We start from the raw sequence: 136,956 nt of genomic DNA, 5'->3' as shown, positions 1-136,956 counted from the left end.
CAGACTGATGAGTGTCCAAGGAGAGGCGGGAGTGGGGCACAGGGTTAGAAAGGACCAGAGAACAAGTTCTCCCCACCCCACCCCCCCAAACCAAAGCTGAGTCCAAATCCCAGCTGTTGCCACAGCCGTGTGTGGTCTCAGTCACGTGCTTTCCCTTCAGTTCATTTGGCTTCTCTTAGGTCAGAGGAGCATGTATGGGAAGTGGCCCAAGCTCCCGATATCATCAGCTGTCCCTTAGCCCCTCACCCTGTCCCGTTAAAACGACAGGCCCCCAGGCCCTGCTCTGGTTTGACGGATGTGCCCAGAGCACGTCACACTTTCTCTGGGTGGGGGTGTGTGGCAGAAACAGGGGGACCCCTGAACTATGGCAGCCCTTCCAACCCTACTCCTTTTCTCCCCTCCCCCCCATTTCCAGTTTATTTCGGGAGGGTGTGAAAGTTAAAACAAATACACTCATCCTGACACCACATACCAGAGAGAACCTCAACCCGTTCCCCCAAAAAAGCCAACGCAGGCACACATTGAGGTTTCTTAAATACATGGTCCGCTGCCCTCCTCCCCACCCTTTCCACTCTGGGCAACACAGCACCTGACCGGCCAGCGCATGTTCCACTTGCACGTATTTTAAGAACTAGAGTGTCCAACAGACCAAATTCCAGAGTTGTTTTTCAACTTCTTTGCCCGCAGAAATCGGGCCCTCTGTGGCCTGACCAGCATCCTCCCCTATCCCCGGGTGCCAACTCACTGGCGGGAAGATGGTCAGATTGGTTTTGCTCCTGGGAGGGCCTTCCCTGCTGAGGACTGTCGTCTCCTTAGAAACCCCCTCCTCCTGGCCCAGGTTTGGTAGGTCCCCACTGACAGGGCGCTCAGGCCAGACTGAGGGGAGTCTGAAGCTCGGTCCCTCGGCTGTGCTCCGTGGACAGTCTGTGCGGGGCCCACAGCAGCTGTGGGTACAGAGAACAGTGGCCACCTTTCAGCCTCTGGGAAGACAGGTGTGGGGGTGTCCGGTCTGGTCTGAGGAGGGAATGGTGGACCCCATTCTCAAGAGTATCTCAATCTTGTCTGGTGACACATGGGAGCACGGCTTACCACTGGGCTTGGGGCAGCCCCCCACAGACCTGGACCCTCAGCCTTGGTTGGAGGATATGGTGGTCCTTAGGCAAAGGGGAGGAGATGGTGCCACATCTCGGCTTGTGAAAGGTGAGAGGCAGAATGTACCTGGTCTGTAAAGCCAGGGACCTACCTCCCTGGGGGAGTAAGGGTCAGAGCTTGAGAAGCAGGGAAACACTGGGGCCCAGCAAGGCGGCAGAGGGAGAGGGAGGCGGACAGGAGGCGTCAGTCCTCACCTCACCCATTTTGGGTCCTCTGACCCCAACCTCTCCATCCAGAGAGAGGTAAAAATGGTCTTTTTAAATTTAGCTATTGAGGAGCTAATGGCGACACCTGGATGGCCAGGGGCAAATTTCCCGGATCTTCTGAATAAAGGGTGGTTTGGGGGTGTGGGCATATGTGTTTATAATAAACCAGAGAAGCGGAAGACTGCTGAGCCAGCCAGGGAGCTAGGTGTCAAAGATAAGCACATTAAAGGGGTGAAAACAGATTTTATTCCGTAACCACTGACAGTGGGGGGAAGAGCTGAGCTTCTTTCGACCTGCGCAGAGGTGACTGGGTTTTTCGAGGGAGGAGGGAAGGGCGAGTGGTGGGGTGGCTGGGGCGGGGTGGTGTCCAGTGGTCAGAGAAGTGCAAAATGAAAGGATTGGCCAGGGTAAATGCAATTAGGCCAGGGTTGCCTGCTAGCTGTCGATGATCAAAGTCCAGATTATATCCTCCCACAGAGACTGGGAGCCAGGCCCTGTCCTTCCCTACGATCACATTTCAAAGGAATGGCTTTCAGATCCTTGAGAAAGACACTCCTGCATTGCAGGAGATACAGATATACCTCAAGGGGATAGAGGAAGGAGCCATAATTGTAAGCCCTTTTAGGGAAATGCTCTAAGAAAGGCAAATGGAGGCCTATCAGCAGGTGTTTGCCAGAGCAAACACTGGATTCTTCGACAGGCACTTTAAAGAGGGGCTGGGGTCATCCTAGGGACTTTGAGGGATCCAGCCCTATGCTTCTAGAAGCTGTGCTAGAATTCGGTGCACGGGGCTCAATACATTTATTAGATGCTGGGTTCTGCTGTTCTTATGAGCACCTCACATCCCCTCCTTGAGATCAGGGTGAGGGCCTGGTCCCTCTGAAGCTGGAGCGGGTGTTCACGGAGGCGGAAGGAAGCCAACAGGCCAGCACTCACCTCCCTGCTTTGCCTGAGGGCATGTGTCTAAGACGGATGGCCTGGCGTCTCCCTCCCCCACACTCTGCAGCAGAAGAAAGGTAAGCCATGGGAGCAGTGGTGGCCACCCACAGCTCCTGACCAATGCCATGGTACAAAATCCTCAGTGTTGGGGCATCTGGGTGGCTCAGTTGTTAAGCGTCTGCCTTCAGCTCAGGTCATGATCCCAGGATCCTGGGATCGAGCCCCACATCAGGCTCCCTGCTCAGCGGGAAGCCTGCTTCTCCCTCTCCCACTCCCCTTGCCTGTGCTCCCTCTCTCACTGTGTCTCTCTCTGTCGAAAAAATAAATAAAATCTTTTTTTAAAATCCTCAGTGTACAGTGTACAGAAAGGACTCCCTCCTTACACAGTAGGGAGCTGGAAGCATCTTCAGCAACCGCAGGTAAGTCCCAACCATTGTCACTTTGCCCCATGATACCAGGACCCTGAGTATGCTGGGTCCTCCTGGTTCCCAATAGGAGGGGGCCTCTCAAAATGCTGGGTGGGTCGAGTCATGGGAAAGGTGTAGGTGGAAGAGGAAATCGGAAGATCAGGCAGGAGCAGGAAAGGGAGGGAATGGGACTGAGAGTTGACTTCTGTTAGCCCAGGACCAAGATGGTGAAATTCTTCAAGCATCCTCAAGAGGGCGCCTGGGTCTCTTGAAAGGACCAATTCAGGCACAACCTGAACTCACCCCGCGGAAGGCTGTACCCACTGTCCGCTCAGAGCATAGCCCCCCCCCCCAAGAATCTGGCAGTGGCCAGCGGCACGGGTCAGCAGTGATAAATGACTCGCCAGTGTAGAAAGAACGCGCTCTTGGCTAATGGCTGATCCCCACAACTGTCATGCATTAGAATGGGGTAAACGCAGTTGATGAAGTTCTAGAACCTAGGTGAGGTTTGGTGGGCTGAGGTCCGGAGCCGATGACCAAGAAAGAATTCTTGAGACATCTTTGGTGCAAAATGGTGGTTTATCAAAGCACGGGGACAGGGCCCGTGGGCAGGCAGAGATGCGGCCGCGCCGGGTTGTGAGGGGTGGTTGGTTATATATGCAGGAGTTGGGTAGGTGAGGACAAAGGGGTATTCAGAAGGGCTATTGGGGCAAAGAATACTATCAGGATATTGAAGGCTTAGTTACTATCAAGTAAAGACAATTGAGAGTCTCCTGGTGGAATGTTACATTCCTGCCATCAAGCATCCTTGTTAATGAGATTTAGGTTTAGAAGAAATTTAACTTTATTTACTTTTCCTTCTACCTCCACCTCCTTCGGTTTTTATGGAGGGGAGGGTGACATTAGGCTTGAGAAACTGAGTTCTGTGTCTTTGGAATTTGGGCTATTGATAAGGTAACTTCTTTGTTTGTAAATCTCAAGGACATTTGCAAACCAAGGGAGACTCCTGTCTTGTAGGATTGTGATCTTAGCAAGTTAACTATTTATCATTTTATGGCAGTCAGGGGTGCCTGAGGAATGCTACACCTATGGAGGGGAGCGGATGGAAGGGGGGGGGTGCAAGGCGCCAGCTCTTGCTTTGTCCTCAGCCAGCCTCCTGCTCCCTCATCACAGTGGTAAACACAGTGTAGAGCCGTCCTGCCCACATTCCCGCAGACTGCCGGTGCACTCGATCTCTGGCCTCCTAGGCTTTTCGGAAAACACAGAGTCAGGAAACCCCTTCTTTAGGAGACCCAGGTGTCGCCAACCACTCCTAGCCACTGCCCAGGTGGGCTGGGGGGAGCGGTCAGGCCCCCTTTGTTTCCTCCCTGCCAGGTAACTGCCGGCGGAGGACAGCTGGTGCAGGACCCCCTTTCCCCTCCCCATAGCCATGAGAAGGGAACTTTCCCCTGGGTCTCCACTAACACCCGTCCTGCTTCTGCAGCCCCCAGAACTATCACACACCGGAGCGGGAACCATGACTGTACTTCACGGGACTAGGATCCGAGGGGCTGAGGGAATGAGCTATGGACTTCTCACAGATAACATTCTGGGTACCTGGGACCCTGGAATTCCTAATCAGCTTCTAGATCTTTCCCAGGTACACCCTGTCAAGGATGGACTGTGCCCACCACTGCATTTACCCCATTCTAGTGCATGACAGATGTGGGGATCAGCCATTAGCCAAGAGCCCGTTCTTTCTACACTGGCGAGGAGCTCAAGGGAGTGTGAGAATCCTAAATTCCAACTAGCCTTTTCCGGTCATAATGAAGTTATATTCTGTGAAGGCTGGAAGACAGACCATATTTTAAGCTGTTAGGTCTGCTTGTCATCGTATTTAGTATACGATTTATGGGCCCATGTTCTACTCCCGTCCTGGGCCATCCAAATGTTAAGGACAGGCCTGTGTAGTGCTCCTGAATGGTATGGCAGGGAGAGTCCTCTTGTGGCCTCCTGGGAGGGATGAGATTTGGGATGCGATTGGGGACAAGAAGGAAGCTGGGCCAGGGCCAGCTTGTCTGGTGTGGGAAGGCGACTCACCAAGGACCCCTGGGGAGAGCTAGCGAAGGCAGGAGGTGGGGAAGACAAGTATCATTGGTCCTGTCTCCCTTCTCTGTCCTTCAGCACGGCATTCAGGCACAGGGTAGGCTCTCTCCTCCTAGCTGGGCCACCAGAGGCCACCACACTTCCCTTCTGCCACCTGCCAGGCAGGGTGGGCAGGGAAGAGCACTGGACTAAGAGCCAGGAGACCTGAGATCAGGGCCTGGCTCTGCAGTTTCTTCCCTTCCCATTTCCCCTTTGCAGAGTGAGCATCATAACAACAGCCCAGCTCCTTCTTGGGTTTTTCTCTCCTTTGTCAAAGGAGACCGTGGGACTCAGCATTGTCCCAGCAGTGGAGCACCAGGCAACTGTGGCTTGTGTCACCAGTGGCTCTGGGGCCCCCACTCCCAGAGCCCAACCCCCACCCCCTTGCAACGGCAGATGCTCCCTGAGAGAAGGGAGCAGAGTTGAGTGGGGGTGCACGGACTCCAGTTGCTGCACTAAGTTTCCCAATACTTTTGCCAAGAAAAGATGCAAAGCATCTCTCCAAATAGTGAGGGGGTTCACACATTGGTCAAGGGAGGGGGGCAAACCCCCAACTCTGTGGTGCCCTCACTGTCAGCCTCTAAGACAGAACGCAGCATCCTTTTGTCCTCGAGCTGATGGATCCCCTCCCCAGTTAGGGAGCCCCCCGGGGCCGTGGGAACTGCTGTCCCCCCAACTCACACGACCCGGGAAACCTGCCCAAACCGGCCAGACAGTCCTCAAGGCCGGGAAGCCAGGGCGGACAAAGGGGAAGGTCGAGGGGGCAGAAATGGGCAGGTGCTCCCGGGCATCCTATTGAGCGCGTGCGCTGGCACGGACACCGGGTGGCCGCGGCCGGCGGGTGGCCGGGGCGCGTGCTGGCCTCCGGCGTCGCGGGAGCCCTTGGGAACTAGAGCCGTGCCGCCCAGCCCGGCGATCGGCTGCAGCCCGCACCGTGGCCGCGGGGCGGAGCCCGAGGACCGGAGACGCCCGAGCACCTGGCCTCCGCCGCCGGGAAGGAGCGGGCGCACCGCGTCCTGGGTCGCCCCTGGCCGCAGCGCCGCAGGGGCCCCGGTTGCCCCAGAGCGGGGCTGCGGGGCTGCGGGGCTGCGGGGCTGCGGGGCTGCGGGGCTGCGGGGCTGCGGGGCTGCGGGGCTGCGGGGCTGCGGCGCTCGGGACCCGCGGGGTGGCGGGGAGGCCGTCCTCGGACCCTGTGGCCCGCGGCGGGGAAGCCTGGCTGGGACGCGGGACGGAGGGCGCGGGGAGCCCCGACTCCCGGGCAGGACCGAGGAGGGCGGAGGCGCCGCGCACACTAAAGCGGGTCCCCTCCCCGACACGGGCACACGGGGACCGCGTCTCCCAGACGACACGCCGGGCAGAGAGAGCTGGCACTGCAATCCTGGACGGCCTCCCTGGGCACAACACCCTCTACTCCTCGCCCCCTCCTCCATCTCAGTGGGTTTGGGGTGTGTCAGGGGGTGACTTCTCTGAAGAAGAGTGTCAGGACTCTGGGGAGGATGGAAAAGGGAGGAACGAAGGGCCGAGGAGGTACAAGGGGTGAGAACAAGAGGCGTGGAGGCGGGATGTCTGAGGCAGATTAATTTAGGGCCCCGTGTCTGGAAAGGAGATGGTGACCAAGTTCTTTTTCTAGGTTGCCGGTTTCACTTTGTAGTTCTTTTCTCTTCTTTTCTTTTTTCTTTTCTTTCTCTTCTCTTTTTTCTTTTATTTTTCTTTTGACTATTACAAAAGTTTATTTAAACTAAAACTTTGGGTAGAAAATGCACATGACCTGATTTTTATGTTGTGGTGGAACAGGTGTTATGGAGCGGGGACATGTGGAAGGAGTTGGTTTTTCTGCTGAATACACTCATGGTTTATGTTCCGTTCAAGGCTTCTAACGTGATAAGACTATTTCTTCGTATTCCCACCATTCCAATATTATTCTGCTGCTCACTAGCTCCCATCTCCCCACACTCATCTGGCACAGGATTTATAAAGGTATCAAACCCCCGACACCATTCAATGTTCATGATAATTTCTTGTCCATATATGTTTTCAACTCGGGAAGGGGAGCTTGGTTCATGGTGTTTATTTGGGAGCCCAAAGATGTCGCCAAAAGGAATTCATGGCGTCCGTCATGGTCTCCTTGTATTTCTTAAAAGGACTGCATAGGGGTTCCTGGGTGGTGCCCAGTGGGTTAAGTATCTGACTCTTGATTTCCGTGGAGGTCATGATCTCAGGTAGCTGGGGCTGGTTTCGGAGGGAGGCTTCACCCTGAGCGGGGAATCTGCTTGAGATTCTCTCTCTCCCTCTGCCCCTCCCCCTACCCCCCCATGTTATATATAGATAGGTAGATAAATAAATAAATAAAATCTTCTAAAAAAACACAAAACTCTGACAACATAGCACAAGTTTTTTTGTTTTACCATTTCTCACCCTTGTTAAAAGTAATGCATGTTCATTGTCAGACCATTAGAAAATAATGAAAAAGAGAAAAGCAAAAATACAAATAGTTCACCATCTCATATCCCAGGGACTATCTTTCTTTCTTTCTCTCTCTTTTTTTAAAAGATTTTATTTATTTATTTGACAGAGAGAGAGAGCGAGCACGCACAGCACAACCAGGGGGGAGGAGCAGAGGGAGAAAGAGAAGCAGACTCTCCACTGAGCGGAAGCCCACTGTGTTGGCCCCATCCCATGACCCCAGGATCATGATCCTAGCCAAATGCAGACCCTTAACCTACTGAACCACGTAAGCACCCTATCTGTTTCCTTTTTAAAGGTTTTAACATTTTTTATTTTTTATTTATTTATTTTTTTTAAAGATTTGTTTTTTAAGTACTCTCTATACCCAATGGGAGCTTGAACCCACAACCCCGATATCAAGAGTCGCGGACTTCACCAGCCAGCCAGGCGCCCCCAGGGACTTTGAATCGTTCACATTTTCTGCTATAAATATTACACGATCACACCATACATGGTTTTCCATCCTAGTCTTCAAAACATGATTTTTAAAGTATGTGGAGTATTCCATTGGAGAACAAGAGGCTTGGGTTTATATCCTTTAAAATATATCATAATAATATGGTAATCAAAGTCCTTGAATCTTTGTCCTCGTCTGACTTTTTAGGCTAAGTTACTAAAAATGGAATTATTAGATCTAATTCAGTGGTTTCAAGCTTGGCTGCACATTCCATTGCTCTGGGGAGTTTTACAGAAGGCCATGGGTGGGGTCTAGGCCTTGTGTGGGGTTTTGTGTTGTTTCATTTATTTTAAATTTTTTTGAGTAAGGAAGCTCACCACCGGGAGATCAAGAGTCACATGCTCTCCTGACAGCCACCCAGGTGCTCCTGGGTCTTACTATTTTGAAAATGTTCCTTCTCCAGGAGATTCCTGTGTGCAGTCCCAGTTTGCAGAGTAGGGATTTACGGGTAGAAACATTTATCTTAGTTTACTTTTATCCTGAAAGAAATATGTACTTCTAGAAAGATATTCAAACAGAAAGGAAGGAATAAAAGGCCTCAGACATAATACCTCAGACAAGATAACCAACCCAACCCACTTTCTCTCCTACTCCTAGGGGATCCCCGTTAGTTGTTTTGGGCTGGTGGCCCTGCCTTTTCGTGTGCATGTATATGTGTATAAATATACGTATATGTTTGAAAACAAATATGTATGTGATGGGTACACGGCAGATCAGGCAAATAACAGCACCCCCTTTAAACAAATAAGTAAAATAATATCTACTCATTATTAAAAACAAGTCAAACAATATAGTAGTTTAATATAATAGTGTACTCCAAAAAAAAAAAAATAGTTTCAGACAGCTGGCAATCTGAGTCCAGTACCACTGAAACTAAACCACAGTTCCCACCATTATCAGCATTGCATTTCGAACACTGGGTTTTGTGAAAAGATGGAATGAAGGGGTCCCACAAATGTTTTGGGGAGAGTGGCAAAGAGCAAACTGTTCTGCTTCCTGCATAAGCTAGCACTCACTTAGCTAGTGCTATAAACCGAATGTTTGGGGCGCCTGGGTGGCTCAGTGGGTTAAAGCCTCTGCCTTCAGCTCGGGTCCTGATCCCAAGGTCCTGGGATTGGGTCCCACATCGGGCTCTCTGCTTAGCGGGGAGCCTGCTTCCCCCCTCTCTCTCTGCCTGCCTCTCTGCCTACTTGTGATCTCTCTCTCTCTCTGTTAAATAAAATCTTTTTATAAAATAAAATAAACTGAATGTTTGTGCCCCTTTCACCAAAATTCATATGTTGAAACCCAATCCCCAGTGAGATGGGATTAGGAAGTGGGGGATGCCAGGCTGGTTCAGTTGGTGGAGAATGCAACTCTTGAGTTCAAGCCCCACATTGGGTTTAGAGATTACTTTAAAAAAAAAAAAAAAAAAAGCAAGTGTGGCCTTTGAGAGGTAATTAGGTCATGAGGGTAGAGTCCTCATAAATGGGATTAGTGCCCTTATAAAAGAAACCCCAAAGAGTTGGCTTCCCCATCCCCCAGTGAGAGCTCCCGGCAAGATGGCGGTCTGTGAACCAGGAAGTGGGCTCTCACCAGACACCAAGTCTGCTGCTGCCTTGATCCTGGACTTCGGAGCATCCAGAACGGGTGAGAATTAAACTTCTGTGGTTGAAGGGCGCCTGGGTGGCTCAGTGGGTTAAAGCCTCTACCTTCGGCTCAGGTCATGATCCCAGGGTCCTGGGATCGAGCCCCGAATGGTCTCTCTGCTCAGCAGGAAGCCTGCTTCCCCCTCTGTCTCTCTGCCTGCCTCTCTGCCTACTTGTGATCTCTGTCTGTCAAATAAACAAATAAGATCTTTAAAAAAAAAAAAAAAACCAATACCGCAATAAATATTCCTTGTTTGTGTTGTTGTTGTTTTTAAGATTTTATTTATTTATTTGACAGGAGAGAGAGCTCAAGTAGGCAGAGCAGCCATCAGAGGGAGAGAGAGAAGCAGGATTTCCACTGAGCTGGAGCCTGATGCAGGACTCGATCCCAGGACCCTGGGATCATGATTCAAGCCAAAAGTGGCTGCTTAACCGACTGAGCCACCCAAGTGCCCTGGTTTGTGCTTTTATATGGGATGGTTTCAAGATCCAGGTGTCAGGGTCAAAGAGCACTTCTCTCCATGAGTGAGTGAGTCCAGGGGGTGAAGCTCTAAAGCCTGAGGGCCCGGGCAGGAGTGAGCGCTGCTCAAGACCACAGCAAAACTCTCCATTGTCACCCCTCAGCCCACACCCCCCCAACCCCCAGCCTTGTAGAAATCAAGATGCTTCCCTATTGCCTGCCAGCCTTACCCTACTCAGGCTCAGACGCTTTAACAACGCTGACAATTAGTACACCACAGCAATTAAAGTAACATTCACAAAGCTTTAGTAATGCCTGAAACTTCCTGTGGAATATAAAATTTTACATCAGTATGACCACAGCAAGGAAAAGGGAATGCACTAAATAGAAAGAAATTATCTTAGAAGGCAGGATTTGTCATGGTTTTCAGTGGCGGAAACATGAAGGATTATTTTCTCCTCCTTGCATTTCCACATTTTTCTGTGCATGAAGAGGACCAGGTTATTTTTAAATGGTATGGTATAAATGAAAAGTTGGTGGGCGTCTTTTATAACGGAGGCTTCAGGCGATTACCAACCAGAGCCACAGATCAGTATTGGCATCACTAAGAATGGAACAACCTGACGGTATGTGACTTCCAAGGACATGAGATGTGAAGTACTTAGCACCGCCACTAAGCACCCCTGAAAGGTTCAATAGGAAACTTAAACCTGAATCTAATCAAGACTTTAGACCTAACTTTGTGTTCACAGGAAATACTGAGGATAAAGGAACAAGTTCAGTGCCATCGCAAAGGCACAAGACAGACAAATCCGGAATAGAGGACGTTGTACAGGATAACTGGGCTGTTTTCTTCAAAAAGGTAATAGTATGAAGAAGGGTGAGAGCAAGGAATGCTCTAGATTAAGAGAGCGTGGACTTGGGGTGCCTGGCTGACTCACCAAAGGAAAACGAGACGCTTGATCTCAGGGTTGTGAGTTTGAGCCCCATGCTGGGTGTAGAGATTACTTAAACAAGTAAACAAATACATAAAGAAATAAACTTTTAAAAAAGAATATCCAGGGGTGCCTGGGTGGCTCAGTCGTTAAGTGCCTGTCTTCGGTTCAGGTCATGATCCCAGGGTCCTGGGATTGAGCCCTGAGTGGGGCTCCCTGCTCAGCGGGGTGTCTGCTTTGCCCTCTCCCTCTGCCCCTCTTGGTCCCCCCACCCCCACCCCATGCTCTCTCTCGTTTACTCTCTTTCAAAAAAAAAAAAGTGTGTGGACTTAACCAGATCCAGATTCAAATGAGGCAACTGTATAAAAAGACATTCTTGGAACACTTGGAAAATCTGGAAAGCAATGGACTAGATGTCAGACAACACCAAAGAATATTATTATTATTATTATTTTAGGCATCATAACGGCAGTGTGGTTTTTTTTTTTTTTTTTAAAGATTTATTTATTTATTTATTTGACAGACAGAGATCACAAGTAGTCAGAGAGGCAGGCAGAGAGAGAGGGGGAAGCAGGCTCCCTGCCGAGCAGAGAGCCCGATGCGGGGCTTGATCCCAGGACCCTGAGATCATGACCTGAGCCGAAGGCAGAGGCTTTAACCCACTGAGCCACCCAGGTGCCCCCGGCAGTGTGGTTTTGAATAAAAAATCCATATGTTAGAAATGTAGAGTTGAAGAGATGTGAATTCTGGAGTTTCAAACACTTAATAACAAAAAAGAATAGATTAGGCAAGTGTGCCAAAAGCTTGATAATTGCTAATTTTGAGGGACGGGAATATGGAGTTTCCTTGTATTTCCTCTCTACATTGTCCGTTTTATATTTTCATAGAAAAATTAATAATTTACATAGCAGGTGAAGGTCACAAATAGCTGGTGGGCTTCTGGGAGTGACATTTCCAGGGGGAGCATCTTGCATGATGCAAACAAATGGCTTGTTTTCAAGTAGCTCTGATGAAAGTCCTCAACGGTCCCAGCAGTAAAAACAAGAATAATGATACCAAAGGAGCAATTTGGATCAAATAGTTTCATAAAATGAGAGAGCGACAAAGCAGTATTTCTAAATTCTATGATTCATCGTATTATTCCATATAATGCCTTTTAATAGAAAAGTGTAGTAAAACTAACTAGAGGTTATGAAAGAACTTTCAAAATTGCATAACAAGAGGCGCCTGGGTGGTTCAGTTGTTAAGCGCCTTGCCTTCAGCTCAGGTCATGATCCCAGGGTCCTCTCCCACTGCCCCCCTGCTTTTGTGTTCCCTCTCTCGCGCCGAGTCTCTGTCAAATAAATAAATAAAATCTTTAAAAAAAAAATAAAAATAAATAAATAAAATGCATATGGAATGTTTTCAGGTAGACTACCGAATGAGCTCGGGTACATACTTTTTCTCCCTGCCAAAGCACCAGTAAATAAAATGAAATACATTTAGTCAAAGTATAATTATCATGCAATAAAGTTTATCCTTTATGGAATGCAGTTCTTTTACTTTTTTTTTTAACAAATTTTAAGATTTTATTTATTTATTTGACAGAGAGAAATCACAAGTAGACGGAGAGGCAGGCAGAGAGAGAGGAAGGGAAGCAGGCTCCCTGCTGAGCAGAAAGCCCCATGCGGGACTTGATCCCAGGACCCTGAGATCATGACCCGAGCCAAAGGCAGCGGCTTAACCCACCGAGCCACCCAGGCGCCCCAGTTCTATAACTTTTGACAAATACATACAACGGGGAGACCACCACCACAATCACCTCCCAGAATTTGCTTTGTGTTGCCAACTCCTGCCCCTACCCCCAGCCCCCCACAATCATGGATAGGTTTGCCTAGTCCCCTAGTCCTGAATGGCCTATACGTGGGATGATATAATACTTAGCTTTTCAGTCTGGCTTCTTTCGCTTAACCATAATGCATTTGAGATTCTCGCGATTGTACATATCCACAGTTCACTTCCTTGTGTCACTGGGGAGTTTCCCCTTGTAAGGATGTACCGTAATTTATCTGTTCACCAGCTGAAGGACATTTGGCTTATTTCCAGTTCTTGGCAATTATGAATGAAGCTACAACAGACATCCTTGTACAGATTTTTGTGTGAACTTGAGTTTCCTCTTCGCTTGGATAAATACCGAAGAGAGGAGGGGCGCCTGGGTGCTCTGTTGGTGGAAGCATCTGACCCTTGATTTCATCTTGGAGTCATGAGATAGAGCCCTGCGTTGGCTCTGCCCTGAGCACGGAGCCTGCTTGAGACCATCTCTTTCCCTCTCCCTCTGCCGCTCCCCACATCTCTCTCTTAAGAAATCAATTAAAGGGGCGCCTGGGTGGTCCTGGGATCGAGCCCCACACCAGGCTCTCTGCTCAGCGGGGAGCCTGCTTCCTCCTCTCTCTGCCTACTTGTGATCTCTGTCTGTCAAATAAATAAATAAGTAAATCTTTAAATAAACAAATAAATAAATGTATGTATACATGTGTTTGTGTGTATATATCTTCATATATATATATTGAGGAGTGAAATTGCTGAACCTCATGCTAGGAGTACGCTTAACTTTACGAAAAAACTGTTAAGTGTATGTTTAACTTTATTAGAGACTGCCAAACTGGGACGCCTGGGTGGCTCAGTTGGTTTGACGACTGCCTTCGGCTCAGGTCATGATCCCCGAGTCCTGGAATCGAGTCCCGCATCAGGCTCCCAGCTCCACGGGGAGTCTGCTTCTCCCTCTGACCTTCTCCTCGCTCATGCTCTCTCTCACTGCCTCTCTCTCAAATAAATAAATAAAAATCTTTAAAAAATTAAAAAAAGAAAAGAAAAGAAAAGAAAAGAAACTGCCAAACCGTTTCCCGGAGTGGCTACCCAATCTCTCATGGTGAGATCTGTAACTGCTCCACATCCTCGTCCACCGTGGTCATAGTCGAGAATTTGGTTTTTATGTTTTTAGCTTTTTTTTTTTTTTTTTGAGATTTCTATTTATTTGTCAGAGAGAGAAAAAGCTTGAGAGGGGGTTGGGGGGAAGGGCAGAGGGAGATGCAGGCTGGGCTTTTGGCAATCCTTGCCTGGATTATCGCTTTAAAGTTCCCGTTAAAGCACTTCCGTTCTAATGCTGACTTTTAGGGCGATATTTTGTTTTATTTTTTCAAAGATTTCATTTATTTATTCGACAGAGAAAGCAGGAGCAAGCGGGAAGGAGGGGCAAAGGGAGAGGAAGAAGCAGGCGTCCTATTTTTAGCTATTTTAATAGACCTTGTGGCTTTAATTTGCATTTCACTAAAGAGCAATATCTTAGGATTTTTTCATGTGCTTGTTTACCATGAATAAATCTCCTTTGGGGAAGAAGCTATTGGAGTCTTTTGCCCATTTATTATTGTTTTTTTTTTTTTCTTATTACTGAGTTTTAAGACTTCTTCATATATTCTAGGTCCAAATCCTTTATTGGATACATGTTTTGCAAATATTGTCTCCCAAACTATGGCTTGTCCTTTTCTTCTCTTGAGAATGTTATCTGAACAGTGTAAGTTTTTTGTTTTTTAAGATTTTATTTATTCATTTCAAAGAGAGAGAGAGAGCACAAGCACGGGGAGCCGTACAGGGCGAGGGAGAAGCTGGACCCCACTGAGCAGGGAGCCCGATGTGGGGCTTGATCCCAGGACCTGAGGATGGTGATCTGAGCAGAAGGCAGATGCTTAGCCGAGTCACCCAGGCACCCCCAGTGTAAGTTTTTAAGTTTGATGGAATCCAGTTTTTTCTCTGAGGGATCATGATTTTGGTGTGGTGTTTAATAGATTTCTGCCTAACCTAAAGTCAAAAATATTGTCTCCTGTATTTTCTTCTAGACATTTTTATAGTTTAACGCTTAGGTCTGTGATCCATTTTGGACTAATCTTTATAGTAAATGTTATTTAGAAGGATTAAAAATAAGGAAAAATGAATCTTACTGTCATTTGAATTTTTATGATTTCCACCACTTCATTTTTTTTAGGCGGAGCCAAATTTCTGTCTGTTTTTGACATCCACAGCATTGTTTTTAAAAGACATTTACAGGGGCGCCTGGGTGGCTCAGAGGGTTAAGCCTCTGCCTTCGGCCCAGGTCTTGATCTCAGGGTCTTGGGATCAAGCCCCACATTGGGCTCTCTGCTCAGCAGGGAGCCTGCTTCCTCCTCTCTCTCTGCCTGCCTCTCTGCCTATTTGTGATCTCTCTCTGTCAAATAAATAAATAAAATCTTTAAAAAAAAAAGAAAGACATTACCAACATTAAAGACGAGCATAGTGATTGAGATGGGAGACAGGATCCATGACATTTTGGAAGCTGAAAACCAACAGTTAGTGATAGCCAACCCAAGAAAGCTGCCTGTGGACCTGGCAGGGGGAAAAGCCTGGGGTGACCCTGATTTTTACATGGTTCCCAAAGGCTCTGGCATGGAAGGTGCCAGGTACTTCTAGAAATGGGGTGAAAGAGAAGATTGGAAAAAATGGGGAGGGAGGATTATTTAAGAGAATATTTAAGAAACAGTTATATCCTCTGGGCACCTGCGGGGCAGTTAAGCGTCTGACTTCAGCTCAGGTCATAGTTCTAGGGTCCTGGGATGGAGCCCAGCATCAGGCTCCCCACTCAGCAGGGAGTCTGATTCTCCCTCTGCCCCTTCTCTACTGCTTGTGTGCTTGCTCTCTCTCTCTAGCAAAGATAAATGAAGTCATGGTTTTTTAAGATTTTATTTATTTATTTGACAGAGATCACAAGTAGAGGGGGTGGAAGCAGGCTCACTGCCGAGCAAAGAGCCCGATGCAGGGCTCAACCCCAGGACCCCAAGACCACAACCTGAGCCAAAGTCAGAGACTCAACCCACTGAGCCACCCAGGGATCCCTAAATAAAATGTTTAAAAAAAAAAAAAAAGAAACAGCTATATCCTCAGATTCTCTTCATACTCAACACGGCTTAACAACCTTCCCTTCCAATTCCCCAAAGAAAACTGGGAGCTTACTGTGTGGAGAGATTAGAATAAATGGTCTCTGAGCCGGCTGCTAGAGGCCAGATGTAGCAGAGGGCAGGACCTCCCTTCAAGAACCAGAAAGATAATCAGGACGCCTGGGTGGCTCAGTTGGTTGAGCGGCTGCCTCGACTCGGGTCATGATTCCAGCATCCTGGGATTGAGTCCCACATCCGGCTCTTTGCTCAGTGGGAAACCTGCTTCTCCCTCTGCCTCTGCCTGCCACTCTGTCTGCCTGTGCTCACTCTCTCCAACAAATAAAAAAAAAAAAAAAAAAAAAAAAAAAAAGAACCAGAAGGATAAGTGATGTTTACATGTTAGATGTTGAGACCTTCTTCTCAAACCTCTTCTTTCATTTAGTGCCCAGGGTCTGGCCATGAGGCTTCAGCCTCATGGGCGAGGGGTCAAAGGGTCCTTTTTAGAGACTCTGACTAGCTCATGAGGATAGACCCAAAAGGGTTCCCCACAAAAGATCCAGCCTGACCTCTACACAAGTCCGCTGTGGATAAACCCACTCATGAACTCAGCTCTTCCAATATGTGTTTAGTGCCCCATTCTCAAACAGAAGCAGACAAAAGAGTCACTCAGTCTGCAAACCTGGTGGCAAGACTTTTCCAAGCGTTAGCCCATCCCCAAATGTGGATTTTTGACCCTCATATGTTGGAGCTAGCGGAAAGCTTTCAGAAGAGATTTCTTCAGCGAAGATAAAATAGATTCATATCAAAGCACATCATCACAAAACACACAGGCTAGTGATCTGGAGAAGAACCTACAAGCTTCCTGGGAGAGAGCAAAAAAGAGTTCACAGGTGAAAGATCAAAAATCAGAGAGGCTTTGGACCCCTCAAGAGTAACACTGGATGTTAGAAGGCAATGAACCATAACGTCTCTGAGGGAAAATTATTTCTTTGAATTTTGTACCCAGAAAAACTCGTAATTTCGTGTGAACTGAATGAAAAACTTTTGGGATGTGCAAATTCCGAAAATACTTACCTGTCACATAGGCCTTCTCAGGAAGCTGCTGGGGCATATACTCTACCAAAATGAGGGCAAAAACCAAGAAAGAAAAGACACGGGACAGAGGAATCAGGACTCCAGCTCAAGAGAAAAGCAACAGGACTCGCTAGGGTGATGATGGGTGGCAGTGTGGACAGGAATCAGCCCAGATCAGAGCAAGAGGGAAGATTTAGTTCAGGAAAGATACTTCCATCAGACGAAATGGATGAAAATTCTCGATGTCTCCAAGAGTATTGAGAAGAGATTTAGATAATTGGCAAAGTGTTTGGGATTGGAGTAGTGATATATTCATAGAACAGGAAAACAAAAGCAATTACTAACTTCAAAGGAAAAAAAGAAAAGCTGTTTCAGGGCACCTGGCTGGCTCAGTTGGTGGAGCTTGTGACTATTGATCTCCGGGTTGGGAGTTTGATCTTCACATTGGGCACAGAGATTACTTGTAAAAATTTGTTCAGGAAAGTAATTCTATGAGTTTCAGTTATGAACAGGGTATTACATGGTCCCAATAATGTAAATATGGAATATTGATCTAGTGTATCACATTTCCAGCCATGTTTAGGATATAATTATATTGAGATTGTGTGGGGAAGCGAGCATATTCATGAGATAAGGATTGGAGATGAGGACAGTAAATCCTTATCTTCCATACTGGGAAGTAAATAGATCCTGTCTCCAGGCAACTGAGTGGCTCAGCTGGTTAAGCATCTGCCTTCTGTTCAGGTCATGATCTTGGAGTCCTGGGATAGTGTCCTACATCTGGCTACCTGCTCAACAGGGAGATGGCTTCCCTCTTTCCCTCTGCCCCTCCCCACTGTCATTCTTTCTCTCTCTTTCAAATGAGTAAATAAAAACTTTAAAAAATAAATAGATACTGTCTCCAATGTTCATACTTATGTGAATAAGTAGCTATATAAACATGTTATTTTGAGCTAAAGGAATTTCAAGGGAGGTTGCCTCGAGAACAACAGAGCTTTTCACAAGCCTTCCAGAATAACTGAGCTCTTTAAACTACCGTATGATGAGAGTTAGAAAGAAAAAATAAATTTTAAAAATTAAATGATGAAGAAGATTTATATTTATTGACCAGGAAGGAAGCATTTTTATGATTGACTCTTGAACAAGAAAAGCAAATTTCATAGTAATGTCAACCATATGATCCCATATTCATTATTTTAAAGTGAAAAGAAAAAAATCATGATCCCATGTATATGTTTCCATGTTTCTAGAAGCAAAAAGAATGGTCTGTAAGGATAACACTAAACTCTATAAACAGTGGTTGTCAGGGGGATGGAATAGAGTGGGAAGCGAGAGAAATTATTATAATCAGCTTTATGCCTTTTGCATTATTTGGCTTGTTATTACGAATATATACATATATTACTTCTGTAACAAAAAAGTTTAATGGCATGCTCTTTACAACTTGACAATGTGATTCTAAATGTTACTGGTAGTCTAGAAGAATAAACACAGGAGACCACTTAAGAAAAAAAATTGAGGGCGCCTGGGTGGCTCAATGGGTTAAGCCGCTGCCTTCAGCTCAGGTCACGATCTCAGGATCCTGGGATCAAGTCCCACATCGGGCTCTCTGCTCAGCAGGGAGCCTGCTAGCCTGCTTCCCTTCCTCTCTCTCTGCCTGCCTCTCTGCCTACTTGTGATCTCTCTCTGTCAAATAAATAAATAAAAATCTTTAAAAATTAAAAAAAAAAATTGAAACACAGTCCCCCCGCCCAACAATCAAATGTTTAATTTTCAGGACTTGTGCATGTGTGTGTGATGTTATCTTGCATTCTGTTTCAGTTATTTCCTGCTGTTTAACCAACTGCCCCAAACTATGGCTTCAAACAACTATTTGCTCGTGGTTCTGTACCCTTGGCAGGCTCGGTGGGAGCTCTCTGGGTCTTGCCGTTGGCCCATATAGCTGTATTCAGCTGGCCGGTCAGTTGGGCGGGGTAGTGATCAGCGGGGACAGTCAGGCTTCTCTCTCTCCGTGTAGCCTGGGGGACTTTCTGTTCCATCTCTACTTCATCTCCCCAGTGGGGGGTATCTGGACTTCTTAAATGGTGACTCAGGGCTGCCAAGAGCACAAACACAGAACACAAGATTGACACCCAGAGCTGGCACACTTCTGCCAAAGCGCACTGATTCAAGCAGGTCAGAGGCTAGCCCAGGGCCAGCGCGAAAGGGGGACTACCAAGGATGGGGACATCAGGAGCTCTGGTTCACTGGGGACTGCCCATGTGTCTCACTGCCAGTCAGCCTCCTGGAGGTACTAACTGTACTTCTAGACGCATCTCTTGTTTGCTCACTTAACTCTCAGGATGTGAGACCTTCCATTGGCAGCAAATGTGCTGCCAGGAGGGATGAGCTGGGAGTTCGTCTTCTGCACACGAGGACATCTAGATCCTGCCTTTTCCATCGTGGGGCTCACAGTCTGTTTCCACAGCTCTGCAGGTGGCACTCACGCGCGGGCCTCTCAGCAGCAGTGATAGGGGGGGGGGGACGGTGCTGCCTTCCCCCTCATCGCTGCTGCTCCCGGCTCCAGAGGCAGCACTGCCAGCTACCCTGACTCACGCTCCACCCAGAGCGGTCTTCTCCAAAAATGTGTGTAGTGAGCTGCTTCCTTAGGAAGGCTGATTTCCATATTTTAGAACTTCTTCAGCATTTCCAGTTTGCAGGCACTATCCCTGCACTCCTGCCTCTCTCCTGTCCTTCCCTGAGATTTGGTGTGAAAGGTGCAGAGGTGTGCCTCCTCTACGCTGCCAATGCAACTCCAATGCACATTTGCCATAACCTATGCGACAGTTTCTTCCATAAAGCCCTGGCCATGGGTACTCCTAGGACAGTCGTTTTCTCAGCCCTGCCTGGCCCAGCCTTGAATCCTGATCCCTCCTCCCACTGTCCTCCACCACCACCACCACTAACCCCCCCCCCCCAAACTTGCGAAGCTGACAGACACGTCTAAGAGGGTGGTGATACTGAGCAGAATATAAACTATGGGGTGGGAGGCAAGCAAGCAGCAAGTGCACTTCAGAAGGCAATAGACTAGAAATGTTATCAGCCTGGACAGTCCTCCCTTCTGCTCCTAACTACGTGTCCCGGTCAAGTTTCCAGTCCCTCTGGTGGTCAGGCAGGAATACCAGATCCCGGCTTCAACACAATGCAATCCACGGAGAAAACAGGTCCTTTACGTCTAGAATCTTCTGTCGGATCCCCTCCCCAGTTAGGGAGCCCCACCCACCTCACACGCCCGGGGAAACCTGACCCAAACCCGCCAGACAGTCTTCAAGGCCAGGAAACCCGGGCGGACAAAAGGGGAGGGCGAGGGGGCAGAAATGGGCAGGTGCTCCCGGACATCCCCTTGAGCACGTGCTCTGGCACGGACACCAGGTGGCCGCGGCTGGCGGGTGGTCCGGCGCGTGCGGGCCACCGGTGTCGCGAGAGCCCGGGGTGGGGGCGAAGGTACCAGAGCCGCGCCGCCCAGCCCGGCTATCGGCTGCAGCCCGCACGGTGGCCGCGGGGCGGAGCCCGAGGACCGGAGACGCCCGAGTGCGGGGCTTCCGCCGCGCGGAGGGAGCGGGCGCGCCGAGTCCTCGTTTGCCTCTGACCGCAGCGGCGCGGGAGCCCCGATTGCCCTGGCGGTGGGCTGCGGGGCTGGGGGGCTGCAGGGCTGCGGCGCTCGGGTCGCGCGGGATGGCGGGGCGGCCGTCCTCGGACCCTGTGGCCCGCGGCGGGGAAGCCCGGCTGCGACGCGGGACGGAGAGCACAGGGAACCTCGACTCCCGGGCGGGACCCCCGACTCCCGGGCGGGACCGAGGGGGCCGGAGGCTCTGCGCACACGACGGCGCGTCCCCTCCCCGACACCGGCACACGGGGACCGCGCCCCACCCAGACGGCACCCCCGGCAGAGAGAGCTGCCCACCGCACCCCGGCCACTGAGAGTTACTGACGGGACGGAAAAGGCACCTCGGGTCCCACACATTAAAGGACTGAGGGTCGAGAGGCGGTTGGATTGGGGGAGGGGGCACTTTGGAAGAAAAAGGCTGTGTGCACGCGCGGGGTAGGTCGGGGGGGGGCGGTGGGAGGTGTGGGAGGCACGAGCCACTGCCATCAGCATCTTACACCGTTTATACAGGGTCTGTCGACCCTTTCCAGGCTGAAATGCTCTTCGCATGTATTTGATTAAGTCGCTGCTGGCTTCTTTCTTGCAGATAAAAGCGATGCAAATCGATTGCAGAAAATTTGTGACAAGATTCAGAAAATTATAAGCTGCTCTTAATCTTACCACCCAGAGACAGTCATTGGTAAGCAAACTGTATTTAAATCCCTTTCCTGCTTTCAAGCTGTAACATGATCTCAAGATCACTTTCCCATATCATCAAATAATCGGTGAAGGCATGCTTTTTGAAGTTGTTCCCTATTTACGTGGAAGGCTATATGACCACTTGTTCAGCCGGAGTCTCTATTTGCTGGCCGGTGAGGCTGTCAATCTCTAAATAGAGTCTTGGAACCGCAGCCCAGGTCCTCCCACAGGGATCTGAGCCCACCGGGGAGCTTAGTCTTTTAAGCATGAGAACTAAGAGTAGGATCATTGAATGACTATACAAATGCTCTTTCTCAAATTTATTTGAATTCTAAAAGAAGTACCAGCTCCTTGGGAAATAAAAAAGCCAAAGAAAATACAAATTCCCTGTAGACAGCAACAACTCATCAAATAACATTAGGAAAGAAAGCAGAGTCAGAACTGAGAGCATCTTCCTGACTCACACTGTCCCCATATCTGCTTTCATGGTCATGGTGGTAAATCGAGGCCCACTCTCTGTGAGGGTCTAGAGGAAAGGCCCTCAGACCCTTGAACCTGGGGTGCTGGTGGGGAGACCCCAGAGTGGGTTAGTGCAGGTTGGATGGAAGCTATGATGCCAGTGCCATTAGGACCCATGGTTCTAGAGGACAGGGTGCTGTGCTTTGAGTGTCAGTGGTGGTAGTGGTGGGGCTTTCAACAGGGAAGTCTGGGTTTCTCATGTGCTCCGGGGTGTCGATCTGTGTCTGTGCAAGAAATGCCCATCCTCTCCCAACCCTCGTTGCATATAGGACTGGCCCCTCCCATAGCCCTTTCGCAGGGCCTGGCTTTGGACAGGTTCGGAGGTGAGCCTAGGAGGGTTCCCCGGATCTCACTCCTGGTGCCAGGACTGAGCCAGTGTCCTATGAAGCCCTCTCACCTGGCTCTGAGCATACCCTAACCTGTCCTTCTGGCCAGAAATCCTCTTAGAAGCTTATGTTGTATCTCCTTATCCACCATATTCTAGGTGCCCCTGCCTGGGCCTGGCTGTGCCCTGCCACTCAGGGCTTATGTTCTGGTGAGGTGCCAAGGTAGATAATGATACTGAAAGATGTTGAGGGGTGTGGGGAGAATTTGGCCTTGATTTTGTACTTTTTCTGTGTAAAATGGGGCAATAGTATTCACCAAGTAGATTGGTACAAGGATTAGAAATAAAAAGGCATGTGAGGTACTTTGGATCCTCCCAACTGTGTTCCTTCCCTTTCTGGAATGTCTTTCCACCTCCTACTTAAGGGACTTTGAGATGACGCCTATGACGCTGTTTGCAGAGATCTGAGTTTTTCACACTGCCTGTTGACAGTGGCGGGTCTGATGTAGTGGGCTCCCTCCTGCCCTTTAGCTCTGAAGGCAGAGTTGACATCCCCCAGGGAACCTCTAGGGTGGGGTTACCCCCCCCCCAACAAGGCAGGTGAAAGGGGAAGAGAGTACAAGTCTCAACTTGGCTAGTTCCTAATTAAGTTCTCAGGTGTTCATCATTATCACAACAATTACGTTCTTTCTTTCCTAATGTTATTTGATGAGTTGTTGCTGTCTACAGGGAATTTATATTTTTCTTACAATGATTAATTTAATTTCAAATAACTCTGACTTTTGGTTGTGTGATCTGCTGTTGCCTCATCATACACACATACACAGCTTAGGTGTGTCTCTCTCTCTCAGTGTCTACGGGAAAATCTTGAACCCTCTCTACAAAAGCTTCAACAGTGAGTGGCAACCCAGGGTAGTTAGACAAAGAGGGAAGGGGTAGGTATTTGGTGGTCTCTTTTGGCCCCTTAGGATGGCTTTTATATTTCCCAAGGAGCTGGTACTTCTTTTAGAATTCAAATAAATTTGAGAAAGAGCATTTGTATAGTCATTCAATGATCCTACTCTTAGTTCTCATGCTTAAAAGACTAAGCTCCCCGGTGGGCTCAGATCCCTGTGGGAGGACCTGGGCTGCGGTTCCAAGACACTATTTAGAGATTGACAGCCTCACCGGCCAGCAAATAGAGACTCCGGCTGAACAAGTGGTCATATAGCCTTCCACGTAAATAGGGAACAACTTCAAAAAGCATGCCTTCACCGATTATTTGATGATATGGGAAAGTGATCTTGAGATCATGTTACAGCTTGAAAGCAGGAAAGGGATTTAAATACAGTTTGCTTACCAATGACTGTCTCTGGGTGGTAAGATTAAGAGCAGCTTATAATTTTCTGAATCTTGTCACAAATTTTCTGCAATCGATTTGCATCGCTTTTATCTGCAAGAAAGAAGCCAGCAGCGACTTAATCAAATACATGCGAAGAGCATTTCAGCCTGGAAAGGGTCGACAGACCCTGTATAAACGGTGTAAGATGCTGATGGCAGTGGCTCGTGCCTCCCACACCTCCCACCGCCCCCCCCCCGACCTACCCCGCGCGTGCACACACAGCCTTTTTCTTCCAAAGTGCCCCCCTCCCCCAATCCAACCGCCTCTCGACCCTCAGTCCTTTAATGTGTGGGACCCGAGGTGCCTTTTCCGTCCCGTCAGTAACTCTCAGTGGCCGGGGTGCGGTGGGCAGCTCTCTCTGCCGGGGGTGGTGCCGTCTGGGTGGGGCGCGGTCCCCGTGTGCCCGTGTCGGGGAGGGGGGACGCGCCGTCGTGTGCGCAGAGCCTCCGGCCCCCTCGGTCCCGCCCGGGAGTCGGGGGTCCCGCCCGGGAGTCGAGGTTCCCTGTGCTCTCCGTCCCGCGTCGCAGCCGGGCTTCCCCGCCGCGGGCCACAGGGTCCGAGGACGGCCGCCCCGCCATCCCGCGCGACCCGAGCGCCGCAGCCCCGCAGCCCCCCAGCCCCGCAGCCCACCGCCAGGGCAATCGGGGGGGGGGGGGGCTGCGGCCAGAGGCTACCGAGGACGCGGCGCGCCCGTTCCTCCGGTCCTCGGGCTCCGCCCCGCGGCCACCGTGCCGGCTGCAGCGGATCGCCGGGCTGGGCGGCGCGCCTCTGGTTCCCCAGGGCTCCGGCGACGCCGGCGACCCGCACGGGTCCCAGCCACCGGGTGTCCATGCCAGCGCGCGCGCTCAAGGGGATGCCCGGGAGCACCTGCCTCCTCAACCTTCCTCGGGCTTCCTGGCCTTGAGGGCTGTCTGGCGGGTTTGGGTCAGGTTTCCCGGGGCGTGTGAGGTGGGGGAACAGCAGCTCCCAGGGCCCGGGGGGCTCCCTAACTGGTGAGGGGGTCCGTCAGCTCACGGACAGGAGGATGCTGCGTTCTGTCTCAGAGACTGACAGTGAGGGCACCACAGAGATGGGGGACCCCGCCATCGTTTGAGAGGGAACTTAAGTCTCTAGTCTTCTCTGTTCCGCCCCCAACTAAACTGTTTTTTTTAGGAACTATTTCTGAGTTCCACCTCTGGTTGGCAGGATTCCTGTTCCTCTCCTCCTTCTGAGAGGGATTCCATCTCCTGCAGGAACCAGACTGCCACTGCATTGCCTGAGCTGGGAGATGTTGTTATCCCTCCCCACTCCCCCACCCAGACTTACAGAGGAAGAGACAGGCTCAGGGAGGTGACAGTGGCCATGTGTGGAAGCTGGGTCTGTTCTAGAGCCCGGTGTCTTTTCCTCTGCCCCCCCCCCCCACTCGCTCTGTTCTGAGCAGCAGGGCTGCATCCTGGCCTTGCTGGCTGCTGGAAAGGTGGCCTTGGGCTGGATTGTGGGGAGGAAGGGAGAGGAGGAGAGAGTTTGGGCTAGACCTCCCTTCCCTAACCTCCACCTTCCCTTTGTGACCCAGGGGCAGTGATGTCTCTAGTCAGTCAGGAGTTCTGTACAGAATCAGGGCCTGGGCTTGTTCTCCCCACCTCAGCCATCACCCTCTCAGCGGGCAGACAGAAATCTCCATCTCACCACCTCTTCATCCCCTCCTTACAGCTCTCTCTGAGAAACCATAGATGAGGACCAGAGCTGGATACAGCTTACCCAGCTCAGACTCAGACACTCCGGTAGCTAGGGGAGGGGTAGGAGAAGAATCTGTGATGGTGTGTTAGGACCATTTGAGGACCCAGCGGGTCTGATTCCTCCAGGGGAGGGGCATCAGAGTGAGGGGACAAGCATATCTAGGCATGGAGACACCTGATGCTCTTTTTCCTAAATATCCAGTCAGTCCTCAGGAAAACAGGTTCAGGAACAGTGTCTAAGGTTGGGGATATCTAGGTCTCTGAGTAGTGAGTGTATTGGGGTGCACACAGCCTGAATTTGGAGGTTTCCATATGAGTCATTTCTCATGACTGGGTAGCACTGTCACCCATTGCCACCCACTTGTGGTCTGGGTCTGACTGACCTGCCTTGGAACAGATACTCCAGTAGAAGTAAATGAAGGCCTTAAGGCCCATGGGCTCTCCATTATGAAGTGGACTCTTTTGCGCAATTGGGTGCCCTCTTGTGGATACTTGAGAAATTTCACTCTCTTCCCCCCCCAACCCCCCATGCCGCGTAGTTCAGGGACCCTTTCTACCACCACCACCTCCACTACAGGCCTATCCAGGGGTCTCTTTATTAAGGGCAAAAAGTCTTCTGGTATCCCCAAATTGGATCTCCATGCATGAAATCCTAATATAGTCTGAACAAGCATTTGCATAGCACTTATTATAGACTTCACAAATAATAGCTCCTTTATTCCCTACAGCTAGCCTGTGAGGTAAGTAAGTACTATTATCATCCTTACTTTACAGATGAGGAAATTGTGGCCCAGAGAAGTTAAGTGGCTTACCTGAGGTCACACAGCCACTCTGGATTCTAGACTGTCGCCATGCTGCCTCTCACTGGTGTGGGAGGCCTCACAGAGCAATGCAGAGTCACACTCAGAAGACAGCTGTGTGTACACCAGAAAGAATTTCCCCAACTTCCCAGGCTTCTTCTCTGACTCCCCCAGAGCTCACCCCACACACCCCGGGGAGGAGTCTGTCCTACCACGTGAATAGAGGATTGGGAGATTTACAAGAACCCCTCTTTTGGGACCTTTTTGGTTCTTTCTACCACTGCTGGGTGGTAGAACGTGAGGGAGGAAGCAGGGCTGCTCAAAATTCAGAATCTCAGGGAGCATCAGAATTCCCTAAGACGATATGGTGCCATCACTAACTGAACCAGAAGCCAGTGTAGACACGGGCCAGTCAGGAGGCATCCACACTCTCTTTCCACTCTCGACCCTCTTGGCATGAACCGGGTCCTGGTGAATGATCACAGGACTTGCCTCTCTTCTGAAACTTGAAACATGGGGGTGTGTGGGCTCAGAAGAACTCCATTTCTACCATGTACAGATAAGGAAATGAAGCCTCTTCCTAAGACCTCCACTCACTCACCACATGTTAGCTGACAACCCACTGTGGGTGCTGGGAGACAGGGACACAGAACAGGGTGAAGAGCAGCTCTCTGCCTTTGAGGAACTCTGTCTAGCAAGCAAGAGACAAATGAGGAAACCATAATTGCAGTCAGGGTGCTGGTGTACAGGAAGCTGACTGCTACAGCAAAGGAGACTGGACCCTGTTTAGGCGGGGGCAGGGAGGCTGTGAAGGAGGTAGCCTTCGCGATTAGTCTTAGAGGGTAGATTGGGCTTCATGGAGGGGAGGGAGAGTACTCCTGGTTGAGGCTCCTTCATACATGCAACGTTCTGGAACAACAAGGCAAGTGCACGCAGTAGTGAGCTTTACCTGGCTCCCACAGAGGCTGCCTAGGAAGAGGACAGGACATTGGCTGGCAGTTGGGGTCAGCTGGCAAAAGCCTCACTTGCCAGGCTGAGAAGTTCCGACTCAACACAGTAAGTGCAGGCAAGGGCCGGTATTGTCCTCTCCAAAGAGCCTGGCTGAAGGGGTGTCCTGCCATGCTCAGAGGGGGTGAGGGTCAGGGAGACAGGCACTGGGGACGGTTCGTCCAGTCAGGTTTTCATTAAACTGTCATGGAGTTCTCTATTAGAACCCTTTCCCTTACAAGTGTTAAAAACCCACTCAAAGCAGTTTAAACAAAAAGGGAATTTGTTGGTTCGCATACCCGGGGGAGGTCCTGTGAGAGAAGGAGTGAGGAAAGGAGCCCAGGAGCCAACGGAGCTGGAACTCAGGAGTCAAGGCCATCAGAACTCCTTCCCTGCCCATGTCTTTTCTCCGCTCATCTCTGCCTGGCTGTGTTCTGCAGAGACTCCTTTCATGCGGAGGCACTGTTGGCTAAGCATCCGACTCTTGGTTTTGGCTCAGGTCGTGATCTCAGGGTCGTGAGATGCAGCCCCTTGTTGGGTTCCAGGTTCAACAGGGAGTCTGCTTGTCCCTCTTCCTCTCTCCCCCCCACCGCCCTTTCTCTCTCAAATTTATTTATGTATTTTAAGATTTTTTATTTTTTATTTATTTGACAGAGAGAGAGAAAGATCACAAGTAGGCAGAGAGGCAGGCAGAGAGAGAGGGGGAAGCAGGCTCCCTGCCAAGCAGAGAGCCTGATGTGGGGCTCGATCCCAGGACCCTGAGATCATGACCCAAGCCAAAGGCAGAGGCTTAACCCACTGAGCCACCCAGACGCCCCTCTCTCTCAAATTAAAAAAAAAAATAATAAAAAATTAGCCAAGGGAAGAAAGGAAGAAGGAAGTTAAAAAAAAAAAAAAAAGAGGACTATATAGAGGTATAGACCACACAGAAAAGGCAGGTTTCTGTCATGGACAAAAAGGCAAAACGTTTCGTGGTTCCTCGAAAGACGGACGCAGAAGAATGTTCTGTTCAGTGAGAGGAAGTGGCAAGTTCAGATGGCACGTTTGGTGGGGAGTGGGGGGGGGCAGCCATGGGTCAGTCGGGTCAGTAGATGACTGGATGCTTTGGATCCAGAGGTTGAAGGAAAAGATGAAGCTGCGGAGATCATTTGGATTCATCCCAGTGGATGGCAGCCGGAGCCAGGGGAGGAGGCGTCACCCAGCGAGAGTGAGAGGAGAGCTGCAGACGCACAGCTGGTGAACACCCACACGGGCTGAAGGGGTGAACACAGAGGGCACAGGAAGGAAGACGTCTGCGAAAGGAACAAGTGCAGGTTAGTAACACATTGTGAGCAGATGCTCTGTCCTCCGCAGATGCACTTGTCTCTCATTTGAAACCATCCAGGGGATGATTACAGATTATCTTCAAAGGAACAAACATCAGATTGTCATCAGACATCTCATCAGCAACCTCAGTGCAAGAAGACAGTGGTACAAAGCCTGCAGACGGCAAAGGGAATGGCAAGACTACTAGTTGTCCCCAGTCTCTGTTCCCCCAGAGGCAGGCCAACAGGAGGGCGGGTAGATGCTCCAGCACGCGTGTAATTCTACTTCAGAAATACAACTTTGGGGGGTTGCCTGAGTGGCTCAGTGGGTTAAAGCCTCTGCCTTCAGCTCAGGTCATGATCCCGGGGTCCTGGGATCGAGCCCCACGTCGGGCTCTCTGCTCGACAGGGAGCCTGCTTCCTCCTATCTCTGCCTGTCTCTCTGCCTGCTTGTGATCTCTGTCTGTCAAATACATAAATAAAATCTTTAAAAAAAAAAAAAAAGAAAGAAATACAACTTTGGGTTTTTAGCTGGTCACGTCGCCTTCCAGAACCGAGGGTACATTTCCCGCCTCCCTCGAAGCTAAGTGTGTCCATGTGACTAAGTTGTGGCTGTCCCTTTTTCCTTCTTCGGACCTTCTCCCATGCATCCTGCTACCTGGAAAGTTAATATGAGGCCATCGTCTTGGACCATGAGGACAAGGACCACAGCTTGCATGAGTCAGAGTAGAAAACTGGGAGACGCCTAGCCCCCAGAAGTCTTTTACATGAGAAAAAAATAAACTTCAGCTTGTTGGAGCCACCGCTATTTTGGGTCTCTTATTTATAGATAATCCTAACTGATATTAGGGGGACATTATACCCAGCCAAAATATCAGTCATAGATGGGAATAAAATAAAGTTATTTTTACACAGGTAACAATCCAAAAAGAAGTTAGGAAATAGACATTTAAATATGTTATTTATAATATATATGTTATAATGTATATTGTCTGGGAAACAGACAAAGGTCTCACTTAATAACCTTTTATTTTTTATTTGATGTTATAAAAAATGAGCACTTGTTTTTTGTTAAAAATTTTTAACATATATATGTTTATTTATACATATACATGTACATGTATATATGTATATTTAAACATATATATAAAATTTAAACATATATATATTTATTTGACAGAGAGAGAGACAGCGAGAGAGGGAACACAAGCAGGGGAATGGGAGAGGGAGAAGCAGGCTTCCAACTGAGCAGGGAGCCCGATGCAGGGCTCGATCCCAGGACCCTGGGGGTCATCATGACCTGCGAGGAAGGCAGACGCTTAACAACTGAGCCACCCAGGCACCCTAAACATATATTTTTTTTAAAGAGAATGAGGAAGGGAAAATAACAGAGGTTTACAGTCTAGAAAATACCACAAGCAGAAGGACAGGACCAGCAAGGACTCGCTTCCCTGGCAGTGAAATCAGGTGTCTCTTAGCAAGTCTGATTGCCCCTGATTTTGGCTGCTGTCTGGATTTATCTCATCCATTGTCCTCCATGGCCAGTTTAAGAGAATTCCCCTCTCGGGAGGTGTCCTGCTCAAGTGCCCCATTTCCTGCTGGCATAGTTAGAGTTGGAATTATCTCAGGGCTGAGCAATCAGAGGCCCCCATTTGCCAGGCTTGGGATTTCTCTAGTGATACAACTCCCTTAAATCCTAGTTGGCTGTCTGCCATTTCAATTCCTAGGGATGCCATGTGCAAGTAACCAATGCCAGAAATCTTGCCCAGTCATGAAACTTGATTCTGAGCCCGTCTCTTGTGGTTCGTCTCTTAGCAACAGGCTCTGACTATCCATCTAGGCCTTAAGTTAAGGTTCTTCCTTGGTGTATGGACTTCTGGGGTTTATAGCATCCAAGGATGTTTATAGCATCCCTTCTGGACTGAGATCTTGAATTTCCTTTGGGAACCATCCCTGCCCATCTCCATCCTTTTCCAAGAGATTTAATCTTGGATTGCTTTCTGCCCCCACATCTAGAGGTATGTCAATCAGTATGTTCCCATGGACCCAGCCGAAATTATCGTTCAGGGAGGGACACATGATCTACAGTAGCCCCAATCAGAATAAATCACAGGACTGACTTTTGCTGAAAATGCTGGGACTTTTCTTGCTCTTTCTTCATGATATTGAATAAGGAAGCTTGTAGCTGTAGGAGCTGCTGTCAGCCAAGACAGCTGTGGAGACTGTGAGTTAAGTTACCCAAAGTGGCATAAGAGGTATGAGGTAGGATAAGACAAAGATGGGGAAGATAGGGGGAAAAAAATAAACAGATTATGATTATGATTACAATGGATTGTTTGCTCTCCCTCCTCCTAATTTTAGCATAGAAATAAAATTCAACTTTTGCAATTACATGTAGTACAGAATTATCTCTCGGTGGTCTTAGATCACTGATCATGAAGAAACTAGATGATCTTTCTTAACAAAGCTAATTTTCCAGTCTCCTTTGATGGTCCAGTTTAAAAAAAGGTTTTTGTCATCTTGTAGCACCATACTGAAGACTGCCAGTTGTATATCGCATTCAATATCTGTTATTTTTCTATCAAATCCCCAGTGACTTCAATACCACTGGGCAGTATCCACTTTATGAGAGCCCAACAGTACAGTAAAAACGGTAGCCTAAATCCCACACAGGTCAGCAAACACCGAGTGGGGAGTCTAGACTTCCAACCTTGCCAGGCTATAAAGAGGTGACTGACTCTTCCGTTCTTCAGCCCACTGGACTGGTGTCAAGGCAAGGCTAAATATAAAGTCAGAAATTTCATCCCCACTGAGGGCAATCCCCACCCCCAACATACACAGTGTCAACAGGAATGATGTACAGAACCTGGACATTCACCTCCACCTGAAAGTAAGGAAGGGATTCCACCTCTTTCTTTGCCTGAGCAGTGTCAGAGGAAGCCAGATAAAACAGAAAGATTAAATAAGATCCAGCATATCAGAACATAATACCCAAATGTAGAAATTTCAGTCGAAAGTCACTTGTCCTATCAAGAACAAGGTAGTTGACAAACTTAATGGAAAAAGAAAATCGGAGTGCCTGGGTGGCTCAGTGGGTTAGGCCTCTGCCTTTGGCTGAGGTCATGATCTCAGGGTCCTGGGATTGAGCCCCACTTTGGGCTCTCTGCTCGGTCGGGAGCCTGCTTCCCCCCTCCCCCACCTGCCTCTCTGTCTACTTGTGATCTCTCTCTCTCTCACTCTCTCTCTGTAATAAATAAATAAATAAAATCTTTAAAAAAAAAAAGAAGAAAATCAATAGATGACAACACAGTTGACAGACATGTTACTATCATCCGACAAAGATTTTTTTTTAAGATTTTTATTTATTTATTTGACAGACAGAGATCACAAGTAGGCAGAGAGGCAGGCAGAGAGAGAGAGAGAGAGAGAGGGAAGCAGGCTCCCCGCTGAGCAGAGAGCCCAACTCGGGGCTCGATCCCAGGACCCCAGGATCATGACTCGAGCTGAAGGCAGAGGCTTTAGCCCACTGAGCCACCCAGGCACCCCGTCCGACAAAGATTTTAAAGCAGCCATGATAAAAAGAGCTCAACAAACACACTTGAGACAAATAAAAAAATACATAAGTTCATTAAAGAAATAGAAATGTTTATTTTCTCTCTTTTTTTATTTTTGAGAAAAAGAGGGAGGGAAGGAGGGGCAGAGGAAGAGAGAGAAAATTTTAATCAGGCTCTGCCCTCAGTGCTGAGCCTAATGTGGGGCTCAGCCTCACAGCCCTGAGATCCTGACCTAAGCTGAAATCAAGAGTCAGACACTCAACAAACTGAGCCACTTAGGCTCCCAAAGGAATAGTAAGTTTTAGCAAGAAATAGAAGATATTAAGAAGAACCAGATGGAAGTTTTAGAACTGAGAAGTATAATAACAGAAATTTTTAAAACTCAGTGAAGGCAGGGCACCTGGGTGGCTCAGTTGGTTAAGTGGCTGGTTACTGATTTCAGCTCAGGTCATGATCTCAGTCTCCTGGGATTGAGCACCATGTGGGGTTCTGCTTTTGATGGGGAGTCTGAGGATCCTTTCTCTCCTTTTGCTCCTCCTCCTGCTCACACATATTATTTCTCTAAAATATATATAAATAAATCTTTTTTAAAAATAAGGAAAAATTAGGGGTATCTGGGTGGCCCAGTAGGTTAAGCATCAGCCTTTGGCTCAGGTCATGACCTCAGGGTCCTGGGACTGAGCCCTGCACTGGGGTCCCTGCTCAGAGGGGGGGTCTGCTTCTTCCTCTGCCTCTCCCTCTGGCTGTGAGCTCTCTCTCTCTTTCACTTAATCTCTCTCTCAAATAAATTAATAAAATCATTTAAAAATAAGAAAAAGTTAAAACAACAACAACAACAACCCACAACTGAATGGATGCATTCAATAGCAAACTAGAAGGGATAGAGGAAAAATCAGTGAACTGAAAGATAGAGAAATAGAAATTATCCAGCTGTACAACAGAAAGAAAATAGACTAAAAACAAAAAACAAACAGAACCTCAGAGACCTGTGGGACTATAACAAAAGATCTAACACTCCTGTAATTGAAGTCTCACCAAAAGAGGAGTAAAAAGGCAGGAATAACTGAGGGACGCCTGCATGGCTCAGTTGGTTAAGCAGCTGCCTTCAGCTCAGGTCATGATCCCAGCATCCTGGGATCGAGTCCCACATCAGGCTCCTTGCTTGGCGGGGAGCCCGCTTCTCCCTCTGCCTCCATCTGCCAGTGCTCACGCGCACTCTCTCTCTCTCTCTGACAAATAAATAAATAAAATCTTAAAAAAAAAAAAAAAAGAAAGAATAACTGAAAATGTCCTAAATTTGGCAAAAGCCATACACCTACAGATTCAAGAAGCTGAGGGAACTCCAAATAGGGAAACTGAAAGGAATCCACACCATGACACGTCACAGTCAAACTTCTAAAAACTAGACAAAGAAAAAGTCTTGAAAGCAGCGAGAAGGAAATGACATCTTTCCTACAGGGGAAAAACAATTCAAATGGCAGCGGATTTCCCATCAGGAGCCATAAAGTCCAAAAGGAAATGTTACATTTTCCAAGTGCTGGAAAAAGATCTGTCAGCCCAGAAACTTATTAGTCAGCAAAAATATCCTTTAAGAATAAAGAGAAACTGGGCACCTGGGTGGCTCAGTGGGTTAAAGCCTCTGCCTTCAGCTCAGGTCATGATCCCAGGGTCCTGGGATCGAGCCCCACGTCGGGCTCTCTGCTCAGCAGGGAGCCTGCTTCTTCCTCTCTCTCTGCCTGCCTCTCAACCTACTTGTGATATCTGTCTGTCAAATAAATAAATAAATAAATCTAAAAAAAAAGAAGAATAAGGAGGAACTCAAAACATTCTCAGATTTAAAAAACTAAGAGAATTTGTTACCAGCAGACCTACCTAAAAAACACAACACAACAAACAAACAAACAAACAAAACACTAAGAGTTCTCTAAATAGAAAACTAAAAGAAGTAATTTTGGAACATCAAGAAGTAAGAAGATAATTTAAAAAATATGAATAAATTCAATAAGCTTTTCTTCTCTGCTTGAGTTTTCTAAATTATGTTTGATTGTTGAAGCAAAAATTATAACACTATCTGATGTGGTTTTAAACACACATAAAGGAGGGACACCTGTTGGCTCATTTGGTTAAGCATTCAACTCTTTTACTACTGGTCATGAAGGCCAGTGCAGGGCTTAATCCCAGGACCCTGAGATCATGACCTGAGCCAAAACCAAGAGCTGGCCACTCAACTGACTGAGCCACCCAGGTGCCCCTAAGCACCCAAGCACCCCCTAAGCACTCTTGATCTCAGCTCAGTTCTTCATTTCAGGGTTGTGAATTTAAGCCCTGTGTTGGGCTCCATGCTGGGTGTGGAGCCTACTTCAAATAAACAAACAAACAAGCAAACATAGAAGAAATGTTTCTGACAGTTATACTAAAAATGGGGAGAGTAAAAGGACATAAGGGTAGATAAGGTTTCCATATTTCATTCTAACTGGTAAAATAACACTGATTTTAAGACCATGAAAAGATAAACATAATGTGTGGACACCTGGGTGGCTCAGTCAGTTAAGCATCTGCCTTCAGATGAGGTCATGATCCCAGGGTCCTGAGATTGAGTACCACATCAGTCTTCTTGCTCAGCAAGGAGCCTGCTTCTCCCTCTGCCTGGCTCTCTCTCTGACAGATAAATAAATAAAATATTTTTTAAAAAAGATATACATAATGTATAATGTAATAATTAGAGCAACTACAAAAATAAACTATACAAACTGATATGCTTAAAAATACAATAGATGAGGTGGCTCAGTCAGTTAGGTGTCTGCCTTTGGCTCAGGTCATGATCTCTGGGTCCTGGGAATGAGCCCCACATCAGGCTTCCTGCTCGGTGGGGAGTCTGTTTCTCCCTCACCCTGTGCTCCTCTCCCTGCTCATTCTCTCTCTCAAATGAGTAAATAAAATCCTTAAAAAAATAGCTTATTAATGGGATTCCTGGGTGGCTCAGTTGGTTAAGCTGCTGTCTTCAACTCAGGTCATGATCCTGGGGTCCTGGGATCGAGTCCACATCGGGCTCCAAGCTTGGCAGGGAGCCTGCTTCTCTCTCCACCTCTGCCAGTCAATCTGCCTGCTTGTGTGCTTGTTTTCTCTCTCTGACAAATAAATAAATAAATAAATACTTTAAAAAAATAGTTTATTAAAAAAACCACTATAGAGAAATCAAAATGGAATTTTTTTTTAAAGATTTTGTTTATTTATTTGACAGACATAGATCACAAATAGGCAGAGAGAGGGGAGGGGGAGAAGGAGGCTCCCTGCTGAGCAGAGAGCCTAATGCGGGGCTCAATCACAGGACCCTGGAATCATGACCTGAGCCTAAGGCAGAGGATTTAACCCACTGAGCCACCTAGGCACCCCTCAAAATGGAATTCTAAAAATATTTTCAAGTAACCTCCAGGAAAGCAGAAAAAAGAAAATAGGAATGAAAAACAGAAAGAACAATCCTCCAACAAAAAATAAAATGGGAGATTTAATCCACAACATAGCAGTAATTATATTTTAAAAATGGCATAAATACACCAATTTAAAGACAGAGATTGGCAGGGTGGATGAAAAAAATATGACCCAACTATATACTGTCTACAAGAAATTCACTTAAGATATATTATTATTGGCAGGTTGAAAATAAAAGGGTGGAAAAATATAAATCATGCGAACATGAGGGGCACCTGGGTGGCTCGGTTGGTTGGGCGACTGCCTTTGGCTCAGGTTGTGATCCAAGAGTCCCAGGATGGAGTCCAACATTGGGCTCCTGGCTCCACTGGAGTCTGCTTCTCCCTCTGACCTTCTCCCTGCTCATGCTCTCTCTTACTCACTCTCTCTCTCAAATAAATAAATAAATAAAATCTCTTAAAAGTCATGCGAACATTAAAAGAAATCAGAAGTGGCTACTTTAATATCTTAAAATAGACTTCATTTTTAAAAAAGATTTTATTTATTGGGGCGCCTGGGTGGCTCAGTGGGCACCCAGATCATAGTCTCAGGGTCCTGGGATCGAGCCCCGCATCGGGCTATCTGCTCGGCAGGGAGTCTGCCTCCCCCTCTCTCTCTGCCTGCCTCTCTACCTGCTTGTGATCTGTCAAATAAATAAATAAATAAACTTTTTTAAAAATATATTTTATTTATTTATTTGACAAAGAGAGCATGAGAGCACAGTCAGAGGGAGTGGCAGAGGGAGAGGTAAAAGCAGGCCCCCTGCTGAGTGGGGATCTGGATGGGGGCTTGATCCTAGGATCCTGGGATCATGTCCTGAGACAAAGGCAGATGCTCAACCAACTGAGTCATCCAGGTACCCCAGAACTGGTTCTCTGAAAAGATAAATAAAATTAACAAAACTCTAGCAAGAGGAAAAAAAACCCCTCAAATTGTCAATATTAGGAACAAAACAGAGGATATCACTGTAGACAATGCAGACATTAAAAGTATAATACAGAATACTATGAATAACTCTACACACATAAATTTGATAACATAGGTAAACTGGACCAATTCCTAAAAAAAAAAAAAAAAACACTACAACTATCCCCATATAAAATAGGAAATTTAAACTGACCTACAACAATTAAGTTAAATGTATAAGATTAAAACGTCCAAAAATGAAATCTCCAAGCCAGATCATTTCACTGGACAATTCTATCAAAAATTCAAAGAATAATATAAATTTTGTACAATCTCTTCCAGAACATAGGAGGAAACATTTTTCAATTCATTTTAAGCAAATATATCAGTAATTACACTAAATTTAAATGGCCTACATACGTCAATTAAAAAACAGAGATTACTAAAAGAGACTGAAAAAATATGATCCATTTATATGCTGTCTCCTAGAGATTCATGTTAGATATAAGGACAGAAAGAGGTTGACATGAAAGGATGGAAAAAAACATTCCATGCAAATGGTAAGCAAAAGAGAGCTATATTATTGTCAAAGTAGATTTTAAACTGTTTTATAAGTTTATAAGAGACAAAGAACATTATATACTGATAAAAGTTTCATTGATGATAATAAATATATACACACAGAGGTGCCTGGGTGGTGGCTCAGCCATTAAATATCTGACTTTGGCTCAGATCATGATCCCAGGGTCCTAGGATGGAGCCCCGATTTAGGCTCCCTGCTCAGCCGGAAGCCTGCTTCTCCCTCTCCCACTTCCCTTGCTTGTGTTCCCTCCTCCACTGTCTCTCTCTCTCTGTCAAATAAGTAAAATATTTAAAAATAAATAAACATATGCACACCTAATAACAGAGCTCTCCAAATATATGAAGGAAAATTGACAGCAATAGTTCTCTGGGTAATGCTCAGGGGTTAAGGAGGTAGTGGTATCTGGAAAGGAGTGAATAGGTCTATAAAAGGGCATCATGAGGGATCCTTGTGGTCATGGAAATGTTCTGTCATTTGAACTGCATTAATGTTGATATTCAAGCTGTAATATTGTATTATAGTTTTGCCAGTGTGCCAGTTCAAGAACTGGGAGAAGAGTATATGAAATCTCTCTATGATTTCTTACAATGGCATATGAATCTATAATGATTTCAAAGTAAAGTATTTCCTTTTTAAAGTGTATTATTGGCATAGTAATAGGCAAATAGATGAACAAAAGGGAGAAAATATCTAGAAAGATATGTATGTATACCTTGGAATTTAACATATGATGATGATGACATTCAAGTGGGGAACTAGTGGACTAGTTAGGTAAATGTGAATAGGGACTTAATATGGGAACATATTGGGAATTACTGTTGATTTTGTTAGGTTTGATAATGACACTGTGACTATGTAAGGAAATGTCATTCTTTTTAAAGATTTTATTTTTAAATAATCTTTAACTGAATGTGGGGCTCAAACTTACAACCCTAAGACCAAGAGTTGCATGTTCTACCAACTGATCCAGACAGGTTCCCCCACACACACAAAATTCTTATTTGTAAGAGATGTAGACCACAATTTTTGGAGATGAAATATCACGAAGTCTTAATTAACTTTACAATACAACTAACTGGTGGTAGTCCTCACCACCAAGCTAGAAGCTTCACTTTCTCTCATCTTTAACTCTCTGATCAGGAATTGGCCATAAGAGATGCTTTACAAGCTTTTGCTACTCATAAGGAGCCTGCACTTTAATACTTCACTAAGACCTAGGAATGACAGGATCAACCATCTCACAGATCAGAAAATAATTTCCACAGGGGCAAAAGGAGGATGTGGTCTCTGTCTCCCCACCCTAACCCACTTCCACATCCTTTCACCTTGTTTCCTAATCATCTGATATTACTTTGGGATGAGCTGGATGTACATCCCCCAACTATAGGAACAGAATGGGCAGCATTTTCTTCATCCTTTTACTCACAATGATGTGATTCGCTTATTACGACTGGGATTGGATGTCTTAATCAAAGTTTCCTTAGTAGTCTCAGACTCCCACTCCAAACTAAAGGAAAACTGTTAACACGTGGTTGTGGCTCAGCCTACAAAGAGAGGAAGTTTAGTAGGAACTTAAGAGGAACTGGAACCAGGAAGTTCTTCCTCACTCACACTCTCGCTCTTGCTCTCACTCTCACTCCCTCCCTCTCTTCTATTTTATTAATTTTTCTCTTCGCACATCTTTTGCTCCTGTCCCCACACACTCATTCTCTGCATCTTCATATATTTGGCTGCCCGGTTGCACCACAGTTTATACAACCCAAACTCAAGTGATATCCCAAACTAATGACTCTTTTTTTAAAGCTTCTTTTTAAAAAATTATTTATTTATTTATTGGGGGGGGGTGGCGGCACTACAAGATCCGAAAGAAAATTCCAGGGAATTATCACCATCAAAGAGATTTTAAAAAATAAAAGAAATCCTTAGGAGAGATACAAAAATATAGGCCAGGATGAAGGGGAGGTAGATGAGATAATGTGGGGTTGAAAAGAAAACTAAAATTCAGTAGAAGAATTTAAACTCTCAATGAAGGCTCTAAAGAAAACCAAGTCAGTGTAGCAAAAGACCATTCTGATCTGGTGTGTTTAGATATGATTCTGCCACATATCTATGCCACAATTCCTCTTTCATCACAGAAGGATATTTGCCATAGGGGGCACCTGGCTGGCTCAGTTGGAAAAGCATGTGACTCTTGGGATGCCTGGGTGGCTCAGTGGGTTAAAGCCTCTGCCTTCAGCTTAGGTCACATCTCAGGGTCCTGGGATCGAGTCCCACATCGGGCTCTCTGATCGGTGGGGAGCCTGCTTCCCTTCCTCTCTCTCTGCTTGCCTCTCTGCCTGCCTCTCTGCCTACTTGTGATATCTGTCTGTCAAGTAAATAAATAAAAATCTTTAAAAAAGAGAAAAGAAAAGCATGTGACTCTTAATCTCAGCATAGTGAGTTCAAGCCTCACATTGGGTGTAGAGATTACTTAAATAAACAAAACTTTAAAAAAAAAGGATACTTGTCATATAAGGATATGAACATAGGCAGCTGTGTTTTCTTAGATATTTCCTGAAATAATTTTTGTGTCCCACTTTCCTACTTAGAAAAACCATTGGTAATTTAAGTAAAGTAACTCATACAAGCTGGGTTTGGCTGAGTCCGAGAAAAGATTAAACTAGTGCTTAATCTAGTTTTACATCTTAACCCTAGTAGTTACTTTTAAACCCAACTATTTTTAACTCCTGTTATTATTAGTTCTTATAAAACAACATTTAAGACATAGTTATAACCATTGACACTCACAAGGCATTCATATAAGTCATAAGTACAGGCATTTAAACTTCTGGATCACTGTCTCCTCAGAAATTAGTCTTCAGTCATCCCCAAGTTAATATTCCATTACTAAGATAAATTTGAAATTCTTTCTAGAGCACAGAATATAATTTTTATATATATATTTAAAAGATGAAAGGAAAGAAATAGAAAAAGAACAAAGGGTAGAGATCAAGCCAAAGAATTACATATGTCCCTGAAAAATAAATACTAACTGGATAAGAGGTAATCAGAGGAAAAATTAAACAAAATTTTCCTAAAATGGGGAGGGAGGAAGGCCAACTTCTGAAGGCTGAAAAATTTACAAGCTTTCTCATTCAAAATCAATGAAGAGTATTTCGTTTAAATTTTGTATATTGCTTGCAAACATAATAATATAGCGATTTTCTTAATATATGGAACCACAGAAAAAAAGGAGGAAAAAAGAAGCAGACAACAGATTTCAACAAATTTTTGGACTATAGGAAGCAGATAGAGGAGTAGTATCTGATTAAGAAAGATGGAACAACTTAAAATGTACACCCAGAAACGCCTACAATCAGAACTAGCAATAGGTGATTTATCACTAATTAACTCATAAGAAGCACAGGACTCGGGAGTGTCAGGCACAGTAGCAGGTGGAGTCAAGGCATGGTGCTGAAAATTCGTGGGTTGGCTAAACATCTGAAATTATGGTGCCCATGACCATTTCCTACCCTGAAGAAGCACATATGTCCTAAAAGAACAGTATTATTCTCTAAAGAAAATGAGAACAGACACGGGACTTGTGTATGCCAAAGACAGTGGCTAAGAAAGTGAGTCAAAGCTAAACACAAAAATTGTGTAAAAGAAAAAATTGGACCCCCAATTTCTCTTTTCACATCTCATTCTTAGAATGCTATCAGCTGGGGGCACCTGGGTGGCTCAGTGGGTTAAGCCTCTGCCTTCAGCTCAGGTCATGATCTCAGGGTCTTGGGATTGAGCCCCACATCAGGCTCTCTGCTCAGCGGGGAGCGGGCTTCCTCTTCTCTCTCTGCCTGCCTCTCTGCCTAGTTGTGATCTCTCTCTCTCTGTCAAATAAATAAATAAAATATTTAAAAAAAAAAGAAGAATGCTATCAGCCAGGTTGATAAGTTGAAAGAGAATTTAGGAGATGTGAATAATATCTTAGGAGAAAAGACTTCTGTACAGCAGTCTTAGGCTTCATGGCGAGGGCCTCAACCTAATAAACCAGCTCCCAGTGTAGTGGCAATAAATGTTTAACAACCAGCAATCTGGGAGGAAGTGTGCCCTCACTTGTAGCATTTGCTAATGTGCATCAAAATGTCCATGGACAATGTCAATCTACCAATAGGATGTCACTGAATGCAGAACTGGGAGACAGGTGCACATTTAGCTTTTGCAAGCTGGTGTTAGCCAGCTCCAGCCCACCATTGACAGTTCCCCCATCTGATCATCCTTTCATGTTATCTGAAGTGAAGTTCACTGTTGATTAATCCCTCCCCCCTAGACACATACAAGAGTCTTCATGTAAGCTCTAGTGCCTTGTTCATTTTAATAATAATATATGATAATTATATTATTATATTATTTAATTTATTATATTTATAAATTTATAATTTATTTGATTTATTATATTTTATTATATATTTAATTAATTATATATTTCTTCTTCTTCTCCTTCTTCTTCTTCTTCTTCTTCTTATTATTATTATTATTATTATTTTTATGTTTTTGTTCTGAAACATGAACAGTCAAGGATCACCAAATATTTGAGCAAGACCTCCAATACAAAAGAATCTAAATAAGCAGAAAAATAATTTGGAAAACAGAGATACTGAAAGAAGCAGAAGAAAAACTCCCTTTTCCAATGAATATACTTTGAGATATGAGAAGATCTTTCATCCATGAACATTTGGAGAGGGGCGCCTGGGTGGCTCAGTGGTTTAAAGCCTCTGCCTTCGGCTCAGGTCATGATCCCAGTGTTCTGGGATAGAGCCCCACATCAGGCTTTCTGCTCAGCAGGGAGCCTGCTTCCTCCTCTTTCTCTTGCTGCTTCTCTGCCTACTTGTGATCTCCGTCTGTCAAAAAAAAAAAAAGAAGAAGAAGAACATTTGGAGAACAAGAAAGAATTCTTGGAATTGAAGGCAAGATAAGAGAAATTTAAAAGTCAATAACAGAACCAAAAGAATCAGCAAAAGGTATCTACCGTGTGATTAAAAAGAGTTGCCTAGTTCAGTTGATAAAGCATGTGATTCTTAATCTCAGGGGCTTGAGTTCAAGCCCCATGTTGGGCATGGAGTCTATTAAAAAAAAAAAAAAAAAGACTTGAGGGAAAAAAGAATGAATGAATGAAAGGGAAACTTTCTATGAATGAAGAACAGAGTCTCTGAATTGATAGATCTCATTCAGTGCCCCCGAATTATAGATGGGGGAAAAGTATTTCAGACCAAGTCATATAATCAAAAATGTCCAAAATACTAGAGTTAAGGAGAGGATCCAAAAATATAACACAAAGAAACATTAATCACCATGATATCAGACTTTTTAAGTGCAATACTGAAAACTAAAATGGGGAAATGGACAAAGGAGAAATGCCTTGAAAATTCCACCCACCAAAAAAAAAAAAAAAAAAAATGATTTCCAACCAAAGTTTTATACCCAGTCAAGCTATGAATCAAATGTAGAAGTGAAATATAGACATTTTCGGACATGTTAAAAACTCAGAAATTTTACCTCCTGTGTACCAGAAAGCTCCTTCAGAAAAATAAAAGAATAGGGCCATCTGGGTGGCTCAGTTGGTTAAGTGACTACTTTCTGCACAGGTCATGGTCCTGGAGTCCCAGGATGGAGTCCTGCATCAGGCTCCCTGCTCAGCATGGAATCTGCTTCTCCCTCTGAACTTCCCTTCTCATGCTCTCTCTCTCTCTCATTCTCTCTCTCTCTCAGATAAAGAAATTTAAAAATCTTTTTAAAAAATAAAGAAAATAAAAGAACAAACAAATAAAAATATATGTATTCCAGGACACAGGAGATACAACACAAGAGAGACATGAAGGGAATCCCCAGATTGATGGTGAAGGAAAAAATCCTAGGATAATGGCTAGTCAATACATCCCATGGCTATCATCTAGCAGAAAAATTATTTCCCCTCTTCTTGTTTATGTGCTGGTTTTGACCAATAGAATGTGGTAAGAGTGATGCAGTTTCAGTTCCAGACCTACCCTTGGAGGCCTGGAAGCTTCACTCTCACTCTTTTGGAGCCCTGAGCCAAGAAGTTTGACTACAGTGCTAGAGGGGTAAGTCCAGTCATAATTTGGTGTTCTCCATCTGTTCAATTAAACAAAAGGAGGAAGTGGAAGAAAGTTTCCCCAAGTTAGTCTTACTAACTTAAAACTAACAACTTACTAACTTCAAACTCAAACGTGACCCTAGAAAGACCACCAAGTATGCAAGAAAACAAATCCACTATGAGTGATAGTCAGAAAAATCAACATATTAGAGAACACTCCTACCACACCCTCCACAAATATCCTTCATTATTATCTGGAATTGTCAAATACAAATACAAAATCATTATGTAAAGAATTTTTACAGAAATAAAGAATGCACTTATAAGGGAAAACATGCAACAGGAAATCATCAGGATCATATAATTTGCAAAAATAGAACTCATAGAAATGTAAAGCATGGGGCACTGGCTGACTCAGTCAGAAGAGCATGCAACTCTTGATCTCAGGGTTGTGAGTTTAAGACCCACATTGGATGTAGAGATTACTTAAAAATAATAAAAAAAATTAAAAACTAAAAAATAAGTGTGAAGCATAACATTAAAAAAACTTAATGGAGATATACAAAATAACGATGAGAAATACCTTGTAAACTATGAAAAGAAATTTCAAGTGAGTGGGCTAATCAGCATATTAGATACCATTGAAAGTAGAATTAAACAAAGAGATATATCTCAAGAATTTATTCAGGAGGCGCCTGAGTGTCTTAGCAGGTTAAAACCTCTGTCTTTGGCTCAGGTCATGACCCCAGAATTCTGGGATCGAGCCCCACATAGGGCTCTCTGCTCAGTGGGGAGCCTGCTTCCCCCCCTCTCTCTCTACCTGCCTCTCTGCCTACTTGTGATCTCTGTCTGTTAAATGAATAAATAAAATCTTTAAAAAAATAAGAATCTATTCAGAATGCAGTGGAGAGGCAAGAAGAAAAAACCTAAGAGAGTTGTGAGACATGAATAATAAGAGAATGAGAATGTCTGACATCCATCTGATTGGAGTCCCAAAAGGTTAAATTGGAGAGAATGGAAAGAAGTAATGTTTAAAGATGGGGTGCCTGGGTGGCTCAGTGGGTTAAGAGTCTGCCTTTGGGTTGGGTCATGGTCTCAGGGTCCTGGGATCAAGCCCCACATTAAGCTTTCTGCTCAGTGGGGAGCCTGCTTCCCCCTCTCTCTCTCTGCCTATCTCTCTGCCTACTCATGATCTCTCTCTCTGTGTCAAATAAATAAAATCTTTAAAAAAAAAAAAGAAAATAAAGAAATAATGATTGGGAAATTTCAGAATTAATGAAAACCATGAATACACAGATTCAGGAAGCAAAACATATCCCAAATATAATCAAGAACAAATAAATTCATACCTTGTCACATCATAACAAATCTGTTGCACATCAAATATATCTAGATCTGGAAAGCAGAAATAAAAAAACAGATGACCTACAAAAGAATGATAATTAGAGTAGCAGCAGATTTCACAACAACAGAAGCCAGAAAATGGTGGAATAGCTTCTATAAAATAAGACAAAACTACTATCCACTTAAAATTTTTTGCTCAGCAAAATACTATCCAATAACAAGGGGAAAAATAATAATTTTTGTAAGAAACAAGCTTACAAGGAATTTACAAAGAGACCATCTCATAAAAAGTTACAAAATATTTAGTTTAAGATGTAGGAAAGTGATCCCAGAAAAAAACAGAGGTAGAAATTCAAAAAGGAATAGTGAACAAAGAGAATGATGCTATAAAGTTAAAGCCAAGCAACTACTAACAAAGTAATACAGGAGTATAACTTGTGGGGATTAAAGAAGAACTGAAGGGGTGCCCGACTGGCTCAGTCAGTAGAACATGCAGCTATTGATCTCAAGGTCGTGAGTTTGAGTCCCGTGATGGGCATAGAGTTTACTTTAAAAATATAGAGAGTGGTGCTCCTGGGTGGCTCAGTGGGTTGAGACTCTGCCTTCGGTTCAGATCATGATCTCAGGGTCCTGGGATGGAGCCCCGCATCGGGGTCTCTGCTCAGTGGGGAGCTTGCCCCCCCCTCTGCCTACCTATGCCTACTTGTGATCTCTGTTTGTCAAATAAATACATAAAATCTTTTAAAATATCTGTATATATATTTTAATATTTTGTATTTTACCTTTTGAGTAAACGGTACATTGAATATTGGACAAGTAATAGTAATGAACCTTCATGAGTCAAATAACAAAGTATCAAAACATATGCCCCCCACACTTCTGGAAAAAGTGAAGTGTGTAAGGACAATTCCCTTCACTTATAGCTAATGAAGGGAACCAAAACCATTTAAAGACAGTGGGGAATGGGGTGCCAGGTGGGCTGGCCCAGTTGGAAGAGCACAGAACTCTTTTTTTTTTTTAATTTAAGATTTTATTTATTTATTTGGCAGAGAGAGAGAGAGAGATCACAAGTAGGCAGAGAGAGAGGGAGGGGAAGCAGGCTCCCTGCTGAGCAGAGAGCCTGATGTGGGGCTCTATCCCAGGACCCCAGGATCATGACCTGAGCCGAAGGCAGTGGTTTTACCCACTGAGCCACCCAGGCACCCCAAGCATGGAATTCTTGATCTCAGGGTCAGACTCGAACTCATTCGAGCCCCACTTGGGTATTGGGTATAGAGATGACTAAAGATAAGTAAATAAATAAACTTAAAAAATAAAAAATAAAACAGAGGGAGAGAGGAGTGCTGTGATTACAGACAACAGTTCCCAAGGTCTAATTTAAAACCAATACTTATAACCCTAGAGAGTGACCGCCAAAGGCCAAAGGCTTGGGGCTGGGAGGAATTACTGCATTCACAGAGCGCAGCCAGGGGGTATAGCTCAGTGGAAGAGCATTTGACTGCACAGAGCGCAGCTTAACAGAACTCCTAATGTTTACAACATATGAGCTTCCAAATCCAGGGAGGGTGGAACCAAATATGGCTTCCTATCTTTTCCTTCTTCTGACTTGAAAGTGATGAAAATGGCCTCTGGAGAGAGACCAAGAAAGGAGGGGTTGTGAACTGTGATAGAAATGAAGTTTTCCAAGCTCCAGCAGAAGTTAGAAAATACCCCAGGGCCCATGAGGACAAGCCCCCCTTAGAATGGGGTATGCCCTGAACTGGCCCGAGGCAAAGGGAGTAATTCCAACCTCTCAAGAGGGGAGGGAGTGACAAACAAACCAAAAACCCCAACTTATCTCTGAGTTCTGCGATCCCTTTGCTCACCTGAGAGTTTTTCATTATTGGACGGTTTGCTTGTTGAGGTTTTTATTTTTGTATTATTCAATCCTGTAAACTAAAATTCTATAGTTTTCCTGAAGAAAAAGCATTTTCAGGGGCACCCACCTGGCCCAGTCAGTGGAGCACGCAACTCTTGATTTTGGGGTTGGGAGTTCCAGCCCCACATTGGGTGTAGAGATTACTTAAAAATAAAATCTTTAAAAAAAAAAAAGTATTTTCCATATGACCATATGATTCCAATGTTATAAAAACATATTTCTGTCTATCTATTTAACCCATTTAACATTTAGTGATAATTTTGGATGGGTGGTAAGATTTGGGAAAATTTATTGCTGTCTTTTTATTGCCTGGCTTAACGTTCTTTAAGAGAAGCAGGTGTCATTTTAAAAACATAATTTAGCAGCCGCGTAAAAAGAGAGAAAAACAGAGCTAGAGAATTATAGCAACAATCACGTACAGGCTGAGGGCTTACTGTTTACCAGGCGCTGTTCTAAACCCTTTATAGACATTAGTTTGAATCACGAAATTGTCAATATTAGGCTGTTCTTGACCGACGGAAACAGCAATTTCATAGGGTTCAACTTGTATTTACTCCTCTAACTTTTGAACACCCCTAAGATGAAGATGGAAAACCAAAGCTGCTACACATGTAAAGAGAAATCAAGGCTCTTCTTCCTCGCAGAATCCCCAGTTCCCTCACCCCCAGGGCCGGGTCTTCTGATCTTGCCGTCCATTGCCTCCTCCACAGGTCAGGTGCTACCCAGACAGAGGGATCGCTCTCTGTCCCCAAGATGCCTTACGAGGTGGAATCAGCCATCAGCCTGAGTGCCAAAGGTAGCACGTGTGTCCTTGCTTTGACTCTGTCTGTCCCCGGAATGAAGCCACTCAGGATTTCTAGGCAGCTCCCATTCTTGGAAACTTCTGCTGCAGCCGGGGATGGATGGTGTTCTCACAATTCCCAGTGGAGCCCCCAACCATGTCCCCTTTCAGGGCACTGAAGCAGGACACATTCTACAGTTTCACGTTTATTTTCAGAAAGTGATGAAAACAAAAGAAATAGATCCAGACACCACTCTCTGTACAATAAATAGCCTCCCCGTTCAAAAAGGAAAAAAAAAAAGAAAAAGAAAGAAAGAAAGAAAGCGTGCGCGCACACAACTAATCCCCACCGCAAGACTTTGCTCCTTGAGGTGTGCACCAACCCCGCCCCCCTTTCCAGCCTCTTCCTCAGGACCCCACTGTCTCCGAGCAGATGGGGCCCAGGCCAGCTGCCCCAAAGTCATCTGAGTCCCCTCGCCGACACTGGCTGGCTGGCTGTCATTAAACCCTCAGCATCTTTATTTTCACACACCTGACCCCTCACCCCACCCCCCCACAGAAGCGAGGAAGCTCCTTTGTGTCCAAGACTTTCTTGTTCTGTTTTCTGTTCTCCAGCTGGGAACCCACAGCCAGAAGCAGCACCAGGTAAATGACCGTAGTTAGGGCAAAGGAGGGGGCAGGGAACACGTCTCTCAGGTTTCGCTTTGGGCCCAAAGCAGCAAGTGAACCCCAGAAGCCTACTTGGCACCCCTCTTCCTCAACCAACTACAAAAGGAGAAGGGACAGAGGGAGCTGGGGGCCTCCCAGTCCTGAGTCACCTGTCTGCGGTATTTGGTGTCTTCCAACCTGATGACATTGTTCCTGTCATGTCATCTGTTCAATTGGGAAAGTAGCTATAAAACTGACCTTCGGTTTCCTTATCAAAAGGAGAAGGGGCCCCAGCAGGGGAGGAGCTGTCACCACTGGAAGGATAGGGGGACACACGCCTCCTCTTAGAGTCTCCTTCACCCAGTCCTGAGTCACTGGACTCTGGCCGGATGGGGGTGATCTCAGTCCACACCGAAGGGGAGCCCTGGTCCTCTGGCCCCCGTCCCTCAGAAGCTCCAGGACCAGGTTCCATGGGCAGAGTCCGCATGGGGCGGAACCAGCTGCCTGGGCCCATCTTGGGAGGGTACTGGGGGGCCATCGGCCAGCCAGCTCCAGGCGCCAGGACATCCTGGCCTCGGTAGTAGGACATGGTGGGTCCAGGGGCGGAGGGCAGGAAGGCAGGCTTCATGCTGACTGCTCGAAACTCGGCCTCATAGCTGTGGTCCCGGGGGGCCCCCAACCAGTACGGCTGGGAAGCCACATCCTTGGCCTGCCCAGGAAGGTCGGGGTAGAAGCGGCTAGGAACGGGATACTGGTTCGGTAGGAGAGGAGAGTAGTGGTCTCCGCCGAGCAATTGACAGTTGGGTCCGGGCGGGGAGGGCACGCTCGTGTCAACAGATGCATACATGCTAAAAAAAAAAAAAAGGCAAGAAAACAGTGGTCACGAACAGAACCCATTGTCTGCGAGCCTGCCTGCTGCCTGCTCCTCCCTGGACCTTCTTTCCCTGGCCTCACTGCCCTCCAAGCATTTGTCCCATCTCTTCCCACCCGCTCCCACCCCCAGGAGCAGAGAGGAGACAGGCTCTGCGCATGTCTGGAGTCAGGCCTCCGGAGGGACCAAGAGGAGGCCCTTGGTGAGCTGAACCCAGCAGCACTTACGACTCAAAGTTCTCCCGGAATCCTTTGGCAAAAGGGTTGTTATCAATTTTCAGCTGAGTAATCTAGAGAGAGGGGAAATAGAGGCACCTGAGTCCCGAGTCTGGGGCTAGGGAACTCCTGAATTTCCCGCCGAGGAAGACGGTGAGCCCCACTCTCCCCCTCCTGCCCCACGCAGCTCGGGCAGGCCGAAGGCCCTCACCTCCGCATTCTGGTAGGCGGTCACGGCGATGAACTGGGTCTCTTGGAAGGTGAAAACGTGCGTGTTGGAAGCGCTGCAGGCTGCCTCCGGCTCCCCGTCGTTCACCTCGACGATGTGCAGCCGAGGTTGGTACTTATGGAGGGACTGGAGCACGATCATCTAAGAGAGAACCAGATGCTTGTGGGGGTCGACGGCTCCTCTACCCCCACCCTGGCTGACCGATGGCCAGGCTAGAAGCGACCCTGAGGCCATCATGTCCACTGCCCCGCCCTGCTACCATGCAACTTCCTCCAGGCGCTCTAGCTCCGGTCCCCAGCCTCTCTAGGGCATCAGCTCTGCCCTCTTACCCCCTGTCCTACCCCCCAGATGCGCATTGCGACTGGGGTATTAGTACAAGCAGGGTTTTTCAGGGAGGGGGCTCTGTTAACAGTATTGCTCAACTCAGAGAGATTCTGCATCCATTGCCCGGGGCCACTGGCACCAAATCTATGCCCAGCATGGTGCACAGGTGATGGCAGCTTGGGGCTCGGTGAAGAAACCCCCAGGGCTGGTTTGGCGCATGTCATCCCGGACGCGAGCCCACATCTGCCCGTGAGAGTCAGCCGCCTCCCACCTCATCTTCCCCCCCTGCCCAGGCGTGTGGAAAAGAACGAGTCAGAGAAGAAGGAAGGTGACTTTAACAGAACTGAATCAGCCAGGAGGGGTGGGGGTTGGCAAGGAGTCCCACCTGGGTCACATTGTTAGAGGCCCCTTTGTTGTTCGTGAGCTTTAGTTTCCCGAATGAAACTTCCTGGCGCATCCAGTGGGCCCCGGTATTGGGGGAGTCTGGGTGGACGTAGAGGCGGTTTCCTGTGGACAGTGAACCTCCTTGGCACGCAACCCCCTGGGGACCAGACCCCATAGTGATGTGGGGCTTCTTTTCCTGTTCTGAGGGGGATGTCAGAAAGGCTGCAGGGGGAAGGCCAGATGGGGCAGGGCAAGGGGAGGTGGGGGCAGAGGACTGAGCAGAAGGCACGCTAACGCAGAGCAGAGAAGGGAAGACAAACCCAACCGGAGTGAGAAGTGGGAGGGGATAAGGGTGGGATGGGGAACTCAGGTGTAGGGGGCAAGGGCTTGGGGGTTCCTCCTGGATCCACCAGGGGGCGCCCAGCCTCAGAGGAAAAGCGTGCCCACCGCTCTGCAGAGCGCTCCTACCTGGCATGCTGCCCTCAGCCTTTCCACACTGCACCCACTTGCCGCTCTGATACCGCCAGTGGTGCTGGTCCACCAAGACCACGTCCACGAACATCCGGTAATGGCTGGTGGGCTCCAGTCCCGCCACAGTAAATGACAAGAATGGGAACATCCGCCTGGGGAGAACAGAGAGACCCGCCGACATCCATCAGCTCCCCAACCTCGCAGACGCATCCTCGCAACCACCCCTATGCGGAGGCTTTCATTTCGGTGGTGTGCTGGCATCGGCTGGCAACCCACGAGACAGCCGACTGGAAATGACCAGGACGTGTGCCAGGCAATTGTTATGTACCGGCAATATTTTAAAATTAAATTATGTAAACTTACAATTAAGTATACTGCCTTATAAGCCAAGGTAATAACTACTCAAAAATCATCACTTCTCAGTTCCTTTACCATATTTCACTATTATCTCTGCTTTTGAAGTGACTTATAGCTCTTGTTCCTGAAAGATGGAAATACTAGACACCGCACGAATGCCCAACTCTTCCTGACTTTGCATTCAGTGACTCCGTGTGCACAGCTCAAAATCAGGCACCACAGGAGTCTTCACACCACGGAAATCAGCAAACACTATGAATCAGGGCTTTTTCAGTGTTTTTCGTCCCGAGGATCAGTTTCTAGACATTAGCTACACGGCACTGTCTCTAATCTTCGTTTGCTTCCTAGTGGGGAGCAAAGCCACAAGCCAGCCCCGCACAGGCACTTCCCAGTAGGCCCTCATGCCTCAGCTCCCCAAGCCCTGGGGTGGTCTCAGGCCCTGACACATCCTCTCCACTGCAGCCCTCATGGTGCTTACGCATTCCCGGCCCCGCGGTGCCCAGGCTTTCCCTGCCCCATCCTCCTGGGCCTGATGTCTATGGTATGGCCTGTCCCAGGCCTGAGCCTCAGAGAAGTACCTAAAATCCCAGCTGAAACTTTCCATCCACCTGAAAAAGAACTCTATTAAGCACAATTCTCATGCTCAAAGTCTTGCTTCCAGGGGAAAGCAGAGGAAGTCAAGGTTGGGATGCTGCATTATCCTCCCTTGTGCCAGAGTAATAGATCAAGAGAAAGAAATACTTCCCTACCCAACCATCTCTGCCACTTCCACCATCACCACTCCCACCTGTACCATCACTACAACCACCAGTGCACCAACACCCCCATCACCACCATCACTACAACCACTACCTCCACCAATATCCCCATCACCACCATTACTATGACCACCACCTGCACCAATATCCCCATCACCACCATCACTACAACCACACCTCCACCATCACTGCTCCCATCACCAAACTGTCACCTCCATTATCACCATCACTACAATGGTCCCCTCCACCATTACTGCCCCTACTACAACCACCACCTCTACCAGCACCAGGCTAATGGCCTAGCTTTTCTTTCTTAACCCAAACAGGAAGAGCAGAATTTGCAGGATGGCAGAATCAAACTCTCATCAGAATGACTTTGCATTCCCAGAGGCCTGGGAACACTTTTGGGTGCACCCTAGACTCCAGAAGATCCCAGAGCAACACCCTCGATAACGTTGGGAAGGTGTCTCCACCTTCCTGTCTTCTCCAGACTCTCCCATGCTGAGAAAAAAAAGGAGAGACTTACTGGCCCCATCCCCTTGCTGGCCTGGAGTAAGTGAAATCCCAAACCAAACCTCAGTTTCTTCACCCATAAATGGGAACAATAACTCCTAACCATTTTTCCTCTAAGAGCTGCGAGAAAGTTTGAAAGATGTGAAACTCAGCTCATCCGGTCCCTCCCCCACTATACCCTCTCGCTGGCCCAGAGCGATCAAAGCCCACTGGGTCTGCGGAAGGACCCCTCTGCCAGGGTCCTGAGCTCAGCCTCAGGCTCCAGGTCCCAGGGGCTCAGGGGGCAGCTGACTTGAGAAATCAAAGGTTAGGAAGGAGACCTTAAATATTTAAGGCTGAAACAATATTTTCAACACGTCTCTACCAACATCTCATCGTATGACAGCGGTCGGGCTGTCCACATTTTCTGTATTATAACCAGTTGTTGCCTAAACCTGCAGGTTTAAAGGAAGGGAAGGACTATATTCATTGTGTCTCTACTTAGAAGCATCCAGTTCGCCCGAAATGTAACACAGTATTTCCGATTTTATACTTGAAGGAACCAAGGAGCAGAGAGCCGAGCTGACAGCGCCCTGGTGAGAGGGCAGAGTCAGGGTCTGCCCGGCTGTGCGTCCATCTCTCCACCCCGCGTATCTCTGCTGGAGGGACATGAAGGAGATGCCGAAGAGGATGGGGGAACGGGAGAGGAGTAAGGAGGTCTCATTTCACCCTAAAAGTCTAGAATCACCACCAGCTGGAATCCCAAAATAGCCCCTGATTTACATGACACTTTGCTGGGAAGCAACAGGGTCTGGTGCCAACCTCAACTCTCTCCAAAAAGACCAGCCTGCCCTCAGAGGACAGGGCCCAAGACCCTAAATTCCTCCACTGCTCCATAGGACTAGCCCATCTCGAAATGATCTGCAGGGTCATCATACCCGTCCAACCTCGAACACTTTTTTTTTTTTTTTAAGATTTTATTTATTTATTTATTTGACAGAGAGAGACACAGCAAGAGACGGAACACAAACAGGGGGCGTGGGCGAGAGAGAAGCAGGCTTCCCGCTGAGCAGGGAGCCCAATGCAAGTCTCTATCCCAGGACCTCCAGGATCATGACCTAAGCCAAAGGCAAACACTTAAAAACTGAGCCACCTAGGTGCCCCTGAACACTTCTGATAGGTTCCAACTCACCATCTTGACAAACAAATTACAAGGAGGTAGTTTTGGGTCTGTCCTGTTGGCAGGATGTTTTAAAATTAATCTCTAGGGGCGCCTGGGTGGCTCACTGGGTTGAGGACTCTGCCTTCAGCTCAGGTCATGATCTCAGGGTCCTAGGATAGAGCCCTGCATTGAGCTCTCTGCCCAGCGGGGATCCTGCTTCCTCCTCCCTCTCTCTCTCTCTATATATATCTCTCTCTGCCTGGCTCTCTGCCTACTTGTGATCTCTGTCTGTCAAATAAATTTTAAAATCTTAAAAATAAATAAATAAATAAAATTAATCTCTAATGCTGATGAGTCTGTGGGGAAATGGGTCCTCTTACATTTTATTCGTTATTTGTGGGGGTATTAATTAGCAGCACCTTTTAGAACATTCCAGCAGTGCCTTGGACCCATGGAAACGCAAATGGTGCTCAGGCATCAAAGATCTCCTCCACCCACCAACCTCAGACCCAGCTTTGTGGAAATCGAACAGCCACTAGCAAAAGGGCCAACAAAAAGTAAAGCTGTTTTCACCTGCCCTGAGAGAAATGAAGCCAGTGAGTCCAAATTCAAGTGGCCCCTGCCCCACAACAAAAGAAAAAAATAAAAGAAAATTGTTTTAAAGATCTACAAAGTTTGGGATGCCTGGGTGGCTTGGTTGAGCAGCTGCCTTCGGAATCAGGTCATGATCCCAGCCTCCTGGGATCTAGTCCGGCATCGGCATCGGGCTCCTTGCTCAGCAGGGAGCCTGCTTTTCCCTCTGCCTCTGCCTGCCACTCTATCTGCCTGTGCTCACTCTCTGTCAAATAAATAAATAAAATCTTTTTTAAAAAAAATTAAAAATTAAAATAAAATAAAGATCTACAAAGTTCTAGGAGTCGGGATTGTAGGGAAGGCCACAATGGCTGTGAGACCAGTGATCCAAGATCTAGCGGCACTGAAATTGTTTCCTCCAATGCTAAATTCACACACACACACACACACACACACACACACGTACACACGCAAATTGAGCTACTTAACAACAGAACTACCCAAAGTTATCTTAATTATAATAATCAACTAATCACACCCAGAAAAGTGGGGACTGCCAGCCACGAATGCACTCCCACACACCCACACACGCAGACACCCGCCTCTCCCTTCCTCTGCTGAGAATGTCTACCATCAGCTAGTCCATGCCCACCAACACATTCACAGTACACACACAGTGCCACCCAGAAATACAGCACAAGTCCGCGGTGGGCACCCCAAATTTCCACAAACGCGCCAAATTTGAACTCCAACCTCTCCAGTTGGCCAGTCCAACATTTTACCTCACTTTCCCCTCCCCGCCCCACCTGAGTTGCCGGGATCAGTTGCTGGCGCTGGGAATCGCCACCCCCCGCCCGCGCCCCACCCTGTTGCTGCCCATGGAGGAGAGAGTGATGGTGTGACTTGTCCATACTGAGGGATGGGTCTAGGGTGGGTGGGAGAGGAAGGATCTGGGAGAGAGTGAGTCAGCCCAAGGCAAAAGGCCGTGGAGCTGTGGGTGGGCCTGGCTTGGGAGGATTTTTTCAAAAAGGAAGAAGGCCGTGGGTGATGTGGTGATGACGGGCAGGTCACTGGAACCCACGGAGGGACGGGCCAGCCCTCCACACAGGAGAGAAAGGGTGCTGTTCTCTGAGCCCAAGCCGTGCTCTTTAGAAGCCAGTAGCGTAAGGAAATGGCCGCCAAGTTCCCAGATCACTGGAGCCTGAGCTCAGTGCCCGGTGATGAGGGCTGGTAGGACTGAATGGGGGACAGTGTTTTCTGTCCCCTCTACCCCACCATGGGGACGCTGAGGTCTGATTCAAGGGAAGGCATCAAAGAAAATGGTGAGGGGCTACTGCACCTTTCCAACGGGGTCCCCATGGTGTCTGAAGCAGTTCCTCAGGATGGATGGAAAGCCTGAGGATAATCACACACTCACGTGCATGCACAGGCGATTACAAAGTGGTCAAGGAAATTTTTATGATATTTATGAATTTTTCCTCAGGTTTGTTAATGATATTGTGTTTACTTATCAAAAGCCATTTTTAGGGACACCTGGTGGCTCAGTCAGTTGAGCCTCCAACTCTTGATTTTGGCTCAGATCATAATCTTAGAGTCGTAAGATTGAGTCCCATTTCAAACACTGTGCTGGGCATGGAGCCTGCTTAGGATTCTCTCTCCCCCCCCCAACCCCCAGTAAATAAATACATAAACAAATAAATGAATAATTTTGATAATCATTTTAAGGGACACCTGGGTGGCTCAGTGGGTTAAGCCTCTGCTTTTGGCTCAGGTCATGATCTCAGGATCCTGGGATAGAGCCCCACATGGGGCTCTCTGCTCGGCAGGGGCCTGCTTCCCCTTCTCCTTCTGTCTGCCTCTTTGCCTACTTGTGATCTCCCTCTCTCTCTCTGTCAAATAAATGAATAAATAATTAAAAAAAAAACCACTTTTAGATGTGCATAGAGAAATTTTCAGGATGCAAGAATATAGTGCCTAGGATTTACTTACTACATACTTGCTGCCGTCACTAATATAACTGCAGACTAGGGGGTGGGAGGCAGAAGCGAGGTGAGTGAGGATATGAAGAAACGAGATTGGGGGGGCGCCTGGGTGGCTCAGTGGGTTAAGCCGCTGCCTTCGGCTCGGGTCATGATCTGAGGGTCCTGGGATCGAGTCCCGCATCGGGCTCTCTGCTCAGCGGGGAGCCTGCTTCCCTCTCTCTCTCTCTCTGCCTGCCTCTCCATCTACTTGTGATTTCTCTCTGTCAAATAAATAAATAAAATCTTTAAAAAAAAAAAAGAAACGAGATTGGAACAAGCAGTAACAACTGTTGAAAATGGGTGATGGGTAGGTTGGAGATTTTTCCTGCACTTTTGTATATATTGGAATTTTTCATATTAAAAGAAAGTAGTTTGGGGTGCCTGGGTGGCTCAGTGGGTTAAGCCTCTGCCTTTGGCTCAGGTCATGATCTCAGGGTCCTGGGATCGAGCCCCCCATCGGGCTCTCTACTCAGCGGGGAGCCTGCTTCCCCCTCTCTCTCTCTGCCTGCCTCTCTGCCTGCTTGTGATCTCTCTCTCTGTCAAATAAATAAATAAAATCTTAAAAAAAAAAGGAAAGTAGTTTTATGGATCTGAAAGGGAGACAGCAAGACTTGTCAAGAGAGAATTATTCAGCAAGAATCTAAAGGAAGAAGGAAGCCACAGGGGTAGTGACGGCGACCTCACTGAGATGCATGCCCGCATCCCCCTGAGACACCCACCCAACCAGGTTGCAGGTGGCCCACAGCCAGCCCCGCACCCACCACCAGATCTCCGAAGTGCTGGCCAAGGCTCTGGGCAGGCCGGCCGCCCTTCGAGACTGAAAGGGCAGAGGCCTGGCAGCAGGTGGCAGGGAGACCCAGGCCAGTCCCCCGGGTGGGAGAGCTTCCTGAGCACCTGAGAGCAGAGGTCTGGGTTCAGGTCAGTTGTGCGACTAAGGACAAGCCACCAGCCGTCCTGTGCTACGGTGCCACTAGCTGTGAATGGGGAGATCTCTTGGCCTACGTAGTAGCACACAGTGGAAGAATGGAAGTGAAAGCACTCTGAACGCATCAAGGCCTTTGGACAGTGTAGGTGGCTCTTCTCACTCCCAGCCGTGACGGGCTGGAGAAAGAAGCCCAGGCAGATACCATCTGGGTTCAGGTGCCCGTTCTGCCTGCAACAGGTGGGCTGTGAAACCTCAGAGAGTCTCCTTGTCACTGAGCCCATTTCCCTGTCTGTGCAGGAAGGGGCCTGGAAAGGATCTTCTGGGTCACCTCCAATTCAGATCTGAGGCCTGGGCTGTGTCTGGGAGCACTCAGAGGGGACTGGGTTTGGGGGACGCAGAGAGGAATTCTCAGAAGGCTTAAGGGATAAAGGCCACACCTTTAAAAAAAAATGCCAACTTTCCTGGGCCCATCCCAGAGAAAGAGGTACAACTCAGCAACTTGAAGCTATTCATTGTTGGTGGACAGGTCCCTCAATCCCATGCTACCCCACAGAACTCCCTGGAAAGGAAGAATGTCCTAGCTATCCCTAGACTGAATGCCAACACCCCTGGGGCCAGCATGGCCTCCCCCACCCCCGCCCCTGCTCCCTCCCCAAGCCGCACCCTGGGCGTCTGCCCTTTGACACCTCCTGGATGTGCTGATGACAGAGCCTGAGAGAGGTCCTCCCTGGTCCCCAGCAGGCCCCCACAGGGAAGGGTGGGTGCACACTCTCCCAGGCCAGACCCAAGCAGGGCCCACTCAGCATTGCTTACTAAACAAATACCAGTGGCAAGTTTCTCTTCCTTTCCCCACGCATGAGGCTCTCCCCGGAAGCAGCACCCTTGGCCCCAAACCCTACCCCGCATGCACTGGGTTTCAGGGTCCCCAGACGCATAGAAGCCATGGGTTCCCCAGGCTGGATCTTACACTGGAAAGTATCTGGCCAAGGGTGAGGCAGACTCTCGGGGGACAGAGGCAGGAAGGAGCAGAGTGGGACTGGCTGCCCGCTGGGACCCATAAGTTAGCTTCACCTGCTCAGGCCCACGGGCATGTGGGCTCTCCGGCGGGGCCTAAGCCTGGAAGCGATCTGAGCCCCCCATACACTTTACCACTCCCCCTAAAACACACTCACAGGAGACATACGATCTCAAAGTACTACCGGAAAGGAAACTTGGCGACAGCTTCTCCATGTCACCAAATCCCAGGCTTACCCACCTCCCAAAACTGACCTGTGCACAACAGCAGCAAAGAGGCTTGGAGAGGTGGGTGGTGGGAGGGTAGAGGTAGCAGAAGTTGGGGGGTGGGTTGTTGTGCTGGGTTGTTGTCTGGGGTACCAAGACCCTGCCTTCTTCTCCATTTCTCCGCATAGGGGCTAAGAGGGGTCCTGCCCTGTTAAATCCAAAACACAGTCCCTCTCTGCCCAGAGATCCCCATGGAGGCAGACAGTGAGGTAAGGGCACACCCCTAAACCACGATAGCTTCTCACCGCACCCATTCTCTTCCATCTCCCTTCTGAGTTCTGCCTGTTGGTGTAATGTCCTGGGAGAAAACAACCCCCAGAACTTTTCTGTCCTCGCTAGAACTCCATCCCCGCTTCCCCCAAAGCCTAAGCCAAACGGTGATGGGCGCCGTCTAGACAGGAGAAAAAAAAAAAAAAAAAAAAAAAAAAAAAAAAAAAAAAAAAAAAACCACGTCCTTGTTCCGGGCCCGCTCGCCTCGCGGGGCGCGCGTCTCACTCACCGTCCCTGCTTGGTGATGATCATCTCCGTCTGGTGCTGATTAAACTTGGACCACAACAGGTGGTTGTTGAGCGCTACTCTCAGCTTTCCGGACACTTCCAGCCCCGCGGGCAGCGCGTAGTCCTCGCGCGGCCCCGGGTACAGTCCCGAGCGCGGGTCCGGGGCCGCGTAGCCGTCCCCAGGCTGGTAGCCCTCGGCGCTTGCCGTCGGCGGGAAGGGCTCGCCCACCCCGGGGAAGCCGGTGGCCTGGGGCCGGGGCGGGTAGGCGTAGGCTCCGAGGAAGCGGCCTGGCGGAGCGGGCACCAGGGCGCCCCCTGCGTAGGGCGCCCCCAGGGGGCGCCCCCGCGACGGTCGGCCCGCGTCCTGGGCGCCGGGATCCGGGTAGAAGTAGCGGTTCTGCGGGTCGGCGCCAGGCGCCCGGCCCTCGTCGCTCGCCGGCATCGGCTCGGTACCCGTCAGCATGTCTCCGCAGCCCCGCGCCACGATGCCCATCCGGGGCGGGCTGGCACCTGCCCGCTGCCGTCGGGGACCGGCCCCTCTCCGCGCGGGGGGCAGGCGCGGGGGGTCGCGAGGGGCGGGGCCCCGGGGGCGGGAACGCGGGTGGGGGGGCCCCACCCGAGCCCGGCCTCGGACGCCTGGGTCCTGCGCCCGCGTTTGGCGGGCGCGCGGCAGCTCCTGGGCTCCCTCTCCAGCGGGCCGCTGTCACTAGCGGCGCGGCGCCTTTGCTGTGGCTTTATGAAGCTCTCCGGACTCCCCCCACCCCACCACCTCGGCGCCGCCCCGCTTTACCCCGCCCCCTCGTGGCTAATACTCTGCAAATTCTATGCAGTCGCCGAGGACTGGAGGCCCCCACGGTGTGGCGAGTCCCCAGGCGCCGCGAAATTCGCGCTTCAAGACTACCTTCTGGAAGAGTCCATCCGTCCACCTGAAAACGCCAGCCTGTTTCTCTCCTCTGGACCCTCGTGGAAATTCCACCCATCCTTTAGGGCTCAGCTCTAAGGTCCCCTCCTACAGGAAGCCCTCGGTGATGGCGTTGGCCCGGATGGGACTCACAGAGCCTTCTGGCAGCACTCTCGGAGCAACTAGCAGGGTCTGCACTCAGTCTGAGCTGCTCAGACGGGAAACATTCAACAGATCCACTGCTGCCCACTGCGCGCCCAGGCTCTGTGCTAAGTGACTTTGCCTGAAGTGTCTGTGTTCTTCCTCCAGGCCAGAGACCCAGGTGGGCTGTGTCCTATGCATCTTGTTCCTCCAGCCCCAAGGCAGACCTGGCAGCAGGTGGGCAGGGGGCAGAGATCCCCAAAGGGGACTGCATCACTCCAGTTGCAGATTTGCAGGGCCCTCGGCGTCCTGGGGGTTAGCGAAGGCTCTGGAAGCAGCACTGATATGTCTCTCCTCTGGGTCTTGGCACTGACTCTGCCTGTCGCTCAGGTATGTGTGACCTGGACAAGACGCTTCCCTTGCCTGAAAGTCAGCCTCACGTGCCTCCTCGTTAGAATGGGGAAAACTCACTGATCCACTTTTCCGAGGGGCTGTGCGTCTCACCTGGGAGGTGGAAGTGTGCAGGGCTTTACCCCTTTACCCCTGCTGCCCGGAACGATTCAGAGCTGGCTGACAGGAAGGACACCCACCTGTTCTGGGGGACTGCCTGCACAAGAGGACGACCACACCAGAGCTTTTCTTTCTCTATTTTCCTTTTCTGTTAACTAACACAGTCTTCTTATGATGAAAACAGTCCCCCTCCCCCAGTTGAAAATAGCACCTTCGGAAGTTTTCCTGCATACAAAGGTAAAATACACTCAGAAAAAAATTTAAGCAGTAAAAGTAAAAATGGGACTATATAAACCACCCCAAATTCCACTCCCCACCAGAGGCAAATTGGATTGACATTTTGGTGAATACCCCTCCAGATATTACCCCTCCAGATATTACCCCTCCAGACATCACTCCTTGTGCACAGCCTTTCTGTCTTTTGTGTACGTGCCCACACACACACACACACACACACACAATTTTATATAAACACCACATGTGCTGCTTTGTAATGTGTATTTTTTTTTCATTCAACAAGGTGTCATGGAATTTTTTACATGTCAATATATAGATAAAGATTTACATTTTTAAGAGTGTTTTGAAAAATACTTTCAATTTTCATCCTGGTAAAGGTTAACATCTCCTCTCACAGCACCCTCCCAGACCTCCTCACTTCTCCCCTGGGGGCTGGCCCCATCTCCCATCTCTGTCCCAGCGCAACAGGGCTTCACCCTTAGGGGTCCGTGGGGACTCTCTGTTCCCAACTAGAGCTGAACCAAGAGGCAGGTTGGCAGGAGAAGGCGAAGCTGGGGACCCCAGGAGGCGGGCATGACCCAGGAAGGGTAGGGGAAGAGAGAATCAGTACATCCCCCAGTGGAGACCAGATGCGGGACAACACCAGAATTGGGAACAGCCCCTCCCACCCCTTTACCAGCCATTTCTCCTCCCCCTCACCCCCCTCACCCCCCCCCCCAATGCCTTAGGGAGGTGGGAAGTTTCTGCCTTCTCTTCCAAGTGAGGCAGCCTTGCCTGAAAGAGATGGGACCTTGAGATCCTTGGCTACTTTTTGAGAAACACGAGAGATTTCAGTATGACTCCCCTGAATTACTAATTTCCCCAAGAGACTTGAGTGCTGACATCTCTTCTGGGGGACATTTTTGCTAAGCATTTGGCTGTGGAAAGCCAAGTAGAGTCTTGTTCCTCCCTCTCGCCCCCCTTTTTTCTGCATTAATCCTCAGGTCTAGAGATGGAGACATTATCCCTCTGCCTCTGAACAGGATGACCGGAGCTCCCACCCAGGTTTCCAGGGGAGGCGGGATTTTGAATCCCCGACTCAGGTGGACCCAGAGACATGTCCCCGGAGGAACAGGGTGCCTGGGGGCAGTCCCTCTCTAATCCGATGGCCTGTCAGGGGACCATCAACTCCAGATTCCTCACCCCCTCACTCCAATTTCTTCCACCCAAAAAAGAAAGTGCTTGTGAAAAGCGGGGGCTGAGTGGCCCTAGTGTCACCACTGCCAGTCCCACCCCTCCGCCAGCTCGGGTGAGAAGAACCCTGGCAGTGACACCTCCTCCTTCTGTTGCAGCATCACCCTCTTCCCAAGCCCCAGGGCTGGAGGGGTGGGGAAGGAGGAGCAGGAGACCAGGCCCCCTGGGATCCCCTCACTTCTCCATCACTGCCTCTCCCAGCCCCTCTCCCATCCCATCGGCCTGCTGAGCGTCCAGAAGGCTGTTCCACCAGGAGAAGCTACACAGGGTGTGAGTCCGGGATTTGAGAGGCACTGTCTCCTACACATATCACATGTGATGACACAAGCTGGATGGTGACCCCGGGAAACCCAGTGACCTACCAAACTCACAACCCCACTCGTGGCCAAGCCAGGGCTGGAACCCTGGTCTCCGGACTCCTGATCCAGTGTTCTCGAGACTGTCTGCCTTCCCATTTCAAGTCAGAACAATAATATTAAATGAAAAGTCATGTAATCCCGTTGGAAGAGGTGTGGAAAACAGGAGAGAAAATTGCCCCTAACCCACCAGCTTAGACCCTGGTTTTCTTCACCCTGGGGTCCCACGCATGTTTTCAATGCTCCTTTTTCAAACTGTTCCAAGACTCAAAATGAGGGAGGCCTCCCTGATGGCACTCAGCCCCTGCCACACCTGGGGGTCACAGACTGTGCCAGAAGGCTCTGACAGTGTGCATTCCTGGGACCTGCTTCTGGAGATTCTGATTCCCAGGCCTGTGGCAGGTTCCCAGAATCTGTGTGTTCCAGGAGGACGCCAGGTGACACTGGGCTCCGGGGAGTCCGCACAGCCCCCTCCCGTCTCCCCTCCCCCTCCACTCTTCCAGCCCCAAGCCCAGCACCATAGAAGGACATTCTGTGTGCCTGCTCCAGCTTGCATGTGCCTCCCTGTGGTGGATGGAAGGGCTTCGATGCCGGAGGATGGCTGCCCCCAGCATAAAGGCTTCCTTATCAGCTACAGGACCACATAATTCCTTCCTCACCACAGAATCCAACAGCCACCCCGGACCCTCTCCTTAAAATGTGTGGAGGGACAGGGCACCTGGGTGGCTCAGTCAGTCAAGCATCTGCCTTCAGCTCAGGTTGTGATCTCAAGGTCCTGGGATCAAGCCCCGCCTTGGGCTCCCCGCTCAGCGAGGAGTCTGCTTCTCCCCCTCTCTCTGCCCATGGACTGTCCCCATGTTCTCTCTCACCCTTTCTCTCTCTAAATAAATTTTTTAAAAATGTGTGGACTGTTGAGCTCCCCCAGGACCCGGAAGGCTCCTGAATGGGCTCACACTGCAGGTGCAGGGAGGGTGGGGCAGCCAGCTGGGGCCCGGGGCGGGTGGGGGTAGGGGGGAACGGGAGCGGGGTTGGGGGGGAACTGTGGAGACTCAGAGGTACCAGGACCCAGGATGACTCCCCTCCACCCTGCTGGACCCAACCTGAGCGGGTAGCTGGGTGAAAGAGAGGGGATCAGCATGTCGGGGATGGAGAGCCACTGTGAGACTTGGGCCGTTCTGCAAAAAGCATTGAGAGATGGAGAGGGGCAGCAGCCTCAGTGAGGAAGTCTCAGGTTGGGTCACAGGGAGTGTGGGGGCGCCTGGGTGTCTCGGTGAGTTGCAGGGTCCTGGGATGGAGCCCTACATGATCAGGCTTCTTGCTCAGTGGGGAGCCTGCTTCTCCCTCTCCTACTGCTGCTCCCCGTGCTTGTGTTCCCTCTCTGTGTCCATCCAATAAATAAATAAAATCTTTTTTAAAAACGAGGGGGTACAAGACAGAAGAGACTGAGACAGAATAGGGAGAGGGTGAGGGAGATCTACAGAGGCAGAGCAGCCTTGAGAGCTGGAGATAGGGCAGAGGGAGATGGGTAGGCTTGGAGCCCCAATTCCAACCCTCGCTGGCTGTGTGACCTGTTCCAGTAGCTTAACCTCTCTGGTTTCCTAGTCAGCAAAAAGAGCCGGTAGACCTTCTGCAAGGACAAACTGGGTGAACTGGATGCCAAGGGAGCTGTGAGGTCCTGTAAAGGGGAGGGGTTTTGTCCCAAGACAGGCATGGATCAGAAGTGCCTCTTCTTCCCTCTCTTCTGAGCCATCCACATCCTACTCTCCTCCCTCCAGTGTCTGTGGGTCCCTCACTCAGGGTCCCTGAGGCCAGCCCCCAGCCTTTCACTAACGGCCCTGGGCCTAATGAGAGCTTCTCTGTAAGACTCCACCTCAGAAAGGACAGGCTTCCCCTCCTGAGATGCCCATCCACTATTCCCTAGAGGATCTTGTCGCTGAGATGGGCCAGCCGTCCCCACCCCTGGGACTCTGGGGTCACAGAGATCAATCTCAGTCCCAGCTCCTGCCCCTAAACAGCTCCTAGCCGCCTGAGGCCAGGGCCAGAGCTCTTGAGTCCCTCGGCACCCTTGTCCCCGAAAACCCACCAGCCTGCGAGTGTCCATCACCCACGTCTGTGCACATACAACCCACAGAGCTCCACTGGACAAACCTGCGAGCGGTCCCCACGGCCGCACCCCTTCTCTCATCCTACATCCAGCCTCAGCCTCCCCGGGGCTCTTGGGCATCTACCTCAGCTCACCCCTCCCCCACCCTCACTGCCCTACCCCCTGGGGCCCAGATTGCCAGGCCTTCAGAAGAGCGGCCCGGAACCACGGGATTAACAGGCAGGGAGGGAAGGAGGGGAGCGACAAGCACCTGTAGGATCCCCTCCCCCCATGACAGCTGCAGGAGTTCCATGTCCCCAGCAGACCGGTGGTCAGTATGGGCTCATCTCAAGGTCAAAGGCTCTGGGTTCTCACCCCTTGGCTGGTTCAGTGTTCCCCACTCCACACTCCTCAAGGTTGGACAGCCCTTACCCTTTGGCTCCAGGCCATGCCTGGGTCTGTCTGCATTTCGGTCCTTCACTCTCTGTGGGCACCTATCAGGGACCATCTCTTCTCTTGGTCGCTAACTCTTCTCACCCCCGCCCCAGCTCTTCACACAAGACCCACACCCCACACACCCCACATGGTACCACACAGCACCCCGCCCCCAGGCCAGGGTGCCCGGGCCCTCCTAAAGGGACCCTAAGATGTTGGGGCCGATCTGAGATCCGGAGGGCATGCCAGGTTGTGGATGGGCAAGCCGGAGCTTCAGGGAAGAGAGGCTGTGTGCGCCCCGCCCCCCTTCCTGGGGAATCTCAGCAGACAGGCCCTTAATCTCAGGCAGGAAGCAGGGTCCGGTTACCAGGAGGTGAGGGGAATACCCTGGGCTTTGGGTAAAGGGAGCTTGTTGGGAGGGGTGCATTGAGGGTTGATGAGGGAAGAAAAGAAGGGTGAGTGGGGTCTAATCAAGTTAACCCCTTCACAGCCAGGCTTCTGTGCTCTTAGAGACGGTGTGACTCCTGGTCACAGTGAGGCTTGGCCAGCTGGGGGTGGGGAGGGCCTCTCTGGGCCTCTGGCCACAGGACAGCAGACTCCCTGCTCAGCTGCCATCTCTCCAAGGCCGGCTTCTGGCTTCCCGGGAGCCCGGAGGCACCCCTGCTTGTCCGGTGCCTCTATTAGCCTCTAAAGCTTCCGAGTCTCTGGTGCTCTGCTGTGGTTGTCTGCTGCTGGGCCTCTCAGGTCCCTGTGTCTCTGCCAGCCTGGTCGTGTGTCTTCTTTACATCCAGCCGTCTCTGGGATCTGTGTGCTGGGCCTGAGGGCAGGCTCCATACCAACCGCATCTCCTCCCTCTGAGCCTCCGTGTCTGCTTGTCTCTACATCTCTACATCTCTCTTTATCAATCTCTTGAGGTCTATCTCCATCTCGATGTGGCTGCTGTCTGGCGGTCTGGCTGTCTGTCTGGGACGGGGGCCTCCATCGGTGAGTCTGCCCTGGGCCTGTTGTCTCTGGCCTGAGGCACTTTGGCTTGGCCCTCCGGTTAATGTTGTGGGGTGGAGATGAGATGGGGCGGGCTTATGGGCTAGACCAGGGATGGCTGAAGGAGGGAGGGAAAAGGGGGCCATGGGGGAGGCAATGGAGTGGGATGTGATGGGGGAGATGAAGGGGCAAATCTCATTCCTAACCGGTGCCTAAAGCAAGCCGCGAGAGGAGTGCCAGATAAAGCTCCGCGGGCCAAGGGCGTGCACAAGGGAGAGAAAGACAGGGCAAGGAGTACCCGTGGCTGGGGCCGGGAGTGGAACTGCACAGAAACTGAAACAGACATCAATGGGGAGGACCGGGAAGCAAATAGACAGGCGGGGTGCTCTGGGTTCTGATCCTGACTCCACCAGCGGTCCCTAATAACCCTCTCTGTGCAGGGAGTGCGGGGAAGGGGGCAGAAGCCTTCCCCAAACCCAGGACAGGAGACTGCTTGGCCCCTTCTGTCCCTCAAGGGGTATCCCAAAGTCCCATCCAGTCCCAATGTCCTCTGTGTCTGTGATTGGGCCAGGGGGCAGGTCAGAGAGAAGAATGGAGGTTAGATAGCTGGAAGGACTTCCTGCCATGCAGCAGGAGGGTGAGGAGGCCCAGCTTCTCCCCGCCGCCCCCCCCCCCAGCGGTCCTGGGCCCCTCCATTGGGGCTGGGGGTGGGGCTCAACAGCTGGGTAATTAGCCCTCGCTCTCAGGCCCTGGGGGAGGGGCTGGCTGGACTGAGAAACCAACGCAAAGTGACAGGGGCAGTTTTGACACGCTGTGGAGCTGACGGGCCCAGGGGGCCGGGGCTTTGGTTTGGTGGGGGGTGAAATCCCATCAGATGATTAAAAAATAGGTCAGAGGGAAGAAGCGCAGCCGGCACTGGGTCCGTGGTGAGAACGCCATGTAGCTTCCCCGGGGGCTTTGGGCCAAAATGGGGCGGGGAAGCTGGGGAGCATTGGCAGGGGCGGGGGAGCTAGCAGTGAGGACAGGAAGGCTTCGGGGCCCAGAAGCTGGCCCTCTGTCTCCCTCAGCCCTGTCTCACGGGAACACTTTGAAATCCTATCTGCAATCCACCTTCTGGCCTTCCTGGGGTACCCGCTTCCTTCTCAAAGGCAGGAAGGTGCCGCTCTTCCTCTGTCCAGCCCTACCCTGCCAGATCTGATGCTCCCCCCCCCCCGTCCCGCCCCCACAAGACCTTCTTACCTTCTCGCCCCAGACCTCCTGCTGCAAAGGCAGCCCTTTGACTTCCCCAGCATTTCTCGACCAGCTAAAAAATTCACTTACCCCCACACCCTCTTCATCACCTTGACGACTCTACGTCCTGCTTGGGGTCCACTTGGCCCTCCAGCTTTTTCTCAGAGCTTCCATTTCCCTCTTTCCCTCCTACTTCTCCTTCTCAACTCTTGCCATAAAACAAAACAGGGACCTGGGAAATGCATACGACAAAGAAAGGGCAAGGAGGAGCTAGGGCGGGGGCCCACGAATCTGGCCCAGGCTGCTGATCTCCACACACTTCATAGATAGAAGTGACTGTCTGGGTTGTACAGACCTCAGAGACACCTGGGAGTGTTCTGTCCCTTGAAGCAGCATAGAACCACCTCCCACTTCATCTACCTAAGGTTGGGAAGTTCTTTCCATTGTCTTCCCACAGCCCCTCATGCTGCAGCTATGATCCCCAGAGCCTATGCAGACGGAAGCACCTGCTCAGTGTTCGGGGAATGGCAGCTCAACAGCCGGTGCCCTGTTCCTCATCAATCTCAGGTGCACACAGAAGGCGGGCAGGCTACAGTGTCTGAGCAGCGGGACAAACCTGGCATGAGCCGCTTCATCTTCAGCGAGGGGGGCACCAGGGTCCCTCTCACAGCAGTGGAGGACACCCAAGGCCATGTTGGCATGAAAATGGATTTCGCTGGGTCTGACCTTGAGTTTAACCCCACTTACCAACCCAGACATAGATCCACTCTGACACGCAAGTCTAAGATTTCCCCGGGAGCCTGTCTTCGGCTGCCCACCCCACTCAGTCACCCACAAAGCGTCATGAGGAGTCCTGCCCACCTCCTTCCACCAGGACCACAGGCAGGCGGCACTCCCCGCAGGGTCCTAAGATAAACCCTGGACCCATGGCTCCAGCCACAGGGGGCATGAAGCTGGGCAACACTGCCCCCCTCCCATTGCCTGCTTCCATTTCTTTTCAATCACTGGACCAGAACCTGACGAGTCCAGTGGGTTGGGGAGGGATTGCTGTGGTCAGGAAAGTCCTTTGCCTTGGGACGAGTGGCTGCAAATCAAGGTACTGAGCCCATGGTCTTCACACCTCTGCACCCCTCCCCCAAGCACCCTGACCTGAGGCTACCACCAAAGCTCAGAGCCCCCTGAATGGGCTGCGCACCAGGGTTCCCCAGCTCTCACTACCCCAGACACACGGCTGCTGAGTCTAACTTGTATTTTGTCTCATCCCTGGATTCCCAGCAAGCTTGGAAATTGGAAAAACCCAAATCCTGTCTGATTACCCAATTCTTCTCACTGCTGCTGGGGTTGGGGAGGAGGAGACAAAAGAGCACCCCAAGCCACTCATACCCTCGACTTCACTAGACACTCCAGGGCTGTGAGGTCAGCTGGGCAGGGGTCCATGGTCCTCGTTCCGCAGACAGGGAAACTGAGGTAGAAGTTAAGTACCTGGTTAAGGTCACAGAGTTAGAGACCCAATGCCAAGCTCTGCGCTTTCCCATGAGAGCAGCTGCAAAGAAGAAATTATTGTTCTTCCCATTTTGCAGATGAGGAATCTGATGCTTAAATTTCCCCAGGCTCTCTGTTGTTTTGTTCCCCTCTCCTTCTCTCCTTCCAAGGTAGCCTGCCCAACCCAATTCTGGCTCAGAGTCCTTCCCCCTCCTTTGGAGAAGGGCAAAACCCTAAGGTCTCCCCAGTCACCCTAGTGAGCGCCCCCCTGTACTTTGGGAAGTCATTCCTTATGTCCTTTTCCATCTGATGAGCCTACAGAACTGAACCCCATTATGCAGCAAATCCCACCCCGCTTAGAGGCAGGAGGGGTGGGATGTAGGACTTAGGAACTGGAAGGGACAGGGAGAGGCTCAGATGCACGGCCACGGTTGGATGGGGCATGGCAGCAGCGGAGGAAAGCAGGACCCAAAGAATCTGGGAAGAATCTGGGAGTCCTGGTATCCAAGTGCAGGGGTGGGGGGGCAGGGGCATTCCTCACTTCTCTGAACTCCCTACCCCTTGAGACTGGGCTCCCTTCCAGACATCCAAGCTGTTAGGTGCTTGTCTGTGTCGGAGGGGACCTGGGCAGCTCTTAGAAGTGGGAGGAGGACGCCACTGGTCATGCTGCCTGTTGTTCCTGCTCTCTGTCCACTCCGAGTTTCATCACACCTTCAGCTCTGCCCTTCTGCTAACAGAACCCGCACTCAATCTCCCTCCCGCTCTCACCTTGGGAACTGTGAGCCAGTGGCCAAGAGGGGGGCAGCAGAGCCAGCTGGAGAAGCCAGCTGCCCCCTCCCCTCCCCTGCCAACTCGACGGTCTATGAGCCTAGGGAGCCCTGCCTGCCCCAGGCTCAGCCTCCGCGGTGGCTCTGAAGACAGCAAGCAGGACGTAAGAACTCCTGATCTAGGCTGAAAGTGAGGAGGGGGCTTTCTTTGACTACTTATGCGGGGAACTCGAGGGTCCCATCCTCTGGCCCCAGATCATCTCAGGATCTAAAACCACCTGAAGCTGCCATTCTTCTTTCACAAACCCAGGGAAGATTTCCAAAAGGATAATCTGAGGCAGAGTCCCATCCTTGCCTGGGCTGTAAGTTCTTCTTCGAGTCTAACCTTGGTCCCTTGCAGAGGGGTGGAAGGGGGCAGAGATGAATCGCAGTTTCTTATAAACCTGGTGGCTTCTTGTTCCCCGACGACAACATAGCGGAGGAGCTCTGTGGTTCTGGCTCTGAGTCAGGCCCCCTCGCCTGGGCGTCCCCAGTGCCATCTCTCTCCGCCCCGCCCCAGACTGGAAAATCAGGCTCATGCCTCTGCCCGAGTCAGTGCTTCCCCTCACGAATCTCGCTTTCCCCTAAAGGGGGGTATTTCCTCGAAGCTGGGAAAAGTTAAGGGGGCAGAGGACTTGCCAGCTATGGGGAGATGGGGAGATGGGGAGGCGGATGGTGGGCATGGGGCATGGGGCAGGGGTGGGGCTACGCTGCCTTCCCTGTCCTCCCCCTCCCCCACTGTGCCCAGCTCCCCAGTCCAGCTCTTCTAGCTCAGGATGTGTGCACCAGAGCGCAGAGCTTGGTGTGTGTGTGTTCACACACTTAACACAGATATATGGTTGGTATTGGGGGTCGGCCCCCCCAGCCCCCAACAGTGAGGAGGGGGAGAAGGCTGGGACGTGTCATGCTTCTGGTATGCCTGTGAATGGTCCATATTTTTCCTAAATGCATGTTCTTTATATGTTCTGTGTCCACACGTGCTCTGCTTCCCTCCCAGAATCATTAAATCTGGTCAGTACCCACCTCCCTACCTTACAGCCTCAGTCAGTAAAAGGATTCCCTCCCCCTCCTTAAACGAGAAGAAGCCCCCTGGCTTGGCCCGCCCCAAAGGTTGGGGGACTCGGGGATCAAAGAGGAGGTAGGCATTTCCCTTCTCAGAAAACCCACTCTTCCTCTGCCTACGGACCAGGGGACCCCCCAGCCCTCAGCTGCTGGGGGCTGTTCACAGAGACAGGGTCCGTGTGCAGACCCGCCAACTTCCCACCTGCACGAAGGCTCAAAGGGACAAGAATCCCATCCTGGTGGGTCCCAGACCCCAGGTGAGGGGAGTTTGGGGAAAGCGAATCCTGGGGAGAGTGTGGTTAGATGGCCTGAGTCAGCAATCTAGAACTCACGTGTGCCCACCCCCAGCCTGGGGCACGCAGGGGTAATGCGGGCACCGAAACAGAAAGGAAGATGGGGAGACAGAATGAGAACAGGAGAGAGAGAAACCGAGACGATGGCCAGTCAGAAAGAGAGTAAGGGGCCGAACGGGGACAGGGTCGAGGCTGGGCACTGGGGGCTGCAAGAACACCAGTGATGAGGGAGCCGGCAGGAGGGTCAAGCGCCCCTTTGCCCTTCTCTTTCTTCGCTAGCCGCGCTGAGCCACCGAAGGTCAGCACTAGAAGAATCCGAGAATCCAAGTTTTTCATCTCAAGAAGGGGAAATGAGGCTTAATGATAAAGTCACCAAAAGGGAAAACCGGGCAGGGGTAGGACCCACCCTGTGCCCCAAATGGAATCGGGAGGACCAGGCAGGGGGAATGTTCGGTCTCAGCCTTCTGGATAGGTGATGCTGGGGGTGGGGGTTGGGGAGAACTGGAGATTTGTCTTGACACGTACTTGCTTGCCAAGTGCACTTCTTCCTTAGAGACGTGGCAGATCAATAAAAATAGCTAAACTTTTTAAAGGATGCTTTAACCCCACTTTACATAACATTGAGATGAAGGGAGGCGACCTCTTCCCTTGCGGATGCCCAGGAAGGAGGAGGGAAAAAAAGGGGCCCAGAGTGTTTGATCCAAAAGAAAAACAAAAACAAAAACAGTCCCTCTCTTACCCGACCCACCTCCCCCCGGAACTCAGGATCACCTGGGTTCTCTCTTCCTGACTCAGGTAAGGATGGAGAGATAGACCCTGTCAGCTCTAGAACTATCTGTTTAAATCACACGGACTGCGGGCCTGGGGCTGGGCATTCCCATTCACAGCCTGGCTTCTCCCATCCCCCGCCCGCCCTCCCCCACCCGAAAGACCACCAGCAGAACTTGGCCCGGATAGCAGAGGGGACCTGTCTCCAGGTCACATGGCCACCAGGTGTGGGGGAGAAGAGGGGAATTCCCAGCAAGCACTCTGGTCCCAGGCCCAGGCACCAGCTGGGCTGCCAAGCTGATACCCAGGCCTGCCCAGGGGACCTGCCAGTGCCCAGTCCGGCCCTCAGCAGCAGGTAGCTTGGCTCCTGGCTCCCTGGAGACTGGGAGCTGGAAAAGACAGATTGAGAGGAGACCCTCTGGGAGACCTGAGTGTCCTCATCCTCGGCCCCTCCCTGTTCCAAACTGTTGGATAAGGACAGTCCAGGAATGATATTACCTTCCACCTGGGTGACCTCCCCGCCAAGCCCCCAGGAGCCCACAGACACAGTGCCTGCCGCCCAACATGGGGGAGCTCAGATCTCATCCAAAGCAAACTACTTTTCCATCTCTGCCTCTGACTCCTCCGAAAATTTGGGGGGCTATTAAGAGGGGCTTCCAACCCCTTTAGTCATCCTAAGAAGCCGAGCTGAATAGCAGTGACTGATAGTCACCTAACCACAAGCCAATTCTGTGGTTTGAGTTGTTTTCAGGGGAGCAGCAATGCACCAGCAGAAGGCCCCGGGCAGGGGGGAGGTGCCTCCTGGACCCCTGCCCTTGCCCTTGCCCTTGCCCTTGCGCAGGGCTCCACACCCACCTCCCAGCTGCACAGAGAAGGCTCTGAAACCACCAGGAAACCCTCGCTCTCCCCTCTTGCCTCCATGTCCGCCTGGCACCGTGACTGGTTAGGAGAGCTGCTTTCTACATCCACGACACACATTTTTCATCTCTTCTTTTCATTTCATTTCATCCATGGTTTTCCCCCTTTGCTTTCATTTCCTTTCCTTTTCCGTTCTTCCCTCCCGGCCTCCCTCCCTTCCTTTCCTACCCTCTTTCCTCTTACGTGTGTGTGGCAGAAATAATTTAGGAGCTGTAGTGAAGACAGCAGAGGCTGCTGGAAGGCTCCCAAATGTACATGGCCTGCCAGGCCCCAAAACCAAACCTACAGATACCCAGGCCCAGTCTCCATCTCCTTCAGCTATGGTACCCGCTGCCCCCCAGTCACAGAGCACATCTGTTCACCTCCCTCACAGGCTGGGAAAAGATCAGGATTAGCAACAAGGGATACTCGCGACAGAACAGATTTTAGAAGACTTTCCGAAATATAGAATGCCAAAATGTCAGAGCCAAGAAGGAAATTAAAGCCACCTGGTCCAGAACCACCTTTTTTTTTCTCAAATTGAGAAGCGGAAGCTCTGAGAAGTGATGCAATGTTCCCAGAGCATGGTTAGGACCAGAGGTCCTCATTCTCAGAACATACTCTAACCGCCTCCCCTCACTGGGGAGCCGGCAAGCTGCGGGGTTTCTCGTCTTCAGGGAGCAGCATTGATCGGACCCTTTGTCCTGATGACCAGGTAGAAACATAAGCCAACCAGGGAACAGGTCAGGCACAAGGAGGCAGAGAGGCTTATATTTTTTCCAGAAACACACCGCATCCCTTTCCTTGTCCTCTTCCTCCGGGAAGTCTGCCTGGATTAGCTATGGGCCTGTCACCCTCCACACATGGAGGGAGAGAAGGAGGGAGCAAGGCTGAGAGAGATGGGCCTGAGTGCCAAACCCAGCTCAAAGCCCTGAGGGACAGGGAAGGAGGAGAAGTGAGAGGGGCCAGAAGTGGGATCTGGACAGGAGGCGCAGTGGGGAGAGAAGGTAGGGAAAGGAGGCACCCCCAGGGGAGAGAAGCAGCCCAGATGAGTCACGGCTGGTCAGGTGCAGCTCTCCTGGGGGTGCCCATTTTTGGTTAAACTTTATCATGTGATTTCTAGGAGTGGTGTGCTAGAGCTGGCTCCCACCAGCTTGAAAGAGCAGATTATGTCCCCCTCTTCCCAGGGCTCTGTGCCTTCATCACGGCAGCTGAAACTGGAGAGCCCATTGTTAGACACTGACCAGCCCAGCACTGGGTAACGGGTGCGACTTCCAAGCCAGGAGCCCATGCGTCGGTGTGCGTGTTGGCCATCATGCACCATTCCCAGGGTCCCCATGGGGTCCTATATGAGTGCGAGATAGTGCACTGTGACACCTGGGCTAGACCCGTGTGGCACTGTGTTCCCGGTGGTGTGAGACTCTGTGTGTGTGTGCCGTGTGTGTGGGAGGAGTGCGGCATCCTTGGGAGCCTGGAATGTGAGGAAGGGTATGATGTGTGTGTGTGTGTGTGTAACCAGGACTGTCATGTGCCTTGTATCTGGGGCTAAGTGTGACAGGGTGAGTCTGCTGGACAGTGGGGAAGAGACCCGCATGTGCCCACTGTTGGGGATTAGGACAGTGCCTGGGACCAGAGACCCATAAATCCCAGAGCTCTGAGGACTCAGAGTGGGTCGTGGCTGAGGGCCCATCTGTGAAGTCCCACTCAGGCTTCTGTCCCTGTTGGTCCTGGAGGGAGTCGGATGCCAAGGCAGGATCTCCCTGACCCCGGCAAGGATCTCTCTGATCCCAGGGGGAGATAGTCTTCTTCCGTGCCCCTCACCCACGTTTCAGAGTGAACCATCCCCTTCACACCATCTCCAGATCTTCCCTGTCACCTCCCATCCACACTTGGCTTTTGTCGGGGGAGAAGGACAGCTCGGGGCCTGTAGTACCCACAAGGCCAAGGATGAACGTGATGGACACGCAATCAGCCCCGCCCACTTACCTCCCTTTGCACTGGAAAACTGGGCGGGATGTCCCTCCAGAGCAGGGGGTACTGGCTGGAATGACGTGGGCTCCCCGCGTCGTCCCTTTGCTGAGCACCTCCACCCAGTCCCTCTGCCTCAGGGAATTTGAGTCCCACTACCTGAGAACCCCTGCAAGGGGTCCTGCCAGCCTTGGGCTCAGGCACCGGGGGAGGGGGCCAGGCTCCTTCACCACAGCCGCTCTCCCTGCCCCTGTCCCTCCCTGGTCCGAGGTTGGAAGAAAAGCAAGACAGGACAGTGGGAAGAGGACTGAGGGAGAGACAGCATTCCCACTTGTGGCTTCGACCCAAATCCCACACCGCAGTCCGGCTTGGGGCCCTAGGTCTTCTGCCTCACCGTCCTCCCTCCCCCTCCTCCCTGGAGCCTTCAGACCCCCATCACCTGAAGTGGGTGACGGCTCAGCTCCTGCCTCTGGTCTGCACCGGCCCCTGGCAGTCCAGACTCCTGGCCTTAGAGGGGGAGAGCTGTCTACTGTGGAAAACAACCAAGGAACCAGAGCCGTCCATTCATCCGGGCAACGCGCCAAGTGTTTTCACCAGAAATTCTTCCTAAAGTCAACCCTAACATTCCCTCTATGTGCCCTGCATCAACTGGCTCCAAGCCAGACTTCCTTCCCAGTTCATCCAGCCCTGCTCCTTCTGCTGAAGCGGGACTATCAGGCAGAGCAAGAGCCCAGTTCCAAAGAGGAAAACAAAAGTCTCTGCTCATTCCCAGCGCTCACCTTCTCTGTGCACCGTGTCCACCCCCGGCCACCACAGAAACCCACAGGGCATTGGAGCCTTCATCCCAAAATGAGTCAAGGCCCCTCAGAGGGGGTTGAACCAGGGTACAGGAATTTCCCTTCATGTCAAACAAGGGCTTTACTTGACACCAACTTCTGTCCAGCCTTCTTGGCCCTTGGAGCCAAGATTGGCTTCCCCGCTCAGAGGGGCCAGAGCTCCTGTGGGCAAACCCAGTTGTCCGCTGGAGATGCCTTCCTCCCTGACCTCTGTTAACACCTAACTCACTCCCTAAGTTCGATGTTAAGGTGGGGGGAACCCTAAGTCCTGGCTTGGGGGTGAGAAGCGCTCAGGCCTGCTGAGCTGTACTGCACACCCGCCTCACGTTGTGTCCCACAGTACTCTCCACATCTTCTGTCCAGGGAAGCAATGGAAATAGAAGCTTCTCCCTAGGTCTGAGGCCTCAGGGGGCTCTCAAATGGGGTGTCAAGAGGCCAGCTGCAAATCTCCTAGCTCATTCTTTTTCCCCTTGTGCTCAAGAGAGCAAGAAGATTTTCTTCCAGCAAGGAGGGAAGCGCTTGGAGGCGGGGAGAGGCTCCAGGGCCAGTAGGGATGGCTGGCAGGAGGAGTGGAGGCAGCGGGCCATCCAGCTGACCCCTAGGGGAGCTGGCATACCCCCCCACACACCCTGCCCCCTGCACTGCATATATTCTCTCCCTCCAAAATAGCATCTCTGGAGGGGGGAAGGGGGGGTTCTCAGCTCACTGTTCGCTCCTTCCCACATTGTGTTCACAGCTCTCTGGGCTGTCTCTCGCGACCTGGTTTCCCTGCCAGGCCCTTCTGCTGTGCCTCCGCCCTCACCACTTGGCTCTTCCAGGTCCCAGACCCCTCTGGCCGAGAGGGCGCTCCTTCTCCTAGCTTGGCCCGTCTCTGTCCTGCAAGCTGTGCCTGCCACAGCATCCCCTTTGCTCTTTGAGACAGAAGTGAATTCAGTGCACATAAATGGGCACCAAATGCGTTTGTGGGGGGTCTGTGTGGTCGTCACGGGGCAGGGAGGAAATAGGGCACAGTCCTGGTTCTGTTCTCCACGGAGCTTACAAAGGAGAGGTCTGGCATGGGAGCCGCTTCCAAGTAAAGCTGGGCCATAGGCCTCTCCCAGAGCTGGGAGGCCCTCCTCCCGCTCACCCCATAGCCCTCAGGCCAGGGTCGCACACTGGATCCTGGTGCACCTCGCACCACTTCCAGAATCTCTTCACAAGCTCCCCTCCTAGCGTCTGGACTATTTCTCATGCCGAATGTTCCCTTGCACAGCTCCCAGGTGGGACCTGCCCTAGGAAATGCCCAATCTGACAGAGCAGCAGGACCCAGACTGAAGAGAACAAGGTAGGCAGAGCTGGGGCATGAGAGTCGCGAGAGGGTCCCCAGGGAGAGAGTTTCCAGGGGAGGAAAGGCTGAGGGGACACTGCTCCGGAGAAGGACTGCAGCAGGGCTGGGCGTCTGGGGTGTCTGGGCCAAAGGAAGTGGGAGGTCAGGATGGGGTGTCCTCCCGGTCTGAGGAAGGAGGAGCCTGGGGCCAGCTGTGGGTCTGGAAAAGGCCTGACCTCCTGCCTCCCTCCCCGCACAGGGACCGGGCGGAGGGGGGAGGTTGGAGGCAAGGAAAGAGAACCTCCAAGAGCCCCCCAGGGAACCACCTCAACCCCTTGTTATTTCTGGCTCCATTTTCTTGGTCAAGAAGGGTGTCAGTGGTAATGCAAATTAGGAGGTGTTGGCCAACACCCATCCTGTCCCCACTCCCAGCCTCTCCCTCCCTCCCCCCATGCCCACGCTCACACAGCCAACTGGAACATCTGTGAGGCATGCCTGGTGCCCTTGACCTTGGCTCAGTTGGTATGGAGGGTGAGTGAAGCGGTGGGTTCTCTGGCGCACCAGCCCCTGCCCCACGGACAGGACAGCCGTCTGATACCCAGGTCCTCCCCCTCACCGTGGCCCCCTCTGGCCCTTGACCTGGCCAGGCCTCCTGGGTCATTACCATCCGCAGAGACAGCCAATGCCCAGACCAAAGCCTTCTCTCCAGGCAGCCATGGGAGCAGCAGAGACTGCAGCACTGTCCCCGGCACTCCCTGGCCCTACAGTTTTGGTTAGATCTCAAAGGCACTTGGGCAACCCCAGGGCACAGTCCTGAGAACCCCTAGTTTCTCTGGAATCAATACAGAGAGAAGGCAGGAAGAGAGCAGGGCTCTGGGAGGATCTCTCACACTCTCCCCCAGGAGCTGGCCTCTGCCCAGACACCTTGTCCCCCTCCTTCCCAGTTAGAATCCACCTTGTCCTTGATGGTTCATCCATGCGTCTGACCTCAGTTCTTCCTGGGGAAGCCGAAGTGGCTCTGTTCTTGTTCTTGCTGAGGGAGAAGTGGGACCGGGGGAGCGGCCCTGCTCCCCCCACCCTATATAAAGATGTCACCCCCTCTGTTCTTGTTCATTAGTCCTAATCAGCGGGGTGAGTTGTTTCTCATTAACACGGCTGACTCACCCACACACCCCTCCTCTTTGTTAGCGATCAGCTTCTCCCCTGACACACACACACACACACGGTGTGTGTGTGCCCCACGCACGTGAACACACGCACACACCAACTTCTAGAAGGAGCTGACAGCCTGTACAGGGACCCAGAAGAGGGGCAGGGGTCTCCCAGAGAAGGGCAGCGGTGTAGGGTCCCCAGAGATGAGGCAGCTTGTGGTGAAGGAGAGACCGAAGGCAGAGGGGCCAGAGCCGGAGAGAACGTTACTGGGCGCCGGCCCTTCACGGAGCCCTTGGAGATAGACCTGTGCCGGCTTTGGTCCCTGTGCATCTTCCCGATCCCTACTAAGTCTGGCTTTGGGTCTGCGCTGGCAGGAGCCAGTGGGTCCCTTGGATGTCTTCTCCAGCCTCAACAGCGGTCTCCTCTCCATTCTGCCCCTGGGAAAGCTGTTGCAGCCTTCTCATCCTTCCAGAAGCCTCATGATCTGGATCCTTTTGTCCCCACACTCTCTCAGGCCCTAGAGAGCCCCTACGTTACTCCCACAGACTACCCAGAGTAGCCAAGGCCCTGTCTGATCCCCATTCTACTTGAGAAGAGAGGGAAGAGTGTTGGCAGGTTCCCCAGCCCTCCCCCAGCTCCCCGACCTCTCATGTCCTCTCCTTTTGGGGGGCATTAAATGAAAGCCTGCAGTTCTGGAGGACATGGGCTGGGGACACACTGGCTTTCCCCTTTTTCTCCCTTCCCTCCCAGCCCTCAGCAACTTTCTGCCTTGCACCTGAGCCCCTTCCCAGGTCCCTAGAAATCAAAGACAGAATATGCACCCTAGGGGCGCCTGGGTGCCTCAGTGGGTTAAAGCCTCTGCCTTCAGCTCAGGGTCCTGGGATCAAGCCTCACATCAGGCTCTCTGCTCAGCATGGAGCCTGCTTCCTCCTCTCTCTGCCTGCCTCTCTGCCTACTTGTGATCTCCATCTGTCAAATAATAAATAAAATCTTAAAAAAAAAAAAAAAAAGAATAGGCACCCTATGTCCCCATGCCCTCCTCACACCGGTGACCACAAAGATGTCCAGGCTATGGGATACCTGGGTTCCCTCTTACCTTCAGACATGCCAAGGACCAGAAGTGGTTCCCCAGGTCATGCCCCAGCCTATAGTTCATTCCCAGGTCATCCTTTGCCTTTTTTCTCTCAACGACTGGGATTTTTCTTTGCCTCATGTCCTTGTACCAACCCTAATTCATTCAAATTGCTAGCAAATGTTTCCAGAGATGCAAGAAGGACCCGACCCAGAAACCTGGGTGCTGCCTTCTTCCATGGGAGTTGTCTGAGGTGGAAGAATAGCAGGGTACACTGAGTGCCCATGTTCCATAAGTCTTCAGAACCTTCTTTCCCACGGTTTATGAAGCCATGTCCCATAGGAATGGCTATTCTCACCTTTCTTTGCACTCAGGATTTGGCTGCAGACGGAGTCAAGTTTGGAAGAACTTTTAGAAGCCAGCTGTAGTTGTTAACTGCAACAGAGGAGCAGAGAAAGCTGGGACATCTCCCCACTGGGTTTGAACCTTGGCACTGTTATGGGGAGGGATGTTTGCCCTGGATCTGGAGCTGAACCTCAGCCTTCTATGAGCAATTGCCCCAGCCTTTTAAGTGAATTCTTGGCCTGCAGGGGTCATGAGGACATGAAAGAAACCAAGAGTTGGTGAATAGAGCTCAGGCCTTTTCTGCAGACAAAGTCACAGGATTATGACCTGGCTTTGACAGCCCCCCCGTTGTGGGGCTTTCAAGGCAGCTGCTGAGCCTGGAGCCCAGCCCCTCCCCCACTCTCAGAACCATAAGGATGTGGAACATGGGTCCTTCCTTTTTGAGGCCAAGCCTGGTTCCTGGGATGCAGAAATCACTAGGTGAAGACATAGCGGGTCCCAAACCCCCAAGGCTTTGGAACGTCCACCTGCTGGGAGGGAAAATTCAAGAGTTCCCAACACCTGCTCAGGGCTAGGCTGGCTGCTTTGTCACAAAGACATCCTCTACTGGGGTGCCTGGATGGCTCAGGGGGTGTAGCATCCTCCTTTGGCTCAGGTTATGATCCCAAAGTCCCGGGATCCAGCCCTCCCTCCAGCTCCCTCTCCCTCTGCTCCTCCCCCTGCTTGTGCTCTCTCTCTGTCTGAAACAAATAAATAAAATCTTTTAGAAAGAAGCAGTTTAAATAAACTCCATGTCACAAGTCAACTGTGCCCACCTCCATATGCATGTCTCCAGAATCACCCTAAAACACCGATGCCCCACGCATCCCGTTGTCCAGTGCAACCCTGCATGGTTGCGGTTCCTCGAGACAGTCTGCAAAACCTCCTGCTACCCAGGCTTTTCTCCCCGCCCCAGCCAGGGACAGCACAGACCAAGAGCAGATGGAACAGGTAAGTTTTATTTGGACTTTCAACTTGTTCAGAGAGCTCAGGGGCCCCCACCTCCCTCTCCAGGCCCCCTTCTCCATTTCTCCTCCCCACGGGAACCCTCAAGGTACAGTGCCATGTGTCTCTGGAGTCCTTGGTCCCTTCCTGCCTGACACACCTCTTCACTCCCCTGCACTGAGGGGGAGGAGAGGGGTGTGAGGAGGTGGGGGGGGGCGGCTGGAAGTGTTGGATCAGAATGGGGCATGCACTGACAGGTAGCGCCCACTGCCACCAGCCCTGGGCTAAGACCTGGGAGAGGCTCGCAGCGGGGAGCGGTGGGGGGGAGTTGGATTCATCGTGGGGCAGCAGGCTCTTGTCTTAGGAAGCTCCCCACCTCAGCCCTAGGGACCCCCTGGCCTCCTGCTTACCCATCCTTCTGAGGGTACGACTCTGAGGTAGATTTCACAGAGGGAATGTGGGTCGCTGGGTATGGGAAGGGGGTTAGCTCTTTTGAAGTTGATCTCCAACAGCACCCTGGGCCCAGCCGCAGCTTCTGGCCTGGGAGGCAGGGCTGATGACACCCACCCAGCTAACAGAGGCCGAGTCGCACACAGGCTCCAGGGCACCTGTGTGGTCAGGGACTCGAGTAGTGTAAGGGTGGAGGGGAGCATCTGTCTTAACCATCTGTGTCTTGGTGCGAGGGGCTCTGGGGGGGTTGCAGGGGCCTGGGAGGCTAGCACAGACACTCCCCTGGCCTGGGGGTCATGGTGCAGGGTGTCCCCCTCACCCCTCCCCCTGCCCTCAGGGCAGCCTCTTTAGGCTGAATCCTCCCAGTCCTGCAGGGTCCTCCCTCTCCTCTCTCACCCCCAGGGGGGCAGAGGAGAACAAGACTGGCCGCAGGGAATGGCAAGAAATGAGATGCCTCCTTCCCCTAAGGCGGTGGGGGGGACCATGCCAAGAGCCCAGAGCCCAGAGCTGGCTATGGGATGGAGGAACCAGTATCATTGTGCAAGGCAGGCTCTGGGACCCCACCAAGAGGTGCTCCCTGGACAGAGCACAGCCTGAGAAAGATGGACATCTGGGGAGAAGCTAGGGGAGCTCCCAGAATCCTCTGATACCTTCCCCCTCCCCCAGGCCCAAGCACTAGACACTTCCTTGGATCCAACCCTGTCTTGAGAACAGAAGGGCAGAGGGAGAGGCTGGGCGGGGGATGCCCCTCCCCATCCCAGCCCAGATCCTCACCCCCAACCCCCTGGCAGAAACCAGGGAGCTGGGGAGAGCTTCGGCTGGCCTTTCGGAAAGAGCCAGGGCTGAGTGGTGCCTAGACCAGGGAAGACGGCACACACGTTGACTCGGTAGCTAGTGGAGGTATCTGGGGGTCGCAAGGGGCAGGGGCCCCCCACGAGATTCATGCAGCATTCAAAGTGAGTGAGTGTTTGGGGGTGATGAGAGAAGATGGAGAAACAGCCAGTGGGTGGGGAGGCACCCTAGATCTTGCTGTTCTCCAGGTGGGAGTCAATGTGTTTGATGAGGGCATCATCCGGGTACCCAACAGGGAAACCTAGTTGGCAGAGGGGGCAGCTGCGGATATCAGAGCCCACTGTCTCCATGAGAAGCTGTGGAAAGAGAGGGGAGTCAGGTAAGGTCCCCAACCCTCTCTCATGGTCCCCACAGCCCAGCCTGCCCTTTCCTGAGACCCAGGGTAGAAAGGACAGTAACACGCAGAGAAGGCCTGGTTACTCCTTGTAAGCACCATCCCTCCTCCCCTGCCCTCCCTGCCCACCTTCCACCGGTTTAGCATCCACTGCCCCAACCCAGGGCATAGGACCCCAGGAGGCCTGTATGCTCAGCCTGCCAGGGTATATGCAGTAATGAGGCATAATGCAGAAGCCGAGACCCAGACATGCCCCCAGAGTGACTAAGACACGGTTCCCACATAATTCAAAGCAATGGATAATCCCAAACAATGTACAACCCAAAAATAATTTTCTTTCTGGCTTTGGAATATATTTTGGTCCTTCCAGGTGGCAAGGGTTGGCTCTGACATTCAGGAAACTCATTATTTCAGTGAAATGCTAGAGCCCTAAGACAGGCTGCCTTCTAGGACAACCGGTAAAGAGCAGGGGCTCTGAGGCCAGATGGGGGGCACTGGATGCGCAGGCCCGACCCTCGTGTGGGCGGAGACCTGCAGCGGTCATCACGGCCCCCACCACTAGTGTCGCAACAGAAGGCTCCCTGCCTCCCTCTCGGGAACCCTCTAACGGAATTAGATAAGAAAACTGAGGATCAGAGAGGATAAGTAGCTTGTCCGAGGTCTCCCGGCGGCTAAGCGCTGAGCTCTGGAATCAATCCCAGGCTGTCACTCTCAAGCCAGGCCCTTAACCTCGGCAATGGACGCGCCCCAGCCAGCCGTCAGGGGCCGCCAGGGTCCATGCAAGCCAAAGGCGGAGAGAGAGAAGTGAAGGGCGGGGGCAGTCCAGGGAGGCAGGGGGGCCGGTGCCCAGGGTGGGAGCCTACCACCACCCTCCCAGCCTGCGGGCGCCCCACTCACGTTGATGGACGGCCAAGACTGTGCGTGCTCCGCGTGGGCATAGGCAGCAGGCGACTCCGGGATGGGGAAGCCCGCGCAGAACGAGGCGCAGCGGATGGCGCCCGCTTCGGGGCTGGGCGGGCTGGTGGGCACGGCCCACTCCTCCTCCTCCGACGGCTGCTTCTCAAAGCGCAGCCGCAGGCCGTCGAAGGCGCGCCGCGGGCTGAGCGGCCGGCCGGGCCCATAGAGCTCGCCGCCGTAGGCCCGCGGCTTGGGCAGCGTGGCCGCCTCCGCCTGCAGCCAGGGCGGGGAGGCGCCCGCGTAGCCCGCGCCCTCGGCCATCTCCGAGTAGCTGCGGCGGCCCTGGAAGCCGGCCTTCACGTGGTGGCTGGGCGGCTTGGCGTAGGCGCGCTCGGCCGCCGTCCTCTCGCCTGGCGGCGGGGGCGGTGGGGGCCGGGGCTGCGGGGCCGGGCAGGCGGGGGGCCCCGGGGAGCGGCGCTGCGGGCTGGGGGACTGGCACGGCGGCGGCGGAGGCACCGGCGAGCGGCGCTGCGGGACGGGCGACGGGCAGGAGGGCGAGGCCGGCGAGCGGCGCTGCTGGGGCGAGGGGCACGGGGGCCCAGGAGAGCGCCGCTGGGGGGCGGGGGACTGGCACGGGGGTCCAGGGGGAGCCGCCCGGGCGGGCGGGGACGGTGAGGGGCACTGGGGGGCCGGGGAGTGGCGCTGCGACAGCGGCGAGTGTCTTTGGCCTGGAAGAGAAGCAGGAGAAGGAGAAGGAAGGACGGGGTGGGTGAGAGAGGGCTTCGGAACGGGGGGGGGGGGAGCGGGGGGGGGGAGAGCCACGGCGGCCCCCCAGCTCTCCTCGCAACGGGGGGAGGCAAGACCCAGCGGGGAAAAGCAAGGCAACCAGGCAACCGTGGCCCCAGGACGCAGGACGGGAGCCAAAGCTGCCCTCCCGCCTCCCTGCGGACCCAGCTTCCAGTACCCATCTCACCGCCACTCCGGGCCTGCTCCTGCAGCAGCGTCCTCAGGATCCTCCCCTGCAGGGCACTCAACTCCCGGAGCCGGCCCAGCTCCTCTGTCAGCTCCGTGTAAGCCAAAGCCAAGTTCACCCTAAAGGACACCCCAGCCACCACCCCCCCAAGACAAGGCTTGACTCCAGCCTGCTCCTGACCCTGAGGTCAGAGGGCATGGAGTGAGGAGGAGGTTAGCAGGTTTACGGTCACAGCTGTGGACAGAGAACTGCCCGTGCCCAGCCGCTGGCTCTCCCTTCCCTCCAGGGCCCTCGTACCCCAGCTGCATAAATGCTCTTGGGCTTTAAGGTCTACCTCAAACACCACCTCTTCCAAGGAGCCTCCCTCTCTTCCCAGTGAGCCTTACCTGGGGCTAGGGCAGTGGCTCCCCGACTAGGGGCTTGGGCTGGGGAGCTCAGTGACGCCAAGGGATCCCTAAATCCATGTGTTCACCAAGCACTGTCTACGGCCTGAGCACATCTGATACAGGTGTGTGCGAATGTTTTTCTAAGCTGAGCAGAAGCTGCGGTGACAAATAAAACAGATTCATCAAAAAAACGGCCCTGAGTTGAAAGTTTTCTCTATGTGTGAGTTTTCTCTAAGAGTGATTAATAAAAGCATAAGTACAACCTGTGTGTTGGGGGCAGGGGTTCACGGGGAGGCCTCCCCCTTTGTAGGACTGGGGACCAGTGCTGTACAGTTTTGTAGGTGAGGACGCGGCCTCCTGGCTTGCCAGAGGAGCCAACTGATAAACTGGAACCCGGGTCGGCCAAGTGCCATGTCCACTGCCCTCCTTCCACCTCAGCGCTGCCCCTGAGCTTCCAGTCCCCCACCTCCTGGGATCTCCAGGGAGCCCTTTCCAGGGGCAGCTGTGGAAACAGCTGTCCTGCACCACACACCCCCAGAGGGCGCCACCCATGAGACGCACTCAGCAGAAGTCGCCTTGCTCTGGAACTGCACGGGGAGTTCTTCAAAAGGGAGGATTGTGTTGCTGTATTTCTATTCCCAGCACCCTGTCCAGGCCTGGCCCCCAGGAGATGTTCCGGAAGTGAAGAATGAATTGAGCCTCCCCATCCATTTGCCTTTCTTCTTCCCTTTCTTCCTCCCACTTCCTCCTAGGCACCCACCTGCATGGAGCTGGAAGGGCTCTGAACTTAGCAAAGACTTCACCCACTTCCTTTTCTCTTCCTTTCTCTTTGGGTCACTTTGACCCAGCCCCGCGGAAGGTTCTCTCTCTCACACTGCCCCTCCCCTCTCCCAGCCTGGGCTGCACCCCTCCAGGGAGCCCTTCCTGACCTCACAGGCGGCTCTGCGGTTGCCTTGGGTCACTGCTTTCATCTCTGTTCGGGCTTGGACACAGCCTGGGAGGCAGGAGCCTGGGAGGCGCGGTGGGGGGGGGGGGTTGGTTTCCTTAGATGTCCCCACCCCCTTCCCAAGTCCAGAAGGGACTGTGGAGCTTCCCGGAAGTTGGAGCTGAAGGGAGGTGGCAGAGAGAGGCTCAGCCACTTCAGGTCGATCTGCTCTCAGGGGAAGCCCTCTTGCTCTAGGATCTGTAAGGTGCTGGGCATGAATAAGGTTGGGGAGGGGTGTCTTCAGGCCCTGAGGCCCTGTGCCCATCCCAAGGTCATGGTCATGGCAGAGAGGATCCCTGTAGAGGGGAGGGAGTGAAGACAGGAGTGAGGCCACTTGACTGTGAGGAACGGTGTGAGTGTGTGTGTGTGTGTGTGTGTGTACGCACATATGTGTGTGTGTCTGACCCTAGAGGAGAGAAGGGGAAGTCTTGAGGTTAGGGCTTCAGAGGGCAGGAAAAGCCGAGGTGCAAAGAGGGCAGATGATGACTGAGCTTCACTCTATGCTCACTGCTCACCGGCTGGTTCTCTCTCGCTAATCCTGGGGCTAGCTGGGTGATGGGGGAGCCAGATGCCCCTCCCATGACAAAATTATTTTTAACCCATCTGGGCCAAAGCCAAATTATTGCCAAGAGGCTGGATTCTGGGGGACAAGCCCACTTCCTAGGGAGAGAGAGTGCCCACTACCCATTTGAGGGTACACAGGGATAGAGGGGAGCAAAGAGGAGGGAGTCCTTCGGGGAGCCCTGGCTGAGGTGCTGGAACCTCAATTCTACCCCGTCTCGGGCCTTACGTGATGTGTCCTGTGTTCCCCGACCTTCATCTCAGGGGTCTGTGGGAAGAAATGGCCTCTCTCCCAACAGACCGGAAGGTCCAGCCTGGGTGTCCCATATTTAATTGAGGACTCCCCAGTGACAGCTCCCCTCTTCCCTCTGAGTGCAGGAGTGAGGTCTCCCGCATCAGACTGGGGGTTTTGGAGGCTCCCGCTGACGGCTCTGTGGCAGGAGCAGGAGGGGGCTCTGAGCAGGGCACGGATGGAGCGTCCCCCTCTGACAGAGCAGGGAGCAGCTGCTAGTCTCGCTCCCCATCCGCCTTCACGGCCGTATCTCAGGTGACAGATACAGGTCGTCGCCTTCACACCCCGGCTTGGAGATCTCACCTGCCACACTCAGTTCCCAGGCCCCTATCTTTTCCCTACTTGCCTTCCTCTCCTTGTCAGGAGCTACCCCAGTTTCCAGCGCCCTGCTCCTGGCACCCTCCTCACGGAAAAACAGATGGGCCAGCAGAAAACGGAAGAAGCCCCTAGTCCAGAACACCCCAGCTCTGACCAGGTGCAGGGAAGGGGGGAACTTGGGGAGGCCCATGAGTATGAATGTCCTACAGCCCCAGGCGGCCTCACAAAGACCTCTGAGACCCCGGGCGAGGTGCTGGGGCCTGATCTGATGTCCTACGGCCCTTTCGGGCCGCCCCTTACATCAAGCCTCTCTTCCCACCTCAAGATGCACAGGCCCCAGGCAGCCAAAGATGCTGACAACTGAATGACTCACATTAGAACACACTGCCAATTCAGTGGAAAAAAATCTCAACTTCACAACACAACCAAGGCTTGCACACGTGCACCTGAACACACCTTCCGTTTCCTGGCTTCCCTGCCCACACCTGAATGGTAGTTCCCACGACGCAACAGTCTGGGAAGCACGGGTCAGGTAAACGCAGCAGATGGCTGCTCTGGGCAACTTCTTTATGGCTTAAATTATGGGATAAAGGGGCGCCTGGGGGGCTCAGTCATTAAGCGTCTGCCTCCGGCTCAGGTCGTGATCCCAGGGTCCTGGGATGGAGCCCCGCATCGGGTTCCCTGCTCTGTGGGGAGCCTGCTTCTCCCTCTCCCGCTCCCTCTGCTGTGTTCCCTCTCTCTGTGTGTCTCTCTGCGTCCAATAAGTAAATAAAATCTTAAAAAAAAAAAAAAGTTATGGGGGAAAGTTCTGTCTGCATCTCTCAGAACCTGGGATGGACCCCAGGTTGAAAAGAATGGATGAGGGGTTACCATGGGGCCGGGCATGATGCTAAAGAACGTTCCTGAATCCCCAGAGCAACCCCATCACATGGCTACTCCTCTCTCAGTGCTACAGATGACACAACCAAGGCTTACAGAGTCCTCAAGCCGAGGAGCAGGGCAGGTGCTGAAATGGAGCTCTGGTTCCCCAGACTCTAAGGTCCAGGCTGCTGACCACTAAGCTATATACCGCTTTCCAAGAGGAGCAGGAAAGCAGGGAGCTGGGGGGAGGGGCAGAAGGGAAAGAGGAGCAGGAGGAGGCTGGGGAGCTCTGCAGTAGCCGGAGCATCACCGACCCTGCCCTGGGAGGGGAGAGGAAGGTGCAAGACATACGTGGAAGATGAGAGCTGTTAAGAAGCTGGCTCAAGGTCACAGAGCAGCAGTGGCACAGAGCAGGGACTCAAACCTGCTCTTGGCTCCTCAGCCCGCTGAGCTGGCACCTTCGGGGGAGCCAGAGTGCAAACGGCAGAGCTGGCAGGAAGGAGGACTCCCTCCGCTGCAAATCTTTCCACCCTTCATTGACTTATCCTCCCATTCATTCTTTCCACGAATAAGTCCGGAGATCTCAAAATTCCATCTGGAAGCAATAATCTTCACTGCGACTGATAAAGCAACTGAGAGGAGGAAGGTCAGGGACCGCAGCCTCCTCCTCCTCCTCCGTAAAGGGGCTCTTTCTACCTCAAACCAGCTGGGAGGTACACGGACTCTGATGCACCTTCCCCAGGGAAGCTCACTGGGGGCCCACCCTGGGCCAGGTCACAGGAACGGGTCACAGGGACAACCAGCGCTGCACTATGGCACTGGAACTAGGGATGGACATAAGGTCGGGATTAAGGATGGGGTCAGGGTCACATTAGGGCTGGGGTTGACAGCTCATTTTCCATCAGGATTGTGGACACAGTTGGGGTCAGGAGGAGGGGTAGGGTTAAAACCGGGGACGCGATCAGTAGTATTAGGGTAGGATTGGGGTCAGGATCAGACAGCTGGTCAAATCAGCAGCTGACTCAGAATCAGGAGGAAAAACCAAAAGCCAGCATTCCCGGCCCTTCCATCTCTGCCCAGAGCTGCCCCCAGCTGCCCTTAGCCCCCTCACCCTTGTGGGGGAATTGAGGGACCAAACTTTCCACCACCCACGGGCACACCCAGCATCAGTCTTCCCGCCCGGCCCTCGGGGAGGGAACCACAGGCACCGGGCCGTGGAGCGGACTTGAGGCTGCGGGCCGGGGGGAGGAGGAAGTCACTTTGCAACAACCCAGTGCTCTACCACTTCCTTTCAAGCGCCTTGAGCCCCTTCACTCTCCTCGACCAGCTATGACTTGCGGTCCACAGAGCCTGGCTCCTCATGGCAGCCCTGCCGGGCTCCCAGCACAGCTAGACGCTGGCTGCATCTGGAAGGCCTCCTTGGAGACGGCCACATTGAGCAGCTGATGCCAGGGCTGGGAACCAGTACTCCTGTATGGGTGGGTAGCCACGCATGCCAGTGTGCCCAGGGCTGTCCTGGTTCCCCCGAGTGGCTCCCGCAGAATGGTGAGGGTTTCTGAAGTGTTCACATATTGAGATTTTTTACTTGCAACCCTGACCTGGTTACCGCAACAAATTATCCGATCATCCCTCACAGCAGAGCCGCCCACCTGAGGAAGAACCCAAACCAGACAACCACCAGAGAGACCATCGCCCCACCGGCTCAGGACCCGCTGGGTATTCACACTTAACTTGTCACTTAACTTCGCCAGTCACTAAACTTCTTTGCTCCACAGTAGAAAGGGGACAAGACCTTTGCCGTATCTTTGGTGAGAACAAGAGTCTGCAGGTAAACGGCCTCACACAGTGTGTGGCCTGGACGAAGGCCCAGGAGTGCCCAGGAGATGGGTCGAGAAAGAAAGAACCTCATGCTGATCCTTTCTTGGAGACACCATCCAGCTCACTGACCTTGGTTTAGGAATGATGGGAGGATGTGCAATTTCCCATCTAGGGAGACAGAGCTGCTCTCTGCCTTCCTGGCAAGGAAAGAGTCAGAGACAGATTCAAAGACCACCACCTCCCACTCCGCCGGTCCCTTAGACCACAATGAGGTGGGAGTGCTGGGCACCGACTTCAGAGCTGCTCCCCCCACTCGGGGACTCCCAAGGCTGCAAGTGCTCAGGGTTAATTCCTGTGAGTGCCCCTGCCATGGCTGGAGGAGATTTGAAAGAAAGGAAGTAGGGAGGGTGAGAAGCGTGAAGGGGGAGGCCCTGGGCCTGCTGGTTCTGGGGCATGAGGCTCAGTTCAGGGTACACGGGGGTCTCCGACTTCCGTCCTGACCCACCCCACACTGCCCTTGACCTCTGTGCAGAGTTTCCATCCTCTCTCTCTGAGTTCACACTTCTCCCCCACCACTAACCGCAGCCCACGCAGAGGCTTGTGGGCGGAGAGAGGGGTGTGGGGAGGGGGGCGGAAAAGGGCCAGGGCTGCAACACTGAGCCCCCCACGTTGGGAAAAAAGCAAGCCCTATGGTTCTCTTCCTCATCACTCATACTGAGCCCCCATTTTCTCACGGGGGGCTCCCCTCTCTCACTGCACCCTCACTCCCTTCACTGAGCCTGCCCACCCAAGCCCTCAGCCCCCTCAAGGAACCCCCCACTCCACAATTTCCCCTCCACCCTCAGCACTAGCCACACCCTCAGAAAGGCCACACTCTGAACTGGGCTTCGAGGGGAGGGGTCTATGGGTTCCACAAACCGCTGCCCCCCCCCCAGCTGAGACACTCTGGGGTCCTGACCTCCCTGTGCTTCCTAAGAAGCAGGTGGGTCTCCACTCCCACCCTCCCTCATCATTGCCTCTGGCCCTTGACTGACCTCCAACAGCTCTCCTCTGGGACAACCTGTCCCTGTGCCCTGGGCAGCAGCCACCAAGTGCTGGGGCTGACCAAACAGCAGGGCAACCTTGCCCAGAGGTCAGACCTGGAGGGTGGCAAAGAGGCCCAGTCTGGAAGGCGGCTTTCAGAGGAACACTGCTGCTGAGCACAGCTGGTGGGCTGGGGGCTCCGATGAGAAAGACTGGGAATCCTTGGGGCCAGGGCTGCCTCGAAGGCCTGTCTCCTCCGCATGGGTAGACCCACTGGCGGGAGTGGGGGGCCACGTAGGGTTAGCAGAGGCAGTTATGGGGGGGTCTATTTTAACAGTCAGGACTCCCATAATAAAACTGGCTGGCCTGGAGGTGTCCGAACAGAGACAGGTAAGCGCCTTTCAGGAACACACGAGACCTGCATGGGGGTAAATCAGCCTCGCATTCCTCTTCTGGGACACCCCACAGGCAAAATTCCCACTAGCCTGGAGGGTCTGGACAAAGTGGAAGGAAGGGGAGAAGTTGGGGGGTGGTGAGCTGAGAGCAGGTGACTGAGGCCTCAGGTGGGAGGGCAGGGGAGGGAGCCCTCGGGAAGCAATTACCAAAAGGAGCTGAGTTTATAAGAAAATAAAACTGCCGGGGGAGTGAGGACTTCCTCTGAGAATTAACTCTTGCCAAGCTGGGGCTGTCCAGAGACGCTCCATTTGAAAAAAAGCATGAGGCTGGGCGAGACAGAGCCTCGCCGGCTCCGGGGTGAGAGATCCAGGAGGCGCCCGAAGCTGAGTCCCAACCTTCTAGGACAGAGGGGAGGAACCGGAGGTCACCCCAGGTAAGAGTGGCCCGGCCAGCCTCTGGGCGAAGCGTAGCTTCCTCTGGCCAAAGGGACTAGGGTGGCATGTGCCCCGGGTGGGAAGGGAAGGGGAGGGGCTGTCCTGCCCACGGGGGCAGCATGGACCTTCGCCCTCCACGAGCCCCTTCTGGGAGTTCTCCTTTCCTGGCTCACTCACAGCCTTGGCCCCTTGCGGCCCGCCAGTCCTTCTCCGGCCTCCCATCCTTACTGCCTTCCTCCCACACCTCTCGGTAACGACTGACCTCTGAGCCCAGGACGGAAACCTGGGGCTGCAGAGCCGAAGCCAGTAAAGCAAAGCACTCAGCATCCCTGGAAGGATTGACAGCCTGGCTGTTCAGATTCTGGCCCTGCCAAAAAGTCATCTCCCTGGATGCACCCAGTTGGAGGGAGCCATCACTGCTGGGCTGCTAAGAGAGGCTGGGACTCAGTGAGCCATAGAGGCCCCTATGCTGTAATGCCTGAGGCAAGCTAGGCTTCTAGAAAGTGTGTGTGTGTTCTGGATGGTACGCATGGGTTCGCATGTGCCCAGACCCACAAGCTAGGGCGCACCTAACACCCCCCCACCAGAAGCCAAGCTGAGGGATCCCACCCACCAGTCCCACAAACTGGGTTCTCACCCCCCAGATATCACAGCTCCACCCAGGCCCTCACCCCAGGGTGCAGAGGGAAGTGAGGGGTATCCCCAACTGGCCAGAAGCCTGGAGGAAGGTGAGAAGGAAGCCCACTGGAAGGAGGACCCCTAGGGTCCCATCGCTGGGTAGACAGCGTGATGGAGAGGGGGTCTCTGCCCCTCTCCGGGCCTCGGTCTTCCCTCCCATGAAAGTAGGGAGTCTGTGCCACACGACTGGTTTCAGGGGAGAAGACTTAGGCGGAAGGAGGTTTGCGCTTTGTTTCTCAGAAAGCGGGAGAGGGTGAGTTCAGGGTGCGGATGTGAAAAGCGTCAGGCTCGCCGCTGTCAGGCTGCCGCTCGCCCTCTCCCTTGCTGCCCAACGCTGCCCCAGAGGCCCCCAGCCCTAGACTCCCCACTACTCCCTCCCTACTTCCTGCAGCCCTTCCTTCCCAGCGCAAGTCCCAAGGGACACCCCAGCAGAACAGGTTCTAATTCCCCTCCCTGCTGCCCCAGAACTCCAGGATGCCCCTCTTCTCAGCCTCAGCTTTCTCCTGAGACAGGAAACAAGGCACCACAAATCCTGGAAGAGACCACCTCCTTCCTCCTCACCAGGAAGGGGACAGCTAACCCAACTAGCTGGCCCTCTTACTGGGACAGAAAATGGGGCCCCAGAGAGGCCCAGGAACTCACCAGGGGACACAGAACAGAGCAGCAAAGCTGCTGAGATGTCTCAACCCGACACCACAAGGAGGTATGAGCTCGGGTGCCAGAAGCAAAAAGGACATCCTAGAAGGCCACCTCCTTTCTGTGAAGCATGTGGAGCCACTTGAGCACACCAAACCCTGCAACCCTGATGCTGGAAGAGAGGTCCTCCGAGCAACACAGAGCAGGAGAAGTGAACCGAAGTGGGGGGGGGGACCCAGGAAATGCCACCCCTAGGGCACAGAGGCAAAGAAGAAGAGGATTTCGGATGCGACTTACTGATCATCCCCGACTCTTTTCACCCACGCCATGTCCCTCTCTGACTGGTTGGAGGCGAGATCCTAGGGAAGAAGACTGAGGTCAGATGCCAACGGTCACCTTACCCAGACCCCCCAACCCCCACACACCCCTTAACACTCCCAGGGCCAGTCTATACCTAGGAAGAAAGTCCTGGGCCTCTAAAGGCTCCTTCCAGCAGCCCCCAGGCCTCCATGGAGCTCTGGGCAGGGTTCTGGCCTCCAGTGTCCCTGCCCCTTACCTGGGCCCGGCTCTCCTGTAGCTGCTTCAGCTCCCCCTGCAGCCGCTCGCACTCAGCCTGGAGCTGCTCCTCCCGAAGCTGAGCCCCCCGGGCCTCGCCCTGGGCAGCCTCCAGAGCCTCTTCCAACCTCCGCCGCTCCAGCTCACTCACACTGGCTGTGGGGCCCGGCCAGCCTGCTGGCAGGACAGAGGATAATGTCAGGCTGGGTCTGGCTGCCAGGCACCCTCCACTGACTGACTCCCAGACCAGCAGAGACTGAAACAGGTGAGCCCCGCAGCATGAGAGATCCGAAAGGGCCGGCCACAGGCCGAGTGTCCCGAGAAGCCGCTACTGAAGGCTGAGAGGAAGGACGGTCTGAGCTGCTGCTTCTAATCTTCTTGGAAGCCAGGGACAAAGTAAGATGGCCTCATGAAGGACTTCCCTGGCCACATTCAAATCTCCCAGAGTCCTTTGGCCTCTGCTCCTCACCACCTGGGACAGGCCTTGGGGGGTGGGGGGATCTGAGTGGAGGTGCCCTCTGCTGACACATATGGGAACTGCATGCAGCGGCCACCTGGGGCAAACAAGCAGTAAGGGGGGGAGTGTGGATGGGAGAAACTGGGTAAGGGAACAGGTGGTAAAGAGGGATAGGGTAACTATGGGAGAAATTTAAGACATTATAATGGGGTGTTGACCCCCAATCCCAGAAGGGAGAGCTGTCCGGTGATGCTGAAACGGGGGTTAGGCTTGGGGACTTCGGGGTAGAGACATCGGGGGTTGCAGAGATCTCACCGTGACTCAAACCAGATCCCCCTCGCAGGGCCAAGTAGTGCAGGTCCAGATCGGCACATGGTGGGGCAGGGGTGGGCGGGGGGCTGGGGCTGGAGAAGGCGGCGTCCCGGAGGCCTTGCTGCTGCCGCAGCTGCTGTTCCAGGCCGCAGATCTGCCGCAGGTGGGTCTCTACCAGGGCCCGCTGCCAGGAGACACAAAGGGAAGGGTCTGCCCAGCACCAGGGAACCCTTGAGGGCTCCCCAGACCCAGGACTCCCACATGTCTGGGACGCCACCTCCCCACAATGAGCTGAGGCCCCAAGTCCCACATCCCAGCTGCAATCTCAGTGGCTGTGAGTGTGCGGTCCCGTCTCTCAGTAACTGCAATGCAGGTGTTTCTGGCTGTTGCCCTGTGCAAGGTCAGGGTTAAGGCCTCTTCCCCGCCCTAAACACACGGGACACTCATACAGACCACACCGTCTCATCGGTCCAGACACAGCCACCCCCTCAGAAGCGTCACAACTTCTCTTTGCCTATAGGATAACCACTCTGGGCTTCACCCATCTCATCTCCAACACAGGGACAGCCACGCTTACCTTGTGCACTTGTTCAAAGGATTAAAATCAGTAAATATATCTAAAGAGACCACAGCAGTGCCTGGCACACAATAAGGGCCATCTAAGTGTTTACAGTGATGAAGGCAAAGCATTTTTACACAAATGCCCCACAACAACACAGCACTGCGGTTCTTGTGAGCCCTTTCCAGAGGGGGGCCAAGGCTAAGTGACGTGACCCAGGGAGGAGCTGGCAGAAACCACGTCTCCTGACTCTGATGCCAGCCCCCCTACTCCCGCATGGCCATGCCCCTGAATCACACACTTGCCGGACTCATCCCAGCAGCCACGGGGACCTGATCCCCTCTGCCCTTGCCCACGCCACCTTCCAGTCACAGGTCCACAGGCATAGAGTCGACCCAGCCGAGACCCAAACACACGCATGGAGACACAGCGTCGGCGGGGACACTGAGTGGCCAGGGGTGTGCCAGGAATCACTCACAACTGGTACGACACACTCAGCTACACTCTAAAGGGCGACAGCCACTCAAAGACACACAGGAACCCACTGGGTTCCACACTACAGACACACACACGTGGGATCACACGCCATCAAGCCACAAGGGTCACACGCTCAAGCACCCCCGGCTCCCTGGGCCTCACCATCTCCCCCAGCTCTGTCTCCAGGTCGCTCTTCTCCACGCAAAGTTTCTCATAAGCCTGGATCATCTCCCCAAGCTGTTCTTCCTGCTCCTTATTCTTCTGCAACTAGATGGGGCCCGGAGGGAGTGGAGGGCACGCCACAGTCAGGCCTACCCTTGATGTGGGGGCCAAGCAGCTCCCCGTGCCTCCCCCATCACATCCAGCACCCAGTGGAGGGGTGGGGGAGGCTGCAGCCCATTCCAGGGAGGACCGCAGCCATCTCTGATCAAGAAGACAGAGGCGGGGGGCAGGGGGGGGGGACAGGAGGTGTTGGAATTCTGCTGGAGCAAGGAGCTCAGGGAGCCCAGCCTGGGCTGGGAGGCCAGCAAGGGGCTCACCTCATGCTGGAACTGATTGAGCCTCTGCTGCAGGCTGACCTTCTCCATCTCCAGCAGGGACCCATCCTTGATTTCATACAGAGAGAAGCCGTGCTCCTCTCCAAAGTCATTGATCAGCGGGTACTGTGGGCAGGCAGGCGTTCAGGAGAGCTTGTGCCCAACTCCCTGCCCAGGCTTCAGCCTCTCTTAGGCCCCCCACAACCTGCCTCAAAGTCCTGGTCCCTCCATCCCCCTGCTCAACTGCGACCCACACCACCTGGAGGCATCTCTCACCAACCAGATCTTGTTTAGCTCCAAGGTCCCATCACTTTGGCCCTCCGGATCCCTTCCTGACCCTTCCTGACCCTTCCATCCAGAGCACCCACATCCGTCACAAGAGATCCTCAAGTTCCCAAGAGCATGGATCTGGATCCTTCTTTGGGATTCCTGGGATCCCCAGTTCCTGCCCCTCAGCAACCCCCACCCCAAGACACACAGAGCCAGACCCCTATCTTTTCCAAGTTCTGACCTTGATCTCGTAGACTTTGAGACGGCGGCGGAGGGTGGCATTCTCCCTCTCCAGGCCTCCCAGTCGCTCTTTGATGTCCCCATAGGCTGTGATGAGGGCAAAGTGGGAGGCGGAGCACATGTCCCCACCAAGCGAGGGGTCTCCTGGGGCATCCAGCCACACCTCACTGGGCCCCAGTGCCTCTTGGGTCAGGATGCTGATGTCATCTTCAAACATGGACTCCATGGCAAGGGCCTGGGCCTGGGCCCCCACTGGGCCTCCTGGGAGAGCAGGAGCAACAGTGGAGAGGACAGCTTGGAGGCTGTCCCTGATACCCCTTGACCTGGCTTGAGGAACACTGTTGCCAGCCAAGAGGCAGCTTGGAAGCTGCACCCACCCCTGGTTCCCCCCAAGGGCTGTCTTCTCTTCTCTGCTGCCTTTGGCTGAAGGGGCTGGAACCAGCTGAAAACTTGAGTGGGGGACAGGGAAGAAGTAGGGACAAGTAAATCAGGCCAGCAGCAGGGAAGAATTCCTTTCAGAACCCAGGGAGACCTGTGGACAGTAAAGGGCTGCCTTCCCAAGTTAGGACCCAGCCAGGCCTGCCTTGACACTCCTCAGCCCCTCTCCAGCCCCCCCGCCCCGCTTCCCCAAGTACCTCTCTGCCAAGCTGCTCATCCCAGGCCTCTGGCACCCCAGCTCCTCCCTAAGGCCCAGTGCGCTGGGAGAGTCAGCCCCTTGCTGTCAGGACGTCCTCTGCGGGGGCCCCCGCCCAACTTCCCAGCTTCTTCCTGCAGGATCCCGGAGTTCAGGAAAAGGAAGTGCCTCCCCCACTCACACCAGGGCTGTGGCAACCCTCCAGGACCTCCTCGCCCCTGACCTGGGACCCACAGGAAGTCCTCCCAGAGTGTCAGAGGGAACACACAGCCGGGAGGGGCGGCCCTGGGAAGGGAGGGCCAGAGAATTCCCTAGCCCGCCCTTGCCCATGTGCAGGCACACAGGGAAATGGGGAGTCCTGGGAGGGGGCAGGAATGACTCAGGGCTCCCAGAGAGTAGGCGAGGGGGTGCGTGTGTACTTCTCCTGGCCCTGTTTATGAATGTGTGTCTGTGGTTGGCATGTGTGGGGGGGAGTGTGTGTGTCTGTGAATGAGTGTAGGTGTGTCACAGTCAATGAGTGCCTTTGCAGGGCTGCGGCTGGGGGTCAGGGATGGAGCTGGGAAGTGGCCCAGAGGCCGTGTGTGTTTGTGTGTGCGCGTGTGTGCACGCGTGCGTGAGCGTGTGTGAAGGGTGGGCACGTTCGGGGCCGTGTGTCACGTGAGGCACTATGGGAATGTCCGAGGTGTGTGTGTGTGCGCGCGCGCGCCGGATCGTGTGTGCGCGTAGAAGAGGGGGCTCGGCGTGCGGTGTGAGTTGAGACAGTGGGGTCCTCGACCTCCCAAAGCCGGGCGGCAGGAGCCTAGAGTGGAGAGGGTTCAGGCACGGGGCCCAACACCCTCCCGCCCCAAGGCCCCATTAAGTGCCAGGGAAAGGCGTGTGACCGGGTCTGAGTAGGGAGTGTGTGCGCGTGTTTGTAGGGCTGGCCCCACCTTTAACCCCTTCCTCTCCAGGCGCATCCCCTCCCCCCCAACTCCGACCGCCAGCGCTCACCACACGCCCCCCGGGCCCCCCAGCCCGCCACCTCGGGCCCAGCCCCGCCTGCAGGGGCTCTGTCCCCTGGGCCGCCCCGACAGACGCTCCTTTCCTCCGCATCCCCCGCCGGCCCAGCGGCCCCGGGTGAGAGCCGCGGAGGGCGGATGGGGAGGCGGGGGTGCCTCCTCGGCCCCGGGCCCCTACTGCGGCCCCTTTAAGAGCCGCCCTTTAAACCCCTTCAGTTCGGCGGACAGAAATTGTCGCCCCTCCCCTCTCGGGGGCCGAGACCACGCAGCCCCCTCCCCCACCGCTGGCCGAGCCCCGGGCCCCCAGTCGCCAGTCACCGGGCCGGGGAAGGGGGCTCCCGAGGCGGTGCGGCCTGAGGAGCGGCGGCGGAGGGGGAAAGGGAGTGGTGAACGCGGGCGGCCGGCGCCGGACCCTTCCCCTCCCCGGCCCGCCCGGGCCAACTGCCGGCCCACCTCCCGCCCCCCTCCCCCGGCCCACCCTGCGACCCCGGGGAGCGGCCCCCGGGCGCTGCTCCCCTCCCCCCGCCCCAGCCCCGCCGGGGACTCACAGCTGCTGCCGGTTCCTGCTTGTAATCGCAGCTTACCCCCTCCGCCTGCTCCCTCCCCAGACGGGCACCGGTGCCCCCACCCCCCTGGCACCGCGCTCCGCTCTCGCCCTGTCGCCGCCGCCGGGTCTCTCTCCCCCCCCCCCACCCCCCTCCCCCCAGCCCCCCTCCCTCCCGCCCGCCCCGCTCCTCCTCCGCCGCCGCCGCCGCTGCCTCCTCCTCCTCCCCGGCTGCTCCGGGTTTCTCCAGCTGGGAAGGCGCCCGGGACCCCGCCGCTGCCACCACCACGTGGCGAGGGGCGGCCAGCCCCCGCGGTGCGGCGCGGCCTGGCAGCGCGCCCGGCGCCCCCCGGCTCCCCGCCGCGCCCGGCCCGCGCTCCGCGCCCCCTCCCCGACGCGTCCCTAACGCAGTGTGGCGTGGCGTGGCGTGTGTCGGGGGCGCCTGCGGCCGCGCAAGGGCTCGGGGGCGCTTTGGGCTTTGCTTGCGGGCTGTATGTTTCAGGGGAAAGAGAAGCTGTGTATTTGGATTTGGGTTTTGGTTTTGGTCTTTGCCCTCTTGTGAAGGAAAATATTAGACTTACTCTTCATTGCTCTAGGGGGTGGGAGCCTTGCTCTGATAAAAGACCCTGACCATGGGATCTAGGCGGAGAGATTAGAGTTAAACTGGTTAACTTCTTTGGAAGTGAAAGTGAACTAAGGAGGTCAGAGTTTCATTTAGAAGGTAAACCACTTTGAGCCCCCCCAACACAATCCCCTCACCCCCCCCCCCAGGCCAATGACACGAAGAAACAGCATGTCTTGGCCTTCCACAAAGATTATTTGAGCACCTGCCAAACTACTGGGCAAGGGACACAAGTTGTTTTTGTTTATGTTTTTGTTTTGCTATTTTTCCCACTGTGTAACCTTGGACAAGTTACTTAACCTCTCTGAGTAAAGTTGGAGATCATTCCCAACCCAGGCAACCATGGGAGGAAGAATGGGGAATCAGAACTAAAGGCGCTCTGAATTCTCAGGAGGTGTTAATGAGTCATTGATGGATTAAAACGTGGGCGGAGGCATGGTCAGCCTGGCGGCTGGGGGGGAAACTCTGAAGGGCTCTGGCTGACTCCAGACAGGCCAACCCTGAAAGCAAGGTGGAGGCTTTTGGTAGGCTCAGCATTTAGCCTCCCATCTGGAGGAAGGTTCAGGCTGCTGGGAACCGGAGCCTACTCTTCTGGCCCTTGGAGGGAGGAGGGATGAATCTGGAAAGGGGAGAAGAGGAAAGAAAATGCTTCTTCCTTGTGAGCTTTGAGAAGCAGCAGGAGCAGCTTGGATCTTGCCCCACTGTAGGGAGAAAATTGGATTTAGGGGTGAGCTTCCTCCTGGAAGAGCCAGCAGGGGCTGTGGACTCTTTCTCTGCAAAGAGGGGGATTCTTAACTGGCTTCCTTCCTCCTGCTCCTGCTGGGTTCCTTTTTATAGTCTAGAACAGGAAGGCAGGTCAGCCACTTGCTCTCTGAGGCACAAGCTTTCTCAGAGCCAAATGGGACAATCCACCTGTCCTCTAGATAGGAAGGCTCCTGGGCTGGGACATGCATCGCCGCCCTAATCCCAAGGGGCATGCAGGTGTTACCTTCCTTGGTGCTGCACAAGGTTCTCTTCTGAAACAGAAGACCAGGCAAAAGATCAGAGGCTAGGCTAGAAGGTGCGGGGTTGGCCACCACTGGACCTGTGAACCCCACAAGCCCTCCCTCACCGGAAAGGGTAAGGGCTCCAGGTAGCCATCTGAGCACTTACTCCACAGAGGAAGCCGTTCACCCTTGCTGCTGTTGGGCTGCTCAGGGTATGGGCCTAAATCACAGCTAAATGGTTTATTCTGGGTTCTAGGTAGTTGGTGGCCAAAGCCCCACAAGGATTACACTGGGGTTTTATGATCCTAAAATGCCATACACACCCTGCCCCCCCAATCTGGACCTGATCTCATTGCATTCTCCCTGTTTCTGACTCTGCTGCTCCAAACAGTTCTGAGAGCAGGGACTGTCTTCTACGCATCTTCATCTCCCCAGTGCCCTGATGGTACCTGCTCGTTATTCATTAATTCAGCAATGACTTAAAAAAAAAAAAAAAAATATATATATATATATATATATTAGGTTCTGCTGCTCATTTTTTTTTCTTGAGATTTTATTTTTAAGGACTCTCCACACCCAACAGGGGGCTCACACTCATGACCCTGGGATCAAGTCCCACTCTCCAGCCAGGTGCCCCAAGAGTCTGGTTTTTATGGTTTGCCTCTTTCCCTCCCCCCCCTTTTTTTTATTTTTTGTTTGTTCGTTTGTTTTGTTTCTTAAATTCCAATATGAGTGAAATACCTGGGTATTTGTATTTCCCTGACTGGCTTTTATTTTACTTAGCATTATACTCTTTAAATCCATCCATGTTGTTGCAAATGGCAGAATTTCATTCCTCTTTAATGGCTGAATAATGTGTGTGTGTGTGTGTGTGTGTGTGTCTTTATCCATTCATCCATCGATGGATGCTTGGGCTGTCAAGCTGAATCTTTAAGGGTAAGAAGGAGTGCTGTCAGCTGAATGAATGAATGAATGAATGAATGAAGCAGTTTGACTTTGGATTAGTTAACCAACCCCCAGTCCTCCTTCATCTGAGAAAGCTAGAAATTGGTTTGAAAGCCTTCTAAGCACCCACGAAATTATCAGGGCTCATCATAACCAAGACAGGAATAGGTAAAAACCTTTGGTGGAAGGGGAGGTGAGAGCAAAGAATGGGGAGTGGTGGGCAGCTGGCCAGGCCCCGAGTGGTGAAATATTTCTAACTGGCATCCACAGGCCCAGTAAGAGAGGACTGCAAAAGCAGGACTGAGCTACCCTTGCTTATTTCCTCCTTGTAAACTAAGGGAGAGCCTGTCTCCTGCTCTCAGGACTCTCGCTCTGGAGAAAAACTTTGTCATTCCTGTCCTGGCCTTGCCTAAAAAGAATAGGAGGTGGGGGGTGCCTGGGTGGCTCAGTGGGTTAAAGCCTCTGCCTTCGGCTCAGGTCCTGATCCCAGGGTCCTGGGATAGAGCCTGGGATTGAGCCTGCTCAGCAAAGAGCCTGCTTCCTCCTCTCTCTCTGCCTGCCTCTCTGCCTGCTTGTGATCTCCGTCTCTCAAATAAATAAATAAAATCTTTAAAAAAAAAAAAAAAGAATAGGAGTTGGTATTAGTAGCTGGCAAGGAGACTGAATCAAAGTAAAACCCTAATGACTTAAATAGAAGCAGGCGGGCAGGAAAATTGACTAGACACATGTGATAATGCAGGATCCGGGTGCCACTTTAGCCCTCCAGTTCTGAGCCCTAGAAAATTAGGGTTTGCTGTGGAACCGTCCTGAGTCTCCACCTGCACCTGCTGGTCTTTCTGTCACATCAGAGGTCTGGGCGGTGATGGAAAGACTCACCCCTTCAACCAATTCCCAAGTTCCTGTGGGGGTGGGTCCTACACATCCTCTAATCAAGTGAGCAAGACTTGGGGGTAATAGTTTTTCTTTTTTTTGTTCGAATAACTACTTTTCCTTCGTATTGTCCATGACCATGTTCATTGCTGCTGTTTCCCAGATTTCTTTTTCAGGATTTTAAAAAATGATTACACTGAATTTTTGAATACTACTGTTTGTTATTATTCATTAGCCTGTGGGCTCCGTCGGAAGGATTCACTGCTATATCCCCAGCGCCTTGAACAGTGCCTGGCACATATGCAGTAATAGTTGTGCATCAGTTAATGAGATGAGTGCCTGGTGAGGTGCAGTGCTAAGAACTTTACATGGGTTCTGTTCCCCTGGGATCTCTGTCTTACACATGACGAACCTGAGGATCAGGAAAAGGGAAGGCTTTGCCCAAGGTCAGACTCAAAAAAAGCTGTACAATATTTTGAAGGGCACCACTCATTGCTCCAGGGAGCTTTGAGTCATTTCTTAATTCTCTTTCCCTCTGGATGGTGACAGGCTGCCCCTTGCATCCAGAGCACAGGCCAGGTGCCAAGGTGGAGATATACTTTCCTTTCACACCAGGTACATTTCACACTGAGGAGAGCTCAGCTCAGGAACTTCTGGCCACGGAGCCACTGGGAGAGGGAGCAGCTCAGGCTGTGCGCCCAGCGCCAGCTGACAGAGCCAGTATTTGGCCCTGTGGCCACCAGGCGCCACCACCGCCCCTCCCCCAGCCCTGGTTCCCAAAAAGCTTTGAGCTCAGTGGGTGAATGCAAGGAGATGGTTCAAACTCCATGGGGGAGGAAAGTTGACTTTAGGGAAAAACGCCACTCCCCACACACACCTAAATTAAGAGTTTGACCATCATCGAAAGGTGTAGAGTGGGTCTCATTATTGAATTAAGGCAAAATGGCTCTGCTGTTTAATTCCAAGAACGCTTCATCCAGTGCTTTGCCTGCTCAAGCAGCGGAAATTTGCTGGGAGCAGAGGCTCATGGGCTCATCCTCTAACCCGCATCCCACATGGTTACCCTGCGGGACAAGCACAGCCTGTGGGGTCAGCAATGGTTGGCAGCCGTGTGACTTTCGGCAAGGTTGTCCGCCCCCTTGTGCTTGTTTCTCCAGCTGTAAAATGGGACTGAAGTGGTACCTCTGTTAGTGTTGATGAGAATTATTTTGACCTCTCCATGTGAGATGCTTAATTACAAGCCTGGCATTGGGTCAGTGGATGAAATAGATGTCACTGGAACAATTAACTCTTGACTAATCCTGTTCCCATTCCTCCAATGAACCCAAGGCTAAGAGGCTAGCCGGAAGTCGTCCAGCAAATGAGGAGGGGGGAAGAGCTAGGAGCCCAGATGTCCCGAGGCCCCGCCACTCTGAGGTTCCTGTGTACCCTGCCTTTCAAAGGCTAAGTGATACTATTCCAGATACCCCCTGTACTGACACCAAATATTTATTGAAGGTCTACTCTATGGCAGGCACTGCTCTAGACTGGGGGGAAAGCCAGCCAGCCAGCCAAGGTAACTGCATCAGGGCACTTACGTTATAGTTGGGAAAACTGACAGTAACAGTTTAAAATACTTTTCGATACTGCTCTGAAAGAGATGGATGGCGCATCATAAATATGGACAGCGCAGACCCTCGTTTTCTCTAAGATGCTGACATCTGTCTAGGGCAAGTGTGAGAAAAGTGTGGGTTCTGGTATCTGACAGACCTGGGTTTGAATTTGAGCTCCATGTGATCTTGGTCTGACAAATCAGTCTGAGTGCCTCCTTTCTCATCAGTAAAACCAGGAACAGAGATTAAGGTTCCCGTGAGAATGGATACATACATTTTCCCAGTGTTAATGCTTTTCACTTCCCACAAGTCAAGCTGGAACGCTTGATGGGGCGAGGTGGAACTGTAACCTCGTGTTGTGTGTTCTTTTTGAGTATTTGTTGGGGAAGGGGTAAATGGGAATGGGGAGTTACCTTGAGAACTACCGAAAAGGATAAAAAAAGCTTCTGGGAGAAGCAGCCCCTCCCTGCGTCATGAACTGACGGCATTCTTTTCTCTCCCTGTGCACCTTCAGTGGAGAAATGTTCTTGGCCCATTGCCATCACTCAGGATTTAATGCAGTCTTAGAAGAATTACAAGTTACCCTTTATAACCCAGTCAGCTCCAAAATTGGGCATAGGAAGAAAATATTAGAACTTCTATTTGTATTTATTTTCATACAATTGCTTTTTAATATCTATTTTTGTGTCTTATGTTACACAATATATGGGTACAGTAGTACAGGTTTATAATTTATAAACACAGGGGGGTATGCATGATCAAAAATTTCTGACGGGGGGCAATCAGAAAAGTGAAAGGCCACGTGGAGGCTAAGGGAGGAAAATTATGGTCAGCCCTCATTGTACTTGCCCAACATAAACGAAGAAAGTGCATTATTTCCAGACAGTAGCCTGCAGGCGCCACTAGGCTAATAAGCAACAGAGTGAAGGAACGGACCTAGTTCTTAAATCCCAAGTTAGTATTCTCTCTGCTACAAATTTCTGGGGGAAAAAAGTGGAAGTAGAAATTAAATACACACTGCAAGCTACGTAAAAAGCCAATTTTGGATGAGCCATTAAACAAACCAGATTAGCCTGAAAAATATGCACAAGACAGAAGACGATCTCCAGCAGTTGCAGCAGCGTTGGGAGCAGAAGCCGCCTCCACACGGCGCGCTCACGGCTGCACCGGAGGCCAGCCGCTCGCTCACTGCCCAGCGCGCCGTGCGGAGTCCGTGGTTCAGACAGACGTGTCTTTCCTCTCCCCAACTCACACGCACACCGGCCGCGCACACTCCAGTTCCTTTCAAACCATTCATTTCACCTCCAAGGTGACACCATGTGGAACCAAAAATGAAGCGGCAAAATGTTGAAAATAAAAATAAAGCGGACTTTATTTAGAAGATAAAGGTGGTGGTATCAGTTTTGGTTAATAAAGTTGGGCTCAAGTGTTTTAACAGGTCTTTAATGCCATCACAGACTGGCATGCCAAGGGCATTCTGAATGCCAAGTACAGACCGAAGTTGTTTCGAAACCAAGATGCTATCGAAAGCTGATGGAGTTGAGAGTTCTCATAAAAGTCGGACTAACACACTTCTTAAATATCAGAGTGACTAGATTACTTGGTTCTGAAAGTGAAAACACTACACTGAGCAATCCCCCTCCCTTTCTCCACAAATCCCTAAGGCAGTATTACTGTTGCCTGACAGTCAAAATTTCAACATTTCAACAGAGGGGAGCTGAGGGGAACTGGGAAAATGAAAAGCAAAATTAATAAGTGTAATTGTAATTGATATAGGCAGCTGCCACTTGTGGCAAACCAAAGCCTAGTCTGATGCCCCTTTTCCTCACATTTGCACTGACATCTTCCCGAGTGGATGGTAACTACATTCCAGAAGGAATGTGCCAAGACTAGGATGGGGAAGGCCCAGACACTGAGTGGACAGAATGCATTTTGGATCCAGTTGCCTTAGGTGATACAATTAAGGACAAATACCCTGACGCTGGAAAGCCCACTAGCCAAAGGTAACTGGGAGAGAGGATTAAATGCATAACCAGTGTAGAACGCCTGCAAGGCACCAAGACCACAGTCCAACCAGCCCACTTTCGTCCTCCATCACTGAATGGATCTGGGAGAAAGCGTTTAACAACAGCACTTGTCAACTGCTTCCCTGGAACAAAACATGACAAAACACACGGAAGGTTTTGTTTCCATTATGGTTCTCGGTGTACTTTATTCTCCTGCTGTCTAGCTAAGCAGCCCACACAGGACAGAAACGGGTAGCACTGAGGAATGATCAGATTTTTTTTTCTCCCCAATATTCCTGTCCCCTCCCTAAGCCCTAGCCAACCCTCACCTAACAGGAATGGTTAGTGTATCACCCTCTCCTTCAAGAAACAACAAGGATTTAAACAAGGAATTAGAGGGTCAGGTCTCTTCTTAGTAGGGCTTAGGAGGTGGTGCAAAATCTATTCACAATGGAGTCTTTCCTTCAAACACCTGTTTGTTTTTGTTTTTTTTTGTACACTGGTTCATAGATCGGCACTTGACTTTGAACCTGGCACCAAAAGGCACAATATCTGATACCCTGTACAAGAGCTATTAGAGATGCTGCCATATGGATGAGCAAAACTGAGCCAATCCCACTTATCAATGGAAGGCTTAGATAGGGAAGGGAAAATGGCAAAGAGAAAAACATAAGCCCACATTTTTTTTGCTAGAATGGACATGAAAGTGGGAATTTAAGGTCTTGTGTTTTAATCCTTCAAATACCAGGAAGCAATGAAAAATCTTCCTTGGGGTTTTTGAAAGCAGCATATTCAAAATGCCAGCAAAAACTCCTAGTAACTGCAAAACCAAAAGGGGATCAAAGCTCACTGACATCCCTCCTTATTGCTGAGATTCTAAAACCAAAATTCAGGGTGCCTGTTCCCTTGTAAGAGGGAAAATAACTTAGTCTGATTTATGGTTCTCAGAGCACATCACACTTTTAAAAAAAATATCAGTGTGTGTGACCAGGGGAATGTTTGACACCACTTTATTAATCTTCACCTTCAGTGGAAAAATAAAACCCTTTCCAAGTGCCATTCTCATCACAAGAATTCTAGTATATATATATATATATGCATATATATACTTTTTTGTATTTTGTTGATTAGTTCGTTTGGAAGTGCAGCAAGAGACCAATACCGCATTGTAGTCAATCAAATAAAAGAGAACAGAAGGCCAAGCAGTTTCCAAATGGTTATTTTATCAGATTGTTTGAACATTAAATTTATCCTCGTTTGCAATCCAAAATAGTTACCTGAAGTTTGCTGTGTGTGTTTGTGTGTGCATGTGTGTACTTTTATTGTATATTTGTTTTCTAAACTCTTTGGCACAATTTTCTGGGGGTGTTCAGACTACGACGATACATGTCAGGAGAGAACGAATTCTTTTGTGCTGCCAATTCTGAGCATCTAAATTTTGGTTTGTTTGGGCTGTGGCTTTCTTTTGTTTTTGAAGTTTGCACTCTTTATTTGTAACAACTGTATTTTAATTTGTTCTAGATCCTCTAACTCCGAGTTTTTTTTTCTCCCCCCTCCCCCCCACTTCTACATTCACAGTTGAACCATATTATTTAGGAAAGGCGCTTTGATGAAAAGATCAGGATACGGGAGCTCTGACCATTCGTCAGTGTTTTCCCTAGAAGATAATTAAAAACAAAACAAAAAAAAAGAAAACAAAACAAAACCTAAACAGCGTCTTTCCTTTTTTTTTTTTTTTTTTTTTTTTTTAAACACATCTCTTGTGCTGCATCAGTAGACAGAACTTCGGTTAGTTTTATGAAATGCAACATCTAACCCCTTTTTTTCTGGGAAAAAGAAACTGCAATGACTTGAAGTTGAGAATGTGGACACCGCCTCACTCACACACACTCATTCTCAGACTGTAAAGAATCCCTCACCCTCCTTTTAGCCGGCACGCGAACAGTACCGTGTGGCAAAGGTACACCAAAGGTGGGCTTGAGACCCAGGCTCCATCTTCCTTATCAGTAGCAAAGGCCAGGCTGCCTTTTACAACAAAGCACCACAGCTGAACCCAGTCCCTCCTCCTCTCCCAAACCAGTCACTCCACTCGGCACCGGCCAAAAGACAGAAAAGCTAGTTCTAGCCTCTCCTGGGAAGAGATAACTTTCTTTTTTTTTCCCCCCTAAGCAAGTAAATCCATCGTTTTTCTCTTTTCCAAGATGGCCGACGTTATGGTTTTCTACTAAGTCAGTGCTTACTTAGCTCACTAACAGCGCTGCTGTTGGCGGCTGCGGCTGCTGCTGCGGCAGGATTTTCAATGTGGTGTGTTTTCAAGCCTCACTCACTCATCCTCTCATTCCCAAACATTCAGCATCCGTGCACACTCCTCACTTCCGGGTTTTTCAAAAGATTGGAGATTTCCAGTGGGGGTCTCAGGTTATCATCCCAATGGTAACAGATCTAAAAACACAGATGGAAAACAGGTCAACTGTGAGATCAGACAGCTAGGAGAGCCAAACGCTTCTCTGACTCCCACAATTCAGTGCTCATAAACCCGAAATCAATCTATCAACTTCTCGGGGATTTTTTTTCTTGTTTTCCTATGCGCCAGCTACCTGTTCTCATTAGCACCTACATTAGAGGGTGGCAGGGACACTAAAAAGATAAAACTGAAAATAACCAGTTCTACTGAGGTCTTTGGAGTAAGACAATGCACGTGAGAGGAAAATAAAACTACATTTGAAAGCAGGGGTCAGGGACGCCTGGGTGGCTCAGTTGGTTAAGCAGCTGCCTTCGGCTCAGGTCATGATCCCAGCGTCCTGGGATCGAGTCCCACATCAGGCTCCTTGCTCGGCAGGGAGTCTGCTTCTCCCTCTGCCTGCCATTCTGTCTGCCTGTGTTCACTCTCTCTCTCTCTGACAAATAAATAAAAAAATAAAATAAAAGGGAACAGGAAGCAGAAAAGAGAATTCTAGGAAAATACCATTACTAATGATTTTATTAGGGCCCAAAATCATTTGGGGATTTCACTGAATTCTAGTTACATAAGTTCTGTTCTTCATCACCCCAAGTAATCGAACATTGGCTCAAGGAAAGATTGAGGCTGCCCGGCCCTTCCACTAGTACAAGCCTGAGGAACAAAGGCACTTATATGGGAAAGAGTACAAAACAAAATACCAAGAGAAAGGCAGCCCTTGTGGGAACCCTCTGAAGAAACTGCTTCCTCCCCAAGAAAGGAAAAATAGAGCAGTAGAGATAAGCTCTTACCAAGCTTGGTTCTTCAATTTCCTCAGTTCTTTTGTTGCCCATGTAGCAAGGGTTTTTGCTTTGTTAGTCTTCGATCTCCGTCCTTCCGTTAACAGTTCATGGATCATTGGCCTAGCTTCTACTAACTTCAGTACATCCTTCCCAAATGCTGTACACAAGTCCCTGTGCAAAACACACACACCTGAGAACGTGCTCCCAGCCTCATCCCCCTATCCTGTTTTGAGCCAGTGCTAAGCTAGTTGTGGGTCCCTTGGAATTCACCTACTTTTTAAAGCTGAAAGAAATTTTTGGGTTAAGTTCAGCACCTGCCCTGAACAGATACAAGAAATGAGGTCTGAAGAGTCAGGACGACTGACCCGGAGTTCCAACTAATTCATGGTTCTTTCTTCTAGTCATGCTTCAAACTTTCAATAGAGGAGGCTAAAACATAGAAACTGTTGAATAACCTCAGAATACGGGATGGACAAAGATCTGATGATGCTTTACACCTGAGACCTCCACAGACTTTAGCGAAGAGAAATTACAAGTCTGGAGGGTCTGGAATGAGACCAGAGCTAAGGTCTGGAATGAATGATCATCTGTGAGAACTTTTAATAGGACACCATGGGTTCTATTAAAGAATTATCCATATCAAAGAAGTGGATAAGGGCGCCTGGGTGGCTCAGTAGGTTAAAGCCTATGCCTTTGGCTTGGGTCATGATCCCAGGGTCCTGGGATCAAGCCCCACGTTGCACTTTCTGCTCAGCAGGGAGCCTGCTTCCTCCTCTCTCTCTGCCTGCCACTCTGTCTACTTGTGATCTCTGTCTGTTGAATAAATAAATAAAATCTTTAAAAAAAGAAAAAGAAAAAAGAAGTGGATAACTACCATCCAGGCTACCCTCAAAGTTCTTCACCACAGGTCTTCTCACTTCCCATGAGAAGTTTTATTCAGCTGTTGGAAACAGGATTTAACCTACCCTATCAGTCCAGCAGCACAAGCTACTACTCCGTCTGTATGATCCTCATCTCCAGCAATGTGGTCAATGAAAGACAGAATAAATTCTACTCTGGGTTGTACCAGCATGACATCCGCTATAATAGAAACAGAAGGTCTGATGAAGCTGTCCCACCTTTGGCAGGACTACACCCCATTTCGAAATTTCCAAATATACTACCCCGCACCCCGCCCCCAATCAGGCAGGTTTCAGGAGGGAGAATTAGTTGCATATAATTCTACTGAACTGTTCTTCCTCAAATTAAGAAGTCATTCTTCACACCAACAGGAGAGGCAGCTGTTCTTCCTGTTACAAGCAGAAATAATAGAGAAGGAATGGAGCCCTTCCTCTTAAGCCCATGATAGCAGAAAGAGATAAAAGACAAATATTTCCCCAGTCAATTACAGGAACATCAGGTGGGAGAGAAAATGTTATCTCCCGGTCTTTTAACACAATTGCCCCGGAGGTGTGCATATGCTCAACAGCTGCCCCCACCTTGGGGCGGGTGTAGACATGACCAGCACCAACAGCCCTGCTGGGTCCCATCCATTACGAGGCTCAAGAAAGGTGAGACAAAGGACTAAGTGGCGGGGCGGGAAGGAGAAATCGGAAAGACTGTCTCTTCTTCAAAAGCTACTCTCTTAATGAGGGTACTATTCCTTCTCCCCTTCCTTTAAGCAACAGGTGCTAGTTCACAAGCTATAGAACCAAAGACACAGCCCATTTGGCTACATGAACTCTGGACTAAGTTCACTGGGTTTTATACTCAACGGTGCACGTTCTCCTGGTCTCCCTTCAGTCCCTGGACAATTCCGGTATAGGCCTCCAAGCAGCCTTCTCTTAGCTCATTCAGATAATCCACCATGTCATAATCTGACTGTAAGAGACAAACAGAATTTCCATCAAACCCAGAGCCTTTAGTTGTAGGACTGTCACAAGTCCCACTCATCCAATCAGGGCTGGACTTAAAAGACAGCTGGAAGCTCACCTTGTCCACCTGGGCTTGGGAGGCCTGCTGAAGAGTATTCAAGACAACCTCTAGATATTTTTTAAATTCTCCACCAATAGCAAGGGCAATATCACCAAACACTGACAGAATCTGTGGCTTCACAGACCTGTGGACATTTTCATTCTGACCAGGGAAAAAGAGAGAGAAGAGCAAATCAATAAAAGTCAGAATATTTGGTCCAAAGATTAGAGAAACATTTTTTATAATAAATAATTGCTAATATGCTTTGTACTGACCTTAAGTATATACACAAAAATTGTTAGTGGCTCTCTCTGGACAGAGGGATTACACATACACTTTACTAGCCTCCCAACCCCCCCATTTCATTGAGTATGCCTTCTTTTAATTAACTTTATAACCTTACTTTACAGAATCATCTTGTGAAAATGAATAATTCCCTTCTTTATGAGCCTACTGCCAATATTCTGGCAACTGATAACTCCCTCTCACTTAAATTTTTAAACATCTTTCCAGATTTCAAATACATAAATTAGACTATGTGTATGGATACTCACCCCCAGGTTCTCCAGCAGGAGCTGCATCACCTCATCACAGAAAGGTAAGATGTTGGACTGCAGAGCACGGCATAAGTCTCCCACTAAGCCCACAGCTGCCAAACAAACCTGAAAAGAATCAAGGAAATGATCTTCCAAACGGAACAGGCCACCTGCAGGGTAAGGCATTATTTTTATTTAGCCACTGGTTCTTTATCATTTGGGCCTAGAGTCAAAGAAGAAAACATCCAACATCCTCCCTCTCTGAGATGAGTTCAGGTTTGTTTTTGTTTTTGTTTTTGTTTTTAAAAGTAGGCTCCATGCATAGCATAGAACCCAGTGCAGGGCTTGAACTTAAAACTCTGAGATCAAGACCTGAGCTGAGATCAAGAGTTGGACACATAACCAACTGAGCCACCCAGGTGCCCCCAAGATTAGTTCATTTTAACAATCCACATGGCAAGGAAAGAGCTAAGACTCTCCAAGATATTAAGAAAGGACGGAAATGACAATATCCATGGGAATGATGGTGGCAAGAGCCCGGTGGTTTAAAAAAAAAAAAAACAGAGAAGGAAAAAGCCCTGCTGTCAGGTGCTATTCTGGGCCATCAACTACCCTGATTTTTTCACTGACTGCTTCAGTTCCACACTCTCAGACAATACAGAGACCAACTGGACTTTGCAACATGAATTAGTTATCAGGGATAAATGAGAATATAAATGTATTCTTTTGGAAAGCACAGATTACCTGGTACTCAGCATAATTTTTCAATCCAATGCCCAGGAAGGGTTTAAAGGCCTCCATGTACTTTAGGAATTCACCACCTAACACTGCAGAGAAACAAAATGTGAGCACCACAGGATATCACAAAAATGAGCAAAAATAACCATGCCAACTCTCCCAAAATGTATTCACTCCAATCAACAGGTTGGGTGCAGTGTGAGTTAATTACTGACTCTATCACAAAAACAGTAAGGTTGTCTCAGACAAGCCAAATTCTTAAGTGCTGAAAAAGGCCTAACTCATGCCCTAAAGATGATGTGAAATCTCCAGAGTGGGATTTCACTATGGCTACACCCAACAAACCAGCAGTCTTTTTTCAAGGGTTAATTTTCCTTGGATGAGCTAACGATACTGCCTCCTGGCCACCTCTTCATCTGATTATAACATGTCTTCTCTGGCAGCCAGCTTTAAAACAGGGTCCATCCCTGAGGAATTTCCATCAAGGACATATTTTATAAGCTCGCCAGGGAAAGCAGACTGGGCTTCCTTCTGAATTAGCCACTACAGGGGCCAAAGTGAACCTCCTGATGCTAGTAATAGGTATGGTCCTCAGGAGTGGTCCTTGCCTAGCAGCCTTGGTCAGTGTATACACCACACAGGCCAACCCCAAAGCAGCATTCCAGGTTTCTTAAGTGCCCTTTAATGTGCTTTTAATGGCCCTTCAACGAGTCTTAAGCAAGCATGGCTTCTTCAAAGCAATTTTGTATAGTCAGACATGTAACAACCAGAAAACCAATTAACTCCTAGAACTCTCAGTGTTTCGCTCCATTCTATTCTGAGCACCATGACGTGTCAAGCTAGAGTCCAAAACATTACAACCCAAACTAGGAGGTGCCAAGTGCCAGGGAAGAAAATGGAAACCTTTGTGTCCTCGATCCTTGAAAGGAGCCAAACCTCAAGCAAGTGAGTAGACTTTCAGAGGAAAAAGGAACCTGCCAATGTGAGTTGCAGCTGGCTCCTCTTCATTTCAAGAGCAGCGGTAAGGCACTTATGGACAAATTTACTCTTATATTCAATCCAACTTTGCACTCAAGTCATGCCCCAGTAAATGAGAAGACAAGACTATGCTTTCTGTGGTCAAAAAAATTCCCCATGGCTACTGCAACACTTGCATCCTTAAGATAGTCCCTGCCTGATTCTGGCTCACTGACCTTCCACCAGTGTGCTGACTGCCATTAGGGCATCCTCTTGCACTCCCCCAGACCCAGCTGTGCTTTGGAACATCCTTAACAGGGAGGCCATGACCACATCAGAGATCTGCAAAGCATCCTGATGTTGCACTTTTCGGAGAACATTCTGTGAAATGAAAAAGAGTTCAGGTTGTGTTGATTACAAACCTGCCAATCAGAACACTATATCCACCTTTTTATAAAATCACCTGAGCCCTGTGGCTTTTTTTTGGAAAGACCAAACACACTCCTTGGGCTCAAAAGCTTTAACAGTATAAATCATCTGCAACAAAACATACATTTTAACATCCCTCCTATTTTCCAACTCTGAACAAACACAAGATGATCTTCCATGGTACACGAAGTCATCTCTTCCCCAATTCATTTACCCCTGACAAAACCCATCAGCAGCCTCCATAGTCCAGTCTTTCTGGAACAGCAGTTGCATTTATTTCAGCTTTTAAGTAGGACAGATTACATTTCAGTTCTTACCCATAAAGCAAGAAAGCAATACTTCTGATATCCTATTCACTAATGATGAGCAAGTAGTTCTGATAAAATAAATTCAACCTGAATTCTCCTAATTCAATATTCCTCAAACCTCCCTCCTTACCCTTTCATTTGTTTCAACTAATGTCACCAGATCATTCCTCTATTTGTCTGATGACTAAAGAAAGATCTTAACAGTCAAAATTTTTAAAAAGCAAACAGGTTTTTTAAGTTTGAGCAAGAAAGAGAAGGGAGTTCAGAGAGAAGATGACCTAGTTAGCATCACTCAATACTAAAGCCTAGTATCCACCTGAGCCTTATGACAAGTTCTAGGGTTTTCCTGATTTTTTGGTAAAAGAGGGAATAGCACCTCAGTTACTTCAAGAGTCCAGTCATGAATGAGGAGTGATTTTAATCTTTCTGGTCTCCCCTCAAAAAAAAAATCTACTCTGAACAACTGGTACAATAAATGATTCGAATTATAATAAGGCTTCCAATAGGAACTGTTGTTTCACAAGGCGATGGCAGAAACTCAAGGCTGTATTTTTAGCAGAGTGAACCACAGCTGGGAGCCAAATCTCACTGAGCTACCTTTGGACAACCCAATAAAAACCAAAGACTAGAAGCTGTCCGCACAAAATCATTGTACAGCTGGAAGCAACACCACCAACCAAGTAGTTTCTTAGCCTACACTGTGCAAAAGACACATTCTGTCTAGAGAAGAAAATGGAAAATCACTCTCCCAATCAACCACCGATGAAGGCCTTTGGAGAAGAATTTCTGATCAGCATCAGAATGGGTGATAAAACGCCGTCCTCATACCTGAAGAGTTGCACAGAGCAAAGACTGAAGGTCATTGAACTGGATCCTATCGGATGTGCTCTGGATATGTGACTGCAAAGAAAAGAACATCATCAAACTCTGAATAAACAGCTTCTAAAAGAGCTCTGCACTCTCTCCATGCTTCTGTTTTTGCTGGGTTTGCCAGGACCATTAAACAATCTTTGTTGATACTAATGCAGGAAATCAACAAAAAACTTATATTAAGTACACATTGTGATACACTTATAAGTAAACTTGGATGAGCAATGCAGATTTTAAGTGGCAACAGTTTTTGTATAAGCATTCTACCTTTCTGAGAAAAACACACTTTCACGTAAACGTGAACACAAACTACCTACAGAGGACGTGGCCCCGCCTTGCCCCACGGTACCAGCCTGGCCCAGACTCACCTCCATCTGGAGCACCTGCTGCAGTCGTTCCATGATAACCAGAGTAGTTTTCTGAACTGCAGGATAACAATCCTTGGCACTATTTTTCACAATTTCCATCAGAGATTCATACGCAGAACTCCTCAGGTTGTTCTGGTGTCCATCAGGTCTGTAAGGAACACACAACAATCCGAAAGTCTTACCCGAGACAGAAGAGAGCTGTAATAACCTAGACCTTGTCTCACGAAAAATAAGGAATCCAGAAACCGCTATGATTGTGAATGTGCTTTGAGTCTGGCAACACAATACAACCAGGAACCAAATTTCTAACTGTTGAGCCAATGGCTATGTTCACTAGGGGTTTTCAGACCTGGCCTGGTTACACTTCAGAATGGTGTCTATGGAAATGGGCTAAGTTATAGGAAAAAAATTAGTTTAAAATGCTGAAGAACCCAAGTGACAAGGTCACCTAAATAAGAGAAAAAGAGCTCAGTTTTCTTCATTTGTCTGCAAGAGATGGTATTATACATAATTTTGGTCATAGCAGAGATGGAATTAGTTTAGCATGGCAGAGTTTACACCCTGCCTCCTTCCTCATGATGTCTTTTAAGCATGGCTTTCGGTATAGCTCACATAAAACCAAAATAATTAAAGGTTGTCCCAACTTATATCCCATTGAAACTACATTTCAGGGATCCCTGGCTAACTCAGTCAGTGGAACATGTGACTCTTGATCTTGGGGATGAGTTCGAGCTTCACACTGGGAGTAGAGATTACTTAAAAATTTCAAAAACTCATTTATAACAATTTATTTTATGCCAAGTTCTTCATCTATTATCAGAAATAGTAATTAATGATCTGGCATGGCAACTAAATCCATGATGAGAGCTATTTGCCTTATAAAGAAATTACAAATTCCTGTTAACTGTAGATACTACAAAATGAAGGGACCTCTCTAGATCAATTCCTTTTTTTTTTTTAAAGAAAGAGAGAGAAGGGCGCCTCAGTGGCTCCCTCAGGTTGAGCATCTGCTTTCTGCTCAGGTCGTGATCCTGGGGTCCTGGGATGGAGCCCTGAATTAGGCTCCCTGCTCTACTCTTCCCGCTCCTCTCTCTCTCATGGATGAATAAAATCTCAAGAAGAGGGAGAGAGAGAGGGAGGGAGAATGGGGGGAGGGGAGAGGGTGAGGGAAAACTGAGCAGACTCCACACTCAGCCCGCAGTCAGATGCAGGGTTTAATCCCACAACCCTGAGATCATGACCTAAGCCGAAATCAAGAGTTGGGACACTGAACCACTCAACCAAGCCACCCAGGTGCCCCAGATCAATTCCTCTATATAGGAGACTATTTTCTGACTTTACTTGTAACCTAAACGTTCTAAGGTAGACAGAGTCAACATTTTCTTCTCTCTTTTTTTATGTAAAAGTAATCTCTAAGCCCAAAGTGGGGCTTGAACTCACAACCCCCAAATCAAGAGCCGTATGCTCTAACGACTGAGCCACCAGGTGCCCCTTTCTCTTACCTAAACAAATCATCTACTATAGGATTTTTTTTTTTTTTTAAGATTTTATTTATTTGACAGAGAGAGATCACAAGTAGGCAGAGAGGCAGGCAGAGAGAGAGGAGGAAGCAGGCTCCTGCTGAGCAGAGAGCCCGATGTGGGACTCGATCCCAGGACCCTGAGATCATGACCCGAGCCGAAGGCAGCGGCCCAACCCACTGAGCCACCCAGGCGCCCCATACTATAGGATTTTTTCAATGCTTCCTGTTACTATGTTCCTATGATTAGGCTAGATGCCCCTCACCCAGGGAAAGGAGTTGGATGCAAAGACACCACCCGGTTCTGTGTAGTCACCTGTCTGTGGTCTCCAGGAGCTTCTGAACTATGAGTTCAAAGGAAGAAGATAGGCAATAGGTAGCTGGTTCTTCCTGATCATCAGCCACATCTGCAGCTTCATAAGCAGCTTCAGCCAGACTGGAGAAAGCCTTAAGATCAGACAGAGTTTTAATATTAGTTCTATAAAGAACCCTACCCCAAGATAACCTCATTTTCCCTTAACATACCATGGACAGTATTCCTTTCAAATGATCTAAGAATAAATCAATGCTAGTGAATCCTTAACTTTTTCTGTCAAGGTCGTCTCAAGACAATCTCCTTACAGACACCCTTAAAATTCCAAATTTATTTATTTATACTGTTTGTCCCACCCCAAATTCTCTCAGCAGCAGCAGAGTACTTTCATCTACCACAAACACCCACCACTACTTCTTTCTCCACTTACAGAAAAGCAAAAGCCCCACTCCTTCCTATCTGATCTCCACCCCCCAACCCCCACCCCCAAAGGGCTCTAATGAACTAACTTCATTCAGCCTGTACTGACTCAGCACTTGGGCCGCCTACCTTCCTTCCTTTTTGCCCCTTCTCAGTAATGATACTTTTTGTAGCCAGCAGCTCTCTACCTTAACCAAAATTTCTTGTCCCCAAGCAACTGAGAAAAAGAAAACCAGGTCCAGATAGTTTTCCCACTGGGTTAGCATGACTATTCTAAACGGTTTGGGAACTAGTCACCATGAGTCAACAGCTCCCACTGGCTCATGCAATTGGCATCCCCCACATTTTAACTGAAGAAATTAGGAAGGAGAAGCTATTCAGAAAAGGCCTTCCAGTGAGGTAGACCCATTTCTCTCCCACACCTCCTACCTCCTCGAGAATGGCTCAGCCCTGCTGCTTATCTCAGTCGGAAGAAAAACCCTTACCCAGCACACATTTGAAGCCACTCTGGGTTCAGCACTGAGGCCCTCAATCAGACACTGCAGCAGGGGAGTCAAGTAGACATCATTGATGGCAGCTTCAGGGAGCAGTTCACAAATCCGGCCCACAGTCCATGCAGTTGTATCTCGAACAACTACACTGGGGTCTTTCATTAATTCTATTAGCGTGGGCATAGCCTGCAAATAACAGCAGTTGTTAGCAGAGCCAAGCAAAAATTAAAATTCATGTTGGCTGAAGAGAAAATACTGATGGTTGGGATTTCTTTCAAGTTTTATGCAAATAATCTCTACACCCAACATGGGGCTCGAACTCTTGATCCCTAGACCAAGAGTCGCACACTCTCCCAAATGAGCCAGCCAGGTGCCCCCCGATGAGTGGGTTTTAACCTGAAGCATCAAGATAGTTTGTCATTTTAAGATACATCTGTCACATGTCCAAGAGTATAATAAAATTAAAGTGAAAGATGAAATAGTCCGCTCTTCACCAAATCCCAGTGCAGAGCCTAGTACGGATCCTTTCACCAGCCTTTTACTGACTCACTCAGGTGATGCGCCTAGAGGAGCCGTGACGGCATCTGCCTACATTCCAAAAGGCTCAGTTCCATATGCATGAAACTCAATTACAATGGACTCTTCTATCACTTATAACAGTAAAACAAAGTATTTCCACAAAACTTTTCATTACAATAGATACCATTTTGTCCTAAGGACGGAATCACCACATCGCTAAGTGCATCACAGGGAAGGTTTATGATACAGCAGTAAGTGAAAAGACAAGTTCTAAGGCTACTGCCCAGTAAGAACTCCATCCTGTTGCACAAACATACATGCATACAGAAGAATGTATGTCACACAGGTAAACACTAAGAATTAACAAAGTTTATCCCTGGGCAGTGGGATTAAAGATGACTTTTTCTTTTGGGCCTTTTCTGCATTTTTTTCAAATCATGACTTTTGTTAAAAAAAAAAAAGGTCAAGAAATACAGTTTCTCCTTCCTTCACTGACAGCAAACAGCAATCCAGAATAACCTGTTTGGATGACTATGCACAGTTTTGTTTTGAAAATATGGGCACACTTTCAAGGAAAACATTCAAACAATGAATATCCCCCTTACCACTCCTCCCAAACTCCCTCAGCTCACCTGGATGACAAGTGGTTTGAGTTGATTAGGCTCCGGTCCCTCCAAGATGCAGCCAAACGCCATCACTGCCGCGTCCCGGTACCGCCAGTCAGGGTTCTTGATGTGTTCTTTGATGAAGGGGAGGACGTGTGGGACGATGTCATCTTCACAGCACGTGGCCAGGAGCATGAGGCACACGCCTGCCGCTTTGCAGGGGTTCCAGTCATCGTCGTCATCATTCTCATCCTGACGAGGGTATAGCAATGGTCATCGTTTTGTTCAAGGAACACTTTAACTAAAAAAACCTAGAATTACTAACTCAAAAGGTCTTCAGACTACTCCCAAATGTCACTGGAATTTAAGTTAGGGGGATGTAAATAAAATATAAAACCTTTATATTTTCATTTCTTCCACAAAGAATCATCACACGTAACCTCTGTTAAATGAGATGCAGACGGAGCTTAGTCCTACCGGGTACTATATAGTGGGATGGGCCAGCTTCCACTACACACAACCACGGGGATGGAACTCGAACAGATAGAGAGCAAAAGACAGAACAAGAGGATATGCTGTAGGATTCTAATTATATGAAGTCCAAACTCAATCAAAATTAACCTCTAGCACTCAGAGGGAGACAATGAATGACTAGGAAGAAGGCATGAGGTGGCTTCTGGTGTGCCACTAATTATATGTAGTTCAATGAGAAGTTAAACAAAAAAAAGATTCCATGCAGACAGATCTCCCCTGAAAGTAGAATTCAAGGTTTTTCTTCCTTACTGTGACTATTCCTACCACACAGTAATTTAAGGTAGCCTGCCTTCTGCAGCTTCAGAATATTACATACTCAAAGAATGACTTGTTCCCATAACAAAATATAACAAAAATACACAAAATATACAAAAGCTAGGAAAAATACTAAGGCCAAAAGACACAGAAGTAACTGTTAGATTGGATAAAGAGACAAAAATTTGAGAGAACACCCCGTCCATTTCAGACCAAATACATCTCTAGTTATCTTTTATGACTGTTATACTAAAAGAGTCATGTACTTTCCTAAACACAAATGACATTCCTGGGTACAGGGAAACTCTCCAATGCTCCAAGTCATAGCAGTGTTCCCTCGGAACAACACCGGCTCTCTGGGAACGCTCCACATGCAGCAGAGAGGAGGGACAGAAAGAATCTTTCCAAACACCATACCAAAAAAAGCCGTGATGCCTAAAGTCAAAAGGGGACAATGACAACCAAGATATACTTCTTATGAAAGAATTTCTTTATTTACTCATTAGGCCCACATCTTCGTGAAATCTTGTTGCTTTTATTTTGTCCTGAATGTTACTGATGTTAATAATCATGAATGATCAATTTTTTTTTTTTTTTGAGAGAGAGAGAGAGAGAAACAGAGTGCAGGCAGGGGGGTACAGAAGGAGAGGGAAAGGGAGAATCTTAAGCTGGCTCTACACCAAACAAGGAGCCCAACGTGGGGCTTTAATGATCTCACCACCCTGAGATCATGATCTGAGCCAAAATCAAGAGTAGGGACCCTTAACAGACTGAGCCACCCAGGCGCCCCCAGAATAATTCTTCTCCAACCTCATCAGCATTTTACTTCATTTAAGATTTTGTATTTTATTTGACAAAGAGAGAGAGAGAGAGCACAAGCAAAGCGAGTGGCAGGCAGAGGGAGAGGGAGAAGCAGGTTCCCCACCAAGCAGGGAGCCAGATGTGGGGCTTGATCCCAGGACCTTGGGATCATGACCTGAACGAAAGGCAGATGTCCAACCCACTGAGCCACCCAGGCGCCCTTCATGAGCACTTTAAATGTATGTACATACTGTGAACTCCTGAAAATAACTCAAATGTTAGAAGGTATTCAAGTGGCCTGAAACTAGTCCATCTCTCTTGTCAACCTTTCTTTACTGCAACTTTAGTACTGCGTGTGTCTTGCATTACTTTGGACAAGGTATAGCACTCGGGAATCTGTGTAGCCTGTGTCCAATCGAGGCCGAAATGTTCAGACCCAGCTCTCCTTCACAAACAACTCAGAGCCTAAAGGATTTTAGAGATTGAGTTCAGCTATTCCCAGTCACCTATAACAGAGCATCAACCAGCTAAAGATTTGCCAAGTCTTTTCACAGAAACTGTTCCAGAGCAAACCAACCCTCGACAAAGTCTCACAGCTTAACCAGTTCGATCTGCAAGGTTAACTCACCTGTTTCGTGAGTGTCTGTGTGAGGATTGGAACCAGGTACTGTAGTGCTCCCTTGGCATAAAACTTGCTGGTGTGCTCAGGGGGTCGTCCTTGTTCTGCTGCCTGAGGAGAAACATAAAAGCAAATTCTGGACGGCAGCAAACAGGCTCCTATAGAGGCCTACAATGCGAGCTGCCCAGGGGTTTGTACAGAAATACACAGAGCAAAGGTAACATCCTCTGTGATCTTTTGGAGGTCCTCGTTTCTTTGGTCTACTTCAATGGGATTCTTTGAGGCCATACATATAATCCACCTTAAAGGGCCAAGGCAACCTTAAGAACTACCTTTCTTTTTCACAAGCCCAATTTATATTAACAAGCTGTCATCTAACTAACCTTCGGATCAAGAGATGTACTAAGTTTACGTAATGATGTCAAAAATAAATCTGTGTTTCTTGAAGTGTGCAAGACAAGGCTGGAAACAAAGCTTGAGTTCAAAGATTGCAAAGTGCAGAACTAGCCCCCTTGTCTCTATGGAATTTCTTCACCAAAGTTAGTAAGCTATCAATTATGCATCCCATGTGTTTGTTAGGACTTCCAAAAGGAAGTAATTCAGCACTGCACGTCACCTTGTTAAACTGTGACTGCCTGCTGCCCCCTTGTGTTCATTGTACTAATATCAACATTTATAACATCACGTCTGGCTGATCGGTAAAGCATGAAATGCCTCATTACAGGTCTGTCTCCCTCCTAAGGGGCTCTGGCTAGCAGAGAAAGCAAAATCTCTACAAATGGAGATGCCCTCTAAGCCCAGTCAGAATGAGGCTTTCCCAGAGGAGACTAATGTCCACAAAGGAACTATGTCAGAGAAACAATTCTCCCCGCTCCGACTCTCTCCCAGGCTCACCTCGGAAGCCTCAATGGCCAAGTCCATTTCTTCATCACACACATTGGACCAGAATTCTATCCCTTGTAGGGCCACCTCATCAATGTCACTTTTCATTGCTTCAATTGTGATCTTAAGAGGGAGGGAAGAAAAAAGACATCCCAGACCCCAAGTAAGTGCTGGTTCGAGTTAGACCCCTCCCACTTCCAACCGCAAACATTCAAGTGTCAAAAATGTAGATTTATGAAAGCTGGGTCTGAAATGAAGGGTAGAAACAGGAAAAAGACTTTTAAAATACACTCTTTCCCAGCACAAAGACAGTACAAGTCTTTCTGGCACATTACTGATGGCTTAAACATAACACTCCGACTCAAGGAATTTCCTTAATTTCATAATATTAAGGAAAAAAATTACAGAAATGACAAAACAGCAAGAACGAGGAGTTTTACAACCAGTTACATGCTCACATACATAACACAGAAATACTTACAGCAAAAAGAGCGGGACCCATATACGTCTCCATGTACTGATAATACAAGGACATTATCTTTACCAGATTCTGTAAGGCAGCCACTCGTACCTTTCACAAAAAAAGATTAGTTTGCTATTTAGTTTAACAACGTAGTTTGAAAAAGGTAAGTCACATAAATGGGTTAGTAATGTAAAGGGTCAACTGAGTAATGTCATCTGGGTAATGTCAACATTTCCCCCCAAATCAATCTCTTCTCTTCCCTTTTTTCCATCATTGTTATTATTTCTTTTTCCTCTCCCCCCCCCCTACTTTAAAGGTGCCTGAGGAACCTACAGAGGACTAAGCTCAAGAATGCCACTCAGACTGGATGATACTCCCACCTGTTTCAAGGGTCAAGGTTTAGGTTACAGCAACAGCAAAGCTGTTTGAATGGCTACAATGAAAATCAATCACTTGTGTAACTTACAGCAATTAAGTAGCAATGGTGATCAAAAACCATTTCTTCCTTAAACGTTTTAAGAGGATGGCAACTTCCATTATGTTAACTTTCCAAGAACTGTTTTTCCCTCTTTTATTAAGAATAGCATCAGCCAAACCTTATTTCTGAAGCACCTGATTCTCAACATTACAAACCACTATCTAGAGATGGCGTTTCCCAGGAAAGACAAAGCTAGGTTTTTCACCCGAGCTTCCACTCACCCTTGTATCTGGACACTGCGTGGCTTCGCAGACCACCTGCATGATGAAGTGCCTCTCGGACTGCGAGAAGAACAAAGATCAAGAGAGTAAATAGAGTACCAACTGCATATATGGAGACTGCTAGACTAGCTCTTTGGAGAAAACCCTGTAGCCCCCTCAGGGACCCCATATCCCTGAACCAATCAAGCAGCTTTTCCCTGACACAGCAATGGCATCAGGAAGGCTATCAAGAGTACTGCATGACCCGCCCTCAAAAGAGGTCCCTAATCTTTTAATCCCCAAAATGACCTTCACAAACAAGACTCCAAGGAGTAAGTAAATAGGAAAATGTAGGTCACCGGGTTTAAATAAAAATGGTTAAACCCCCCCCAAAACCCTACATTAGGAAAACCCATTTTTTTTTTTATTTAAAATTTAAGAGAATTCAAAACATCTGCTTTACTTCAACATAAATTTGTTTTCTGGGAGATGGCAAACCCCCATCAAATATAGTAAGATACAAGAGAAGAGAGCAATGAAATAATTTGCTACTATTCCAAGTCTTCTGAAATCTTAAAGGAGGGAGTCTATCTAGAAAAATTGCAATTAGAACTGCAATTTGCTTTGGCTTCTTAGACCTCCCTACTTTGTCCACAATAGGATCAAGAAATGGCAAAAGGCACAGCTCAAGTGTCAACAAACAAATATACTTGCAGACCATATAATTGCTGATTCTCAGCATAGATCTAAAAGAACTGAAAGCAGGGCCTCAAAGACCTATTTGTATACCTGTGTTCATAGCTGCATTATTCACAATAGTCAGATGAACAGAAGCAACCCAAATGTCCACTGACAGATGAATGGATAAACAAAATGTTATCTATGGTATATACATATAACAGAACAGTATTCAGCCTGAAAAAGGAAATTCTGACACAGGCTATAATGTGTATGAACCCAAGACATTATGCTAAGTGAAATAAGGCAGTCATAAAAGACAAATTCAAACACTGTATGACTGATTCCACTTAAATAAAGTATCTGGTGCAATCAAATTCATCGAAACAGAAAGTAAAAAAGTGGTTGCTAGGGCCTGGCAAGGGGAGAATGGGGAGTTGTTCAATGCAGAGTTTCAGTTTTGCAAAATGAGAAAGTTCTGCCAACTGGCTGTAAAACAATAGGAATATACTTAACACTATTGAACTGTACACTTAAAAATGCTTAAAATGATAAACTTTATGTTACTGTATATTTTTTACACAACTTGAGCGATGGGAGAAATACTTTCAGGCAAAATAAACTTTGTTTATATATTAATTTTCTCAAAAGTACCTTCCAAGGAGTTATGAAATAGACCAACTCACGTAATTTTTTTAGGGGTGCCTGGGTGGCTCAGTTGGTTAAGCATCTGCCTTCAGCTCAGGTCATGATCCCAGCGTCCTGGGATTAAGTCCCATGTCAGTTCCCTGCACAGGGAGGAGCATGCTTCTCCCTCTGCCTCCACTCCCCCTGCTGGTGCACACTCGCTTGCTCTCTCTGAAATTTTTTTTTTTTTTTTTAAATTAAACTCTATACCCAACAAGGGGCTCAACTTCAAGACCCCGAGATCAAGAGTTAGATGCACCACCAACTAAGCCAGACAGCTGCCAGGTTTTTGGGTTTTCTTTTTTGGTTTTGTTTTTTTTAAAAGAGTGAACGTTATAAACTCCCGTGTTTTTTAAATTTTATTTATTTATCTAAGAGAAAGAGAATCTCAAGTAGACTCTGTGCTGAGTGCAGAGCCAGGCATGGGGTTCAATATCAGGACCCTGAGTTCATGACCTGAGCCGAAATCAAGAGTCAGAGGCTCAAATGCCTGAGCAACCTGGGTGCCTTTAAAAAAAAAAAAAAATTTTTTTTTTTTTTAAATCCCAGAGCATACACACACTTTGATCTGTAAAAGGAGAAACCTAAGCTTAGAAACAATTCAGATCACACTTTTCCCAAAAGCAAAAACATACTCCGTGGCCATTTCTCACACAACACAAATCTTCACTAGAATGGAAATGAGTGCACCTAAACAAGATGGTTCTTTCATTTAACTCTTACTTCTTCCCTTCTAAACATACACCTTTTTGTCATAAAAGACTAACCTCTTTGTCAAAGTTTGCTTTGGTGAACTCCAATGAGTTCAGGAGTGCATTTGTCGCCGCCAGCTTCACATTATTACTGGGCTCTTCTTTCCTCATCCCCTGGATTATAGCAGTCAGAATCTCATTGGATTTATCCTGTAGTTGCTCTGGGTCCTGAAACAAGCAGAGAAGTGCAGTGAGTAAAATAATAAGCTCATGACTAATCAGCAGTCCTTTTAACTGTGAAATCCACTCGAGTGAGTATCCTGACTTTCTCTGATCTTTTCCCACACATTTCCATTTAGGGACAAACCACCTGCAAAATATCCCGGGGCCTAGTAGTCCAAAATTGAACTAAAACAAGTTAAATCCATCAACTTCATCTGATTTCTTAGCATAATTTTTCTGGGTATGAAGTAATGCCGTTTTATCCTTCCCCCTTCTGTACAAAGGGACATGGCAGTCTGGTGTTCTTCCCAGGCCATCTGTATCAACTGCCCGGGCACAACACCTAGGCAGTCTAAGTCCAGGTCAAGTGCGGACTTCCCGTTTCATCAAGTTTGTATATGGAAACAGACACCCAGGTGGTGGCCTTGGCAGCAGCCACAGTCTCAGGAGCGCTACATTTCACAAACTGCGGTGCCTTTGGTGGCTAAGCCAACCACAGCAAGCGCTGGCAAAGTGTTTCTGTGAAATAGTACATGCAGAGTAACACAGCATGCTGAGGTACACTAAGGGATCCGAGTCAGGGATGCTCCACAACCAGCATATCCTCTTTTAAAAGTCTAGAAGCCCCACCTCTCCAAGCATACAGATTTCTACTCTGAGCTTGGGATCCTCAATTCTCTTTACTTTAGGGCATGATTAGCAATGTGAGGATAAATCAGCTATCCAAACACAGAAGTCTAGATTAAATAAAGCAGTACTACTTGCAAAACATTCTGTAGCAGCTTGGCTTTCTCCATCATGTAAGAACAATCCTAATACCACGCATGTCACAACTAGAGGGAATCAGATCTATGTGAAGTTGGATACAGAAGGCTGTACTTACTATATCTTGGCAAATGTAACCAATAGCTTCCAATGTTGACTCTTTCATGTGCTCTGTGCTGTTTGGGTTTGTGACATTGGCCACCAGCTGAGGAATGAGTTCTGGCCACTGGTTCACTGGGATCTCTGCACAAGCAATACCAGCCACACATTGTGAGGCAGAACTAGGCCGGTAAGTTTCTGTGCCCAAAGTCTGCAAAACCTGCACACACATACACAAAACGAAAGATATCAATTTCTAAAACTATTTGAACACATTTTGCCTACCACGCTTCTTACATCAGTCTGAATTTTCTGTAACACACAAAAGTAGAAAAAGGCATATACAGTATAGTCAGCCGTCAAAACAAACAACCAGCCTCACTAACACCAACACAATCAACATTGCTCCAGAGCCTAGAAATGAAACCAATCGTTCCCTACTTCTAAAAGGACTTCTCCAAAGCCAGACACCTCATGTCAATGTTCAATGCAAGGTAAGAAAGTGATAGTCAGTAGGGAGACAATGTTAGAAGGCAAAGGAGACGACAAAATTCACCTTCTAGACTCCTTGCAGGAGATACAATGTTAGGATGCTAATAGTCTTGTTTTGTGGACAGAAAATGTGAAAACTTCAGAAAGAACCCAATTCTGGGCATTCAAATGGTTCTAATTCACAGATCGTGGTTTAGTCTGATCTAAGGAAGAGATCTTCCAGCTCATGAGATGTAGAACAAGCTTCCTTTCCTCTGGCCAATGACAATTTAACACCTGGGGTGACTTTCATAGAAAGGTCTTGGTCAGGGGACATCACTAGATGCAGATACAAAGTTACTTGATGTCACCAACACCTAAGAATGAATCCTTACTTAACTTCCAGTCTGGAAGGATTTGTTGTTTGCCCAGGAATCCGAGAACTCTTCTCTCCACCATCAACAGATAGGAAGAACTAGTTAGATATGCCAATTAAAATGGGATCCGCGGGGCGCCTGGGTGGCTCAGTGGGTTAAGCCGCTGCCTTCGGCTTGGGTCATGATCTCAGGGTCCTGGGATCGAGTCCCGCATAGGGCTCTCTGCTCAGCAGGGAGCCTGCTTCCTCCTCTCTCTCTCTGCCTGCCTCTCTGCCTACTTGTGATCTCTCTCTGCCAAATAAATCAAATAAATCTTTAGAAAAAAATAATAAAATGGGATCCGCTTATCATTAAATGGGTCTTGTTTGAAATGATTATCATACAAAGATTTATGTAAAGCATAAAGGCACAGGTACAGATAAAGGATGAAGCCACAACTGACCCAAGGTTAATCATTACCACCATAAGCTAATTCAGTCAATGAACTCACTAAGAATCACCCGTCCACTCAAAAGGCAAACAGTTAACTGTTCCTGACATGAACACAGGACAAAGCGTAGCTGCCAGATATTCAGGCCAGCTCTGCTGACTGGGTCAGGTCACTTAGTATCCTGCTTTGTAGCTAATAATAATGAACTCCCCATCTTTCCCCCATACATTATACCATCATCCCTGCCCGCCCCACTGCCAACAGCTCTCCCAGTAACAACTGTTCTGACTGATTCTAAACCAAGGTTTTGCTCTCTAGGGCTACCAGGGCGAGAATGGACTTTAAGAAAACCTGTATGTCAAAGACATGAAGCGGAGAGGCAGGGATGAGATGACCGGTCGAAAACAGCAGGGGCTGAACAGGTACCAACCCAAGTGATGAAGGGTTCCAGTTCAGGGTGCCTTTATACTACACCACACCATAGCCTGGTACAAGATGAGAGCAGCGACTCCCACCATACCTTTATCTTTCTTCCTTTAAATGGCTTTTCGAAGACCCCTAGTTAATATTGCTTGAGGTGATTTAGAGACCATAAAAGTCCAACTCTTAAGGGCAGAAAGGTTGTTTTTTTGTTTTTTTAAAACCTAGGGGGTAACCCTAATAATAACAGCCAATTATCAGAAAGAAGAGGGATAAAGGAGGGACCCCCAAATGTGTCCAAGACCCACACTGCAAAAAAATAACTATCAACACTGAGAAAGTATTCTTTACCACAGGTGCTATGAAAGGGAAAAAGGGCCATGATTAAATAATTTTCTTTCATGCAGAAGGGTTCAACAACACATATAATATACAAAGTCTTAACCAAATTTTAACAAGTGTTAAATGCCCGAAAGAGCCAATTAGAGTTCCAATCATGTCTCATTACATTTACTACTGCACGATTCTGCAAGATGAGAAACTGAATGGGCACTATAAGCACCAAGATTTCCAGTGATTGACGGAATAAACTTCAATTATATCAGATTACTGAAGGGAAGATTAAAATGTTATTACATAAGCAGACCCAATGTGGACAGAAATAGCTTCACATATTCCAAAAAAGATTCAAAATAAGTTGGCTTTCATAACCTAGTTCCCACAGTCATGAGTACCTTCCTGCAAGACTAGAAAGACAAGGGTATATAACTTAAAAGAGATATTGCTGCCTTAAGGCGCACAAATTTACCTAACGCTGATACCTCAAATCAGGAAATAGCAAATATGACGACATGGGCAAGTACACACTTAGGACCCCCTCCCCCACCGATTTCTCCTCAAATACCAAGGGCTAATTGCATGAATTACCATTTTCTGTGCCTTATCCACATAAGACAAACCACTAAAAAACCTCGTTAACTAGGGGGTGGGAAAGACATCTGTCCATATATTCTGAGTTAACTTTTGCTGCAGCTAGAATTACGGATTTTAGCTCAACAACAAAGACACAAGACCTCCATGATGCAGAGCAAGGGACATTCATTTTCCTCAAAACTCATCAATCCACTCCTTAAAGATCCTGATTAAAAGCCAGATGCTTCTAAACGAAGTTTTACATAATTTACTAAGTAGATAAAAGCATCATTAACTTCAAATTCTTATTTCACAAACTCTTTGGGCTTAAAAGGCGCAAGAGATTATTTAGTTCCCCTTTGAACTCCACATAGTGCCATGCCTAAACCACCAAACAGTGAATATGATCTATAGCACAAGTTTGGCAAGAGCAAGGACTTGATGACTACGAAAAAAAAATCACATAGGAAGACAGGAACATCTAAAAAATAATTCCTGAGCCTCACTCCAACAAAACAGAATCTCTGAAAGGAGCTTGGAAATATATTATTGTTAGCAAATTCCCTTAGTGAGTCTCAGAGTTCAAGTTTGGGAACCACCAATGTGTATACCATGTCGATTCACCAGATTCTACAAATTCTGGCAACCAGTTAAAGGTGCCCAAACTGCTGTTTACTTTAGTTTCTGAAAAGAAATCCAACACACTCATTAATGGGAAATGACAGCACCGTACACACAAGCTAAACTGAGAAAGAAAATTTAAATCAAATACTACCTTTATCATCAAGTGAAGCTTAAGTCTCAGAAACCTATTACACCATCACCTCTATCCCATGTAATAACCAAAAAACTGACCAAGATGTTTCTTGTAGGGGGGTCCAGGAGGAAAGGATGGGGTGGGTGGGTGGGTGGACGGTGAGGTTTCTTATTCCCAGAGGCTGACATGATCAAAAGGAGATAAAGTTACTTACATAATTCTTGACTTCCCGTCGAGCATTAGCATCAATTGCAAGCCACCTCTGCTGATATTGTGCCTTGATATCTGGATCTTTAGATGTCAAAGAGTTCTTGATTTGTAGACCAGCTGCAACTCTGGCAACCTGACTGTTTCCCGGATTTGCCAGCACTCTGGACAGTTCCACAAGGAAAGTGGGCTATTAAGAGAAGATGCATTTGTGAATGAAAGTATCTCCTGGGAATTTTACCAACTGAGGACAGTTTACAGAGCACCAACATACTGGGGGAAACCAAAATTCTTCAGGATATATCATAACATCTCATAAAATGCTAAAATGCCTACTTCAAGACTCCTATAAATGTGTTACATGGTACACAAGTCAGTCACCCATCACCTCACACAGCCTCAGCATTTATTGAGGTACAGATTTTATCAATATCATTCTTAGTGTTCAAATCTTCACATTAGATCACCCTAAAATAAAGCCTGACAATCTAGTAGTCAAGAGGAGTCTTCTATTTAACAATGCCTGACACTCAACAAATACTTGTTAAATGAATGAATATGTGAAGACAGGATAGAATGTAAAATTGTTTCCCTAAATTTAAGATATCTCAGTCCAAAAAGATTAATATTCAGGGCGACTTTTGATCTCATGCAGGCAGGTAATCTTGGATAACAGAGGTAAATACTTACAAACCTGAAACATGGATTTAGGAAGCTAGTCTTCTCTTTTAGTTTTAAGTGTTCAATGAAGAGGAACAATGAAAAAAGACTTACTTATAATTTTGATAATATTTAGAAACAGGGGAAAAGTGAAGAGATAAAAATGCCAAGACAAATTTGCCAAGAAAAAAGATTTTACATTTAACAGTCAACAGCTAACACACTAAAGGCTCCTACACATTTTGAACTTGAGCTGTCCACTGAGCATAGTGCATTTCTGAAAACCTTTCTCAACCTTTCATAATGCCCAGGTCCCCAAAACTACTCCCTCTGTTTAAAAATTTTAAGACACATTCCTCTTCCCTGCAGAAAGCTCTGTCCAAACCGAAGTGAACAGGAAAAACCAAAAGCAGACAGTTTCTTACCACTAACAAGTCCTGCAATCACATAAGATAAATCTTAAAAGTTTTATTAATTATGTACCAATAAGGAATGTTAGCAATGCCACAAAGAAGTTAAATGTTAGGAACAGGATAAAAAGCTTCTTGTAAATGAGCAGAAGCAGAAACAGAAATAAACCCCAAATGGAAGTATTATTGGTCTATGTTAGCAGGACAAAATCCTTTCTATGGAAAGTTAAGAATAAAAAGTAGTAAAAGCTAGCACCTAAGAACGCAATAAAAAAGAAAGTCATTTAAGACAGCTTGTATAAAATAAGCAGTGTCATTTTTTGGTTTATATTTCGTCTAGATTACAAAGGGACATGTTGGGTTACAATGTTATTTAGGCTTATTACCTATTACCTTTAAAAGATGTCAAGTATCCTTCACCTTTCCATCTGCTCCCCATCCCCCCCGCATAAGAGGGACATCAAAGGGAAACGTTACTGGCACACGGGCTGTTTCAACCAATCCAGCCCACATTTTATACAGAGGTCCAGTCTAGTGGACTTCTCTTCATTTTTTCTGTACCCCTTAAATATGAAAACGAGGAACTTTCCTCTGTGAATTCATCTGGGAACAGGCCCGATCAAGGATGAGCCTCAGCCTGTTATATGGGTACAACTTCAGTCTCTACCCATCGAAGTAAAAACAAAAAACAAAAAACCCCCAACCAACCCCCACCAAAAAATAAATAACCCGAAGAGGAATACCCAGGAAGGAACGGGAGGAATATTGCCGGAGTGGGATAGGAGGTATTCGGGTGCCAGGCCTGGCCATGAGCTCAGTACCAAGGGGCATAGCAAAGGGTAGACTCTGGGAAGTAGGTGCAGAGAATCACAGGGGCCACGGGACAGGAAGGAAAAGCCGGCCCGGGTCAGAACAGGGCGGGCAGCTGGGCTCCGAGCTTCCACATGGCCCCTAGGCCCGGCTCCCCCACCCCCACCCTTGCTGAACACGCAGCGCCGCGCAACCTAACTTCCCTTCCCTCCCTCTTTCTCCCTCCCGCTGCACCGCCGCCCTCAGGCCGCACGGCGATTGGGCGGCAGTCACCCCGGCGCGCCGCGCCATTGGCCAGCTGCCGGGGCCCGGGGCGGGACACACCCACCGGCTTCCCGACGGCGGGGTTAGGTTGGACCGGGGTGGGGGGGAGGGGGACGGGATGGGGCGGGGTGGGTTCCCGAGGCCTGGGCCTCCAGGAGGGCGGGAAGGCCCGCACGCAGGGGATGGGTGGACGGCGGGATGGGACACGGCGGGGTGGCACGCACCAGGTTTTCCACGGCCGCACGCTCCAAGAACTTCTGCGCCGCTTCCAGTTCCAGCCGATCTAGGGGGAAGGAAAGTGGGAAGGGGACAGGGTCAGAGGGGCCAGGGCTTCCCCTCCCCCCCCCCGGTCACCTCAGCCCGACCCCCGGCCCCCGCGTCCTACCGGGAGACACGGTCTTCTCGAGGATGGTGATCAGCTCCATGGCGGAGGTGGTGGCGGGGACTCCTCCTAAGACGACGGTCCGGCCTCTCGGGCGGCGGCTCTAACTGGGGATGGGGGTTGGGGGTCGGGTGGGAAGGGAGGGTGGGGTGGGGGGCGGGGGTCACCACAAGCCCATTCACCGGCTCCCTCTTGGTAGTCGCCCCGGCTCCCTTTCCTTCCTCTTTTCCTTCCTTCCTCCCTCCTAATTTGTTGCTGGCGGCGGCGGCAGCTGCTCCTCTGGCGGCGGGGGAGGGACCCCGGGGGTAGCTCAGAGCGCGGCTGGTGCTCGGGTGGCGGAGGGAGAAAGAAGGAAAGGAGGCGGTAAGTGAACGGCGGCTCGCAGGGAGGGAGAGAGAGGGAGGGAGGAAGGCGGAGGGATATTCGGGCCGGACCTCTCCGCGGCGGCACCGCGCTCCATGTCGATTGGCTGCCGCCGTGGCCACGCGGAATCCTCAATTGGCCAGGCGGTCAGCATTGAAGGGCCGCCCTGCGCCCATTCGCCCGCTGGTTTCAAGGCCCGGGTTGGCTGGGCGGGCAGCAGAAAGAGGCGCGCGGATTGGTCGGGGGGAGGGAGATTGGGGTGGGGCAGGCGGGAGCCGGCCGCTGATTGGGTTGGCCTGGTAAAGGCCTTGAGCGCAGACCGGCTGAGCGCTGGGAGGAGGGTGGACCAAAGGCGAGACTCCGGGCCCGCGTGATTGGCTGGGACACCAGACGTTGATAGGATAGGGCGCCGGGGAGAACTGGGGAGAGGAGTTCGGGGTCGGGGCCGCGGAAAGGCGGGAGGCGCCCCGCCGCTTCAGGAGCCTAGCGCGGGGCACGATGGGACGCCCCCGGGAAGGGGCGGAGCCGTGTTCGGGCTGCGGTTGGGAAAGCGCCGTCACTCCAAGGGGCGTGTTGAGGAGGGTTTCGCGGGCCCTAGCGGGGGAGGGGGGACCGTTAAAGCCTTGCACCGCGCCCACAGGAAGCTGCTCTCATGGCCAGGCCTACTTGGTATCAGGCTCTCAGCTGGGAAGGACCTTGAAGACCATGCGGTTCAACTTCCAGTTTGCAGGTGTGGAAACTGAAGCCCAAAGAGGGTATGCGACTTGTCCAAGATTACACAGTCGGTTAGTGGCCTGCTCGGGACTGGCCTTAAGCTCCCCTGACTGCCCTTGGTCTTACACGCAGCTTCCCTCCCCCTCGAGGAGGTGAATGCTAATACAGTTTTGAGGCCTAACTAAGGTGGGGTGGGCATCCCGGATGCCCCCATCCTTAGCTGCCAGCTGTTTGAAGGAATAGAAATGTTTTCAGCCTGCGAAGGTGCCTCTCTAAAGGCACACTCGTGAACCCGAGAGAGTGTGTTTGCAGGCATAAAGGATTGTTAGCTCTTAGTCTTTTTTAGTTCAAATCCTGCAAGAAATTAATGAAAGCCTTTCTGTATCAAAATGCAGATAAAGAAAGTGTGCATACATTGACCTCTGAGATTGATACATGGGTTTCTGGCGAAGAATTTCCTGAATTACTACGTTTTCACCGTATTGAGTTAGAGTTAATGGGATGTAACTAGTTGAGAGAGCTCTTTACCGTATCTCTTGAGCTTGCAGAGTAATTACTCTAGCCCTACTGGGAAGACCTAGAAAGACTCTGTCCTTGCTCAGAGGGTTCCACCCAAGAATTAGGAAAGGTTGGCTAGCTACCCTCAATCGTTTCTTTGCTAGGGAAGTCTTTGCAGTTCTGCATCTTAAAGTGTGGGGACCATTCTCACCCATCCTGTGACTGCTTGGTTTCCTATGGCTTATTAGCAGCCCGCCTGACCCCAGCCTTTTGCCTCACCTATGAGCTCAGGGAGAGCTGCCCTATGTGTGTAAGTTATCTGGAATCAGTGAAGATTCAGTAAGACGACATCCATGGAAATCTTTTGAGTTGCCCTTATGTGGACTCCCCATACTACAAATGATCCACAATTCTGCCTCACTCCAACCCAGCTTCCTCCCATCCCTCAGCAGTTTGCTCCACATGATAGTACCAGGGAAGGCAAATGGATTTTTTAAAGACCTGGAATAAAATGCTGGGAAGAGAATATGTTGTGCAGCAACGTTCCAGTCAAACATAAGATCCTTGCCAAAACCCAAGTGAAATGATTTTTTTTTTTTCAGTTGAGCTAAGGTTAATGATGGTGCTATCTAGTCCCTTTCAGAAGCACTCAACACTAGCCTGCATTCAGTGATGACACACAGACTCCGAAACAGACTGCCTGCTTTTATATCCTAGCTGTGCCACTTCTTAGCTTGTATGACTTCCTTTGCTTACATGGAAAATGGGGCTAGAAATTGTACCTACTTCATCTAAGGCTTTTGGGAAATCTTAAAATGAGTTAATACATGGGAAGTGCTAGGAACACTGCCTGACATGTTATATATGCCCTATATACATTGGCTGTTATCTATTAAGCATGTATTTTGTACTAAGTGAGTGGTTCTTAGTCTTTGGCCTATTAGGGAAGAAAGATTTTAATTGATTAGTCTCACAAGTAAATGTAAAAGTGATGCCAAACCCTGACCCAGTTGGGGGCTCAGGGAAAATTTACCTGAGAAAGGGAAGAGTTATTCAGGTGGAGAAGGGAGGAACAGCATGTGTAAAGGTCCTGTGGTGGGAGGGAACATGGGGATTATAAGGAACAGCAAGAGGGCAAGTAGCCCCAAAGCCCAGAGAAGAAGGGATTGAGGTAAAGTTGGGAAGTTGAGTAGGAGAAAGAGCGTATGAGACTTTGTATACCATGCATGTGATTTGTCTATATTCTAAGAGCGAAGGCAGCGAATCAAAGGTCTTAAGACTGGTGATGATAATGTGGATATTAGACTGGAAACAGGGCAAAGGAGATGCAGGGAAACCAGTTAGGAGGCCTTTGCAATATTCTACGTAACAGAGGATACATGAAGAGAGGAGAGAGGTAGAAGTAATAGTGGAAATAGGAATAGGTATCAAAATTAATTGAACCTGGTAATTGATGGAAACAAGAAGGAGGTGGCACTCATACCTACTAGATTTCTGGGCTGCACTATGCAATGGAGGGTGATGTGATGCCCTTGCAGTGTTTCCCAGGTAGGAGGAATTGGAGGCCACATGGTTTGGTAGAATGCACAGGCACACAGGCTTCAAGTTGTGTTTCTTGAGCTGTGGATAGTGTCCATGGGTTTCAAGATGTTATTCTCTCTAACTTTTTGAATGTCAAGAATACTCAGGTCCAGTGGACAAATTCTGAAATTAAAGAGAAAAACTGGGTTTCGTTCTTACTCTGCCCCATTCCTGCTGTATGATCTGGAACAAGTTACTTAATCTTTTGGATCTGTGAAATGGGAGAATCTCTGTCCCAGCACTGGGTGATCTGAGCACAAATGGGAGCCTGTCCATGGGGCGCTCACTGCAGGCGTCCTGCGCTGGGAGACGCTCACGGGCGTCTTTTAAGCAAGTGTGTTTATGAAGGGACAGCACCTGCTGGCGTCTCCCTACCCAGTCCCCCATCCCACAGGGCACATGAGTGAGAAGATCCGCTGCCAAGGGAGAAGCAGTCAGCCTGTGACCTGATGCCCTTTCCTCCTGAGCAAAGCTAACGGACCCAAGATGGGTCAGACCTTGGCCTCCTTGGGGCTGAGGAAGAAGGGAGGTGAATTATCATGTCTGGAGATCTGAGTGCCCCCCTGCTTAGTAATGGGACAAACTGACTCTCCACACCACACTCCTTCCAAGTTAATTCAGAAAAGGGATCATTTGAGGGGCTCCTGCATGGCTGTTAACTGTCCAAATTGATTTCAGCTCAGGTCGTGATCTCGGGGTGCTGAGATCGGGCCCCATGTTGGGCTCTGCGCTCAGCAGGGAGTTGGCTTGAGGATTCTCCCTCTCCCTTTGCCCCACCCCTCCCTCCCGCTTGTGCACATGCGCACACTTTCTCACTAAAATAAAAACAAAATCTTGGGGGGAGAAAAGGAAGAGATGATTTGCAGAAAAGCAGCTGAGACTTCCTGCTCTTTCCTCCTCAGTCCTCGGGGCAGAAATACTGTCCTCATAAAACAATCCTTCCAGCCCCCCTGCGGTCCTTACCTGTGCTCACTAGGCTCTAACCTTCTTGTTCCCTGAACACACCTCAGTTTGAGTCTCAGGACCTTGGTATTGGCTGTCCCTTCCGCCGGGTCACTCTTCCGCCATTTGTTCCTTCCCATTCCTCTCTTAGTTCAGATGTCACTTCTTCAGAGAGGCGTTCTCTGATCAGCCCACCTAAGGCAGGTTCCACAGGTGCTGGTTGTGCCCTATTTGCTGATGATCAGAACTCCTCAGTACCGGCAGTAATCTGTCGGTGCGGTCTGTCCCCACCCCCACTAGAATGGTGGTCTACAGGAGCAAGACCTTGTCCATCTAATTTGTTCCTTAAAATTGTGCCTCACACCATAGTAGGTGCTCGGATATTTGTAAAATGGATGAAGCAGTAACTAAGCACGTAACGTGTCCTTAGGGCCTATGAGGAGCGACTGTCTAGTTGTGTTAAAGGTGCTTCATAATTTACCTCGCTCTCTCTTCCAGTGTTGTCCACACTGGTGCCCAGGGGTACCTTTGGTCCAGTCAAGCCGGCCATGTGACTGTATCTCCCAGAAGTAGTTCATCATCTGTCCTCCAACCTGGAATCCCCTCTTTGTCCCTCCCTGTCTTCAAGATGGTTCTCTTGTTAATTTGTTCCCTTGACTACCTTCATTTTGGGGCTCCCCTCTTTCCAGGCATCTCAGGTATAACACGGGACTATGATAATGGCCGTCAGAAGGGTTTGAACTAAATGCTGTCATGGAGCTAAATTCTCAGAGGAGGAAGAGACAGGTGGTTCCTGGCTTAGCTATGAGAACACTTAGTAGGCAAGGGAGGCTTTGAGCTGAACCTTGGAGGAGTGGAGAAGATTGAAAATTGCGGGCGCCTGGGTGGCTCAGTGGATTAAGCCGCTGCCTTCGGCTCAGGTCATGATCTCAGTATCCTGGGATCGAGCCCCGCATCGGGCTCTTTGCTCAGCGGGAGCCTGCTTCTCTCTCTCTCTCTCAATCTGCCTGACTCTCTGCCTACTTGTGATCTCTATCTCTGTCAAATAAATAAATGAAAATCTTAAAAAAAAAAAAAGATTAAAAATTGCCAGGAAGACTTCTCCAGCCAAGGTTGACTCTGTTTACTAATTATGTTATCTTGGGAAGATTTATTTGAGGCCTCTGTGTCTCAGTCTCCTCATCTGCAAGGTGGGGATAAGAGTCTTAACCCCGGGGACGCCTGGGTGGCTCAGTTGGTTGGACGACTGCCTTGGGCTCAGGTCATGATCCCGGAGTCCCGGGATTGAGTCCCACATCAGGCTCCCAGCTCCATGGGGAGTCTGTTTCGCTCTCTGACTTTCTCCTAGCTCATGCTCTCTCTCTCACTGTCTCTCAAATAAATAAATAAAATCTTAAAAAAAAAGTATTTAACCCCGGTTGGCTTATGGGTACCAGACCTGTACAGTTACCCCTGCGCTTAGGAGGGCTGGCCCCTTCCTTGGTTTAATGCTCTGTTGTCACCACATGAAGTTCTTAATAGTTTTTGAACAAGGGGCCCTGGAAATTGTGTTCTGACTATGCTTCAAACGGTTACTGAGAAGTCCTAGGAAGTTAATACATGAACATCTTTTAGAACAGTGAGGGCCTGGCATTTAATGGGGGTTTACTAGGTGCCCGCTGTCATTACTTGTATTGGTATTCTTCAAACTCTTGTCTTGGCACAGCTCACAGTGCCCCTCAGGCTAGCCTTTGAACAACCCACAACATTTTTAAAAAACACTTTTATGTATTTGATGGAGCACCTGGGTGGCTCAGTCAGTTAAGCGTCTGCCTTTAGCTCAGGTCATGACCTCAGGGTCCTGGGATGGAGCCCCACATCTGGCTTTCTGCTCAGCGGGGAGTCTGCTTCTCCCTCTGCCCCTCCCCCATGACTTGTGCTCTTGCTCACTCTCAAATAAATAAAATCTTTTAAAAAAATAAAGATTTTTTTGGGCATCTGGGTGGCTCAGTGGGTTAATCCTCTGCCTTCAGCTCAGGTCATGATCTCAAGGTCCTAAGATCGAGCCCTGCATCAGGCTCTCTGCTCAGCAGGGAGCGTGCTTTCCCCTCTCTCTCTGCCTGCCTCTGCCTACTTGTGATCTCTCTCTGTCAAATAAATAAATAAAATCTTTTAAAAAAACATAGTATCAAAAATAAAGATTTTTATTTATTTGTGAGAGAGATCACAGAAGGAAAGGGAGAAGCAGACTCCCCACTGAGCAGGAGCCTGATCCAGGACTCTGGGATCATGACCTGAGCTGAAGGCAGAGACTTAACCCACTGAGCCACCCAGATGCCCCTAAAATCATACTTTAAAAATTAAATTTGGGGGGTACCTGAGTGGCTCAGTGGGTTAAGTATCTGACTCTTGATTTTGGCTCAGGTCATGCTCTCAGGGTCATGAGATTGGGCCGTGTGTTGGGCTCCATGCTGGGCATGGAGCTTGCTTGGGATTCTCTCTTTCCCTCTCCCTCTTCCACTCCCCAC

The 136,956-nt window shown here is 49.9% G+C and overlaps 4 protein-coding genes, 1 long non-coding RNA gene and 1 pseudogene across 11 annotated transcripts; 2 read left to right on the top strand and 4 right to left on the bottom strand.

Annotated features, from left to right (window-relative positions):
- Positions 1–6,681: 6,681 nt before the first annotated feature.
- Positions 6,682–6,890, bottom strand: LOC123389187 (annotated as a pseudogene).
- Positions 6,891–47,020: 40,130 nt separating this feature from the next.
- On the bottom strand, positions 47,021–63,987 carry TBX21 (T-box transcription factor 21). Of its 3 annotated transcripts, none has more exons than XM_013062660.2 (7): positions 63,929–63,987; positions 58,038–59,812; positions 49,967–50,121; positions 49,500–49,699; positions 48,773–48,931; positions 48,574–48,635; positions 47,021–48,323 (listed from the first exon to the last, which is right to left on the bottom strand). In XM_013062660.2, the coding sequence occupies exons 2-7, from the start codon at positions 58,526–58,528 to the stop codon at positions 47,705–47,707; spliced, it is 1,686 nt and encodes a 561-aa protein (XP_012918114.2). In that variant the 5' UTR covers positions 58,529–59,812; positions 63,929–63,987; the 3' UTR covers positions 47,021–47,704. The 3 variants fall into 3 exon arrangements, with proteins under 3 accessions (XP_012918114.2, XP_044926099.1, XP_004764765.2); XM_045070164.1 differs by lacking the exon at positions 63,929–63,987 and adding an exon at positions 57,527–57,686 and having other exon boundaries at positions 58,038–58,158; XM_004764708.3 differs by lacking the exon at positions 63,929–63,987 and having other exon boundaries at positions 49,500–49,621; positions 58,038–58,774.
- A 125-nt stretch (positions 63,988–64,112) lies between these two features.
- On the top strand, positions 64,113–78,804 carry LOC106007063. The gene is made up of 3 exons (XR_001181571.2): positions 64,113–64,304; positions 75,507–75,578; positions 78,159–78,804. It is a non-coding gene; the product is annotated as an uncharacterized LOC106007063 (long non-coding RNA).
- Positions 78,805–79,106: 302 nt separating this feature from the next.
- On the bottom strand, positions 79,107–96,755 carry TBKBP1 (TBK1 binding protein 1). Of its 5 annotated transcripts, XM_045070015.1 has the most exons (11): positions 96,594–96,755; positions 95,049–95,181; positions 94,415–94,674; positions 93,907–94,029; positions 93,530–93,634; positions 92,335–92,515; positions 91,564–91,739; positions 91,305–91,366; positions 82,620–82,738; positions 81,647–82,374; positions 79,107–80,711 (listed from the first exon to the last, which is right to left on the bottom strand). In XM_045070015.1, the coding sequence occupies exons 3-11, from the start codon at positions 94,637–94,639 to the stop codon at positions 80,583–80,585; spliced, it is 1,848 nt and encodes a 615-aa protein (XP_044925950.1). In that variant the 5' UTR covers positions 94,640–94,674; positions 95,049–95,181; positions 96,594–96,755; the 3' UTR covers positions 79,107–80,582. The 5 variants fall into 5 exon arrangements, with proteins under 5 accessions (XP_044925950.1, XP_044925949.1, XP_044925952.1 ...); XM_045070014.1 differs by lacking the exon at positions 95,049–95,181; XM_045070017.1 differs by lacking the exon at positions 96,594–96,755 and having other exon boundaries at positions 93,530–93,628; positions 95,049–96,504.
- Positions 95,598–102,917, top strand: LOC123389186 (basic proline-rich protein-like). Its single transcript, XM_045070291.1, has 4 exons — positions 95,598–95,677; positions 95,998–96,717; positions 96,840–97,080; positions 102,672–102,917. The coding sequence occupies exons 1-4, from the start codon at positions 95,598–95,600 to the stop codon at positions 102,915–102,917; spliced, it is 1,287 nt and encodes a 428-aa protein (XP_044926226.1).
- A 34-nt stretch (positions 102,918–102,951) lies between these two features.
- KPNB1 (karyopherin subunit beta 1) lies at positions 102,952–130,765 on the bottom strand. Its single transcript, XM_045070381.1, has 22 exons — positions 130,355–130,765; positions 130,194–130,252; positions 127,833–128,015; positions 124,271–124,471; positions 123,241–123,393; positions 121,130–121,189; positions 120,449–120,538; positions 119,980–120,090; positions 119,095–119,196; positions 116,904–117,128; positions 115,747–115,938; positions 114,845–114,975; positions 113,010–113,157; positions 112,600–112,671; positions 111,271–111,415; positions 110,084–110,166; positions 109,358–109,465; positions 108,822–108,965; positions 108,605–108,710; positions 107,816–107,930; positions 106,860–107,021; positions 102,952–106,052 (listed from the first exon to the last, which is right to left on the bottom strand). Coding segments are annotated over exons 1-22 (2,631 nt in total). The 5' UTR covers positions 130,395–130,765; the 3' UTR covers positions 102,952–106,051.
- Between the last annotated feature and the right edge of the window lie 6,191 nt (positions 130,766–136,956).

Source organism: Mustela putorius, unplaced genomic scaffold (genome assembly GCF_011764305.1).
Source record: "Mustela putorius furo isolate JIRA1106 unplaced genomic scaffold, ASM1176430v1.1 tig00003962_pilon_pilon_pilon, whole genome shotgun sequence".
Lineage (NCBI taxonomy): Eukaryota > Metazoa > Chordata > Mammalia > Carnivora > Mustelidae > Mustela > Mustela putorius.
This window is presented reverse-complemented; position numbering and strand designations above follow the sequence as displayed.

Excerpts from the sequence above, each read along its gene's own strand:
- LOC123389186 (XM_045070291.1), top strand. The coding sequence starts at position 95,598 with ATGGAGCTGGGAAGTGGCCCAGAGGCCGTGTGTGTTTGTGTGTGCGCG. Across the intron at positions 96,718-96,839 it reads CGCCCTGTCGCCGCCGCCGG|CTGGGAAGGCGCCCGGGACC; the intron begins GTCTCTCTCCCC and ends GGGTTTCTCCAG. Across the intron at positions 97,081-102,671 it reads TTGGGCTTTGCTTGCGGGCT|ATTAGCCTGAAAAATATGCA; the intron begins GTATGTTTCAGG and ends TAAACAAACCAG.
- TBX21 (XM_013062660.2), bottom strand. The coding sequence starts at position 58,528 with ATGGGCATCGTGGCGCGGGGCTGCGGAGACATGCTGACGGGTACCGAG. Across the intron at positions 49,700-49,966 it reads GGCTGAGGGCAGCATGCCAG|AACAGGAAAAGAAGCCCCAC; the intron begins GTAGGAGCGCTC and ends CATCCCCCTCAG. Across the intron at positions 48,636-48,772 it reads CCGCCTACCAGAATGCGGAG|ATTACTCAGCTGAAAATTGA; the intron begins GTGAGGGCCTTC and ends CCCTCTCTCTAG.
- TBKBP1 (XM_045070015.1), bottom strand. The coding sequence starts at position 94,639 with ATGGAGTCCATGTTTGAAGATGACATCAGCATCCTGACCCAAGAGGCA. Across the intron at positions 92,516-93,529 it reads AGACAGAGCTGGGGGAGATG|CGGGCCCTGGTAGAGACCCA; the intron begins GTGAGGCCCAGG and ends GTCTCCTGGCAG. Across the intron at positions 82,739-91,304 it reads AAAAGAGTCGGGGATGATCA|GGTGAACTTGGCTTTGGCTT; the intron begins GTAAGTCGCATC and ends GGTGTCCTTTAG.
- KPNB1 (XM_045070381.1), bottom strand. The coding sequence starts at position 130,394 with ATGGAGCTGATCACCATCCTCGAGAAGACCGTGTCTCCCG. Across the intron at positions 109,466-110,083 it reads AAAATTATGCTGAGTACCAG|GTTTGTTTGGCAGCTGTGGG; the intron begins GTAATCTGTGCT and ends GATTCTTTTCAG. Across the intron at positions 108,711-108,821 it reads CCCAAGCCCAGGTGGACAAG|TCAGATTATGACATGGTGGA; the intron begins GTGAGCTTCCAG and ends TGTCTCTTACAG.